Source organism: Harmonia axyridis, chromosome 7, assembly GCF_914767665.1.
Source record: "Harmonia axyridis chromosome 7, icHarAxyr1.1, whole genome shotgun sequence".
NCBI lineage: Eukaryota > Metazoa > Arthropoda > Insecta > Coleoptera > Coccinellidae > Harmonia > Harmonia axyridis.
Window position 1 is genome coordinate 29392847 of NC_059507.1, and position 144179 is coordinate 29537025.

At 34.0% G+C, this 144179-nt stretch overlaps 3 protein-coding genes, 2 long non-coding RNA genes and 2 other non-coding genes across 7 annotated transcripts; 6 read left to right on the forward strand and 1 right to left on the reverse strand.

The window, feature by feature from the left end:
• The first annotated feature begins 27820 nt into the window (after nucleotides 1-27820).
• LOC123684541 lies at nucleotides 27821-54168 on the forward strand. Its single transcript, XM_045623833.1, has 3 exons — nucleotides 27821-28089; nucleotides 48175-48274; nucleotides 52155-54168. The coding sequence occupies exons 2-3, from the start codon at nucleotides 48178-48180 to the stop codon at nucleotides 53990-53992; spliced, it is 1935 nt and encodes a 644-aa protein (XP_045479789.1). The 5' UTR covers nucleotides 27821-28089; nucleotides 48175-48177; the 3' UTR covers nucleotides 53993-54168.
• A 6548-nt stretch (nucleotides 54169-60716) lies between these two features.
• Nucleotides 60717-63197, reverse strand: LOC123684844 (coiled-coil domain-containing protein 97). The gene is made up of 2 exons (XM_045624317.1): nucleotides 62946-63197; nucleotides 60717-62289 (listed from the first exon to the last, which is right to left on the reverse strand). Exon 2 carries the CDS (start codon nucleotides 62280-62282, stop codon nucleotides 61203-61205), a length of 1080 nt encoding a protein of 359 aa, XP_045480273.1. The 5' UTR covers nucleotides 62283-62289; nucleotides 62946-63197; the 3' UTR covers nucleotides 60717-61202.
• LOC123684843 (ATP-binding cassette sub-family C member 10) lies at nucleotides 62835-114842 on the forward strand. The gene is made up of 19 exons (XM_045624316.1): nucleotides 62835-63004; nucleotides 63179-63851; nucleotides 65969-66254; nucleotides 74268-74507; nucleotides 74967-75190; nucleotides 79451-79688; nucleotides 84020-84288; nucleotides 84555-84824; nucleotides 84929-85046; nucleotides 86250-86408; nucleotides 87637-87900; nucleotides 89995-90536; nucleotides 95148-95280; nucleotides 95336-95509; nucleotides 100891-101097; nucleotides 105006-105228; nucleotides 107727-107918; nucleotides 108737-108980; nucleotides 114258-114842. The coding sequence occupies exons 2-19, from the start codon at nucleotides 63192-63194 to the stop codon at nucleotides 114498-114500; spliced, it is 4686 nt and encodes a 1561-aa protein (XP_045480272.1). The 5' UTR covers nucleotides 62835-63004; nucleotides 63179-63191; the 3' UTR covers nucleotides 114501-114842.
• On the forward strand, nucleotides 96161-96232 carry Trnap-ugg. The gene has a single exon. It is a non-coding gene; the product is annotated as a tRNA-Pro (tRNA).
• On the forward strand, nucleotides 96342-96413 carry Trnap-ugg. The gene has a single exon. It is a non-coding gene; the product is annotated as a tRNA-Pro (tRNA).
• Nucleotides 114843-131521: 16679 nt separating the features above from the next.
• Nucleotides 131522-132339, forward strand: LOC123684845. The gene is made up of 2 exons (XR_006748199.1): nucleotides 131522-131664; nucleotides 132129-132339. It is a non-coding gene; the product is annotated as an uncharacterized LOC123684845 (long non-coding RNA).
• A 2634-nt stretch (nucleotides 132340-134973) lies between these two features.
• LOC123684846 lies at nucleotides 134974-142195 on the forward strand. The gene is made up of 3 exons (XR_006748200.1): nucleotides 134974-135183; nucleotides 140173-140335; nucleotides 141893-142195. It is a non-coding gene; the product is annotated as an uncharacterized LOC123684846 (long non-coding RNA).
• Nucleotides 142196-144179: the final 1984 nt, after the last annotated feature.

Consider the following 144179-nt stretch of genomic DNA (forward strand, 5'->3'; position numbering starts at 1 on the left):
CCAAACATTTTTCCAGCTAAAATTGTGGAACTTCTGTGAACAAAATATCACACATAATCGAAATAAATTGAATGGTACAAGGTGATTTTAAGTTGAACAATACAAATTTAATTCCATACGAAATTGAAAATAGGCCTGAGAGGAATAACAGAGTCTCCTCCAAAAAAAAATCGGGAAAATTAGGCAAAGCAGGGCGGCGAAATTTTATTTTGCCGAGGCGCCAAAATGTCTGGCGACGGCCCTGATTTTACTGCATCCACTTGCAACTCAAGGGGGCTTAGAGAATGTTGGGATCCATGATTAAAATTGCCTGAATTCTAAAAAACTACACAAAGGATCGAATTCAGATTTCGGGGAAATGTCAACGAGCCATAGTCGAAAATAATGGCGTACGGCACACTTAATAAATAATAAAACAAGATTAATTTTTCAAGATAATATTTATTTTACTTACTTAATACATATAGTGTGGTACACGCCATTTGATCCACAAAGATAAAAATGATGTCAGAAGCAAGGGCGGTTCTAGCCTTAAATTTTGAGGGGGGTCACCATTATGGGCTTCAAGTTTTTTGATGGGACCATTTCGTACATTTTCTGCTTATTTAGTGTTAGGTGGTTTCATTTTGGGGGAGGGGGGGCATGACCCCCTTGACCCTCTTGGTCCGCGCTTGGTGAAAAGGGTGACGTCTTTCTTCCCTCAGGAAATTATCTCCAAGAAACTCCTTCACATTCGTTTCACTGCCTCCTCAGTTATCAACGTCACCTCTGTACATATCGCTGATTTCAAGTCTTCTACAGTACGGGGTTAATATCAATAAACTTGCTCCTTCAAATGTGCCACCAAATAAAAATCACACATGTTGAGCTCAGAAGATCGAGTAGACCATTGCACATCACCAAATCTTAAAATCTGATGATCTAGAAACATGTTCCGGAGCAGGTTCATTGAAATTTTGGCAGTGTGAGCAGTAGCTCCATCTTGCTGAAACCATACGTTGTCTTGCAACTATAATCTGTGCAGTTGTAGAAGAAAAACGTGTACCTATTCGAGGTCAAAATTACTCGTGTCGGTCTATAAACTAAAGTTTTTTTGTGATTCCACATCATATTCCCGTTCTTTAAATTAATTATTATATATCAATTAAGAAAATCTGTTGATAATTTTTCAAATATTTATGAAAAAAAATAAATATCTCGAAAATAATTCAAGGATTGAAATTTTGTAATTAGACCTGAACAAGCGTCAAAAAAGCATTATGTAAATATCAGACATCTTTGAGAAATAGGCCTAGAAATAGACATGAGAACAGATGTCACAATAGATAAGAAAAATGCCTATTGTATCACAGGGTTCAGACATGAAATTCAACCAAAGTTTTCTCCCTGAAACGTAGGTCTATATAAACACATTAGTGGTGTTCTTTTATTCAGCAAAGTATTCAACGCTTCAACCACGGTTGTATCAAATCGTACTGTCCCTCGTTCTTTTATTCTACACCGTATGAGCCATCTAACAGCTCATCGTGTTTCAGTCAGGGTGGATCTGTGATGAATAAAAGAACACCACTATTGTTAAAACGGATTTTAAGGATTGCTTATTGTTATAGTATCTTTTCATGGTTTCGACTCAGTGTTATAGTTTGCCTCAGAGGGGCCCTGTATACAAATGTATCAGAGTCCCAAAGAAAGGTTAAAGTTTTTCATATAGGATTATAAGAAACAGACCTGATGCTGGCCAAGAAAGTGAATCACGACGAACCAAAAGTGCGAATTGTGTTTGAGAAATTGTCAATATTTTTCTAGTCAATTTCAACAATTTCAATAATAATAATAATAACCTTTATTGATGTCATAAGACATACAAATATGTATAAGATAAGTCAAAGTGAAAAAAGTAAAGAAAAATCAATCCTAATACTATAAATAAGTAAGAAATAGGTTATTATCAACTAGATATTCACTAATGGAATAATAGCATTTTTTAAGCAATTCACATTTCATCAATTTCTTGAACTTTATTACACTCAACAGTTTAATAGAAACAGGTAAATGGTTGTACAAAATAATTGCCTGGTAAATAGGAGAACATTCAAATTTAGTTGTTGCATGAGCTGGAATACATAAAGTTGTAATATTTCTGGTGGAATAGTGATGGAAACCTGATAATTTAACCATTAATTGTTTATGTTCCTTTACATAAATTAAACATCTGTAGATATATAAACTAGGAAGAGTAAAAAGTTTATATCTTCCAAAAAAAGGCTTACATGAATCACGTGAATTCAAGTTGAAAATTAAACGTAATATCCTCTTTTGAGCCACAACAACTCTACCGGAATCAATCGAATTGCCCCACAACATGACATTTTAATCAAGAAAGCAATAAACCAAACTATAATAAATACTTAAAATGGACTCTATGGATAACGAGTCTTCAATTCTGCTGATAGCGTAATAAGAACTACCCAATTTTTTACAAACTGACTCGACTTGGTGATCCCATCTCAGCGAACAGTCCAAGTGTATTCCCAAAAACTTAACACTATCTCTGGAAGTTACTTTTCCTCACCGAAACACCCCAATACCAAACGATCCGTATAAGAGTTGCGAATGCGAAAGTATATACATTCTGTCTTGTTGATATTTAAAATCAAACCATTTGAGTGATACCACTCCACAAGCTTGCAAATAAGTTTATTACATATTGCCGTGAGTCCATCAGGACTCTGTGCTGAGACCGCCATCGACGTGTCATCAGCAAATATATAGACAATGCGTTGTTGAAGCGAGTATTGTTTCATTTTTAGTAATGACGTAGTTTTCACTTGTCCAATGTCGAAATATGACAACTTCAAATTTTACAGCTGTCTAGATAGCGGAGTATTCGAAGTGAAACCTCATATTAGAAAACCCTGTAGTACTCATTGAATAATAGACTATCAGAACAAACGTATGCCATCACGAACCACCAGGGTAGTCGACGTTTTTTTCCGTCAAAGGATTAAATCATTTCAAATAATAATGGACTAGTTTAGTGATGTTGATAATACTATATTTGACACGATAGAATTATAGAGCAAAACTGATAAATTAGTGGAAAAATGTTGAAAATCCATCAATAAATGACTGAGAAATAGATTATTTAAATTTACAAATTTTAGCGCGGAACGTCTTTGGTCTGTGACGTCACGGCTCTTGCCTGTGATCGCTACACCATAAATTACGTTTGAATACTTAGCCGCGCCAAAGCTCTCGCGCCGTTTGTAGTTGTACAGTGTAGTTTTCACTCGAGTTTTGTTTTTATGTCACCATAATGGAAGAAGACTTCGTGAAAAGACAAAGTGACAATTTGCCTAAAATAGATATATTCGCAGTGATGCAGTTTTTTTCTTCAAATCCATCTTATGTCAGTGCAGAAATGAAAGGAGTTAAACTTTTCAAGTAAGTATCTACTTTTGAGTTTGCTTCATCATGGTTCAACTTATAACGATGATTTATTCAAAAAACGTTTCATAAACAGTTTGTAGTTGAGTACTGGTTGTTGAAATCTATCAATGGCAAAACATATTTATGTGAGGAGAAAAAAGTAAAAAGAGAAAAAGGTAATTTATATGTATGTATATAGTAAGTTATTTCAGCCATCGTGTAACGAACAAAACACGACACGAACGGCACAAGTGATTGTACACCAATGAATTCGTAAGCACTCTGCGAATACCAGTCGTCTAGTGTGTGACGTCACGACACTTACACGTACTATGAAATTATTCTTCCAAGCGCAAATTCAAAGTTCCATAACTTTTTCATTTCTAGAGATATTTCAATGATTCTTCCACATTTTTGTTTAATTTTTCTTAAATTTTTTAATTGATCCTTAACAAAAAAATGAAAACTAGTCCATTCCGAACTGAATACTGAATCCGAAAGACATCATTATACCCCCAACATAATAAAATCGACAGACTTCCATCAGTTTAATTACTCATTATGCGTGAAATTGAGCAACTAATGAAGAGAAATTTCTCCCTGCGAAGGTTTAAAAAGAGAAGTTTCAAGCTTGGTGGCGATTCTGTGTGCGGCGCGACACCTGTGGTCCGAAACCTGATCAAGGTCCAGCTGAATAACATGCTTTTAACTGTTTTCTGTCGACTATTGTTTATTGCGTCAATTATCTGCCCCGTATTGACGGGGGTCCTTTGAGGGCCAATTGCGAGATCGCTTCGAAAGATCACAGACTGATTTTAATAACGTTCGGTTGTTTATGTGACAATTTCAGAATCGGGAGGAAACGTGGGGTATCAACTTTATTTATTGAAGACGTCTATATCGGAATGAAATGTCTCAGTGAAAGGAAGTCATCGATGAAGACCTCGACGAACGTCTCTGCAGGATGGCTGCATTTCAACATTTCATCAACAGAAATCGAAAAAATTCGAGGAAAACACGTCTCCGTGAAGTGAGCACCCTCCTTTTCGAAAGTGAAGAATTTTTTTTATATTCGTCAGTACTCGTAAGTGAGCAGTAGTATTACAAGAGCACTTACTGGAAGAAAAAACAAAAGCAAAGATACCAAAACTAAAAAGGGAGCTAAAGCAGACAAATGTAATCTGTTAGTACTAGGACCAGAAGATCCCACTCATATCCACGAAACCACAAGTACGATGGACGAACACAACATAGCAATAATGAAAAATATTACAGCGAATTATGAAAAAGAAACCAAGCTGGATCTCTCATCGGATCACAGCACAGTTGTCTTAACATTAGAATTCGGAACAGACAGACTACCCACGGACCGAAAATCAATTAATTGGGAAAAATTGAAAGAAATCATTCAAGCAAAACGTGTGAATATAGAAAATAAAGAACAGCTAGACGAAGCAATCGAGGATCTACAAAAAATATTAATGGAAGCTGAAGTACAGTCCACCATGATAAAAAAAATACCGAAGAAGAGACCGCTACCTCTAGACGTGAGAATTTTGTTAGAGGAAAAGAAAAAGGCGAAGAAACAGTATAGACGCACAATAAACCCCGGTGACAAACAGAGTCAGACAAGTGTTCAACGATGACTGGGACAAGAAGTTTGAAGAACTAGATACGGAAGACCAATTACTGTGGAAAATGACGCCAGCACTAACAGGAAGAAAAACAAAAGAAGTAACTAAAGAAGAAATTATCAGAACATTGAGAAATAAATAGACGAAATACAAATTCGAGCAATTAAAAACTTACAAGGAGAAGCTCGAGATGAAATGGTTGAAGTAGCCAAATTCATGCTAGAAACTGGAAGAAAGGAAAAGATAAAAATGACCCAACGAACAATCGACCCACAAGCCTATTTTCGGTAATCAGAAATGTGATAGATAAATCAATTCACAGAAGATTAACAGATATCGTAGAAGAAAAGGAAATAATTCCAAAAGACCAGTTTGGGTTTCAACGGTCCACCAACTGGTACTACTAACTGAAAATATTAAAGAGCAAATAAACCTCTCTACAGACACTGGTGCACTATTCTTGGACATAGAAAAGGCATTTGATGAAAAGTGGCATCAAGGTCGGATATACAAAATGAAGTTGATGAAATTTCCAACCAAACCTACGAGATTATTACAATGACAAATACCTGACAAATAGAAAATTTAGAGTGAATATTGATAGTACTAGATATGTCAAAGACTAGAGAAATTGAGGACGGTGTTCCCCAAGGATCGGTGATAAGGCCGTTGATGATCAAATTATGCATGGCAGACATACCAAAAATGAATAGATGCAAGATAGCTCAGTTTGCAGATGACACCGCTATTTGCTATCACAGTAGAATGCAGAAAATAATTACTAGGAAGTTACATATAGACCTAGATAAACTGATAGAATACCTACTTCAAAAAATGGAGATTCTAAGTGAATCCGATGAAAACATTTGCAATCTACTTCGAAGGAACAACAGTAAAGGAAAAGAAAGCAGAAAACGTCAAAATCAGACGATAAAATGGAAAAAGGAAGCAAAATATCCGGGAGTAATTCTAGATGAAATAATAAATTTAGCAAACAGATAGAAGAAAAAATAAGGTGAAGCAACTGCACAGGAGACTCTACCCGCTGCTCAATCCAAAAAGTAAACTTTCCTTAGAAAACAAGCTGAAGATAATAAAAATAGTGCTGATACCTAGCATGACGTATGCAGGAGTAACCTGGTATAAAAGGAAAGACAATAAGAAAGATCAGTTGCAGCGTTCACTAAATACAGTAATCAGAACAGCGGTTGGTGCTCATGGTATATAAGCAACCAACAAATAAGAGAAGAATTGAAAATTTAAACTTTTGAGGAAATAGTTAACAACCCAAGAAAGAAGATAATAGAAACGCTGAAAGAGCATGAGAATAGGGAATTAAGATAGATAATACAAATCCCAATAAGAAATACAGATAAGAGGAAATACCTCTTTCAAAGAACCAAATAGAAGAAAAATGACATGCAGAAGGAAGGTCTCCCAATTATACAACAGTAGAAATTCTAGTAGAGGCGTAGGAAATAAAATTCCAGTCCTTATACAAAAAAAAACATGATACTTGAATAATATTTTTCACCGCAACGTCCTAGTATTTGCATATTATAATACTGTTTTATTGTAAGTATAAAATCTGCAGATACAAGCTACAGAAATTGTGGCTAGCTAATTTCGCACTTATTCTGAAAAAGCAAAATCAAAAAAGAAATATTCAATTGTCCGTAAGAAACAACATCTATTACACCTACTTCGAATTTAACGAAAATTTTATAATTCCATCGAAAAATTATATTCGAATCATATTCCCTTGTCGAAAGGTCTGGATGCATCCCAAGAACGTCAACTCCATTTTTCGGAGTTTTTTCTGTCATCCACTTAGCGATCCTCATCAATTCAAACAAGGGACATCTGCAGACCGCAGAGGAATATTGAATGCGTTAAGTTTTTTTCAGAATATAATTTATAGCATTTTTTGACGGTTGTTTCCGCTGCAGCATTCACCGATTCAATTATTGAAACAAGCAGATATTCGTCGATATCAAAAAAATTAATTGTACCTTGTCCCCAGTTAAAAATATATGATCACACAGAGATCGATATTCGACACAACGAATAAAACGGGATTGATAATATTGGTTTATTATTTTCGATAATAAGCTTTTGGAATCTTCCGAAAAATATTTTAACTACTAGCTTTTAGGTACCCGCAGCTGTGCTCGCGTGCTGATCTTGATAATTTGATGTAACCAGTGGCGTACCCAGACATAAGCCTTGGGGGGGGGATAAAGAAAAAAATTTTTCGAATTTTCCTTCTTTTGAAGAAGTTTTCCAAAGAATTTTGCTTGCTCATAATAAGATTGTGATATATAAGTTTGTTACATATGATGGATATTCCTTCTGGGGGGGGATATATCCCCCTTTATCTCCACCACCCCCCCGCCCCCCGGGTGCGCCACTGGATGTAACTGCTGTTATTCGAGATTGTTGATGGGACATTTTTGAGAATAAGGATATTTTATTGATGTTAAAATGTCATGAAATCCGTCACAGCATTTGAAATAGTAAAATTGCTAAACGTATAAGATTAATGAAGCGTCGAACTATTGGCTCAAGTCCAGTCAATTTGTGCTCCAGAGAGACGCTTACAGAAAAGTTTTGGGGTAGTTTTGATTTCTTTGATCATGTTTATTGGGGGGCTATATGCCACCAAAATTTCGTGACGAAAAAGAAAATTAAAAAAAGATGGAATATTTCATAAGATGAGTAGATGAAATTTCCTACAAATTTGTTCAATGAATTTTTTTTGTCCGACAAATCATTCTGACTCAAATGATAGTTGAAAATTGGCGTATTTTTCTGTCTCTACGAAAACTCAAATTTTTTCCCTCCAAAACTTTCAATTTTAATGGCATGTCATTTACTCAATAATTCTTTCTTCCAATAGAATCCATACAAGCATAAACAATATTTAAAGCCATCATCAGTTCAGAAAAAGGCATTTTCAAAATCACTTTTTGAATTGTTGTTTATTCCTTTATAATGATTCCAATGCAGATGTTGGGGAAATAAGAATAAGATCTTCATTTTGCATAAGGACTGGAATTTTATTCCCTTCGCCTCTACCTTATTATCTCCGATTTCCTAGTGATTCTAAGTGGGAGGCTTTTCTCCCTTCTGCATGTCAGTTTTTTCTTCTATTTGGTTTTTTTAGAGAGGTAGGTATTTCCTCTTATCTGATGTCATTCTTATTTTGATTTGTAGTATCTTTCTCAATTCCTTATTCTCTTGCTCTATCAGCGTCTCTATTGTCTTCTCTCTTTGTTTGTTAACTATTTCCTCAAGGGTTTAAATTTTCAATTCTTTTCTGATTTGTTGGTTGGTTATATACCATGGAGCGCCAACTGCTGTTCTGATTACTGTATTTAGTGTACTTTGCAACTGATCTTTATCTTTCGTATTACACCAGGTTACTCCTGCATATTATCTATATTATCTTCATCTCGTTTTCTGAGGAAATTTTACTTTTTGGATTGTGCAGCGGGTATAGTCTCCCGTGCAATTGCCTTGCCTTTTTTCTTTTTTTTTCTATTTGCTTGTTAAAGTTCGTTCTTTCATCTAGAATTACCTACTCCCAGATATGTTGCTTCCTTTTTCCATTCTATTGTCTGTTTTTCTATTTTGAAGTTTCCTTCTTTCTCTTTCTTTACTGTTGTTCCTTCGAAGTAGATTGCAACTGTTTTCGATGTATTCACGTTGAATCTTCACAGGGCCCCCGCAAGGGTCATCAACGCCCGCGTGCCGAAAATATTTTGGCGCCCCTTAAAGGGGGGAAGTGGAGAAAAACGTCGCAGGATAATCGGCAAAAAATGTTTCAGTTTTCGTTTGGAATTTATTTGTAGAAGGGTTAAAAAAACTATCAGCAACCTTTTTTGGATGCCTTAAGAACTTTATGCTGTCAGTTGTTGCATAATACATTTTTTAAATTTTTCATTAATATATTCAAGCATTCGATCAAAACCGCATTTTATTTTAAATTTGTAATGAAACTGCAGAGTTTTCAAAACCTTAGCTTTATTCTTCTTTAATCTATTCATAAATATATAAACCAAACAATAAACGAATAACAAATAAAATATTTAATTAAAGGATAAAATTAAATGGATGTTTTTCTAGATTTGGCTGCTGCGAATTCTGTTATTATATCATCAAAATCAATTTTATCGAGTATCTCTTGCTCTATAGCTAAGATGGCCAATCCAGATAATCTTTCTTGTGACATAGTAGACCTCAAATATTTTTTAATTTTTTTTAATTTAGAGAATGATCTCTCACCAGAAGCAACAGACACAGGTAAAGTCAGAAGGATTCTTAAGGCAATACTAAGATTCGGTAGAGAAGAAGTTAGATTATTTTCAAAAATATATTGTAGAATTTCGAGAGGATTTGACGCTTCAGGTAATGAAAACAATCTTAGGGCTTTTATCTCGTTGAATAAATCATTTTCTTCCACGTCAGCCTCCTTCTTTTCCTGATCAGTAAGCTTTTGTTGAAGAGCATGACAGCATTTTAATAGATCTTCGTCATTTAATTTAAGAAAATCACAAATAAAACCAAAAACGTTATCGTATTCAGATATCATATCGAACCTACTATTTAAAGAACTTAGCGTTAGATTTTTCAAAAAGAAATTAATTTTGAAAGCGATTTTTGGATCTTGAGGTGCCTCATCCGTGTGTTCATAATCGAACAATTTTGGTTTATACTTTCGTCTTACACTATATAATGGAGGAAAACTTTGCTCTATCTCAAGAGCAGCTGCTAGTTTTCCAGCTTCAGAAAGTTTTTCCTCAAAAACATTATCATCTCTATAATTTTTAAAATGATCAACTAAATTCTTTAAATAGTTTTGGCACACTTTAATGTCAATCGCTACACTCTGCATCATTTTGCTTACAATATTAATTTGGAATAAAACATCATACCAAATTATTACACTACAAATAAATTTGAAAGTTTGAATATTTGATAAAAGAGAATTTGCTTTATGTCTAGTTTCTATGGTGAAAGTATCATTTTCAGCTAATTCTAAAAGGCTATCACATATTTGAATTAAATGCAATTTTAGTGGTTTTATAGCATCAATCCTACTTGACCATCTAGTATCACTTAGGGGTTTTAGATGTAACTGAGGAACATGCTTTTTTATAACATCCCATCTTTTTGTGGATGAGGAGAAAAATGTTTTAGTTCTTGTACAATATTGAAAAAATTCAGTGTTTCATTTGAAACCTTAGCAGCATCATTTACAGTTAAATTTAAGCTGTGTGCAGCACATGGCACAAAAAAAGCCCTAGAATTAGCATCGAGTATGCGTTTTTGTAAACCAATATATTTTCCGCGCATATTCGCCCCATTATCATACCGTTAACCTCTAATGTATTTAATATCTAAATTTAAATTTTCCAAAAATCCCATAACAAAATTGAATAGCCCTTCCCCTGTGGAGTCGAATATTGGACTAAACGCTAAAAAACTTTCTTGTATTTGAACCATTTTAGAACTGTCATTTAGAACAACATAACGCAAAACGAGGCTTATTTGCTCTGTATGGCTTGCATCCGGTGTACAATCTAAAATTATTGAATAATATTTGGAACTTCGAACCATATCCAAAATATTATTTTTTACTTTAGAAGCAATAATTTCATTTTGTATCTGGTAGCCTAAATAATGGGTCATCAAGAATTTGTTTGTGAGTTTTGCACTCGACTAATGTGCTCTCTCATCACAGGATCAAAAGATGAAATCATTTCGACAGTTTTGAGGAAGTTCCCATTATCATTTTCAAAAAGTTTTTTAGAAGAACCTTGAAAAGCTAGACACTGCCTGGATAAACCTCGGGATAAACATTTAACAATTGAAACAATTCTTCCTAGAACGTCATGCCAATATTTTTTTTCAGTTTCTAAAACCCGTAAGTGATGATCGTTCACCGTTGTGGACAATTTCAACATTTTTTTTAAATTCATCCATTTATTCATGTGAACTTTATGTGCAATTGATGTTTCATGTCTTGTAATGGCTGAGGATAAATGTTGCCAATCAGAAAAACTAGTAGAATTTTTTGCGTCTTGACCTCAACCCCTAAACGTTTCGAAACAAAATAACTATTCTTTGGATAGGTTTCTGCTGTTATAGCATAGCAAGCAGATTTTGGTAGTTTCAGAAATTCTCTGTAACCTGTAGTATTTTTCCTACAGATGGTGGCGAAAGTTTCAGTAATTCCCCTGGCTAAAAGCTATTGCTTCGGTATGTATGATTGTTTATGTGTACCATATGCGTTTTAGTGATGATCGAAGAAATGGTGCCCGCCGTCCGGTGCAGGTGGTCCATAAAAAAATCCCGTACCGACAAAGGGATGATTATTTATGATTTGTTTACTCGAAAAGAATCGTATAATTGCAATCTGTGGCCGAGGTTATTTTATGGGGATTGCGACGTTCGGGAACTTGTTTGGATGTGTAAAAGATGTCTTTGCACGTTCAAAATTGTTGAAAAAATAAAAAAAAAATTTCAAAAACCTTTGGTCTTTCGGTTTTTCATGTGGTCTATAAGAGATTTTGGCGCCCCTATAGAGTGGCGCCCGCGTGCGGTGCACGCGTTGAACGCGCGGTTGCGGGGGCCCTGAATCTTCATTCCTTGTATAAGTTGAACACCAGCAGTCCTACGGCTTCAATTTCTTTAATCATCGACCTGACACAACAAATCAATTCAAATAAGATACAGATAAAAGATTGCTTCCAATAGCCTATATGATGTCCTTCTACCAAGATTGAAGTAAGTAGAGGGCACTGCAGTAAGTAACCTTCAATTTCTGATGATGACAATATAGTTTCCAGAATGGCATCAGACAAAATAAAGATTCCGTGTGCATCTCTCTAACCTCCAATTCATGTTATAATTTCAATTGCTGTTGTGAAATTGTTCAAAATGGAAAGAAAAAAACAGAAATACTTCATAAACATAAAAACATAATACAATTTGACCTGTGAAAGCAAAGGTTCATTAAAATTAACTTTTTCTGGATCAGTTGTAAACTAAATAAGACATTATTACTATTCTCTAATTCCAAGCGATCTCATGCATGAATAATAAACATCTATAGTTCCATCATAAGAAAATTGGTGTATCATTGGTAGAAGATCTTTCAGTATCAAGGTCATTACATTGCTGAATTATGAACTATCGCATTTTCTAATAATTTCAATATTCCGTCATTAAAACGTGAAAAAAATATCTAGTTGATGAAAGGCAATCCATTGCAAATCTGAATGAGGAAATTCTTTATAAAAATTAGATGATTTCTAGATACATCCTTATTCCTCTATAAATTTCAATCAACGATTTCATGGTTTCCTAGTCTGCAATCTCCTCGAGTATCTGTTGCATCAGCCACTCGCAGACAATTTTAACTCTCATTTTCACTTCGATTGAGATTCATGAATCCGAAATTAATGAATGAACTCATATCTAGAATGCCTCGATGCACTAACATGCCCCATTGAAGAAAGAGTAGAAGATGAGGCCACGATATATCCCCTGGGGGAGATCCACGTAAGGAGAGACGCTACGTTTTAGCATAGAATGCGTTCCTGGAATGACCATCATGAATAGACATAGATATGTCGGTGAAATCACCATTAAGGAAATGCTCAAATACTTCAGATGCATTGTTGTCTCGGCCATATACCATTCGATGACCATTCTATCGGTATAAAAACCAGACTGCCAAGTGTGTAACTTCCTGTGGAGGAGAGAGGAAATCATTAGTTATATTTTTTCCTACTATAGAACTAGATTATAAATTAGATGTAGAAGCGTGCTTGGCATTACTTCTTCCCTGACACACTGACACACACTCAACTGTCATTAAACAATATTGCTTTTAATTACAAGAAAATCAATCATTCGAGAATGTTTTCCTCAAATGTCCATTCTGTTTCAAACCAGTATCAGATCAGTCTGAATACTTTGTATTCGTTGTTTTCTCATTCTCAATATTGTTATATTTTTTCGTAGAAGGGACAATTTTCGTCTTTTTTCATCATATCTGCATTATAATCCTTGTTTTTTTTGTTGTGGACTAAAAACGGTTTATAATCTAAAGATTAAAACACGAGGTGTTTTGAAGTATGGTGGATTAGGTGCACAGACAAGTAGGTCTGTGTATCTTGATTTTGGGGTAATATCTTCACTATTTATTGCATTAACTTTTTATTCATCAAATACAAATTTCTCGATTATTGTGCAATCAATTTTGATTGGTGATCATTCTCCTTGATTCGCAATAAATTTATAATTATCATGTGTACCGTTAAATAAGCTTGTAAACAACAATTGGGAAAATTCATTTCTCCAATTCTGTGGTTATTCCGTTCATTCTTCCACATCTTGTAGAACAAAATCGTGCGAGAATATATCAGAAACGCACAGTTTTCATGGTTATATTTTATTATTCTATGTTGGTACTCCGAACTTTCCGCCACGGCTTTATCTGTCAATTCATCAATTTTCCTTAAAGAAATCAGTTCTGCCAACCAACATTTTTCAATGCAAAAATCACTAAATTATATTTATGGAAATATTTCATTAATTTCAATGAAAATTCAATGAATTAGAGAAAATAATGTATAATACTCGTACAGAAGGCTCATTCTACCAATGCCGTCTGCACTTGTATTATAAATAACTATTCCAGCATTGTATGAAAAAGGTACCTACTGATGCATAAAGGTTGCTTCTTCAAATTCAAATTCGAAATATGATTTTTCTTTTTGAAATGACTCTTCCCAAAAGATTCGTTCTTTTCATTTGGATTTACAAATATTTTAGCAAAGCTTCCTCCGCATCAATTCCATCCTTGCATCTTTCGAAATTTCTTCGAGAATCCCAGCGAATACCTGAAAAAATTAAACAGCAATCAGCCCATCTTCTGAAAGATATTCTATGGTAAAAGTATTATCAGTTCATTATTTCCCATAGCTTAGTTTGGAATACTTTACTGCCTTCATCAATAAATTTTGTATACATCAATTTCATTGAAATTAGATAGTGAACTGTTTTCAAAATTTCAGATCGATAGGGTTATATTTTTTCAATGATTGAAAAAGTATTATGTGTTTAATCCCGTAACCATCAAATGAATCAAAATCAAAATATTTCAGCTCTGAGTCTATCCTGATAATTACATGTATGTATTTAACTCATTATGTTGACTTGAAATCAACTCAAGTTCGAGTCTAGTATTATTTATTTATTAAGTATTTGACTCAACATTGAAAAACTACTACTTGACATGATTTCAAGTCAAGCTCGAGCCAAGTAGCTTGATCATCAAGTCAAGCCGTGAATCCCTAGATATCTTGTCTTGTTCTATTAACTGAAAACACCAAATCTATCAGTACACAGGAGGTTCTAAAACCACGACTGGAACTGAAGTATTCGGGGCTGGCATCAAAACTAACACTCTCTAACCTGCTGTTCAAGTGTCTTTCAGAAAGAGATATGTACTTGCAATCGAAAGATGTGTGGAAATGATCCTAGTATCAGCGATACATTCTGATAGTCAGGCTGCAATCAGAGCACTGAGCTTACATATTATCGATTTTAAGATGATATTGGAGTGACGAAGAAAACTCAATGAAATATGAAAAAACCTGGGGGAATCTTCCAGGATTGGATCATTCCAAAAAGTTCCTTCGAAACTTTGACATCGCGAAATCCAAGAAGTACTGCATATTAGCAAGAATATACTAAATCCCCTCACTGGATTCCTCACAGGGCATTGTCGCCTTTGGAAACATCTCATGAAAATAGGTCTCGCAGAAAATGACTAGTGCAGATTTTGTAGGGAGGAAGAAGAAACTCTTGATCTCCTGGTGATGGAAATCCTCGCTATCACTAGCCAACAAAAATATGCTTTGGACAAGAAACTTATAGAAGCAAGAGAGTAGCATCCTTGAAGCCACCCCAGATACTGGAGATCATCAGAACTCTGTAACTGAAAGGCGATCTATAGATCACGTAATAGCAAGAACATCTTTTATGGGGGACAACATATGGTTGCAGCAGCAGAACTCCCTTAAATTAAATCTAATCTTTGTTGAATGACTGCGCCCCTACAATTTGGCGCCCCAGCAAAATGTCCGATATGGCGGTCCAGCTTGTATCTTTGCGCGTGCTTTGAAATTTGACTTATTTTTTCACTTGTATCATAATATTTCAGGTTAATAATAGAAAAATAGCCATAACACTCGGAATTCAATGAAGAAAGATAAGGCCAATGAGGAACTCAACCTCCGCACTTGGACCTTTGAAATCATCTTTGTTTATTTTCAGCCAAATATGACAATAGGATAATGTCTATATCCTAAAACAAACTCGTGAATATATTATGTATTCTCCACTATATTATACATTCTTCTAAACTCTTTATGCAGGTTAAATTTGACACCGGTGTTTTCAGTTGATGAAAGGAATAATGTATATCACACAGAAAGTCCATTACTTTTTCTCTGTCATCATAAATATCCAAGTACCTTACTCGAATTAACTAGTAATGATTTTACCACAAGACTTGAATTCGTTATTCTTGTTATCCAAGAATCTAAAATAATTTGATTTTTTGCCATTAATTATGGAATCTTCTATGTAAATCAATAAGAATAACAATGGTTTTCAGAAAATGAATATTCAAAAATGTAAAGATTAGAAAATATAATCGATTTGAATGTTGCTGTATAATCCTTTATTGTTTCGTCTTTATTGGATAAAAATGAGTTTCAGATAATTTGAGCCTGCGTATCTTCATTTTATACTTATATTTTAAAAAAAAATCCACCTTATGGAAATAATTCTCACAATTGTTTTTCTGGCTGAATAACAGTAATAGGATGCTGATGAATGTGTTAACTAATCTAACACTAAATAAAATAAAAAGAAAACGATCGAAATTATTTATACCTTTTTGAAATGGGGAGAATTCAAAACTGCTCCTCAGTAAGACTTATTATTCGAGTAGAAAGTTTTGGTTTCTATAAAAATATCCAAAAAGATCTTTTAAAATTTCTACTTGAACTTATCTAGAGGTGCTAGGTCTCTGGTATAGGCTCCTTCTATCCTAGTTTAAACCTTTTTTGTACACAGTCGTTACACAAATCGTGTAATTCCTTTTAAATAACCAATAAGTTTCTCATGAAAATTGGCTCTCAGACACTTTCATCAGTTTTCGTCTATCCAGTATTGAAACGGGACAATTTGGCCCACTCTGTACCTATATTTTGATCTCTGTATCAATAATGACATTTATTATTATTTTTGTTGAAATCACCCAAATTTCAGAAGGACCATTTCATCAGATCTAACTAGATAAAATAGACGATTACATCATAATGAATCTGATAGCAGAATGAACGAGCGGTCGAAAGCTACCCACACCAAGGCAGAGCAATTTTTGAATATTCTTCAAAATTTTATTACACCCTGTAAAATATCTAATCTAACTCCTTCTTTAATATATCGTTGCCGCTTTCGTCACAACGAAAGCGGCAACGGGTTCCATAATACCAAAAATTCACTCTCGATTTCAACGGAGGAGTGAAAAAATCATCCCGAGGAAGTGGTCCACGACGAAAAAGATATCCATCACGCATTCTTCGATGTTGATAAGCGGGAATATTGCACAATTTTAATGCAGCATGAAAGTCCGAAGATTGTACAATCTATAACAGTTAATTAATGCAATCCTAAGTGTTTTTCATGCCATAAAACTTATATGTACCCACATGAGTTCAAGCCCTCATACCAAAACGTTATTTACATACCAAACTAATTCGAATGTAAAAATAGAAAATGAGGGTATCACTTTCTTCGCTACAGAATTCCTGAGCTTCCGCTCATTTCACATTGAATAAATATATCACGAACTATGCAGAATCGATAGATTCAATAACAGGAGCACGTAAGCAGAGCGTTGTGTATATGGCTCTTTTCGATTTCACTCGAACTTTTGTTACCGTAGAAGGTGGACTTTGAGAAACTTTCGGTATCCTAAAACGATTTCCTGGAACATGGGACGAAGAATAATATTCTGAACATGTATCTGGTTTTTGCTAATATCCGAAGACGATTCCGATAGAAATGAAATTTTGCATATGAATGTAGAATAACAGTCTGAAGTTTCAACATAACATAAATCGGATGAAATACGAGGATAATATTGAAAAATGTCTTTCTCCATTTCAGTATCCTAATGAGTTCATTACAGCACTGAAAACAGTGCTATAATGAACTCATTACAGTACTGAAAATAGTGATGTAATGAACTCATTACAGCATTGTTTTCAGTTATTTTTTTCGCTTTAGGTATTGTTGTCTACACTGACTTCCGATCCTATCAAATTTCAACACACTTCAGGTGTCAGGTGTCATTCATTCATAACTCATAACATTTCAAATCATTTGTCATCTTGTAAACAAAAAACAAAGTTAATTTTTGCCGAAAATGTCGAGTGATGTGCTTCGAAATGTCGGAAACTTGCAGAAGTTAAAAAGAAATTATCCCATTTCACAAAACCACACATTCTGGAAAAAGAACTATATAAGTAATTTTATTAACTTATTTATTTTTATTAACAAGTTTAACTGCTTCTTAAATAATATTTCAATCAAACATATCAATAAATTATTCTTTGCAATAAATTTCATAAAAAACACAAAAACAAAGTTTACGTGTATTTTAAATGGGAAATATTGAGTCATATTTTTATAAAATTGACCCAAAAATTAGAAATTTCCGGAAAAATAATTACATAGACAAGAGTTCCATACTGATAAATAATTATTAATCTCAACTTGAAAGGTTATAATCCTCCAAAAATTGCCGATAGGTGCTAAATCGCGATTGGTCGATTAAATGGCGCTTTGGAGTGTGGTGAAACGCTACATTACATTAATCGTGATCTAAGGCCTCACTTAAGAGCCAAGTCAAGATTAAAGCATTTGGTGAAACTGGGCCTCACATCCAGAAAAACTGACTGTTTGGTGCGCTTTATGAGCTGGTGGAATCATTGGTCCTTACTTCTTCAAAATCGATGATGGCCAGAATGTTACAGTCAATAGTGATCGGTATAGAACCATGATTACTAACTTTTTCATTACTGAATTTAACAACCATGATGTCCAGGAATAATGTTGGTCTTAAGTATGGTCTCAAGATAAACATAAAGAAGACAAAATTTATGGTCATCACTAAAATAAATATTGATCATGTCAGGATACGAATAGAAGATCAGGAAATAGAAAGAGTAAGAAGATTTAAATACCTGGGATGCTGGCTGAATGACGAATGGGATCCTGATGAAGAAATTAGGAGTAGAATAGAAATAGCTAGAAGTACCTTTTTTAAAATCAAGACATTGCTTTGCAACCGTGATCTGAGTTTGACTACTCGATGGCGAGCCACCCAATGCTATGTACTGTCCACACTGTTATACGGAGTTGAGGGGTGGACGCTGAAGGCGCGGACCATGTCACGTTTGGATTCTTCTGAGATGTGGTTATACCGACGGATACTAAAGATATCATGGATCGAACGAGTAACAAATGATAGGGTACTCGAAAGAATGGATAAAGAACAGGAGCTTTTAACAACAGTAAAGCGAAGAAAAGCAGCTTATTTCGGCCATATTTTTAGGAACAGCAAGTACAGTTTTCTGCAACTAATCGTTGAGGGAAAGATCGAAGGACGAAGAGGCGTCGGGCGTAAAAGATTCTCTTGGCTGCGAAATCTACGCCAGTGGTTTGATATAAGAGAGGCCAGTACGATCATCCATTTGGCACGAGACAGAGAGGAATTCCAGTTGATGGTCGCCAACCTCCGTTGAGGAGACGGCACTTAAAGAAGAAGAAGATGTCCAGGAGCTCTGGTTCCAACAAGACGGCGCAACATGTAACACAGCTCGTGCCACAATCGATTTATTGAAAGACACCTTTGGTGACCGCCTAATTTCACGTTTTGGACCTGTGAATTAGCCTCCAAGATCTTGTGATTTAACACCGCTAGACTACTTTCTGTGGGGCTATGTAAAGTTATTGGTCTATGCGGATAAGCCACAAACCCTTGACCATTTGGAAGACAACATTCGCCGTGTTATTGCCGATATACGGCCACAAATTTTGGAAAAAGTCATCGAAAATTGGACGTCCAGATTGGACTACATCCGAGCCAGCCGTGGCGGTCATATGCCAGAAATCATATTTAAAATGTAATGCCACAAGATTATCTTGCGGATAAATAAAATTCATGTCAATCGAATAATCCATCGTTGTTTTATTGCAATTTAAAGTTCTATAGCTCTAAAAAAAACACCCTTTACTATTACCTCAATGATAACAGAGCTGGGAATATTGCCGTGTTAATGTAGTGCTTATAGATAGTAGGTTACCGAAAAAGTAAAAAAAACATTATCTTAATAACAACATGAATGATTTCAAATTTCGCGGGTTTTTAATAATCACAATTTCCAACAAGATGTTATCTTGGATGTAATATTTCATTTCACATTACAGCAGCAGTACAGTAGTAAACGGTTTCATTTGGAAGAACCCGCTATCTGCTAGGGTGGCACGAGCTGCCAACCTAGCAACGGAACAATGCCAATTTTGTAGGAAAAAAATTTCTGGGGTTTTTATTTCTCGAAAAGGTGATCAATTGGCCACCACGATTTTGTGATTTAACACCTTTAGACTTTTTTTTTGGGCCTCGTAGAAGATATGGTCTATGCCTATGCTCCACACTCGGTTCAAGATATTTTTAATAATTCGAGAAGTTATCAAGGACATATAGCCGCAAAAGTGCGAATTGAATGAGAAGTGAATAAACTTAATGTCATCAGGCATCCACATATTTTTACAGAATTTGTTAAATGCCAGTCTCTGTTTAATGTCTGCCTTCTTATTTTAATACCTCGGCTAATACACAGACAAGAAAGATTTGATTAGATTAATAATTCAACTCAATCTATGGGAATTCCAAAACTGAATTATATCTCAGAAATCCAGTTGAACTAAAAATATTCGAGAGTGATGACGCACTTGGTATATAATATAATATGCATATCCCATTCTAGTCTAGATTCTCCGAAGCAATAAGTATAGCTGTTGTAGCCTAAAACTATAATAAGCGTACTAAAACATAATTATTGACGAATAAAATAATCACCAATTACTCGTACCGTAAATCGAAGGCTTGTTTAAAAAAATTGTATATTCTAGAAATTGGGGTGCACTAACTGTCTCATAACAGTCCAAGAAAAAACAGCACAGGGAGTAATCACTTCAAGTATTTATATCTAGTTCAATTTTGCACAATATTTTTATATATGAAATTAATGAATTTCCATACTCTTTTGGAATCCCATTCGATGTAGATAATAAAACATACATAAAATTTAGGTTAGGAAGGGGCCGTAGGGAGTTCAGAGAATATTGTGGCAAGTTATCTAATTAACATCTGTGAACATAGAATTTGAAGTACTAGTCAATTAACTCTCCTTGCATCGGTTCAAATGAATCAAATAAGGTTAAATGTAACTTATTTTTCCAATATCTTTTATTATAATGGACTAGTTTTCATTTTTTGTTAAGGATTAATTCTGAAAATTTAAGTAAAATAAAACAAAAATGTGGAAGAATCATTGAAATATCTCTAGAAATGAAAAAGTTATGGGACTTTGAAGTTGCGCTTGGAAGAATAATTTCATAGTACGTGTAAGTGTCGTGACGTCACACACTATTCATTGGTGTACAATCACTTGTGCCGTTCGTGTCGTGTTTTGTTCGTTACACGATGGCTGAAATAACTTACTATACACATACATATAAATTACTTTTCTCTCTTTTTACTTTTTACTCCTCGCATAAATATGTTTTGCCATTGATAGACTTCAACAACCAGTACTCAACTACAAACTGTTCATGAAACGTTTTTTAAATAAATCATCGTTATAAGTTGAACCATGATGAAGCTTCTCAAAAGTAGATACTTACTTGAAAAGTTTAACTCCTTTCATTTCTGCACTGACATAAGATGGATTTGAAGAAAAAACTCCATCACTGCGAATATATCTATTTCAGGCAAATTGTCACTTTGTCCTTTCATGAAGCCTTCTTCCATTATGGTGACCTAAAAACAAAACTCGAGTTAAAACTTCACTGTACAACTACAAACGGCGCGAGAGCCTTCGCGCGGCTAAGTATTTAAACGTAATTTATGGTGTAGCGATCACAGGCAAGAGCCGTGACGTCACAGACCAAAGACGTTCCGCGCTAAAATACGTAAATTTAAACAATCTATTTCTCAGTCATTTATTGATGGATTTTCAAATTTTTTTCACTGATTTATCAGTTTTGCTCTATATTTTAATTCTATCGTGTCAAATATAGTATTATCAACATCACTAAACTAGTCCATTAATGGATTTAATCAGACGCTTAATGTGATACATTTCAAGAAAACACCTCTTTCGCATGTTGTTTTAACACCTAACACTGCAAAATTCTAACTGATTGATTCATCCAGAGACAATTAACTCGAAAATTTGTCGTTTTTTCCAGTATCCTGAGACATGGCCGTTTTCATTTAGAAGGTGACATCTTGTGATGACCACCCACTCAAGAATCTTAAATGCAGTAAAGTGGAAAATCTGTTCATGAATATGCAAAAAATATTCTGTTTATCATTCATTTCGGTGGGACAAAGTTCGTTGGATGTAATGGCTGAACAACATTAAAAGTTTACGTACGAATTTCAAATAATACTCGAGCCTACAATGTTTGAATTGTATACCTTGTATTTCTAAATAGTAAATGTAATTTTATTTAATATTTTCACCTACATTCTGCAACATTTCAGGTTTTATTTCTCAAACACGATATTTTATAAATGACAGCAGACAGCACATAAAAATTAAAATCTAGGGGTGTCAAATCAGGAGATCTTGGAAGAGGTTTGATAGGACCTATTTTTCCTGATTTTCGGGAAAGTTATCGTACAGAAAATCATATAATGAAGCCACAATAAGCAACTTTTCAAATCACTATGAATTTGTGTTCATCTTCAGACAATATACAGCGAACTGAAAATGAAAAATAGTTCTAAACTGCAGTTACAAACGATACTCACCAAAACGGGTAGTGAAAAAAATATTATGTATACTGACAGAATTCGGAAAGATTTACAAGTTTCCCCTTTAGGGTATAATAATTCAAATCTCACCCAATTCTTCCACTGAATCTGAAAGGTAGCTCCACCTAATCGAAGTTGGAAATTAACCTGACTAGTTATCTCATTTAGTAGAGTAAATTTGTAGAATAATGCTATACGTAAAATATGACCAGCACACTAAAACTTTTTGTGATAACATGGAGAAGGAATTAGGAATTTTTTGAAAATTTCAACGTAGGTAGAAAGTTGTTTCAACGAATCCCTAAGACTTGTCAAACACTCTCTGTGAAGTTGGTAAATGCATCTGTCTGAATCTTCTCATCAAAAACAGGGAAAGAACTATTTTGACCCATGATCTTCGACATTTTTCCCAAAAAATGGTCATTTGGGTCATGTAACACTTTCACAATATCCTAAGCGAGTACAAATTCTTCTGTTCATAAGGGAATCGGACTGTCCATCTCCGAATGAATATTCACCATTTTAATTTTATGTATTCTTCAATTTCCACTACACAAGCCAATCTATAAATTTAACAGTCTCTCGCTTGAATGAAGCAAACTCGAATTTTATCCTCATTATGTTAACGTATTCTGTGGGTTGAACGTTCAGAATATGAATACAGACGAAATTCTGATTATGAGCTCTTTAGCATAATTTTTTTCACGTGTGAATTATTGGGATATGTAGATAGAAGCACACATTTTCATTCTGAATGGGCCATCCGTATAGATAGAATGTATAGATGCTGCATCGCATCTTATCTATCTAATGGACATAAACAAAGTTCATATCGGTCCTAGATATTTCTGCTGTCTGCGAATTTTTTAGCAGTTTCATTGGTTACGTATACAGTCTGGGAGCTCATGATGCACTCTCTTGAATATTCAATATATTTGGGATTGTTATTTTCGATAATATCCTATAAAATTTTCATGAGTTGAATGAAATTTGACACCCTAAAATATTCACGTCTCACCTTATTTTAAAAATACCAGCATCATTTATAATGCTCGATTGAAGAATTGTCGAAATGCTTTTCGCCACAGCTATCATTGATCATGTAAAGCTTGGCTTTCATCTGCTATTGAGTTTGATCCACTTTGTTGGTTCTTCCCAAGAATATTTTGCGGTTTTTACATTAGCTAAAAATACTGCGAATTTGGTTATTACTTAATGATAGAATCAATCAATCTCCATCATTAATAAAAAAGGTTAATATCTACAATATACAGGTTGTGTATCCATTATTAATGAAAAGTGTTTAATACAATGTATAGATTGTCCCATTTTCGATGCTTCCTGATGAGAGCATCTCGAGAATTATAAGACTTAGAGAAAAAATCTTCGAGGACCCCGATCTCTTTTTTCGAAATGATGAGATATCAGAAAGCAGATCATAGATATCTTGATTCATTCTCGAGTGATTGATTTCTATGATCTGAGATGAGTATCATATAAACCCTATAAAAATTATTAAAAAAAAACCTTTGAGAATTCAACGAATTATCCGAACAGAAAACAAGATCCCAATATTTGAAAGTCATTTTTCAGAAACGCCCTTTAAATTTGAAGATTTAAAAAAATTCAAATTTTTTTCTTAATTCGACCCATATTTTTTGGGAAACGATAGTTGTTGCTTCAGGTTTAGGAGAAATTCGGTTGAGTTTTTCGTTCACATAGTGTGAACGCCATCTTTCCTTCTCAGTATTTTCATGTTGGGGCAACTATCAATACCTGTCAGCATCTATTCCCAAAATAAGTATTCCACAAAAAGGAAGATTTTGTAAAATCTGCAAATGCTAGGTCAAAAAAAAAACAACAATATTTCATCTTAAATGATGAGACTAGATACAGCCATCGAAATTATTAATATAAAATCAATATTTTCAAAATTATGAGGCAATTTCAAAAAGTGGAGCATGAATCCTTACCACACTATCCTGAACTATGAGTGAAGGATGATTTATGTTATTTGATTACCTGTGTTGCTTGATTCAGTATCAAAAGTATTGTTCAACGAATATATAAAACATTCATTATACTTATTATATTTATCATTGCACGATTTTTCATATTCAAAAAATTTCTACTTAGATAAATCATTTTCGTGAATGATGTTCATAAGAACTCTTTTTGCATTCAACATTTTATTAAACAGTTGGATATATTATATGGTTTATGCATAGAGAACCAAAGCTTACTGAAAAGGTGATTCTTGAGAAATCTGGTAGGTTTTCATCCTAAGAAGCTGTAAATTGCATCTACATCAACAAAATTCGGCAACTCTGGCTCTGTATTGGATCCCGTATGTTGAACAAGAACAAACAGATTTATCGTGAACTACCAAAGAGGCTCCTCAAAGGAGATTTGCACTCTCTAAGACTTAGTCACCTTTAATACATTCAGATATAATCGAATACATCAGTGAAGAGAAAACTTTATCCAAATTGGTATCGTATCCATAGCTGTCGAAAAAATTTTCTGTCGATATCTGCTGGAAGTAGTGAATATTCACATTTTTTTGCATACTAGTTTTTTGGGAACGACATTGTTTTGAAATCTGCGAATATATTATAATTTGTCTATAATTAATTTATTGAAACTTGTAATAGTCTGCAACAGTTTTAGTTTTAGACCATAATTGACAGTATTCGACTTATTAGTGAATTATATGAGCTTGAACACATTTCTGATGTTCGGATGGTGAATAATAATTATAATTCTGGAATAATTATGAGTTTTTGTGTTGATTCTGTGATTACTCTGAAGTGCTATTTTTCATTACAAAATATATTAAAATTGGAAAATATCGTTTCAAAAATAACATTTTAATTATATACTTTTGTTTATATGAATAGAATTTGAAATTTGAAATCATGAATACCTAGAATATAGTACAGATGCGATACTTCTTTCATATACCAAAATTTTGCTAATTTTTCTGTCAACCTGAATTTTCGTTTTAGTAATTGTTAGATGCTTCCTCATAGTTTCTTGAATTTTGTTCTATTGTTCTGACTTTGTTATGTTAATATTATTTCGAACATTATATTCAATTCACAACATTATATTTCAATTCAAGAGAAAAAGATGCTGATATTTCTTACGGCATTGATTAACTGTTTTGTATACTCTATTGTGAAAAATCATTGACGCTCCGAACGAAGATCAAAAAAAGACAATAATAATTGCTAGTAGTTTTCAAATGAATTATGAATTATTTTTCAAGGGAAATTTTTGATTGTGGAATAGGTCAACAAGATATGCATAAAAAAAAAATTTAGTTTCATTCATTTTTTTACTTAATACCAAAACCTAAAAAAATATTAAATTTATGACAATTTTCTCTTCTAACAATTACAAAGATTAATATAAAGAAATAATAAAGCAAAAATTCAGAAATATAAATCACTCACATATGAACTAATCGTGAAATATTATAATTGAAGAAATAATAATGATCTCGAAAGTGAAATTCTGAATCTTCTTTGAGGATTCAAGCTTCAAAGGACATCGAGAGTGAAATTATTATTGTTTATCTGAAACTTTATAGAAGCGTGGCACCCGTATTTGAGAGAAATTGGAGCATTTCAATTACTGAAGTTCGCTCGCCTGAGCTAAGATTTTTTTTTCTGTAATTATAATTCTATTCCTTGAATATCAATTCACTATTTTATTTTCTGAATAGCGCCACCATTAGTCTACATCGAAACTGATTCATTCTCAGAATACACTATTGTTTTCCATCAATATGTAAAAGGAACGAGATCATATATTTGTAGAAATAACCTATTCAAAGAGAAACTACGTTTACTGATATTATGTTGAAATTGTCGCACCTTCTGAATAGCAATGAACCCATATAGTTACCCAGCGTATCCACATTTTCAATGATAAGCTATCTTCGTTGGGTATATCTGAAAAAATGGCGGTTAGGCCTTCAATTGGTGGTTTAAAAAAAATAGACCGATCCCCTCGTATGCTGAATCTAATTGTTGATTATTCATCCATAATGTTGAATGTAGTCAACGTAGAAATGTTGATTTTGATGCCTTTCACAGGCTGCATAGGTCAAAATATTAGTTTTGTCGCATCCCGGAATACTGATGCCATAACCTTGCCAGCTGACTGTTGTGCTTTTCCTCACTTTGGATTCGGTTCATCGTGTGCAGTCCACTCAGCTGACTGTCGATTGGACTCCGGAGTGAAATTATGGAGCCATGTTTCATCCACTTAAACAGCTTCAAGCACTGCTCAGAATCATTAACACGTTGTTGCTTTTAATCGATTGTGAGCTCGCGCGTCACTCATATTGGACACAGTTTTCTCATGTACAAATATTCGTGAATGATATGATGTACACGTTCAGATGATATCTTCACAATGTCTGCTATCTCGATCAATTTCACTTTACGGTCATTCAAAATTATTTTGTGAGCTTTTTTGATTTTTTCGTCGGTGACAGCCTCTTTTGGGCGTACACTGCGTTGACTGTTTTCGGTGCTCCTTTCACCACGTTTAAACTTAGCATACCAATCAATTGATTCTCCTGGTGCGGACCCCGGAAAGAAATAATCTTCCCCATACACGTTAGGTCAGGCGATTTAGCCGGACACCGGAACTTCGAACATGACTTCAGAAAAATATCAAGTATGCTTTGTTTTTGGAATGGTAATTTTGAGTTTTATCCAAATATGTAGAAATATACGGGGTGTCCTATTTGAAAAAAAAAATCATAGAGATATCTCAAAAAATATCAGTTTGCTGAAAATTCAATTCACGTCATTGAATTTTACGTAAAAATTGCTTCAGGAATATTTTCACACATAGAATAATATTTCGAAAATGAACATTTTCGAAAAGCACCCAGTAACTATGTAACAGTGATAGCTATGGAGTTGCGGTTTTCGCAATGAGTTTTTCATGAAAATTTTAAAATTAAGTAGGTATATAAATAGGTCTTCTCCTTCAAAAATTTCCAATTTGGCCTACCCTGCACATAACCTCGAAATTTTTGATGGAATATGCTAATAAACGAAATTTGTGGGTTTTTCAGTTCGAGTTTTCTGCTGGCCGAACGGACGAACAGAATTGAATTTGACTGCGAATTTTATTCACTCATTCAGTCAAATTTAAGCGGTTGTGATCAATATTCTAAAATTCCAACAAAAAACAAAATAATGCATATTTTAACGTTTAGAGAATGAGCGCCAAAAAATAAAACTCAATTTATGGCACTGTTCAAAACCATCTGACATGTCAAGCTCAAGCATTGCTGATGTGCCAATGCGAACCGCTACATCTTAACATCGAAGCTTTCAGCTAATGCGAAAATAGAAATTCTGCAAAAAAAAATCAAACCCATGTACATAAGCCGACTTGTTACTACTACCTTACACAATGGTAGTTTCTTCGTTTCTTCATCGAGGAATGAATGAAATCGGTAGAGAAGGCCATGCTCTGTTGGAGAAAATAAATGAAAAGAAGAAGTGGGGATCACACATTGGTGATTCTTCGGCTTTTCAGTGGTCAGTTTCTTTAAAGAGCGTTGTTGAAGAACATATCATATACGAGCATAATAGATTGTTTACTGACAGTAATCGGTTATTAAGTGCGACGACCGGTGTCCGATGAAATTCGGTTCTTTATGTTGTTCTGTTGCGATCGATTACTTTGATGTTGCTAATTTCTCAAAATGTGTTACTACTTTAGTTTCGGTTAAGTTACAGAAGCACTGTATTCGTCGACTATTCTAATTTATTAGGATACCTAATACCGCTAAAAGTGAGTCGATTTTTAATTTTCATGATTTATCATTTAATTCAATCATTAATACTAAAGTATTTCTCACTAATTGGAAAGATAATATCACTAAACACCTTGATTTATCATCTATTTTCTTAGGTGGTTGAAAAACCGAAAATTATTTTTGAATACTTCTTTGTCAGTTAACAGAAATGTGCTAATAATACAAATCGATTATGATTAATTCACAAATGTGATGTCATTTAAGTATAATCAATTTTAATAATATCTCACTCATTAATATCAATTTGCACCATTTAGAGAGATGTTGATCGGAAAATTTTTTTTTAAAGTAGAAAAAAAACTCTTCGAAAGAGTATGGCACCGTGGTTCCTAGTCCTCCTTTCCAAAAAATCAACCTTCAGCATTACGTTATTTGGGTGTTTTGTGAAATAATTAGGTGTATTCCTTAACCCATACAAAACTCACATCGTATATTCATAAAGCTGAAATTTTCATGGAACCTCATATCAACGAGGATGTCCATGCCAAATTTCATCAAAATCGGACTGATAGCACAACGTGGGATATGATGATCCATTCACGCATCCTTAACACGTTTCCTATATCTTGAACAGGCTCAAAAAGAATACCCACAATCCATTTCATTTGGATAAGAATTTTTAGATGAAACATGATATCAAAGTTGTTCAGATATGCCTCGAATGCATTTCGCGAGTGGAAATTTGAAAATAGAAGACCAAAATTTTTTTTAATATGAAAAATGATCACATATTTTCCTCTTTATATGGTAGACTCGGAAGAAATGATGCTTCTCCAAGTAGAAGGTTTGTAAGAACCATTAGAATCGGTGAAGCAGTAAGAACCAATTTATGGAGGATATTTAAATTTTTAATTCGACTGTATATGAATCTCTCATCCAAACAGAATAATTGGAAATGTGGTAATCTCTGATTCACCCATTTCAAAATGAACAAAGTAATTATTGAAGAATTTCTATGAAATGATCGAAATGAAAGAATATAGATGAAAACATCATCCAGTATTTTCGTAAGTTTGTATGAAATAGGTTTATGTGAATTCTGACTTCCTGAATCGATATTAGTAAACGCATTTTTTATCAAATTTCGTTGAAATAATAACTACTGAGTAGAGCTCCGAACAGCAAACAATTTACAGAAGCAGATTTTTGAATACTCGTTCTCTGAACAGATGACCATAATATCAATTCGTCACAATGTCTATAATTTTAGAATTTTTTATTTTTACTGGGCAAAATTCGACTAGGAGTTCCGTTAATACGCCCGTACGAAATTCGGTTTTGTTCTTGATTTCGAATCGAGATAGAAATTTGTATTTCGATAGAAAACAACAATTTCAAGATTTGCGCCAAATTTCATTTTGATCGCTTGACAAGAATCATAGAAAATTCTAGAAAAATACTGAGCAAAACTATCCAAAATTAACGTGTATATAAAACAATTTCGAGATTCGAGCAAAATTTTATATTGATTGATTGGTGATGTGAAGAATCGAAACCGTATGCGTTTTTAACGAGTCACTGTTTGTTGTGGTTTTTGGTTCCGTTGAAGACATTTAAAATGAGATTCGAGAAGTTTTCGCTGATTTACAGACACAAATTGGTGCAAATTGGTCATGTGAAATTTGTGAAAAATTAAAGTATATGGTCCTGCAACCGTAGACGAGGCAGTCATTTGTTTGATATCATTATCCATAAATAATGTCATATTAGGCCAATTGAAAAGTCCCCGGTCTGATGCACAGATGGCGGTGCTTGTATTAACTCCAAATGATTTTTAGTTAGTACCAACCTTCAATTCATTAGTTTGTGAGATATTGCGTTGTAAGTGTAGTTACTTTTGTTATTTGAAAAAAGATGGAAAAAAAGGAATTTCGTGTGCTGATAAAATACTGCTTTTTAATAGGAAAAAATACAGTTGAAGCAAAGTCTTGGCTTTGAACGTGGTGAAATGGGCGCCGAAGACGGCGAACGCAGAGGACGCCCAAAAGAGTCACCGACGAAAAAATCGAAAAACTTCACAAAATAATTTTGAATGACCGTAAAATGAAGTTGATCGAGATAGTAGACATTGTGAAGATATCATCTGAACGTGTACATCATATATCATTAACGAATATTTGTACATGAGAAAGTTGTGCGCAAAATGAGTGACGCGCGAGCTCACAATCGATCAAAACCAACAACGTGTTAATGATTCTGAGCAGTGTTTGAAGCTGTTTAAGTGCAATAAACCACAAATTCTGCTTCAATATGTGATAATGGATGGAACATGGCTCCATCATTTCACTGTGGAGTCCAATCAACAGTCAGTTGATGAGTGGACTGCACTCGATGAACCGAATCCAAAGTGAGGAAAAAAAACAGTCAGCTGACAATGTTATGGCATCAGTATTGTGGGATGCGCAAGGTATACTATTCATTAATTACCTCCAAAAGGGCCAAACCATCAACAGCGATTTTTATATAGAGTTATTGGATCGTTTAAAGGATGAAATCGTTAAAAAACGGTTCCATTTAAAGAAAAAAAGGTGCTGTTTTATCAAGACAATGCGCCGTGTCACAAATTAAGGGAAACAATGGCAAAATTGCATGAATTGGGCTTCGAATTGCTTCTGCATCCGCCGTATTCGCCAGATCTGAACCCCAGTGACTTTTTCCTGTTCTCATACCTTGAAAGAATGCTCGCTGGAAAGAAATTTAGCGCCAATGAAGAAGTAATCGCCGAAACTGAGTCCTATTTTCAATCAAATGGTACAACAAAAATGGTATCGAAAAGTTCGAAGATCGCTATAATCGCTGTATCGCCCACAAAGGCAACTATGTTGAATAATAAAATCGAATTTTGCCAAAAAAATGTGTTTTACTATGGTAGACCAGGGACTTTTCAATTGGCCTGTTAGCTTTCTTTTTACAATGAAATACATATCCATTGATTTCTTTTGGATTATACTTGTTTGTTTTTAATTTCACAATGAAACCTCTCGCTGGAAAACCCTCTACATGTAATTTTCTGGTGATTAAGGGTGCAATTTGTGCTTCAATTTTTTCTTATTTTCATTCGATAATTCTTCATTTTACAAGTTCTTGAAACCCCAAAAAGAACTAGAAAAGTGCCTGAAACCGAAAACATAAAAATCTCAGTGCGTATAATCAATTTCCTCGCACCCACTGACTCTCCAAACTGTTACCAAATAATACACGGCAACCTCTTGTTACGATGATGCTGAAATTAATCCTGATGGGATATATGCCCTCAATCGAAGACAACAGATTTGTGAGGTTAACGAAAAGGCTAAATCGCCCACGTCCGATCTGTTCTCACGCTGGATGTACGTCCAAGTATCTTGTGGATGAATCGAGAAATAAGTGAACATTTCTCCATGTATTCATTCCGTTGTGAGCTGGAACCCATTAGCAACAAGGGTTTTGATATACGATATACTGCGTGAGCTATTGTGATCGGAACAATGGTCTTCCTGATTAAATCGCGAGAAAGACTTCCCAAATTTCGGGTCGAGATATAGTCCTTGAATACGGTTTGAAAAAATGTCTAATCCTTCCTGAAATCTATACAGTTTTGATTGGTGGAGAGCATCTGAACTTTGAATAGTAATATTACGACTTTTAGACAATGGTTTATCATTTTTTGTTATCGCGATGAATATATCGTTTGATTGAAAATATCTAATGAGACTTATATGCCGCAAGGTTTGAACCTGAGGTTATTGTTTCAAATTTCAACGTTAAGAATTAGGAATTAACGATGAAAAGTGTTTTTAACTTCTAGTCGAAATATTGATTTTTGAAACTTAAAGTATAAATGATTTGATATATCGTAAAAGCAATAGGGCTTTTTTCATCGGATCAATATTTTTATCTATTCCTATTGAATTATATCTTCATTATTCAACTGCTTTTGAGCAATTAATAGTATATATTAACAAACAACGTGAGTTATAATAACTCACTATAAATAAATCGGAACAGATGGCTTTGTACTTCTATACTTCTGTGCTTCTATTCGGTTGGCCGAAAAAGAATATTGAATATTCCATTATTGTTATTGAGGAATGTCACTTTGACAATTTTGACGTTTATTGAATATTAAGGTTTGTCAATAAAGTTCTTTCTCCATTCTTGTATTTTAGTATTTATTGTTATACTCATAGATAAAGTATAGTACTCAACTTGCGGTAATGATCATAACTCACTTGATGAATTACAGCACTCGCCTGCGGCTCGTGCTGCAAACTTCATCTGCGTGAGTTATGACCTACATTACCGCTCGTTGAATAATATACTATTATTAAACACATGATAGTTATGACTGTCATTATTGATGATACTATTATTTTTTTCGAAAACTTCAACGAGAACATACGATACTAATGTCTAGTGTATTTATTCGAGTTGATTCACTGAAAATAAACCTGATTTGGGTTAACATTTTGAAATTTTTCTGATCGCAAAAAAAATCAACTGCTTTTTGGCTAGATAAATTAGAAACCCTATCTAACAGTTAATTTTTGAGCGTTACCTCTTTATGTAAGGCTATCTGCAATTTTCGAACTGCAGGAAACAATATCAAACGATAAGGTTCTACATACTGATGAGGAATACATAGTTAAATTCAAGCCGACCGGCTGGCCGTAAACACGATTGCTCCCTAGAGAGAGACTAGACCTAGAGTCCTAGAATCTCGAAATTTTCAGTTAGAATAATGGAAAAGTAATAGCCAATATTTCCGTGTATTACGTGTTCATTTAGAATAACAAATTCAATATTCCTGTTGAATGTCGTATTGAAAGCAAGATCAACACCATAGACAACTTAAACAGAATGTAGAAAAAACTTATAATTCAACAGATCCGACTAATTGAGTATTTTTTAAATGAATATAAAATAATAATTTCAAGCTTCATACAAAAATTTATGTTAACTTTCTCATCAGAATTACACCCAATATTTCCGTGATTTCATATACGATGTGGTTGATATTTAGCGTGTATACATACATAAGGTGAGTTTCGTACTTGTAGGTACATATATTTCAACCAAAAATTCCCAAGTTATAGAAAAACACTTTTTTTTTCGTCAGCATTTCTTCCGATTGGATTTTTTTTCTCACTTAGTATGGCGGGCATTCTGCAGTTGAACGAACTTTGAAGGAAATTTATGTTTGGAAAAGAAATAAGTTATTTCAAGCTTCGTGCGAAAAATCATGTTGATAGGGCCTTCAGAACAATATCAGTATATCGAATATAAAAATGAGGAAAACACCTTGTTGAAGTTTTGAGCCTTTAAGTGCTTGTCCTTCAGAAAAACCTCTCTTGTTCAATTTTGTATAGCTCATTTTCTTCGTTGCCATAAGCAAAATAACATATTGCTATTACTGAATTTGCGATTGAATTGTTGAAAACTGAGTAGAGCACAGATGTGAAGTTGGTAGCTTCTGAGCGCTCGTTGGCTCATGCACCAATTGTATCCTTGGAGACCACATATGCACCTAAATGCAGTTTTTTGATCTTCAAGGGTACAATTGAAAAATGAATCAACTCACAAGAGCGATATGTTATGTTGCTTATAGCAACAGTCCAACGAAAAATATTGGTTATAGTTAAATTTGAGCTGGAGACTTTTTATCGCATTAAAATACTTCATTTCGAAGATACTATAATTTTCTACTTGATGAAAAAATAGAATATAGGGTGCGCCATTTAGAATAATCCCGATAAAAACGTTTGAATAAGTTATCAATGAATTGCCTCATTTTGAGTAACCAGTAGAGTTCTCAGTGATAATTAAAAAGTCAGTACTTACCTCCATTCCTTTAGTTTACATTCTCCAAATATCATTGTAATAAATTTATTTACTTCGAACTTATTAGGTTCCCAAAGACCCTTCAATTTATTCAAAAACTAATTTATCCAGAAAAACGGGATGTTTCAAGCATATAAAACTTCGAACTAAGTTAATTATATTTATTCAATGCAATCTGATAATTCAATAACACAGGGTGTTCCATAAGAAAGAAACAAATGTTTGGTTATCAACACTTTTTTGGTACCCAACATTATCACAGTTGAAAACAATTTGAGATTGTAGCCCCAACGGAACCAGATGATACTTTTTCGAAAAAAAAATCGAAAATCTCAGTGCTCAACCGTAAAAGAACGTCATGGCAATTATGGAACACCCTGTATATATTGTGTAATTCTCATCACTAGAAATAACCGGCTTCATCTCAAATACAATGAATCAGTTTCGTATAGTAGTAACCTACTAACCTTTAAACTTTCTTCATGAAGACGTATCATTTTTATTTCTCATAAAAGACCAGTAGAAAAACAGAATAACACTTTGATATCTGCATTCTTTTTTTAATGACTCTGATTTGACTTAATTTTACATTATTGAATTTCTGAATGGGTATAGATGTGTGAATTTATTTTTGTTTATTCAGAACTATTAGGAACACCTAATTCTTCTCGATGAAAAATATCTAAATATACAGGCAAAATCTTATCCTGTTTGAATTCGTTGTCTCAAAAATATTGGCTTTTTCTATGGTTTAGCTTACTTCATCTGCTTTTTATTTATATTTTATATTCAATTTTAATTTGCAGTTTTGAATTTTTTTTTTAACTTTTGGAACCCTCAATAGAATTTTGCCCATGAAAATTTCGAAATTACTGACATTGTGAAGAAATGTCAAGAATAATCAGAAATTTTTGAATTCCTTAAATCTGATTCTTAAGCTTATCAATAAATTATACAATAGATAGGTACCGATTTCGTAGCAAATTTCTTCTACTACTGTGTCACATGTTTTTTTTTTTAACAATTCCAAAGAAACAAAATTGAAAATGATCGAAAATGAAGTATCGATTCCGCTGACGTGATATAACCAGATATTTAGCGGTTCAATTTTTTTTTGTATTTCTGAAAAGTTGGAATGATTTAATTTCCGATTAATACCAACTAAACACTAATGAGGTTGACGAAATATTTGATATAGAAATCAGAAATCTATACGAGAGAGAACAAATCATTTTCGATACAACGTTTACTTTTGACCAATATTCTAATTTAGTTATTTATAGATTTTACATTATATTTTATGGAATTTGTGAATCGCCAATTTTGACCGAATAGTTTTGAAATATTATATAAGCTATAATAATTTATATTTTATCAATATTTCATCTTAATGTTCTGGGTTCGAATTTAATGATATGATACGGTGACTTAGAATAATAAAAAAATGGAGGAAAAACATTTAATTAGTCCAATGAGCATTCGAGTGCAGATTCATTCATTTGTCTATAGCTCGATGAGAGGTTCATATGATCGTCATTATTCAGTAAGGTCTTATTACTTTCAACTCAAGAAAATCTGATTTAACCAAGTCACTGCCATGTATTTAAGGGTTGCAAAGCGAAAAAGTTATTCACACAACATGAGTTGGAATGCTCTTCGGATATCTCTCCAGATGAGCAATATTAATTGATGAAGGTTGTTTTCATGGCAGATGAGTTACAAATTCTGAGCGTAATTCAGAATATTTCAACTCACTAGTGATTTAATTTTTTTTATTCACTGAGGGAATAAACGTCATATTATCATTGTAGCTATGGGTTGAATACTGCATTAATCGTCAAAATGAAATAAAAATAATAAATGCATGCTTTGAAAGATTCGACCCCCTTTTTATTGGCACCAAACCAAATTAAAGAAAAACATTCTTCAATCGAATATGTCTTTTCCGGATGAAATCGATTCAATAAAAAAATATTCAATTTTTTAAACACTAAATTGCCTTGACACCTCACGAAATTCTCTCCTTCCAGTAGCTTCTTGCATTAGGCAATTTCTGTGAACCTCATTGATCATAAATCCGAATATTTGCTTGTTTATTCATTTGTTCATCCTCGAACCGTTGTCAGAATCAGATAGACATGAAATTATGCAAAAATAATGATCGGCTTCAGGAAGGAAATTCTTCAATTTTAACTCCAAAATTTTCCAAGTGAGGAAATATGTATTTCAAAAATATTCGATCATTTCTTTATTTCAAAGGATCCGAAAGTCATTAACTCATTAAAACACATAGGCTCGTTAAAGTACCTGTAGTATTTGTTATCTTTCTCGTTGTTGAGCATGTTTTTATTTTATTCAAATATGTATATAATACTTCGGAGGATAGAATGAATAGTAGTGCTGAAAGTGAAAATAGAGGTAATGTATTCAACGGATTAAAATAAGATTATTCTCATACACAGCCGTCTATAGAGATAGCCTGAAACACGGTTTAACAACGCTGTAAAAAGATAGCGAGTGAAGGCCTGCTTCAGTTCGTACAATATATGCACTATATTTTGAATGTTGAAGTCTGTTTTTTAATTCAAAAATACTCTCGTTCCAACGAATATATAGAAATAACATTAATACTAATATGTATTACCTACTTGCTCAATTTATTAAAGAGCTGTATTAGTTCTGCACTTTAATATTCTACCTCGGCTGTGGCTGTCCATCATCCACTCCTGAATGAAAACTTCCTCCATACTCTTCCTTATTTGTCTCTGACCTGAGTCAGCCAGTTTCTACCTGCCATCTCTTGGATATCGTCCACCCATTTTCTTTTGTGGTCTTTCTCTAATTCTCTTGGTTTCATGAGGTATCCATTGTAATGTTCTTGTTATCCATCTGTTGCTGTCCTGTCTGGTTATGTGACCACCCCATCTCCACTTTTTGACCACCTTCTCCCCCATGAATGTTATTTATGCCACAATCTTCCAGATCAACCATATCACTGCACATTTATAATTGTCAATTAATGTTGAAATTATCAAAAAATAATTGTTTCATTCCTCTTCTCAATGCCCGTTCCAGGATCCAGATACTTCAATTTTTGTCCAATAATTATCTATTTTCCTCTCTGTTGAGCCAGAACGGTTTATAGGACAAAAAAACCTTAATTGAAGAAATTGGTAGGAAATTTTCTCTACTGTTTTTTTGTATGAAAAGTTAATCCGCGAAAAATTTATATTTCTTGAGTTAATATACAAAAAACCGCCAAAAAAAGACTTCTTGAACCTTTTTTTGCATTTTTATCTATTTTCCTTCATAAAATTTTGGTGGCAAAACTCAGATTCAGCACCCAAGAAACATATGAAATCGAAAAAATCAAAACTACCCTAAAAAGTGGATATTAGCAGATACGGTATAACTCGCCAATATTAAACTATCGTTTGAGACTGGTTGCAAAAATTTTTAGAAAATTTATTATACATACTTCATTTTTGTGTGGGGAGGTCATTCACAAAATATTTATTTTTTCCGAGTTATATGCAAAAAACCGTCAAAAAATGGAATTTTTCACCTTCTTTCGCATTGTTTCCAATGTTTCGTCACGAAATTATGAAGTCAAATATCAGATTCGGATTCAAAACCCCAAAAAACATATGAAATCGAATGAATCAAAACTACCCAAAAATGTTGATTCGAAAAACAGATAATGATTGGACTATGAAAAGGTGTAGAAATTGCAGATAATCATTGAAAAAAAACCTTGTTTTTCTCACGGAAAATTGTAAGATGCATATGATGACCAAAGAAAAGGCACATAATATTGTCGACAGATAGGCCTATTGCTAAGTTCTGCTGAAGTAACTTTTCAAGGGTGTTATTTTGCGAACCTAACCGGAATGTTCGTATTACACGATAAAAAAATGGGAAAATACCTAACAAACTTTCAAAAGTAAGTATTCATATTAATCATCGAGGCAAACTTTCATAAGGTCGAAAGGTAATAATTGAGTGCGTATGAATTTTGCGCATTAATTAACAAAATAAATATTTTCTATATATCAACCTTACCAACACTAATAATTAATTGAATCGTTGAAAAGCGTAATTGTAACCAAACAGTTTACAACTTATCACTTCCAACCATGTTATGAACCAGTCGAATCTGTTGATGACCATGAGTGTAAATGACCGTGATTCTTTAACCATGACCTTTCTCGCGTATACCTAATGATTATTATGGGAACAGTTGGAAATTCGACAGATAATTTCTCTGCGAATCGTAACCTACTACTTCCTATCTTGAAAGTGTTCAGAAATATGCAACTTAATAAGAGTTCGTCCATAAAAGTGAAATTTAATTACTCATTCAAATACTGGGGGTTCCCGTATCGGATTTACAGTATCAGAACGCAGTAACACACGATCCTATTATTTCTGAGAGGTCTTCTGCCTAAGCAATTAGAAGTTCATCAGTTCGAGTGAAAATTCTTTTTGCTTTAAAATTCTTTGTTTTCTGAATTCGATTTGAATCAATCCAGTTAATCACAAAATGCAATTATTAGCAGACTTCAACAAAAAACACTGCGAATTTTACGCTATATGGTTACCCATTTCCTCATAGAATGTCTCGAATCATTTTGAAAGAGATAAAATGAAAAAATGACGACAACATTGACGCGAAGTCAATATTTCAGCGCTCGTTCTTTCGTTGCACTGTTGGATATCACCCAACTGTATAAAATATTATATCAGACTCTTATTTTTTATGTCATTAATTTTATCTGAAACATTGGCGACGCTGGGGAGGGGGGCAGGGGGAGCCCGGGCCCCCCTAAAATTCTGCTGCCGCCTCTTTCTAAAATTTGACATACTAAGGCTAAAAGAAATAAGGAAATAAGATGACTCTACTATGGGTACCAGGGCACTGTGGGGTTGAAGGAAATGAGAGAGCGGAGACCTGCTGGACCTGAGCCTTTCTGTGGGATAGGAAAAGACCAATACAAAGCTGCGGTCCAGCTATGGGAGTTGAACAGTAGGACAATCCACTGGACTAACACTCCTAGACTTGCTCAGGCAAAGAAATCCGTGAAGATTTCACCTACCTACATCAGAAAGCTCCTGAAGCTGTCGCGAGCAGAGCTTCGGGTGATGGTGGGACTGCTGACGGGGCACTGTCGGTACAAACATAATTTGTACCGTATGGGTAAGTCAGCAGACGAGATTTGCAGGCTCTGTGGATCGGAAGTAGAAACGGCTGAACACTTGATATGCAAGTGTCCAGAGCTGGCTGGCCTAAGAACCATTCACATGGGCAAGCCGGTCCTGGATACCAGAGAGGTAATGGCCAAGGCCCCTAGGGAGGTTGTCAATTTTATTAACGTCGTTGACGACCTCTTTGGGTTTCTATGAATGAGTAGGGTAGTGAACAAAAAATCTGCATGGTCGCAGTTCCCGGAAGGCTTACCAAAGCAAAACGACCTGTTAGGGAATTATTGGGCTTTTTTTTTTTAATTTGGCTCGATTTTTCGATGATTCTGGCGATAAACATAAAATTCAGCGAATAGCCTGAAATTGTAACTCTATATTATGAACACGAAAAATCTCAATATTCTCAACTCGATCGGATCTGCTGTCATGAAAATATTGATTAGGTTTTTCTTTTCTAATATTCTTCTTGAATTCTATGATTTTGATGATGTGATCTGCTTGAAATTTTGCATGAAGCTTGAAATTCTTAATTAATCTTTCGAATAATGAGTGTCTACTTTTTTTCAATATTCAAGCAGGAAAATTTCAAGTTTCTGCGTTCGAGAGTTACCGTGTTAACTCTCAGAAATGTATCGTGGCAGATTCAAACGCAGGTCCGTACTGAGGCCAATCAGCCATATACAAGAGTCTATTTCGAATTTTTCTTCACATACGCCTCAATAGAATGAAAGCGTTATAATACAATACGTCAATATTTGTACTTTCATTTATCACTAATGGGAAAATTTAAAAAATTAATTTTTCTATATTTTCGTAGATAGTGTTTGCTTTTTACTCGATTATCTCGAAAATAGTAATTCTATCAAAAAAATTAAGAAAATTTTTTATGGGAAGCTCTGTTGTTTCCAGAAATGAAATTATTTTTTCGAAAGAAAGACAGTAGTTTAGATTTTTAATAGAAAAAAAGATAATAATGTTAATAATTTTATTGACCGAGGATAGCACTCCTATATCTATTTTGACAAGGAACATTTCGAAACATTACATTATCTTAGCTCTAATACCTAAAAATTAAAACAATAAATGTAATAGTTCTAGAGTTATAATAAAAAACACTAAAATATGGATCAACCTTTATAAAGGATTCGGTTCTTGCTTGATGGAAATTCATTATATATGTAAAAAGATGCTTATTTTTCAATATTATCATTGTAAAATCATTGGATCAAATTCATCCTGTATATTTTGACAGTTTGAAACTCAACAAAATTATTTAGTCAAAAATGACATTTGAAAGAATAATCTTTTCAATACTGATTAATATTCGCATACATATATGAATTAAAAATGGGAAACAAACTAAACTCACGGCCAACATTGTATTACAATGCTCGATATCATCGAGATCAATGATAAAATCACAGGTTACAATCGCTGATTTCACTTACAGAACCGCTATTGTAGATCGCGTGAGATTTTCTTTTCCCAGACAGCTTGACGCTAGTGAAATATTGTGTAACTCAAATTAACTCTCTCGAGATATGGACCTCAATCGATGTCAATGGATACATTGACGATTTTATAGGTATATTCGAAGTCTATGTAGGTATTACGCATCGGAACGTAAGATTTTTTTGATTTTTTTCAATAATTTTCCTTCGGATAAAATACAAACTGATAGTATATTGTTAGGTCACCAACAATAAACGTAATATATGTTCATACAGAGTTCGCTAATAGGTAGGAATAATAAAGAAATGAGAAGAGAATGTGATCCACTTTTGAAACAACTGAGATACCAGTTTTGGTTTATAGACGTTGTTGGGTTAGGTTTTGCACGTTCTTCTGGGCTTCTTAATGTCCTCGCTTATCTACTACAATATTAGTAAGGAAGCAACGTTTGAAATTTTTATAGCAAGCCGTTAACATTATTCGAATTAAGTAGAATATTCTGGTGATCTATTTTTAGAAAGCAAGAACTCGATTGTAGAAGTAGAAAAAATCACAAATTTCACTCAAATATTCTCATTTCGAATATTATTGAAAAAAATAAATGAAAAAAATGTAAACTGCTGGATTTGAAGAGATAAGAGAAATCAAGAAACTACACAAGAAAATGCGAATAAAGATTATGTTATACGAGTAAGCTGGAATATTCAACTGTAGGACAAGACACTTCCATCATTAGGAAGCAAAGCATCATATTATGATGTTAACCGAATCCATAATAATAATTTATATCATCATGATCTTAATATATATTCTAGAATTTTATTCCTTCGAAATTCAATTAGGTGATTCAATTGAAATATGGTTTATTTTGAATACAAATTCGTTTTCCCTTGCATGAAATGTAGGAAAAAGTGCCCAGAAATTTTGAAATAAAACTTTCATTCGATGATTTACCCAATTGTTTCGTATTATCTTCATGTATTTCGATATTTATTTTTAATGGAGCACTTAAATATACTTAAACCAATTTTATATAATTAATATATAAGTAATAATATAATGTTTATTTACTATAAACATTATACAATTATATAATGTTTATTTACTATAAACATTATACAGTTATAAGTAAAAAACAATTTTTTTCAAACTTTAACACTCTGTATCTCTAAAACGATGCTTGTTACGATACCTATACGTTTATATGAACTTTTTTTTTGAAAAGAGTTGTTCTTTCCGACACCGGAGTTACTAAAATCTGGTTCACCCTGTATTTCTAGATTCAATTGAATTTTTGCCCATTGTATAATTTTAATCAAGTCATATATAGGGTGTGCCATTCAATTATAAATTAATTATCATTTTAGAGATATAGAGGAGAGTTGGTGTTTTCAAATGTGAGCAACGAATTTGGGACACCCTGTAGTGTTAGGTAAAATGAGTAATTCCGTGATACGGAGTCATAAGAATTTATCAATATGGATATCACAAACATTTACATCAAAGTTTTTCCTTGGAAAAAATTGAACATTCAATTTATTAGCATAAATTAGATTCTTGATGAATTTTTCCCTTAGTAATAAATAGAAATAGATATCAATACATATATTATAACATTCACACGAATGAAAACCCAAATAAACCTGAAAGAATGGGTGTCCTCTTCATCTTCAATCTACAATTACATAAATACATAATGAATATATTAATTCATGCAGAAGATTGTAGAGATTGTGAGCTGCTAAATTAACGTACAAAGCCTCTAGCAGTCATGCATCTGACATGCCTTGGACCACCCAAATTAGACTTGCATTCGAACCTTTCACCGGTTGGTCAGAGAATGATTTCAATCGAAAAACAAAATTTTTGAGTTATTATTTCACTCATTGTGGAATTCAATAACTAGGGTCAACATTTTTTTTTTATAAATTTCGTTTGAATAAATAAGCGGAAAAAAACATTTCTAATATTTATGTATTGATTGAACGTAAGAAAATAAGCAATTTCATCATCGGTAAAAGAATGTTTAAGACATAAATTCAAACTATCCAGCAAATAGTCTTGCTGTAGTTCACTCGACCTATGAATTTTAACGGATAAACTATAAAAATAGCTAGTTCAATATTTCACTTTTATATATTCTTATAAATAAATAATAAAATAAATAATTGAATGAAATATGACATATTGGCATATTGCTCCTCTCGCCACAGAATTTCTGCGTTGCAGAGAAGAGCTGCAGGTTATCGCGATGATTGTGAGCCCCTGTGCATAAATAGGAAAATTCAAACATTCGCCCTTTTATATATTCTGGAAGTGTTGATATTTGCGCATAAGAATAGGGGTAAATTCGATATTATCGGGTTTAATAATAATAATAAGTTTATTTACCCAACAGGAAAGTTCCCAGTAACAGGGTAACAAATTACATCAACTTAAAGAAAATACATGTGAATTCCCTAAAAACCTAAACGAAATGGCAAGTACTGCAAAAAAACCGATAGATATAAAGAAGTAAAAAAAAACTTAAAATAAACAACTACAATACACTAATATTGACTTTGTTAGCACAATCACAAAGCCTATACACTGGTGCCCGCTGGAGAATGTTGGTCCGAGGCGTGGGTAGACAAAATGTAGGAGAATTTCTATCTGTCATCCTCGGGACGTGAATGTTCACCCGAGAGAGTAGAAATGGACAGTCAATCCTTCCACCTAAAGTCCGCCACTTACGAGGCGTTTTTTCGAGACTTTGAACGCCAGGCGTCCAAGAGATTCCAGTCGGGCAGTCAAGTTCATTCTCTGATTTACAGTGGTGCGACCGTGTCCCGAGCTGCCCGACTGTAAAATTATCCGAACGCTCGAACATGGGTGCTTCGTGAGTGGCCGCCTTAAGAGTTTTTGAGCGAATCTCGCGCACTGCTGAACCTGCCGCTCAAATAACGTTGAAAGCATCAGCTCCTCCATTATGCCGGAAAGATCAACACCACGCTCCGCATATATGCCTGTTCAATCATGATTATTGTACGCGAGGAAAACATCAATTAAAAACTGAAGTTCTCTCAAAGTGGTGTTTCTTATATGGGTATAAAGCTTCTTACTAGGATCCCTTCGGCTATTCAGGACTTGCCCACAGATAAGTTCGAGCAAGGAATTAAGAGTCTGCTGCTTCAATGTGCTTTTTATAGTATTAATGAGTTTTCGAATTGTTATATAGGAGCAGTTTGGTCTAGCTGTTTGCTGGTTTTTTTACCTTTTATTATATTTGGATTTTTAGGAAATATTTTTTTCCTTTAAAGGAATACGCTCTATTAGTGATGACGTCACACACCGCCATTTTTGGTTCTCCTGTCAGTGTTCGGAATCCAAACAAACAAATTGTCATTCAAATTAGTACGTTGTCGTTGAAGAAATTGGCTTATTTTAATAAATAAGATTATTTAAGGAACGATTTTACTATTAATTGATAGACAGAAGGAACGAGATTAATGCCAGTAAGTTCGAACTTGAAGTTGAACTAATAAACACGGTTTTTTACAAAATCTGGGGAATAATACTGGATTCAAACTTACTGGTATTAACCTCGTTCCTTCTGTCTATCAATTAATACTGAAATCGTTCCTCAAATACTTTTATTTATGAAAATAATCCAATTCTTTCAACGACACCGAACTTATTTGAATGACAATTTTTTTTGTTTGGATTCCGAACACTGACAGGAGAACCAAAAATGGAGGTGTGTGACGTCACACTAATAGAGCGTATTCGTGACAATTACAAACAAATATGAAAGGTAAGGCATGATATTAGTAAATAAATAAATGAATATACTGACGTTAAGAGTACCCAGGGAACCAGACTTCATTTTTCTGTTTTTGAGATTAAGTAAGCCCACAGACCAAGACGGTACTTCTTTGTATGTCATAATGAAATCTCTTATTGAAAAAACCCTTTACAAAATCTGATCAGTGGACACACGAGACACTAGATCAGTTTTAGATATCCGAAAATAAAAAAATAAATCGTGGGCGTCAGAGTAATCTTATTTGGGCCTTGAAAATTTTTAATATGAAACTGGCAATTTTTGAAGGAGAAGGATCCAACCTTTTTGTATTTGAAGGAGACTGACGGTACTTCACTCGATTTCTGCATCACCAATATTTAATACATTTTAACCATGACCAAATCATGTCTGTGCTCAAAATTCCATTTATTTCATCGGTATAGATCAAAATTTTTTTGGAACCCCCATTCTATCTAAAATAAATTTTGAGCAAAATCCGGTTCATCTGCATCTCCATGAAAATTTTAATCACCTCTTCGAAAACAATGGATTAGAAACCAAAATAGGAGAACAAACAAACAAAGTATGTAACAGAATATTTCCACTCGATGAGATCAACTTTCATTACTTTAACACGTTCTTCTGAATTGGCGTTCTGACTCATATCAAGCATTTTAACAAATACCGTGCAGGTATCAATATCAACGTATTTGAATAACTCAATTTATTTACTGCATTTCCGCCGATTCGCTCCGTCCTAGTTTCGTACTACAACACGCAATATTATTTAAGCTCGTAGTAAATATCTCGAGAGACTTGCCATTGACAACTTCCTCACAGGTAGCTATACAAGGCTCACTCGAGAATAAATCAAGACTTTAACACTGCAGAAGTCTGTGGCCTAACCAGTAAAAATATATTTTTCTACAAGCGCACGCTTTCAAGTCTTTTTCTACACGCATTTTAAGTCACAAAGAGTTACTTTCCCACACAGTGCGGAAAAAAACCCTGCTATTTCTTTTCCGCATGCACATGCGTGCGAGAATAGTAATTCCCTTTAGTAATTTCTATGAAATCTATTGGTAGTTTCAGAATAGTTATTTATAATACAAGTGCAGAAGACATTCTTCCACTAGTTCAAAATTCAAAAACGAGCCACGAAGTGGCAAGTTTTTGAATGAACGAATGGTAGAATGAGCCTTCTGTACGAGTATTATACATTATTTTCTCTAATTCATTGCATTTTCATTGAAATTAATGAAATATTTCCATAAATATATTTTAGTGATTTTTGCATTGAAAAATGTTGGTTGGCAGAACTGAAATCTTTAAGGCAAATTGATGAATTGACAGATAAAGCCGTGGCGGAAAGTTCGGAGTACCAACATAGAATAATAAAATATAACCATGAAAACTGTGCGTTTCTGATATATTCTCGCACGATTTTGTTCTACAAGATGTGGAAGAATGAACGGAATAACCACAGAATTAGAGAATAGTTATTTATAATACAAGTGCAGAAGGCATTGATATTCTTCCACGAGTTCAAAATTCAAAAACGAGCCACGAAGTGCCGAGTTTTGGAATGAACGAGTGGTAGAATGAGCCTTCTGTACGAGTATTATACATTATTTTCTCTAATTCATTGCATTTTCATTGAAATTAATGAAATATTTCCATAAATATATTTTAGTGATTTTTGCATTGAGAAATGTTGGTTGGCAGAACTGATTTCTTTAAGGCAAATTGATGAATTGACAGATAAAGCCGTGGCGGAAAGTTCGGAGTACCAACATAGAATAATAAAATATAACCATGAAAACTGTGCGTTTCTGATATATTCTCGCACGATTTTGTTCTACAAGATGTGGAAGAATGAACGGAATAACCACAGAATTAGAGAAATATCTTTCCAAACATGGCCAAATGGCCAAGGATTTTTTATCAACGCCAGCATCTTCAGCTCCCGTTGAAAGACAATTTTCTAGAGCTGCTCTTGCAAAAACGCGCAATAGGTGTTAGGCGATAAATCTATAAGATGCCTCATGTGTCTTGGATTCTGTATGGAAAATTATGAAATCAAGCAAAGCCTGGAGGTTTCTCGAAATCAAGAAACTTTATTTTTTTATTTTGTTAAGATTTATAGTAATTTAATTCATATTTCTATCTGAAAAAATTATATTTTCAGTTCTTTAATACAATAAGTTCAATAAATAATAGTATATTGTGCAACAAGTGGGGAAAGTCCAACTTTTCTCGCGAGTGTGGAAGTTTGTGGCACGAGCCTGAAAGGCGAGTGCCGCAAACACACGAGCGAGAAAAGGACTTTCTCCACATGTTGCACACTATACTTTTCCTACAACTGCACAAATTTCAATAATTCAAGTAATGGACTTGATTCAAATCAAAATGGCCTTCGTTGACAGTATGTGCTAATTAATTGAGTTTCTATAGAAACGACTCAAATGCCCAATTTCATTGGTCTACCAAGCGAGGTGTTGGCAAAGTGCCGTGGGAATAATATTTCCCACATTATGAGCAATACATAGTTTTGGAATTGAGTAAGCTGTGGAGAATGCGCTACTTTTCATGGCAGTTGTAGGAAAAAGTGTTTTTTGAAGGTTTCTCCTCATTTCATCATTTTTTTATTGATGTGACACTACATAATAGAACTGCTAAAAATCAAGTAGCTTGATATGAATCAAGTACTAGATAAATGAATACTTGATTTGACTTGAGATTGAAAAACTATACTACTTGACATGAGCTTGACTTGAAATGAAGTCAAGCGCAAGCCAAGTAGCTTGAAAATCAAGCCAAGCCGTGAGTCCCTAGTACCTACACATTGGGCGCTGGTAGTGCTTGTAGGTATTCATTCGAAATTTTGTTTTCCTTATTGTATTATTATAATTATATTTTCCTCAGGATGACTCGAAAAATGCCGTTGCGAAAGAATTGAATCTAAGCATTTTATTGTAAATTAACTAAACAAAGACTCGTTCAAAATTTCGCGAGGTTAGTTAAACTAGAAGATTAAAAAAACAATTATTTTAATATAACTTTCGAATACAACAAACGCATTTCATTGTCGATATGAATAGCTCGTGAATGCATATCGATAAAATTAACAATACAAATCTTTCCGTTATCCCCCGTATCATCATATCTGGTTACTTTATGGAGTCTTGCTTAAGATGTGACTCCTATTCAAGCCATATATCAGCCCACCTGTGAGAACTGTTTTAAAATTGAACGGAATTCGTGCTGAGAAGCAAGTACGTACAATTTGAAATAGGGTCAATACTTTTCGATGTGGCTGTTTAATGTTTGTTTAAGTAATTAAACAAAAACTGCAGCGTTTATCGCTATTTGCTCCTAATAAAACTCTTGTTTGTGTGCCAATGGTAATGGACGATTGAGGTTTTTTCTTTTTTGGAATTTCTTACAGGTGTTGAAACGGTATTCTGATGGGTTGCCAGTTTATGGTTACCTATTCCGAATAATGTTCACTTTCTCAATATTATAGAAAAACTATTGTAAATAAAATACAAGAGAACTCAAGAATTTACAGAAATTCTGAATTAACCTAGTTACTTATACGCGTTTTCTCATCACCGCCAGTTTGGGGTCTATTTCAACTTATCTCATATTCAATAACCTTCATCAAGGATGACTCAATTGTTTCAGACAATCAAGCACCTTACTCAAAAACTATTGTATTGATCAATATATAAATGTATTTTTAATGTAGTCTATATTTTCTTCTTAACTTATGTTGATATCAATCATGTATTTCTTACAGATCATGAGACGACGACATATTCAACAGTGGATTTTATGGATATTATGGTCCACCTTATTCCATGGCATTTTCTGTGCTGATGACGAAATAACCAACAGAGGTCAGTAGTTGAGTTACCCCATGATGGCCAAATATTCATTATATTCATATCAATTTATTCCCTCAAAATTTAGAGATTGTTATATTTATATTGTGAACATGTTTCTAGCTACCCTTAACTTTTAGTGGTATCTAATCAATCGTCAATGAATTTTGTGCCGAAAATTTTCTTTAATACAAAGTTTAATACAAACTATACACTATAACTAATAATTCGTTTGATGGCAATTCTTTATAGGATATCATTCAGTCCTGAAAAGTTGAAATAACTTTTTTAACATAAAATACTGAGTAATCCATGTTGTGGTACGGATTTTACAGCCCTCTTTCAATGATATGTGTCAAAAGAACTGTAATCCGAAGCGTCATATGTTTAGTTGATCATTAGTCATTAACAATATGGATCGTATCTTTGCTGAACGAGTGAAAATTATGAATACTTACAAAAAAATGATTCTGTCGTAAGTACGTTTCTTGCGTTTCAGGCAGATTATGGTCGTCATAAGCGTCCATGATTAATCGTCAATGAATAAACTGAAGAGACTGGATCTATTACTGATGTCTTAAGGCCCATACATCATTTAAATGCACGATCGAGTGAAAATATTGCTGCTTTAAGTGAAAGTATTGCAGAAGATCCAAATTTATCCATTACTAGGCGCGTATAACATTTGGGCCTCTCTCACGGCAAAGTATGGTGTATTTTGGATCTTAATTTGCATCTGCATCCTTATAAGATCCAGTTGACCCAAGAACTAAAGCCAACAAGCCATGGAATGAGTAGAACATATGCCTATTGTGTGCTTGAACAGCAATGACGATTTTTCGTATAGAATTTTTTTCAGCGACGAAGCACATTTTTCACTGGGTGGATATATAAACATGCAAAATTGCCTCATATGGGTCTTACTCCTGGAAACCATCACATCCACGAAAAATTAGTGTAAGGTGTGCAATTTGGTCTGGTGGAGTGATTGGTCCGTACTTATTTGAAAATGAAGGCCACTCAAATCATCAATTCCCATCGGTATAGACACATTTTTACCGATTTTTCAGGGCCTGAAATTAACGATATGGAAATGGAATAAATGCATGATGCTGCAACAAGCCACACAATACGACGCACTTTGGCTTTATTGCAAAAAAAAATATCAGGACAAGTAATTTTTCGTTTCGGCGATGTGAATTGGCCACCAAGTTCTTGTGACTTATCACCTTTGGAAATTTTTGAGGGAGTTATGCGAAGAATCATGTTTATGCCTATAATCCTCAAACTATTGACTACCTGAAAACCAACATCCGTCAAGTTATTGTTGAGATATTGCCCAAAATGGGCTATAGTCATCAAAATTACGTCACAAGAATCGAGTCCTGTAAGAGATCACATGGATATTTAAATGATATTGTATTCCACAACTAATCTCGAGGTCTAAGCTCCAAGCATTATATTAAAATGAAAATTTGATCGATATTCTAAATGAAAGTATGTTTTATTTAAGTTTACGTTCGGAATCAGAAAATAGATAACCCTTTATGAAATATATATTATTAATATTCAGAATATTGAAATCTTGAAGAGTTCGAAAAACTATTTAACACAAAATAAGAAATAATGAATTATGTATGTTCAAAATATTGAAACCTTGATGGGAGATATTGAGAAGGATTGAATTACAACGAGCAGATACTACAAACCAGTTATGCACTCAACATCTTCTTTGCATCCGTCAATTAGAGAGACACTAATGCCAGCCATTGTTATTATGGAGCTTTTGTGAAATTTAATAACAACACCTAGAGCTAATATTGGTTCCGATAATTTCCAATAATCTGAGGCAATTTGTGACCATTACTTATGGATCTGATAGCGTCAATAATTACACATTGTTAAGCATTCGAACAAATAAGCAAACAATACAACCATTATTTGAAGAGTAAGGTGGAAGAGAGTTTGACACACTGACCTCTTATGTTCTTAGTAGATTTACTCATACGTTTTAGATTGATGCAATGTTTATCTACGTCAGAAATTTTCGGATACTTCTTCCAAGAATTTTTAGTCGATTTCCGAGAAGTATTCTTATAAATATGCTTAGTACTATTGTGAAGTGAGGAGCTATTGCACGATCGTTCAGTAATAACTTTCATTAATGAGTTAGATAAAACGCTATCCTGTGTCCACGGTTAATCTATACCGAGTGATTTTTTCAAGTTCAATCAGTCAAAAATCTTGAAAAGGAAGTATCTGACGAGAAAAATGTTTCTTATAAAAGGTTAATAGTTATCAGACAGACGTTTACTTATCCCAGAACCTTTTCCATTTGATTCCCCTTGTCGGAGGAGTACTGATCAACTTTGGAATTTCAAATGAGAACCCTTATTTTTTCAGAGCAGATTCGAAACTCATTCGAAATGATAAAGTATAGGGTGTTTTTTTTCGAGATATATAACTTTAAGTTGGCATTACTGTTCAAGATGGTGACTGATTTAACAGCTGTCAAGTGATTTATTCTCAGTTTGGTTTGGCAATTCATCATGAATAGACTAACGCCTGAACAACGCTTGCAAATAGTGCAATTTTATTTCGAAAATAATAGTTCTGTGCAGAAAACGTATCGCGCACTACGTCCATTAGTGATTAAGCGCACTTCTGGTTGAATGGCTACGTCAACAAACAAAACTGCTGCATTTGGAATGAAGCTAATCCTCAAGTATTTGTCGAAACACCGTTACATCCAGAAAACTGACTGTTTGGTGCGCTTTATGGGCTGGTGGAATCATTGGTCCGTACTTCTTCAAAAACGATGATGGCCAGAACGTTACAGTCAATGGTGATCGGTATAGAGCCATGATTACTAACTTTTTCATTCCTGAATTGAACAACCATGATGTCCAGGAGCTGTGGTTCCAACAAGACGGCGCAACATGTCACACACCTCGTGCCACAATCGATTTATTGAAAGACACGTTTGGTGACCGCCTAATTTCAAGTTTTTGACCTGTGAATTGGCCTCCAAGATCTTGGGATTTGACACCGCTAGACTACTTTCTGTGAGGCTATGTAAAGTCATTGGTCTATGCGGATAAGCCACAAACCCTTGACCATTTGGAAGACAAAATTCGCCGTGTTATTGCCGATATACGGCCACAAATGTTGGAAAAAGTCATCGAAAATTGGACGTCCAGATTGGACTACATCCGAGCCAACCGTGGCGGTCATATGCCAGAAATCATATTTAAAATGTAATGCCACAAGATTATCTTACGGATAAATAAAATTCATGTCAATCGAATAATGCATCGTTGTTTTATTGGAATTTAAAGTTCTATAGCTCTAAAAAAACACCCCTTATTTCCAGAATTTCATCAAATTGCGTTGGACCAGTACGATATTGATGAAAATTAGTATGGTTGTTCGGATTGAGATGAAAGTAGTGCTATATTGAAATTTCAGCTCTTTTGGATAACGGAGTTTTTTGCTCATGGGCAAACGTGCAATTTCCAGGATCTCGTTATTTCGCGTTCGGTAAAACGATTACGAATGATCCTCGTAAATTTGCATAAACTTGTGTCACATTATTGTTCATCTAATTGCTTAGTTTCAATCGTATTGGTTCTTGGAGAAATCTTGGTGGCTATAAATTCGAAAGAACTCAGGAAATCCGCCTACAATCAATCGACTAAGGAAATCGGTCTTGAAAGCTATAGTCCAGATACTTTGAAGAGAATTCATACCAAATCACTCGAAATATCTCAAGAAGTTTCAATAATTGAAATAAGCATTTATCCCCAGCGAGATATCGCATCACAGTTCATCTCATATATTAATTCATCATCTCAATAACAATTATTCGAATTAACTAAATATTAATTTTTTTCAGAAAGAAACAAAACTAGTCGAGACGTATTCAACCCTCGAATGGACTACGACCAATGGAAACCATTAGGAAGAGGTGATCCACTGAAGAACGACCCAACGTACGACTACGTACCACCAGTCCTCGATCGTGTCCACTATTGGATTGATCCATCGTCAAGAAAACCAGATTCTTCAGTCTCCGAAAACCACAAAACCGAAATTTTGCTTCTTGGCGTTTCATCCAAAAAACCTAGCACTGGAAGTTACTCTGCAGATTCAAGAAAAGATGTTTACGATTCTTTTATTAAATTCGTTGACGGTCCCAAACTGAACAGCAATCAAAGAATGTCGCGACCACAGTTCAATACAGATTACTACCATCAATTCAACAGGAAGCAGTTTTCTGAAAGAAATGCATATTCCAAAGGAAGCGATCAAAGAATTCCTTACACTATCTTAGTGCCACCACCTTTATCCTTCAACAAACCAAGTACTTCTCAACCCCTTCCCTTATCGACATTTTCCGATGTTGTATTTTCGTCATCTCCAAGACCTTCAGATTCTTCCAAAACTTCTTCAACCGTGACTTCATTCACAATATCACCCCCTTCGAAGGAATTTTCGTCAACATCTTCAGATGTAACAATTCAACCGTCCAACCTAATTTATTCTTCGAGTAGCTACAGCAATCCTGAAGAATGGAAAAAGCCTGTTACTGAAATGACCAGATACACGTGGAAAACCACTTCCTCAGCAAATTCCATCCATTCAAACAGGAATAAAATCAACAACAATTATAAAGATATTGTATTCGCTGAAAAACCAAACCCTGAATCCTTCATACAGATAGATTTCAGCTCACCCAATTTGAGTTACTCCCACAATCCATTGTTAGAGGCTGGAAGTGATCATAATATCAATTTCATAGCCGCTCCATCATTTGGGCCTAATCTAGAAATAATGCATAAAGGAGAAGTTTCTGATGATAATCTCGACATTTCTAATACCTACGTGAAAATTGGTAAAACTGAGGCTCAGGTACATGCTTCTGATGATGTTGCTCTGCCTATAATTGCTCAACCGATCAGTCCACCGGATATGAACAATATGAAAGTCTTCTCCCATATAGAGCACCCGATGCAAGATGATATATTAACCTATACCCCATTGACTCTACAGACCTTGCAAGATATGCAAACAATGCAACCTCCTCCAGTTACAATGAGTCCAGTCTTCACCAAACCTAGTACTCCAATGATGTTGCCGAAGAAGCAAAAAAATGAGAACTCAAATGAAGTGTTCCCAACGCAATCTAGTAACTTCCGAACCCAACCCTTAAGAGGAGTGAATGTCGAAACAACTACTGAGTTTTACACAACAACTTCAACAGCGTTGACAACGGACCCCATTTTCAAACATTACAAGCAACCTATGGAACCAATGAGGGGTCCTCTCTATCTTATTATACAAGGCCACTCTAAAGTAAAAACTTACGGAGCGAGCAAAGCTCTTCACGGAATAGCTATACAAGAAACCAATGATATTTCAGACGGAAGAGAGGAAAATGACAATTATGCAGTTGAACATTTACACAATTATCCAATCAAACCGGAAGAAGATAAGAAGTTTCGACACGGTCGATCTGAAGCACTTCAGACTCTTAAACACGTTGTTGAAACTGGACTAGGTGCCATAAAAACTTCCGATCTTGAAGGTGTTGACAACATCGATAGATCAGATATGAAAGAAACAGAATTACAAAGTGGTTTTGAGGTATCTTCTGGCATTGTTTCTAACGAGAAGTATCACAAGGGCATAGTAGAAGCTGCTAGAAAGCTGAAGAATTTCAGTGAAACTTGAAAACGTTCATCTGACTGAATATTCAGAGTATTCTGAGATAATAGACAATTTTTATACTGCTAAAGAGGCTAAATTCAAAAATATTTGTGATTTAAAAATAGGTTTTAAGTCGTATATTTAATTCTATTTATTTTTTTATGGAATGAATTTTCAATAAAATGAATTTTAAAAACTTCCTTATTTATGGTCAATTCAATATCACCTTATTTATTTCTTTTTTTCATCTGGCGAGTACCTATATCTTGTAGAGTAATACAAAATTGATGGCGACATAAGAAATTGCGGAATAAAATATATTCCCGCTAAAATAAATAACATTTCTATAGAAAACCTGCATTCAATTCATTCCAGATTTCTAGACTTGTTACGATTGAAAAAACTTGTTTGAAATGAGCTTTCCATAAATCGAAAGAATGAACATAGGTACTGAATAAATCAATCAAGAGGTAGGTACAGGATGATCTATCATCATGTAATTTCGAATTGGATTCTGTCCTTAAAAATATTCAAACAATTAGCTTTCGATATGACGATTGAATGTTTTGTTGTTATTTACTTTAATACATCAACATAAAATCAAATGATACAAAGATTTTATTACGTAATTATGAAGCAAACACTAATATCTCGAAGAAAATTGAAAATCTATTCCTTTCATATTCCATAAGAGCTGGTGGGATATATAGAGTTTGGTCCGTATACACGGTGTTTCATGAATAATTCACGCTTTCAGTGCTAATGCGGGGCAATTTCAATTGTCTGAATCAGTATTGAAAGTCCAGTGTCTAATCGTTTATGAGATTTCATGTATTTTATAAAACATATATTATTATAAAATATCGAATGCTTTCATAGATTTTCCTGAAAGGAATAAGTTTAGGATCCTTATCGTATCCTCATTGTATGTAGCATTCTGGGCATTGTATGGAATGAACTTTTACCAAATAGCGTCATGTCAAACATTAAATGTAAAATAAATAGAAAAAACTGGTATGCTAGATCCCCTGATGCTTGTCATATTTTTTTCTACATTTTTAGGATGTTGTGTAGTTTTTTTGTTACCATATGAGAATTAATTGTACTGCAAAATAGATTAAAGCAATAATACTCAAGGTATAACAGGTCGGTATTAACAAGATAACAATGATGACACGGGTTAATTTGATCCAAAACCAGCCTAAAAATTTAAATTTCATTATTTCGAAACTAATAAATTGGCTGGAGCTGATCGCCTAGTTTTGAAAGTGGCCAAATCTGAAGAGTAAAACGTCTGAAAACGTCATCAATGACGTCATCAACTCACTTTACTCGTTGCGCAGAAATACTCTCGTTTCGAAAATACTGCTTTTCCGAACAGTGACATATAATTTAACTTACATTATTTTTGCTAATAGGTAATATTTATTTCACGTTTGAAATGTGATAATTATGGGTGCGATGTTTTTATCTCCAGGATTTATGAACATTAAATTGCAACTTCTGTTTCAAAATACTTATTCACGAATAACAAGGGGTCCGTATAATATATGTACGAAGAACGTTACATCGTTCGATGAAATATTAAACCAATTTCAATATACTAGCGATATAGGTAAGTATCATACCCATAAACGGAGCAAATTGAATAGGTAGGTATCTCTAAGACAAAGATAGTTGAATTATTTGTTTCTGAAATTAATTTTTTATTGGAGGGTCAAATAACTACTCTTCTGCAATAAAATAGAAAAACCCGTAAAAAACGTCAAAACAAATTAATGGGTCAGTTTCAAATGAGGAAATAGATTTCGTATGAAAAATTTTCCATCAGTTCTATTCAGAAAGATATCTTAAAAGAGGATAACCATCAATGAAAATGTTTTATAAATTGAGACGTTACTAGAATAGGTATATAACTATCATAAAACAGATATAAGAGACTTTTTCAAAATTCGATCTTCTAACATAAAGGTAGGTACTACAGAATTGTAATGTTGCGCAAATTTCTCAAACCACAAAAACTCTTTCAAGTTTCACCTCTATATATAAGTGTATGGATCTCATTTTTTAAGTGGATTACCTAATTAAGGAGATGATTTTATTATTTTCTGATGTGGAAATAATAATCAAAGCTTACATCGATTATTATTCTGTTTTTTACAATAAATACCACAGTTTACATTGAAAAACTATGCAGGTGAGTACACTTGTGCATGTCCACAGTTAATAGCAATGAATTGAGATATTGATTGACTTATTGAAACCAAGTTACGATAGAAAGATAAATGAAATGGACGCTTGGTGGTTCGAAATATTCCCTGACATCTTTAATTATTATAAATATGAAGGAATTATATTCCTTTCATATGATACAGAAATGGATTGCGGAAATGTTTCTCAGTTTTTACCCGCCAACAAATCGAGAAAACTCTTCTTTAATTAGCGCAACATTCTGGACTGGAGAACCCTGAAGCTTTTTCTCGAAAGATATCAATGCAATACTTTCTCCTATCAATTAACTCAATTTCCGAGTTGTGTCTAGCCCTAAAAACATCAAAAAGAAAAGTTCAACGTCAATCACTGTTTCTTGGAAATGAAGTCTGGCATAAAATATGGTTTAAAATTGTAGATGACAAGTACATATTTCCTTATACGACAGTATTTATCAACTACAAAATCTTCTCTGTCATATCAGATACCATATACAGCAGGAGATATTTCAATCTACTTATAGGCTTTCATTCCTTTACTGCTTGTTTTCTTAGCGATTTTTTCGAAGATATTAGCAAAATTATACTTTACTTGGTCCTTGCTACATCTGAGCGTCCGTCTGGTTCATCAGGCTATCTTGATGCTGGTGACGCAAAGAAATGAAGATTCAAAAACTTCCTTGAAGTTTCCTGGTGTAAACGAAGACAGAGGAGATGAAATGCTAATTAAACTGGAAGTTATATTTGAAGAAATACTTGAGAACTAACTCATCAACATAGTCATAAACAGCTTAGATTGCTTAGAAGATGTGTTGAGGTTCTGGAGTGCAAATTACTTAAGCAGATAGTACCTACATTCTCGTCTCGATTCAACTTAGTTGGAGAGGGCATATTCACCCTTGGGATTGAAATTGTTATTATATACAGGGTGAGTCTTCTCACTTAGTATGAAGGGTATTCTTGAGTTGCCCGGATTTTTATGGAATTTTATGTTTTATGAAAAAGAATCATCGCATCAATAAAATACTATTTTCCGAAAATAATTTCTTTCGATTCCGTTCCATTTTCGAAAATTAACTGAAAGTTACATTTTTTTTTATGGATTTTGAACAACCTGTATCTCATCAACCGAGCCGAATCGGAAAAAATAGTGTAGGTACCTGTATACCTTTAGAGATTCTAAAGGCAAAGTCAAATTTTTTTCTGGTTTCCATCGTTCCAGAGACGAGATAGTCAATTTATTTTTTCTGAAATAATGCGTGCGAAATATTTCCTCCTTATCTGTTCTTTGGAAATAATAAATATCTCAATGAAAATAATACAAAATTTTCAACAATCGATCGACTTGGTAATAAGGCACGTCTGCAAAATATTTCCTTTCTTATTTTGCTCTCACAAGAATTATTCAGCTTCATTTCATCGGTAAAAATGGTAAAAAGAGTGCCTAGGTATCTTATCTTATCATTTTATTAATTGAATGGTCAGTTATTTCATTTTTTACCTATTGTCCTATACAAATTGTTCCTAAACTAGGGCTACAAAAAAAAAATAAGAAATTCCCCAGGTAATTTTAAGAAGATACAGACCTATATAAATATGAGCCCGCAAACACTTTGATTTCGAGATACAGGGAGATCCATTCTAGAGTGAGAATATTTTTAGGTAAAGTGAAAATACAAGAAGAAATCTTGAAAAAGATACCTACAGGTGAGGACATTTTTTCTATAATCAATACCTACATTGTGTTAGAACCCGTATTAATTAATTTGGCTGTTTCTTTGTACCTTCTCTTTAATTTCAATTACCTTGACTAAAAGCAAAAAAACATTTGACATTTTCGAATAGCTTCAATATGATCAGATTGGATTCCTCAAGTGTAAACATTGGTCTGATTTTTCCACTGCATTATAGAGGAAAAAATTAAATCAAGAAGCGGCTTTAAAGTAAAAGTTTTTACACCTTGAATTCAAATTAAGATGTGGAATAGACTTATAATGGCTTCGAAAAAATTATGAAAATTTATTACTTGTGACTATAGATAGGTACCTACATATAATATTCAAATTTTTGTTTTTCCTAATATCTCAGTAGGTATCTATATTAGATCGGACGAAGTAATATCTAATGGTGTCCGATTCGGACGACAAAAGCGTAAACAATAGATACCACTCTTTTCCGCTACAAATTGAAATAATAGATATGGGTAAACTTGTGGAAAAAAGTTCATCACAATATCTCGAAATTTTTTAGAAACTACAAGCTGTAAAAGGTTTTTTTTACAACACTTTTTTAACGTATCTAAATACCACCATTTGAAAAACCGCCTTTAAATTTGAAATTTTATTGATTCCTTAATTTTTCCCAGTAGGGTTTTTCGTATGGAATTTTTTTTTTTTTTAATGTATTGCTGAAGTTACGATAATAACAATATCTCTTGAAAATTCGAAAAAAATTTAAAACCATCATTTTGCGTTTTTCTATAGATCATTTATAACCTTTATAATTCTCTTCACGCCATCTGATTTTTTTCGAAAAATTTCTCTAGGTGGAAAATTCCGCTGCGAATGGATGAAAATAATTCGCAGTCAAACACCCAGTTGCAGGAACGTGCATTCATATTTAATGCCATCATTAAACTTTTAATCCTGCAGTGGAAGGAGCCTATTGGCTACCTGAAATTTAATTGAGGATTAAAATTTTAATACTGAATTAAATTTTAATGAACATTCCTGCAACTGATTGCAGGAATGCAATTGAAGGAAAAGGTGCATCTGGGCTAGAGTAAAAGTGAATAAAATCATTCAATAGGGCATAAATATACAAGAACAGCAAGAACAATTATAGATTATGTAAATTATAAACTATGTGGAAAGGTTATCGAGGTTCAAATTACAAAGCAAGGAAAAAGAATATTAGACATGCTCTCAGGAGAAGCGCAAACCGTAGACACGTGTTTCGGCCCTCATCAGTACGGTGAAAAAGTGTTAGATGAGCAACACTTGAAGAAAAACAACAAACAAACGGACTCCGTTTGTTTGTTAAATTATAAACTAATTATAGGATATTGATATAATCAGTATTAATTCACAGAAGATGAGAAATTAAAATTCATGTCTGGTAATCAAAAGCGTAAGGACAGGTTGATTTGGCAATGGCAACAGCAATGAAAAGACGATGATTTTATTTCAATTCGCCATTTCGTAAAAATCTCAGAATGGCGGAAGCGCCTGGGGTCCCGAATTCATATCCCACCGGGGCCCGTTATTCCTGTCGAAGGCCATATCATGGCTTCGACAAAAATTCGTAGAATTGGGATCTATTTGTTTGCCTATAGGCCCATCAGGTACCTTAGAAAGATCATTTATTCGAAATATAATCTGATACGTACTTAGATACTCTTTTCTCTCTGCATCATTCATCCCAGAAAAATAATGATCTTATTTAACAAAAATATCATCAACACAGGGAAAGATAATAATGAATATGTTCATGAATAGTTTGGACGTTGGAGAGTAACAAATAAACACATATTATTGGGATTCATTCAGTATAGATGATGATCTTTCAAAAGTATATGCTTACAAATTGAGACATACCTTCAGTAATTTGAAGAATGAAGGATCTTCAGATACTTTTAAGGAACCAAGATCCTTTTGAATTCTTCTACAATAACTGTATGCAGATTTGAAATCTCTGGCATTAATTCTCCCAGTCTAGCACAGGAAATAAATCAATTGACAACAATTAAAAATAATTTTTCGTAAAAGAGCAGAATAATAATGCTAGAAATAAGTGTGAAGCCATTATTTACATTGATAAATATATATTATAGTGAAACAATGTTGTTCAAATCTGTGATTTGACATTCCCAGCACAATTATTTGAAAGAAGTAGCAATTCTATAGAAAAAAGTTTAAGGAATTACCCACAAAAAAGGCAAGGAAGGGTTATTCAGCATGTCTATTTGCTAGTGATTTCTAGGTAATAAAAACTATAAAATTGTAAATTATTTTCAACTGGAATAAGTTTTCTATTCAACTAGTCAATATTGGTGATGAGGAGAATAGGAGAAGAATGACTAACGCAGTAGAAAAGTTACGCACAATTCTATAATAATTCATCAAATTATTTGTACCTACAAAGCTTTCTTGGAAAACGTCAACAATAAGATCCGGTTCACCTCTTCTAAACCGAACTTTAGGTTTCTCAAGACTTTTTTGTGGTGATTGCCTTTATCGAATAATAGACCTAATAATAATAATCGAATAAAGGGTATTTAGTGTCCATTTCATCACAGATTTCAAATTCAATTATACCAACAATCCTATGATCTAAGTTTTGTTAAATCAATAGAGAAATTGTCATTTTCTATTGTTCAAATTATATAGGCACAGTTTAATCTTTCAACAGACAACGCAAGATTTTGAATAATGAAAAATATATATCAATATCAAGTTAATCATGCAGAAAAGTCAACTGAACAAATATACATCTTTAATTTTCAGAATTTTAAAGAACTTACAGAATGAAACTACAACTAATTAGATCAACTTATTTTATTAAATACAAATTATAACACCTATTATTATTATCACTGAGGTAGATGGTAATACAGTTTTTCAGAACTGCAACCACAATTTGATCTATTGTTCTTATACCCCACTTAATCAATTTCCAAGGATATCATCACTAATGAATCCCCTCAAGAGCTTTCGTAGTCACATCATTAGAATTAAGAGCCAACTAACACAAGTGTAGAGGAATGTCTTATTTGCAACTCCAATTACTAGTCATATAGTGGCACTTCCCAATTCTACAGAAGGGTTCAGATTGCACAGGATTTGTCTTTGATGCACCCTTAGCAACCTTTGAAGCAACAAATTCAGTTAACACTACTCCTCTGTCATCTATACATACAAAATGGATAAAAATAGTTGAACAAAGCAGACACAAAAAACCAGAAAAATGAAGAAACAAGTAAAAAAGAAAATTATTCTTTAATTGCATCTAAACATACTGAAATTTCAATTGTTTGTATTGATTCTTTGGATATCTGTTGACAACTGGTGAACAGTAGGATTATCATTTAGTGCACTCATAAAAATGTCTAATTCATCTTCAGAAGAGTCCTCATTTAATTCTTCCACAGGTATTGTAGCGGGTTCTTCTGAATCGAAATATTTGTCCTCTTCATCATGCTCCATAGTTTCTATACAGTCATATTTCGAATTACAATCAACAGTTTCATATTCAAAATCCTTATCTGCTCCATCTAAGAAGCTTTGATACATCGTTGTTATGAATTCTTCTCTGAGTAGCTTCTTCTCAGGAGCTGTAATGAAAATGTTTTTCTGCTTTGGTTTTGCAGGTTTATCTTCGTTCTGGTATTCACCCCATAAAGTTCTGGAAGTGTGAGGATTTAGGGAACTTTCCCCATCATCCATTGATTCGCAATCTGAATCAGAATCACTTTCTTCTAGAGCATTATCTTCATATATTTCCTGATTTTTTCTTTCAGCTTCAGCATCATTTCTTTCTATACCTTCCATCAAAATTTTCACGAAACTGGTTTGGTCTTCTGTACAGTATTTATCCCTTTCTTTTATTTCTTCTTCTGTTAAATACTGCCCTATCAACTGGTCATAAAGTAGAGGATTTCTTTTCATCATCTCAATTTCTGAAAAATATTTATCCTCTACAATCATCTGTTGAAGTGCTTCAAATCTCCTATTTTTGACATTGCAAACTTTCTTGTTGTGAATTGCCTTTTCTGACAAATTATTAATAACAACACGTATGTCATCTGCATCTTCATTATTATCAGTTGTGATTTTGGTGAAGAAATTAAGATGTTCTAAGAGAAGGTAATCGCCAAATCTAAGTAGGAATTGAAGTTTGTTTTTGGAAAATATATCTACACCTATTTTGAATTTTTCTTCTTTCGTTAAATCTGCTTCCCCTTTCTGTTGGCTTTTGAAACTTATCTGGTCCAAACCTACTAGGTAATTTAAAATTGGAATAAATTCCTTTTCTAATTCAGTATTTTGGTAGATGTTAGAGGGAGGCTCCACTACTTCCGGATTTGGCTCAAAATCCATCGTCATCTTGAATCTGGAAAAAATGTAATGATCAATATATCTCATGGATTTTTTTAATTTGGAAACTTAAGAGCTCTTTTTTTTCATCGTTATTATTGGTAAGCCTTTCAAATAGTTCGAGGAAAAGAAATTAATTTGAAATTTGACTAGTTTAGGTTTTGGAATGTGTAGATTCCAAAAATCGAATAAAAAAATCAGTCTGTTTGCAGTCCAAAGCTTTCTAGAGAACTATAGGTGCTATTTGCATGAAATTTGGTACAAAAATCGATTGGTTCACCTCATTGATATTCCTTCTTCGAGAACACAATCTATAAATTTTGAAGGGGAAAAATTGAGTATTTTATTGCAAGCTGTATATTAAATTTCCAGAGATAGTTTGCGTTGAGTATAAGGCTTTATTTAGAAATTTGATTTTGAATCATTCGAAAGAAATTCAAATACCTTTACTTTCATTTCAAACTAGATGCATAATTAAATTAAAGATCTTTTGAATTTTGATGCGAGGGAGACATCTAACGGAAATTATTTAATGTACAGGATAAAGCAATCTTTGTGTATGGACAAACGTCAGAAGTGGATGGGCTAACCTAACAATAAGTTGTTAAACATTAACGATAAGATAAACAATTCAGAAGTTTGACTAAATAATTGATCAATGTGATTTCTTACCAATAGTTAGAAGACCATCAGTGAAAGAAATATTGTTATCCAGGAATGACTCCAATAAGGTTAGTATTTTGTCGAAAGGAAACCTTTGTTGTCCCACGTAATTTGCAGTTGAAATTTTTTAAGCTTTTGTTAATTCACTATTCCTTTATGGTTGAATTATATCTCACTAAACATGACAGAATTCACAACAAACTTTCAGATAATTTCCTTTGATTGATAACACTTCTTTGCAGTTAACTTCCCAACATGTCAACAACAACCGATAACTTCACCCATTCGACACCGTGGCGCTGGGATTGGGATTCTCTGTGTGGCGCGGGAGGTTTGAATATATGGACTCCTGATTCTCAAGACTTGGGTCTTTGCTTCCAACAGTTATGTCTTCATATTCCTGTACTTGCTTGTTTAGCTTTCATATCAGCATATTTTTTCGGGAAGAATGAAAAACCAGTTATTCGAGGGGCAGTACAAATTTTGGCCATTAATTTTCGATGTTTTATTGTTCTTATAATGTCATCATTACCACTTCTTCAAATCTATATAGATTTATATAAAAGTGAGGATAGAATTCTGAAAATTTCCTATTTTTTATGTGCAGTTCAAGGAATATCATGGATAACGCATTTCTTTTTTTGTTTATCCTTGAGGAGATATTTTGGAAAAAGTCCTAGGGGTCCAGTTTTGATTAGAGTAATTTGGACAAGTATTTTCGTTTTGACCGTGATCTCCCTTAGAAGTCATTATTTGAGATACAGTCATGCAACTGAGCCTGATTTCAGTGTATACTTGTCCTACACATTCAGTGTGATCAATTTTTTGCTTCAAATAATGTATGCCCTTAGCTTACTTCCTGGTAAGGGAAATACTGTGCCATTAATGTACGAAGAACGGAGAAGAACAGCAGAGGTGAGTGATCCAATATTTTAATTAAATAAAAAACAAATTTTTACATAATATGTGATTCGCTGATATAAATCGTGAAGAGACTTTTTTCATTCATGTAAATTTAGGAAATGTAGATGTTGATTGATTATTATTGATAAATAATTACGAATTGAATCATAATATATTTCTCGAATGTCATATTTTTTATGCATGTCATTAATATGAAATTCTCCACATATATGGATTCATTATAAGTAAGTAGAACCTTATAGTTTGAATCCATTTTGTGCTCAAAATTCTAAGAATTCAAGCATTGTGGCGAAATTATTGATTATCTGTTCAGGGAGAGAACGCTCAAAAAACAGGAAAAGTAGGGAATTTGCGCCATGAGCTTTAGAGCGCTCACTCATTCATGCGTCAATCACGCTCTTGGAGACGGAATGATATACAGGGTGGCCATTTGAAAACGAAACAGACGAGATTACAGACGAAATAAAGTTTTTCGATAGAAATGCTCGGACAGGTCGATTTCTGTTTCGAGGGGGACAACATAAGATGTAGGTTACGGACGCATAGCGCTTCAACCCTTGCTACTACAACCCTCACCCCCAAATTTTGAATAGGGAAGATGGGATGAGTGATACCTCATTTGAAAGGTATTTTTATACTGATTTCAGCACAGTAATTGTTTTTTCATTTTATGCATTAGTTCTCGAAATATTCTTAACTAAGTATTTGAAAATGAAGTAGTGTTTTCATGGCACTTGTAGTGTTTTGTGAAAAATCGACATTTTGAGCTTCAAAACAACCATGACTGTGGCTTCCTTCCTAACTAACTAACGCATGAATATTTCGAGAACTTATGCATAAAATGAAAAAAAAATTACTGTGCTGAAATCAGTATAAAAATACCTTTAAATTGAGGTATCACTCACCCCATCTTACCTATTCAAAAATTGGGGGTGGGGGTTGTAGCAGCAAGGGTTGAAGCGCTATGCGTCCGTAACCTACATCTTAAGTTGTCCCTCTCGAAACAGAAATCGACCTGTCCGAGCATTTCTATCGAAAAACTTTATTTCGTCTGTAATCTCGTCTGTTTCGTTTTCAAATGGCCACCCTGTATACTGGTTGGTCCAGATTTTAGATCAATGCTAAATGAGGAACCATAATTAATTTTTTAGATATTGTTTGCTTTGTATTCAATTGTCTCGAAAACGGTACCTTCTATGGAAAATATCAAGAGACCTTTTGATTTAGTAAAACTGTTGATTTCAGAAATGACATAATATTCTCGAAAAAAAGACACTAGCGTACATTTTCAATAAGAAACGAATCATCGCACCCCTATATCTTCGCCACTGGATATTTTTGGCAAGATACACTTACCTGATTTGAAAGATCATATTATCCAGATTTCAATATTTGAAAATTGAAACAATGAATGTAATAATACTAGAGTAATAAATGTATTCATATACAGGATGTTTCCTGATTGAATGTCAATATTTATTGGGGGGATTTTTTGGCCCATTTAAAAAAAAACTTCATATGAACATATGTCTTACCTTTTGAGATACAGGGAGGTAAAGTTTTCAAAAATAAAAAATAAATAAATCTGTATTCAGTTATGATCAAATGCGTGGTGATATTGTCATATTTATGTATTAACGATATTGTTATGAGCATGCAGTGAAACGGTTTCATTTTTTTAAGCGAAAACCGTGCATCAGATTGAAAAAAGTCAAGTGATCAACTTTGGTAAGAAATTATTGGAGATTTCAAAAATAATTTTTATTTCAGGAAAAATTTGTGGCATACCATCAATATCTGCCAAAATAGGCAGGTCAAGTTACGTACGAACGCCTCTGGTGGAAATTAAAAAATGTGATATTTTAAAAAATGCCTCTTGATTCATACTACATTTCATTAAAATATATGGAATGGTTGTGTAGATATTAATAATAAATGATTGTTGAAAACTTTATCACACTGTATCTCGAAACGTAAGACGTTTAGGACATATGTTCATAAGAAGTTTCTTTCTTGAAATGGGCCCAAAAATCACCCTCATAAATATTGACCTTCAATTAGGAAACTCTCTTCCTAATATATTTTGTAACATATTCTGTTCTTTGTAGCCTGATGAGAGTTCTTTGCTCATAAGTCATTCCTATGTGAGTTTGGTGAATGACAATGGTGATTATAGTTATCTGGGAATAGCTATGGAAAATGAGAGCTGGTTATCGAAGCTCCTTTTCTCTTGGGCCAATCCGTTGATGGAGAAGGGAGATAATGAAATGCTGCAGGAATCCGAGGATTTGTTCGATCTCCCTTGCGATATGCATTGCAGTTATATCAGCAATAAGATGGAGAAACATATGACTTCAGGAAACGAAACAACACCCTCTACTGAAACCGTATCAGGTATGTAAATGGATCATCTATTGGGATTGAATGGGTACATCAAATATATTAATTTTTCATTATCGGTATATTTCATTGGAATAACTCTTGAAGAAATATTTTAAAGCGAACGCAAATAATTCATGAATTTTTGACGTTTTAACTTGAAACACATACCTATCGGACCAAGTAGACTTGCATTATTTATTTTTATTGTAACGATCAAGCCATTCATATCTTTGCTTTCTTTCGAGAGAAGTCTAGAAGGATCGAGTCCTTTCCATAGGGTCAGTTCGGATACACAGGGTGCTCCTATATTGGAGTTACCAACAAAAATGACAGAATCCTCGTACCATTTTCAGAAAAAAAGGCTTATAAACATGATACTTATTTACCCAATTGGTATCGAAGATCAATGAACTGGTATGATCATCATAAAAAGTAGGACTACATCGAACACACTGTATCTCGAAATAAAGCGTTTGCGGGTCATATTTCTAGGACTTTCTTTTCTCCTGAAATTATCCAAGGAATCTCTAATTTTCCTTCGTACCTCCAATGTAGAAACAGCCTTGATTTTAGCTATGAAGAAAGATATACAATCACTGCAAGAAAATTGTACCTGAAAAATGACCAATTTGCAAAAATGGCAAGTTGGTGTACAATCTCAAGAAAATTCCAGATGGATCCATTGATAAGTATAAAGCACGTTTGGTTTTTAAAGGATATTTTCAGAACGAAAAGGTGAAGATTATAATAAACATATAGCCCAGTGGCCAAAGGTGGAACTATAAGATCATTATTGAGAAAAATAGATGTGAGATGACTCATTTTGACGTGCACAGCTTCTCTATATGGAAAACTAAGTAAGGAATTCTACATGAATCAATCTGCTGGTAACCACAAAGTTTGCAAACTTCAACGTAATCTTTATGATCTGAAACAGATTCCGAGATGTTGGAATCCAATATTCATTGATCGCATTCAGCAATTTCAAAAGATCTGATGCATATTGTCTCTTGGTGGTGAAGAAAAATGGAGAAGATATGAAGTTACTAGCTCTTTATATGGATGATGGGTTATTGACTTCTACAGGTGAAAAAAACAAGACGCATTTCAACTGAGTTTCAAAAGTGAATTCGAAATCACAACGAAACCAGCATTTTATTTTCTTGGTATGGAAATTAAAAGTTATGCTGAAAAAGTCCAAGTGCATCAGTCTACAGTAAAAACAATCTGGAGTGCCTCGGTATGCAGATTTCTTAACCAGTTTCACTGCCCATAGTTAAATAAAGGCTTTCAATAAGAGAAGGAAGATATGAAATTCTTCTTTTCTCATAGAGAAGCATATTGCTTATGCAGTGAGTGTGGTTCCAAGAAAACTTAAAAAAAAAAACTCAAATTAAGGCTATTCAAACAGAAAAGTACTGCTGAACTTGGATTTACGTACCCTTCTGGAGTCATACATCAATTGAATCAGCAAAGTAGATCATGATGAAGATAATACAGTAGGCAGATCAACTGCTGGAATTTTGAGCATGTAGGTACGCAGAAGGAATGTCAAACATCATCAGTTGTAATTTTTACAACGGAAGCTGAATAAGTTTTTTGCTAGTGAAGCTGCAAGAGAAATTGTCTGAATCTGAGATGAAGAAATGATCAATTTGAATTCAGTTTCAATTCAATACTGATGCTTGACACAAAATCCTGAATATCATCATCTCACAAAGCATATCCAAATTCGACATTTCTTTGTACGTGAGCTGGTATTTGATAATTCCATTGAATTAAAAAACGTGTCATCAGAAAACCTGCTAGTTGACATAATATCAAAACCGTTGTTTTAACGTAGACTGCAAATATTGAGATATGATATGGGATTGACTGGAATTATCCAACGAGAAAAAAAGTCTTTAGAAGACATTGAGTATTCCATGCAATCTGACTTTTTAAGTTTCTTTGTACTTTGTGAAAACAATATAATATTGATTGAATGAAAAATAAGTGTGTCATCAACATCGTTTCTCTTTCTTTACTGAAAAGATCATTTGATAATTAACCAATACAGTGTTATTCAATCTGTGATTTGAATAGAGTAGTTTTCTAGACTGATCGTTGGTATTTTTCGAATAATAATCCTCTCAAATCTTCGAAGAATAATATATTCTAAAACAAGTTGCAGAATGGGCTCCTATTCCAACATGAATGCGAAATTCGAAGACGAGCGACAAAGAGCGAGTTTTAGAACGCATGAGTGTTGGAATTGCCTTCTGCAACGAGTATTAGACGATATTTTCTCTATGTCAGTCAACTTTTGTGAAATATTGTCGAAATTCAATGAAAAATTCAGATTGTAAATCCTAGTGACTTTTGTATTGTATCTTGGCAGTTGGTATGACTGTTACGAAAATTGACAGAATACGGAATTTGAATAAGAATCGTTCATTTCGAATTTTGAAATAATTTACAGTTAAGCATTAAATTCGTGAATTATGTCTGACGAAATCGATTTAACACCACCAGAATTAAGAGAAATTGCAAATAATGTTGCAAATCATTTCGCTATATCCAAATTATATTATATTGACAATTTTTGACGTTTGTTGAAATCTGATAGGATTGGAAGTCAGTAAAACAAACACACCACGAAAAATTTAACTGAAAACGATGCTGTAATGAGTTCATTACAGCACTGTTTTTAGAACTGTAATGAACTCATTAGGATACTGAAATAGAGAAAAACATTATACAAAATATTGAAACATTGATGACCGTTCACATAAATTGTGGTCGAATGTCGATTGAATGTAATTGGTCGTTTTACATGTATATTGAATGAAGACAGAACTGAAGCTGTAAATTTCAATTGATGAACTTTAAATTTACTTAGCACCCACTTAGTGTCGAACATATTGTCGTAGATTAACTGGGCATAGTCTGTGGAGGTGCAAAGTTTCCACCCCTCCCCTCTTATCCTACTTATATTCTATAGCGTTTAAATCCGTACAATGGGGTGGCCATGGAAAATATTTACCCTATCGTTAAGATTCGACTCACCTATGAGGAATCCGTCCTCAAGTTGAAGAATGTTCGTCCGTCCGCTCGTAAACACGATCATGTCCGACCGAAAAGGTCTAGATCTAGAATATTGAAATGTTCAGGGTTGGTTCGAATATTGAATGCAATAGTTGAGTTCGTTTATGAACGTGATATTATTAGGGGTTTCCTAGGTGAGAGATGCTCTTATAGCAGAAATAAGTATTCAAATTCGCTTTTATAGTAGAAATGAGTATTTAAATTATTGCCTGATTTAATTTTCTATTTGGGTATATTAAGTGTACAACTTTGCTTTCGCCGTTTTCAATAGATGGCTGTAGCGGTAAATGGTAGTCGAAATAAATAAATCGCAGATGTTATACAATAAGCTTAGGTATTTATATACATAACGCCATCGAAATATTAGTCGACTTATGTCTGGATCATGAAGTTATTCTCGATTAAATATGTCAACTTAGGAGCCAAATTTTCGTCATTTGCGGGAGGTTTTAATTTTCTGCTCTATGGTGAGGCCGCTTTTAGTAAAAAACGTGCCGAGAGTGGTTTCAACGCTTCAAGAATGTTGATTTTGACGTCGAAGACCAGCATGGCGGCGGAAGAGAGAAGATTTTCGAAGATGCTGAATTGAAGCCATTACTTGATCAAGACTCGTGTCAAACGCAACAAGTATTGGCAGGATCAGTGGGAGTGACGCAACAAGTCATTTCAAAACTCTTGAAAGTTATGTAAATGATTCAGAAACAAGGAAATTGGGTGCCGTAAGATTTGAAACCGAGAGATGTTGAACGGCGTTTGTTTGATTGTGAACTCAACTATTTCAAAACGACTGAAAGTCATGGAAATGATTCAGAAACAAGGAAATTAGGTGCTGTACGAGTAGAAGACGAGATATATTGAACGGCGTTTGTTTGCTTGTGAACAGCTGCTTGCAATGCAAAGACGGAGAGGATTTTTGCATAGCATCAATATGAACAATGGGTTCATTACGATAATTCCAAGCGAAGAAAACCATGAAGATATCCCGGCCATGATTCCACGTCGACGGTTTCAACGTCATGCTCACTATTTGGTGAGACTAGTTCAGCGTAGTGTATTATCAGTTGTTAAAACTGACTGAAACAATCACAAGCGATCGTTATCGAACGCAATTAATGCATTTGGGCCAAGCATTGAAAGACAAACGGTCGCAATCCAACGAGAGACATGATGAGGTGATTTTATAGCATGACAATGCTCGACCCCATGTTGCGAAAGTGGTCAAGTCATATTTGGAAAAGGTATCATAAAACCGACGGAGGTGTAAAAAACGATTTCCAGCTTCATGCGAAATTCAAAGTTGAACACATATTCTGAACAATAGGAAATTTAAAGTGAATATCGAGAAAATAGCTAATATTTCAGTGACAAGATTGTGCTGAAATTTTGAGAGTAAAAATAAAATAACAAATTCAAACTTCGTACAAAATTTCAGGCTGATTACACTTTCAGAACCGTAGGAAATTCAAGTAAATATTGAAAAAATGAAAAAGTACTGAGGTCAGGTCATGAGTTTTTGCGCGCTCGGAATCCATTTATGTATGTATACACCTATAGATATACAATTCTATAGTCTCCAGAGCGCAATTCTTGCATGAATGAACTAGCACTGAAAGCTATGACTTTTGTTTTCTTCATGTTTTCGTTGAATGTTCTGTACTCAAAAATGAATCGGTTAAGAACCCATATTCATAAAAAATTCTCTTGAAATCATCAAGGGAATATTGCTTTCTGAATCAGTATTCAATTATGAAACATTTATCCAGCCTTTATGAAAATAACGAAGTTATTCAATAAAAAGTGGGTATGCAGCAGTTATTCATTCATGCATTGTGCAGCTCAAAGCCATGCTTGAAAATAATGATTTATGGTATTCTGAAGAATATTATCCCAGTTTTCACGGATACGGTGAGGAAATTTTTAATTAGAGACAGAACAGACCGGTACAGAAAATTTCATTGCAGTTCGTTGATTCTTTGTATTGAATCTGTAGCTTGTTCTCCTTAAAAAAAAATTGGAATTCGATTCAACGTTTCGTAGAAAATGTGCCGAGATGATACTTTGCCGTTCTCATATTTTATCGATTCCCCAGTCTGTTTTGTTCAACCTGCGTTTTCCACATTTCTAACTGCAGAATAATTCCAAGATTGCGATTGACAACAGTGCGAGTATGACTGCAAGGTGTGAATATTAAATCTTTTGTCCTCATGTATCGAAGAATATACGCTCTTCCGTAGTTGTAATCATTGCTATTGTAATCCGCTGAAATGGAAACAATAATAGAACACGCGTCATATTTCCAGGAATGTACATACTCCTTCACAAGAGTTCGGGATTTGAAGGCACAGGAGGCGACTAATGCTTGAAACATTGCATTGATAAACATTATATCACTGTGTAGATCATTGTTTAAACATCTGTACTATTCTATTCGGATACTGAAAGACTTGGGTCTGAATTGACTAGTTATCGAGGGAATTTCCAGACTTCTGACCATCCATTTGTAAAGGGTGTTATTTTTAGAGCTATAGAACTTTAAATTGCAATAGAACAACGATGGATTATTCGATTGACATGAATTTTATTTATCCGCAAGATAATCTTGTGGCATTACATTCTAAATATGATTTCTGGCATATGACCGCCACGGCTGGCTCGATTGTAGTCCAATCTGGACGACCAATTTTCGATGACTTTTTCCAACATTTGTGACCGTATATCGGCAATAACACGGCGAATGTTGTCTTCCAAATGGTCAAGGGTTTGTGGCTTATCCGCATAGACCAATGACTTTACATAGCCCCACAGAAAGTAGTCTAGCGGTGTTAAATCACAAGATCTTGGAGGCCAATTCACAGGTCCAAAACGTGAAATTAGGCGGTCACCAAACGTGTCTTTCAATAAATCGATTGTGGCACGAGCTGTGTGACATGTTGCGCCGTCTGGTTGGAACCACAGCTCCTGGACATCATGGTTGTTTAATTCAGGAATGAGCACCATTGACTGTAACGTTCTGGCCATCATCGTTTTTGAAGAAGTACGGACTAATGATTCCACCAGCCCATAAAGCGCACCAAACAGTCAGTTTTTCTGGATGTAACGGTGTTTCGAGATACACTTGAGGATCAGCTTCACTCCAAATGCGGCAGTTTTGTTTGTTGACGTAGCCATTCAACCAGAAGTGCGCTTCATCGCTAAACAAAATAAAATGAACGTAGTGCGCAATACGTATTCCGCACAGAACCATTATTTTCGAAATAAAATTGCCCTATTTGCAAGCGTTGTTCAGGCGTGAGTCTATTCGTGATGAATTGCCACATTAAACTGAGAATAAATCACTTGACAGCTGTTAAAGCGGTCGCCATCTTGAACAGTAATGCCAACTTAAAGTTGTATTTCGAAAAAAAAACACCCGTTAGTTGGGAGAATAACTATTGATGCTTTAAATACGGTGGCGGTGTGGCACAGTGAAAAACACTGTAAAAAAGCCTACCTCCAACAAAACATTTTCTTCTTGTACAAGCTCTGAGGAGACTAAGCAAAGCGGGATAAGAATAGGTATAGAATATTTTGCCATAAATATTGTTGGGATGATTTTCCCTACAATAGTCTTCACATATTGAGAAGCATTAATAACAAAAATAACTAGCAAAAATAAGGAATGATGAATCATTTTTACAAAAGATAAAGAAAGATAATAAAGGATATTTTCTATTTATTTTCAATTTTCGTGCAAAATTGGAGCTGAATCGTAACCTCAATAATGTATATACTACTATGTCGAAAAAGCAATCTATCGTTTTATATGAATATAGAGTTCGAATTTCAGAATAAAGAATAATCCATTCATGTTAAAGGCATTTTCGAATTCACCGATTATTATTTATTTTAAAAACCACAAATCACTCAAAATGAATAAACAAAATAGAAAACCGTAAAAGATTTAGCGACAAAAAAATGTCGGTATCTCTGCTGGCCTTCTGAAGGATTAAATCAAGGTTTTTTACCGAATGTATAATAGCTTTGATACCTTTTCATTTCTATTCATTACAGTCAGTATATTTTAAATTTGTTTTTATTCGTTCATAATCGTTGTTTAGAACTGTTAGTTTCACAAAACTTTTATTTACCAATGAGATTATTTTTTCAAGTTATAAATCTATGGAGAAACTGTAAAAAATCAACAAAAGCATTGACATCAAATCAGGAGATTTTGAACGTTCGTTTATTTATGCACCGTTCCAGACCACAAAACTGTTTACCTATAGGCTTACATACAGGGTGTTCCTGAATTGGAGGTATACAAAAAATGAGAGATTTCTTGTATAATTTCAATAAAACGAAGTCCTTTGAACATGGATGAGAAATGCTTTGTTTTCGAGATACAGGGTGTTCCTTGTTTTGTGATGATTATACCAGTTTATCGAATATTTATTAATCTTCGCTACAGATTGGGTAAATAAGTACAAAATCTTATGATTAAATTATATTGTTCAAAGCTTACTAACTGGATCTTTTAAATAATTTGAATTTTCCTTAGGATTACTAGAGAATTGTTTGAAATTTTTTTTGGAAATTGGTAGCAAAATCGACAAAACTACAGGAAATCAAAAAGTGTAGTACCAAAGTTTCTTTTTTATTTTTCGAGACTACCGGTCGGAGTACAACCACATGGTCTTTTTCATCCTGTATAAATAAGCTATCGACATTTTTGGAAAACTTTTCTGGAGTTTGTTTTAATACCAAAAAATTTATCTTTGATTCAGCGTAGAAACAATAGAAATCGATGAACTTTAGGCGGCCGAGTTTTTTCATCAGTGAGTGCAAAATGATCTGTTCGGGGAACGACAACTCAAAAATGTATCCCACATATAAATACTTATTATGTTTTAATATTTTTTGTGATAACCTTTAATAATGAATTTCTTCTGAAAATTTCAGGTCAAAACCCTCCAGAAGTAATCTTTACCAAACGTAACAACTTGAGCCTGTTGAAAGCATTGCACAAATGCTTCTGGAAAGAGTTTTACGGAGTTGGAATCCTCAAGTTCATATCCGACTGTTCTGGATTTGCTGGACCGTTGTTGCTGAATAGGTTGGTCACTTTTATCGAGGATAAAAACGAGCCGATCCATTTGGGTTATTTGTACGCCGCTGGTCTTGCCTCTACTACCTTGTTAGGTGAGAAATATTCGATCATATGGGCTATTTTTGTCTCCATCGAAAATTCAATCAATTTGAAGTGTAATAGACTTCTGGAAACTATTACCATATTCAGATAATGGTTCATTATTTCCTTCTTTCTCGAAGAATACTCCAAATTTAATCAATTGATAGCGACCTAAAATAACAAAACCAAAATATTCAGATTTCCCGGAATGTTTGCTTTGAACTCGATTATCTCGAAAATGGTACATTCTATGAAAAAATTTGAGGAGATCTTTTTTCAATGGAGCTCTGTTGTTTTCAAAAATAAAACATTTTTTCGAAAAAAGATATGTTACAGTCTTCTATTACATAAAAAAGATGTAGCTTATATCTATTACGTTTTGTTACATGCTGGAAAAATCTATTATACTTATATCTTTGCATTTTATTTTTCTTTATTTTTTTTACTACTCATCTTTTTTATTTTTACAGGAGCGTTGTGTGATTCACATTTCCAATTTAGGATGAGCATCGTGGGACTCAAAATGAGAACTGCTCTAGTGACAACGATTTATAGAAAAATCTTGTCCGTCAATGGATCCGTCCTGAATTCTTCTTTTTCCGTTGGACAAATTGTTAACTTCATGTCGACCGACACCGATAGGATCGTAAACTCTTGTCCTAGTTTTCACGCTATTTGGAGCATTCCATTTCAGGTGGGTACTGTTATGGTCTTTATTGTTTTTCATTTTAGAATAGAATATTAAATTTCAAATTAGCATTAGCAACTCCCTAATACTTTGTTCATTAATCAATGGATTCCTCATACATTCTTCTTCGTCTTCATTCTCTCCAATCTTCGTTTTACTTCTTCTTTCCATATTAGCCCCACGTTGGGCGCCAATTGTCATGAATCGTCTTTATTGTTTTTAATTTAAGAAAAGAATATTTAATTCCAAATTTCCTATTTCGATCCAATAACAAAATATAATTTCTGACTTTCCAATATTCTAATGACTTTTTTCAGGGATTACTCAGGGTTCAGAAACTCAATTTAAGGAATCTGAAAAATTCAATTTATAATGAAAAATTGAAAATGAAACTATTAACTCTAGAACCTGATTAAATCTAAAATTACTTATCTATAATTCTTCAATCTCCAAGCACACTTCAAATTTCCATCCAGCAAATCCTTTTCTATGGTATATTCTTGTTTATGTCTATAGAGCTAACCTCAATCTTCAATCTTTTATCTTTCAATGTTCAATTATATGACGTCTTCTATTTTTATATTTTTTGATTTAATATTGCCTAAATTGATTCAAGTGATGTTACCTATGCTATGTTTTTTTACTGACTACCAATTTTTGATTAAGAAAAATCCATAACCGTACATTTGATTATTCCGATTGTATGGTGTGAGAATTTTAAGAGAAAAATTCAGAAAAGCACTGACTTGTCTAACTCATGCACCGGTTTTAAATTCGATGAATTACACCTTAATTATGAAGCCTCTCCTCAGAAAGGAAAAGCATTGCGTACAATATCGTGTATAAACAAATTAAGAAATTGTTTACTTCCTTACGAGGGACATGCAAATTTTTTTTTTCGACGACTACTACAGAAGTAAAGCTTCTAAATTGGAATTTGACCGGAACGTTAGCTTTGAATAAATTGATTTAAACTGAAGTTTATCGCGTCATCAAAACCATAGAAAATTCAAGCGGACTGTAGAACAACAAATGCAACATTTCCGTAAGAACATAGCAGACAAGATTGAAATTGAATTTGTTTATGTAGAATAATCACTCGCATCTTCATGCCGAATTTCAGGAGGTAAGTTTCATCAGAACTCCTCATCTAGATGAAGAAACGGACAACAATAACATAATAAAACAAATTTCATAAAAGCCTATATATATTGTTGTGTCTCCAAAGGCCTTAACGCCAAGTCAGCGCTTTTTCTTCTTGTATATTAGAAAACATGAAATTTTGCATGAAGTTTGATATGTCATGTTATTTCAAATATCAATCCAAAAATATCATCTCGATAGAATTCGCAGTTATCTTTCAGTGCAAAGATTTCTCCCGTTACAAATATACCAATTAACAAACGGAAAGTCCTGGAAAATGATGCAATCCAGAGGCGTATCACGGAACGTGAAATCATTAGAATGTAGTCAAAAGCACGAGTAGTGTCCAATTAATGCCTCAACAATCTTGCGAGAACACAATGAGGTAATCACCTGAGTAGTGGTAGCCATTCCTAGGTATCTTTTAGTGTGAAATTGCTTCCATTATCCTACAAATGGATCTGTCAACACCTAGAATGGAATTATCAAGTACAAAATAGACATGAAGGATTGATAGCACTCTCTTCGGAGGGTTCGTTTTAACGTTGTGGACTAAGAGACATAATAGAATATCATTAGTGCCAAGTACAAGGTTTTGTTTTTTCGAGATTATTTTTAACCAAAAATTTTTTTTTCGGAACCGTCCATTTGCAAATCGGCTTATGATTTTTTTTAAGAAATTTTTCGTAAAAAAGGATATTCAAGAATATTTGAAAGATAATAAATTATCGTTTAGTATTTCAAGTTTCGTGCCAAATTTTGAGAAGATCACATCCTCAATACCATAGAAAATAGACCTAAGTCAAGTTGAATATTGAAAAAAAAACAAACAATATTTCGGTTGATACAAATTTTATCGAGTTGATAGTTGGCGAATAACCATTTCAAGCTTGTTGCAAATTATTATGTGGATAGCATAACCAGAATCGAAGCAAATTCAAGAAGAATATAAAAAAAAACTTATAAAGAAATTTCCATAAGAGGTTTTGGCTTGAATATCCCGCTATCTGGGCAGATGTCACTTTTGAAGCCGTCATATTTTGATATTTGACAAGTGAAACTCCTCCATTACTGAAAATTAACCGATTGTTAAAATTCACTACAAAAATGATGAGAATTGTTTAGTCACAGTTCGTAAACTCAAGAACTTTCGGGTCGTGGTGAACCACATTCTCGGCCGGCAATAGAGAAACTGGTGAAAGAATTTGAGCTGTTGGGGCAAGTTAGTGATGTGAAGAATCGAAACCCTGTGTGTCGCTCAGAAACAACTGAGAATATGGCTACTGTAGGTCGTAGTGTTGAAAAGGTCTGTCGATTCCTCATCGATTTTGGCATTCACCAAACGACATACAAGAACTCTATCCGATCGATCACCTCACCAGCAACGTCTCATCTTCGCTGATTGGTTCCTTGAAATACTCGAAAATGATATGTTTTTTCATTAAAAAACCATCTTCAGGGATGAAGCCTATTTTCACCTCGGAGTAGGGATTCACGGCTTAATTCGATTTTCAAGCTACTTGACTTGGGCTTGACCTGAAATCAACTCAAGTTCAAGTCAAGTTAAGTATTTATTCGAATAAATACTTATCTTGACATTGAAAAACTACTACTTGACTTGAACTGTTCACAAGCAAACAAACGCCGTTAAACATCTATCGGCTTCAACTCGAGCGGCACCCAATTTCCTTGTTTCTGAATCATTCCCATAACTTTCAGGCATTCTGAAATGACTTGTTGCGTGTCTCCCAATGATCTTGCCAATTCTTGTTGGTTTCGACACGAGTCTTGATCAAGTAATCCCTCCAATTCTGCATCTTCGAAAACCTTCTCTCTGGTCTTCGTCGACGTCAAACTCACCATTCTTGAAGCGTTGAAACCACTCTCGGCACGTTCTTCCACCAATAGCGGCTTCACCATAGGTATTTGAGAGCATTCTATTAGCCTCAGTCGCAGATTTCTTCATATTGAAGCAGAAAATTAGAATCTCTCACAAATGACGAGAATTTGACTATTAAGCTGACATGTTTAATTGAGAATAACTTTATGATGCAGACACAAATCGACTAAAATTTCGATGGCGTTATGTTTACAAATACCTAAGCCTATGGTATGACATCTACGATCTCTTTATTTCGAGTACCACGAGTTAACATCATCTAAATCTATAACACATGTTTATAGTAAAATATCTCATTTCTCTAAGCATCAACGGTCAATAACCGTTAAGAATCAAAGTTGATTCCTTCTCTAATAGATAGGTAAACATATTATTTCCAAATACAGTATATCCTGACTGTATGACAGGAATTCTCTATTTCAGCAATGAATACGAAATAAATTATTTCCATTCACTGAACTGAAATAAAATATCTCTAGCCTCGTAATTAAGTTGAAATTCAACTTACCTCAATTGATATTTTTCTCGTTGTGTACACAATAGATTTTCAGAATCAGTGTTTACCTCGTTGCGCAGTTAAGCGAGCACTGGAGCAGATAACCTGTAGGATTTATAGGTTTAGCAGAGGATTCACTAATACACAGTTAATGTTTTAATAGCTTAATATATTCTCTAGAATGTCTCTCTCCGAGCAAGCTCGATGTCGAATAGACTCATATCTTAGGTTAGAACTCTGTCATTCGCTCTAGATCATTGGAGATCTATTCTTGTTCAGTGACGATACTACGAGTAGGTAGGATGTAATGTTGGTTGTCTCTCGTAATTTGTTCGGATGAAGTAATATTCTAACAGTCAACAATATATGTCAAGGAATAAAATAGGTAGTTACAATTAAAAAAAAAAATCCATCAATATCAATTTAACAATCAGGTATATGACACTTCAACATTGGGAGACAAACTATCTAACAAAGATGATCTGTTCAGTACTCGTCAATTGTGTAGTATGCTTTTTTGTATAATATCTTTTTCAGCTCTTGTTTTAGTCTTTTTTTGTTGTTTTTCAAGTTTGCAGGAATACTTTTGTAGATATTTATTGCGTCATGGTTTATGATTAACTGAAATAATAAACTATTACTAATGGATTAATGTTTTTTATGTGTTCCCAATATGTTTTCTGCCCAACTTTCGACTACAGTCAAATAACTCTTCATCTATTTCCAGCTGGGCGTCACCCTGTACCTCCTCTACACCCAGGTCGGCTTGGCCTTCTTGGCCGGCGTCGTATTCAGCGTGGCTTTGATCCCCATCAACAAGTTGATCGCAAATAAAATCGGTCAGCTCAGCACGAAATTGATGGCGGAAAAGGACACGCGGGTCAGGGTAATCACCGAAGTTCTGCGGGGCATTAAGGCCGTCAAGCTCTACGTCTGGGAGCAACATTTCATCAGGAGCATAACAAGTAAGTATGGTGGGATCGGAATTGACCAAGTTCGTTATTAGTTCGCGAACTGGACCACCTTAATCGGCTTTAAAGGTACGTGTGTCAAAGGACCCGATCTGTTCGAATTTTATTAAGGGAACTCGATAGTAGGTATAACTTCATGATTATGAAGCATCGGAAAATTTTGAGCTTCAGGAAAGTCTAATGAATGAGATATTTCTCGATCTATCCATATTCAGAGGGACTGCTCAGTTCAAAATGAAATTTTAGATTTTTCCTCCTACAACCACTGATGTTTATGGGGTTTCCACATAATTTCCTCAGAAAATAATTCTACATTATAAAACGACAATATTTTTGATAATATATGCCAATGAAAAAAAATGTTGATAACTTTTTGTTTTTCGCAAAAAAATTTGTGATGTGTTCAATCTACAAAGCATTGATATATTTGCAAAATATTCGTGAAAAAAAGCCTATAATAATAATTAATTACAGAAGAGGTGAAAAAAATATTCGACCGTGATATAGTGCTGCCCTCTATATGCTTCGTGAAAAGGAAGAAGATAAAATGAATGTACACAACTTCGTACACCATACAATGTTTGGTCATCGCAGGTGCGCCAGAGACTGATACGTAGAAAGCTACGTGGTGGTAATCCCTCTTAAGTGATGATTGCTAAGATTTAAAAGAGGGAACACCACCTCGTATCTACTCGGTTCAAAAAGAAAGTGAAAAATTCACGGAACCTCCTTGAACGATAGCCTACATTGGAGTATTTTAATATTTTTAAATTGCGGATGAAGAAAAATTATAATTTTGTTAACTTTTCGTTTTTCGCAAAATAATTGCTGGAAAATATTCGTTAGAAAAATCCTACAAAAACATAATGAAAAAAGAATAACCCTAATTAAAAATTCATAAAAAGAGTCGGAAGTTCTTTCTTTCGACGGAAGTTGTATTTATTGTAATATTCCTAGCTTCTTCTGATCATTCAATCGTTCTGTCAACACCGCACAATTTTTTGATCCCTCCTACTCTGGGAAAATAATGACAGATCACGGGAATATCACATGGTATTGTTCCCCGTTATAGTTTTCACTGATTTAAATTTTTCGATTTTTCTTAATATATAGGCTTTTCCAATAAGAGGTTTCATTTTCAATGGCCCGCTGTGTGAGTAGCTGTCACTTCTGTTTTTTGACTGGTAAAAACAACGAGACACACTTGAGCAACGCATTCAGTTGGTTAAAATTCGCTACAAAAATGGTGAAAATATTCAAGTCACAGTTCGCAAAACTGTTGGAACAAGTTAGTGATGTGAAAAATCGAAACTATGTGCGTCGCTCGAGAATACCGGAGAATATTCCTGCTCTAGCCTTAATGTTGACAAAAACCTAGCTTTGTCGATTCGTCGTTGATCTTGTTCTTTGTAGTGGAATTGGAAGATATTGATGTAGGCGAGGTTCATTTTCAACAAGAAGTCCCTAAGTGTCACAAGAAAAGTGCATGAAAAGTTTCCTGACCTCTTTTAGGAAAATACTTTAAAATAGAATATGAAAATTTCGATTTCGTAGTCCAACTGCTGTGGACAGAAAACAGATACAAAGAAGTTAATGGAAGCAGGTCAATCTTCTGTCTTATAATTCGAAATTTCTGAAGTAGCCATATATTGATTCGAGTCAGCATCAGCCATAAAACAATATTGAATTCTTTGAAATAGTTATTTCAATTGTAAATGTCGATTTGCATATCCATTTCACAGAAGAGGAAGATAAAAGATCTATAACTTACTGTTGAGGTTGCTATTTCTGTATATCTCACCAGAGAAACTTTCTTCTTAGTAAGCCTATGGTGTTCTCAAATACAAGTTAGTGAAATGAATATACAAGTTGTAAGTTTGTAAATACAGTTTTAAAAGCATCAATATGCTCGCTTATGGATGGGTTAGATAAAGAGTTCAATGAAAACATATCAGATATCTGAAAGGTCGTGTGGGATTATCTAATCATAGCAATTCTGGTTCAGACGTAGAGAAAAGTACTGCTTAGGCGACCAAAATGCCATATAAAATCACCTGAATGTTTCGAATCTTACGTGATACATTGTGCAGTACATAAAGAATGGGGAAAAAATTGTGAAACAAACCGACGACAAAATGAATGAACCCTGGAATAAAATATACACCTTTCTTTCTTCTTATACACGACTCACCACGCCATTTTCAATTCATTCGATTCCGGCGCGAAAATATTCTACTTTGTGCGAAATATTAATTAGGCTAATGGCGTGTCGCGAAATTCGAGGATTTGGGTAAGTATACCAGAAGGTGCATTAGCCCGAGATGAAAGACCTTGTGGCAAGAGTTGGTTGCTTTGAGATGAAAGGGGAAACACAAGGCGGCCGTCAGAAATAGACACCGGCTCCATATTTAAGTTATCAGTGGCTCGATGTTGCGGTTTTAATAGTTGAAGAGAGGCGCAATGGGAAGGATCATAATGGTGACTGGAAAGTGGGTAGGGGGGAGGAGTGGTTGAAATTAAAATTTTACACCGCGACGGAGATGTAAAAGCTTTCAGGGTTCTTTTCTGTTGACTATTCTTCTTTGCGTTCTTCGCGTTTGACTTTGGCGAATTTGACGCAGGTTGTGCATATTTCTTGAATGGCGTGTTTACTGACTGTGGTTCGAATATTTAGAACCTAGCAATAAATTAGTCGATTAGCTCCGGTTCGAAGTTGCGAGCTGACCAAGGCTGACCCAAGGGAAGGGTTAGAGGGGCTAAACCAAACCTCATCCCCCCTAAAATTTTCTGGACATAAGTATTTACAAACACCTGGTTTCCTTATATTGAATGAAATATACTCGTTGTTTCGCTGTCAGTCATCTTTTAATTTATGGTGCTTATGGAATCTTGGCGTGATGATGCTTCAAGAGGAACATCTGTGTAAACAGCAAGCTCACTGCTCTGGTTCAAAGAGATCTTTTTTTTTAAGAGGGGTTTTTACCACGTGGTATTCCCGTGATCTGCTAAAGTTTAACTACTCCTCTCTTCTCAGCCTTTTTTATATCCCACCACTTTTTAGGATGAGTGAAGCAATCTCCAACATTGCTCTGATTTGCCCTCCTTTTTTTATCACATGCAGTAATTCAAAATTACATTAAGTGATCGCTGAAACGGTCTAAATCCCTCTTAAGGCTATTATTGAAACTCAAGAAAGTCTTTGCGAAAGTCCGGTCATTGAGAGATCTTCTAAGGCATCGTCGTTCTTAAAGTAAATACCTACTAGTGAATTAGTAGAGTGCCTTTGTTTATTGGCTACCAAATTCTCCGACACAATTTCTGTCTACAGACTGCTTCATTAATCAGTCTCTCTATTGTGAGTTAAAGTCTGCAGTTGAACACATTGAAAATATTGTTGTACATTTATTCGAAGAATAATCGATCTTGAGTTTTCAAGATTTTCAAGCAGCAGAAATCTTATTGAGTGCTGTTGGATTTAGCAAAACTCACTCCTCTCCGGAAGCTGCATTGAAGTTATTACTCAGTAAAGATCTTGAAACTTTCGAATATCGACGTTCTTATAGAACACCTTATATGAAAAGAGATTCTGGGACAACTTCAACGTTTTATACCAACCTACACAATTGAGACAAGAAATGTTGAATCTTCGAAACTAGATGAAAATATTGTTGATCTAGATTCTAGAGCCAGCATCTGGTGAGTACCCATTCTGGAGATTGCTTCGGGAAGAAAAATGAAAATGGATAAACCTTATTTTTTCATTGAGGCTGAACTTTTCCCTATCACATTCACACTATTGAATATATTTCCTTTTCCAACCATTGCAACTTTTGACGAGAACTTCTCCACTAACTCTATATTTTTGTAAAGTGTGATACATTGTTGAATTCGTTATTTTTTCTTTATCACCCTGAAAAAGAAGAAAAGAAGAAAAACCAATATGGTATCCATAAGAAAAAAATTGACTATCACACTTCTCAAAAAATGGAAAACAGAAAAAATCTGAAGACACCTTTACAATCTCTTAGTTGGATAATGGCTACAAACCGAATTTCGTGATGTTATCTCTAGAAACGAATGAGTTATACAGAAAAAAAAAAAAATCTCGATTTTTAGTTTTTTCGAGATATCTCGGGAACCATTGAAGATATTTTGGATCACACTCATCCCTAAATAACGCAACTTTTTTCTAATTTAAGCCACCCTGTATTTCTAACGGTTTTCGATATCCCTGTAGTGTCCCTTTAAATAGTTCTATGCCTGTATATTATCAAAACTAATAAATCATCTGAAGAGTCAATCATAGTTCAATTATTTTCTTTCAGATTTGCGAAAAAAAGAATTGAAATATCTGAAGGGTAGGAAATATTTGGACGCTTTATGCGTATACTTTTGGGCAACAACACCAGTGCTTATTTCTATCCTTACATTTGGAACCTACGTCCTCATGGGAAAGCAGCTTACCGCTGCCACAGTTTTCACCAGTATTGCATTATTGAATATGCTCATCAGTCCTCTCAACGCATTTCCATGGGTCCTGAATGGATTAACAGAGGCTTGGGTTTCCCTAAAGAGAATGCAAGAGCTTCTGAATGTATGTATAATTTTGTTTGAATTATTTTGAGTTGAAATGTTGCTTCAATAGCTGAAATTATTCATTCGGCTTCATTTTTTTAGAATGAATGTATACTTTTTCGTTGTCCATACCTACCTTAAGATTATAAAATAATATAAATTTGGCTTCAGTGGGTCAGAGTTCAGAATCAAGCTATTATGACACTTTAATCCATAATTCTAAGCAAAAAAAAATATTTCAATGAATAAACTAAATAAACAATGAATAATTAAAATTTTGTTTAGTTACACGAATTGAAACTGGAAAAATATTACGACGACAAATTGATGGAAGAAAACGGACATTGCGATGTAGTACTAAAAAGTGGATCCTTCAGTTGGGGCAAGTCCCTAACAGCCGAAGAAGTGAAACAGTTGCATTCAGAAGTCGAGCAGAAGCCAGTTAAAGGAAAAGGAAGGGGCAAAGGAAGATTATCTGAGTCCTTGGAAGAATCTTCTTCAAGAGGAGAACAACGGGTTTTCGAATTGAATAATATAAATATAAAGATAAAGAAGGTAGGAATTGAATAAAATATTTATTGAGAAAAGGACTATAAAACATATTAATTTTCTACTATCAAAATATCAAATCAGAAAGAATAAGTTTTTATTGATTACAGGGGGAATTCATTGGGATTATGGGGACTGTAGGCTGTGGTAAGTCTTCTCTGCTGTCTGCAATTCTGGGAGAACTTCACATGACTGAAGGTGACATCGCTATAAGTCAAGTTGATGGAGGTAAATTCAATATATCTAATAAGCCTGATTTTTTTACCTAGGTTTTTTTTTACTGGTAACATTGAAACGAAAAAAAAAATCTGACAAAATGTGTGACATTAGGTTATCTTGTCGTTAACTCTATCTAAGATCTGCTCAACTCTAAATGTATTATGCGAGTTGTTATTTTAAAATTGCAGATTTTCATTTTCTTCATCCCGAAATTGATCACTAAGCTCCCTTCAACTTCAGTAGACATGGTAACGGTTATTCTGAATAGCTGAAGTTCATATTGAACCACTCATGGTTTGTTCAGATCAACACTTCGAATAACGAAGCGACCAAAGAATCTTGTTGGCTACTGATTCATTATTCTATTCCTTTTAAATAATTTTAATGTTGCTTTCCACTCTACCAAAGGTGAATGAATGAAGATTACATTTGGGAAGAAAAAAACATTAACTCCACGATTTCTGAAATTTTGTTCGCAAAATACATTTTAAATCATTGCTGGTTTCTTGGCTGTCTGTAGATTTGTGTCATCAACCTCTTATAACAACTTCTAAAAACCTTAACTCCAACAATTCTTGTTCGATTTTAGTAAAATTTAGTATGATCCCGGATGATCCTATACGAATTTCAGCTTTTCCACATACTCTTACAGGGCGTGATGTCCATCCGTAAATTTTAACTTTTCTGAAGATAATATTGTTTCAAAATTAAAAAAAAACTGCTGATGTGGATTTTTTCAAGCGACGCTCAAGAAATCATAATGCTCCACCTATTGGCAGGGTATTTTTTTTATTCCTCGGTGGCTCGATTGATCAGAGCGTCGGATTAGTGATTCGGAGGTTGCGGGTTCGAGTCCCGCTTGAGGAGGTAATTTTCCCAGAATTGAAAAATTGTCTGCAAGCCGTGATGTTATTTCCTTATATTAATTCACAGACGTTAGACCATTTCTTGAGTGACAATGAGATTTTCCTTCGGTCGCTTACGTCATGGCATTACTAAAATATATGGCATAAACAGAAATTTATAATTTCAATGATGAAGTTCTAAAACAAAGTTCTGTCACTTTCCATGCTTCCATTCCACGATTGTCGTAAGATGCTATCAACTCAAGCTCTTTCTCAAATATGCATGCCCCTATTTCAATTTCACGAATTTCAACGATAACCAAGTGAACAACTTCTCGAACGAGATTAATGTGTCTGACTTCTTCAGGTTTCGGCTTCGTTTCTCAGCAGCCCTGGTTGCAGCGAGGGTCGATAAGAGACAACATACTGTTTGGAAAAACATACGACGAACAGAGGTATAAATCTGTGCTTTTCGCCTGCGGATTGGCTGAAGATATTTATTCGCTGCCTGCTGGAGACCTGACAGGTGGGTATGGTTTCTAACCTCAATTTATTCCGACCCTAATCTGCATACCACCGAAGTGGGGGACGGTGATGTATAAATGTAATAGTTCACTCTGGCATTCTTTGGATTCCTTTATAAAGGGTCTTTCAATTTCAAAGAATTTTAATTTTGCAGGAAAAGTGTCAATTGCTTAAAGCTTTTTATTTTTATCGGCTAAATATTTTTGAGACCCAAATAAAAATGTACAGATTTAACTTCTCCCAGATTGGTGACAAGAATTATCCTACAAGCTGTTGTATTTTGACATATTTAAACTTGGCTACGGTATTAATAGAAGTCAGTGATTGATGCCGACAAATTCACAACCAAAGCATTGAATAAATAATTCAATGAGCGGTAATGTAGGTTATAACTCACGCAGATGAAGTTTGCAGCACGAGCCGCAGGCTAGTGCTGTAATTCATCAAGTGAGTTATGACCATTACCGCAAGTTGAATACTATACTTTATCTACGACTATAACAATAAATACTCAAATACAAGAATAGAAAAAGAACTTTATTCACAAACCCGAAAATTTACCTATAAACGTCAAAATTATCAAATTGACATTGGAATGTTCCCTTTTGGCCAACCCAATAGAAGCACAGAAGTATAGAAGCACAGAGTCATTTTTTCCGATTTACTATAGTGAGTTATAGCAGTGAGTTATTATAACTCACGTTGCTTGTTGATAGATACTATTTATTGCTCAAAAACAGTTGAATAATGAATGAATAATTAAATAGGAGTAGATAAATGAAGTAACTTGAAGTTCCAAAGGGTTCTACTTCATTTTGTATATCCCGTTATCTGGGCAGTTGTCACCATTGAAGCTGTCATCTTTTGACATTTGACAAGTAAAAACTACGTCATTATTGAAAATTTCCTGATCACGTCAATGATTTCCTCATTCTAATGATATAAATGGACATTTAAACAATTGTGCATTCGAAAATATTCATATTACAATCTGACAACTTAAAGATAGTCATGTTGGGGACACTTTAGAATTTCGTATACTCCCTCTATCTATTTTTATAACTCTGAGGATCGACTCAAATCCAGCCCTCGTCTATTTGCTTTATGTCATCTCCAGTTTATTCCAAAAAATCCAAATCTGCTTAGATCTTCATCCGGATTTCTTTCATTTCTGCGGGATGCACTATTTTCTGGACCATCCATCTGAAAATGTAACTTTTTTGTGACAGGCATAGGAGACGGAGGAACGACTCTCTCCGGAGGCCAGAGAGCCAGGATCGCTCTAGCCAGAGCGGTGTATCAAGACAAATCGGTTTATCTCTTGGACGACGTTCTGTCAGCAGTCGACATGAAAGTGGCCAGACACATCTTCCAGCAATGCATCATGAAGATGCTGAAGGATAAGACTCGCATCCTGTGCACCCATTTAGTCGACTATCTGGTCTACGCTGACAGGATTATCCTTATGGAGAACGGAGCGGTCAAGTTACAGGGTGAGTTGGAAAATATGTATTGGTTTTCGAACGTTGCACTTTTGATTTTCAACTGGTCAATTACAATAAGGATTCCATAAATATCAATGTTTGTTATTATTTCCCAAATTCTAGGATCCATAGAGGATAGCAAAAGGAGTGTAGTTTTTTTCTATAAAATTATTTCTGAAAATGCAATTTTTAGAATCTTAAGAGTATTTATAGGTACTAACTGACAAAGAAACTGCAACACCCAGAAGGAGCTGTTTAAATTTTATTTTTTTTTTTGGTAAAACATAGATATTATAGCAAGGATTAAATGATTGAATTCGGAGAAAAAATCGTGAAGGTTCTCTTATGTAAATAATTTTTGTTACTTAAATATTGTAATCGTTTTTTGCAAGTTTTCTAAATTTTATAACAAACCAGCTGTTTGAGGAGATCCAAAGTCGATGTTTAGTTGTTGTTAAAATGCCTAGAGCACTTGTACACGGAATTTGGAAGAGGTCGAATTATTGGTTTTCGGGAGGCAGGGTTGTCATTTCGAGAAATCGCTAACCGTGTGAACAGAAATTTAACTACTGTTATGAGGTGTTGATAATGCCCAAAATCGAAGAAGAGTAGGCACCGGACGTCGAAGGGGCACAAATGAAGTTCAAGATCGAAGTCTAAGACTTATGGCCATTAGAGACCAATTTTCGACAACTCGATCTTTGGCTGATGAGTGGTTAGGAGAACAAGATCATCCTGTAACTGTCCCAACGGTTTACCGCCGGGTAAGGTTTTTTGTACTGCAGCATTATCGACCCCATTTTATGTTACCTCTGACGGTTGAGCATCGAGTTGAGCATTGAGAAATAAAATGAAAAATTATAAAAAATTTTTCTTCAAATATTTTCATTTCGTGTATAACTGGAAGTGCCGAAGTTTCGAAAATATTTTGGCTGAATAGGGAATCACGACCGAAATCATATGCCGAATTTTAAAATTTTAAATAAGCCCCGTTCTCAATAAGCGTCTGATAGGCACTCAAACTTGAAACATCATGTATATCAATAAACACTGTATATAAAAAAGATACACTGAGAAAAATTCTGTATAAAATCTCAATTCCATGTGTAATGAAAAATATTTCATAGAGGTACTTACAAAATTGTGTAAATACTTTTTTGAAGTTTCGCTTCTCGGTAAATGTGTACACGTTTGTTCATGAATTTTTTCAGTTTCTCACAACATACGGTAAAGTATATTCGAATGTTATACATACTTCTTTTCAACTTTTATTATTCTTTTAACATTGATATCACTAATGGTTGTAAAAATCAGAAATCGTTCAATTCAAAATAAGGTCGCATATTGAAATCAAATTCTACTTTTTCTTGTAAGCAGTCAACTTCAGATAATTAAAATATTCGGTGAGCACCAAGGTCTCCGGATTCAACACCGTTAGATTTTTTCAACATTTTCAAATTGATAAATGTTGTTCTTCTTTAAATGTGACCAAAGGAAAAAATCTAATGATGTTAGATCCGAGGATCTTGGTTGCCACCGAATATTTCAATTATCTGAAGTCAACGAATTATTATAGATAAGCACAAAGTTGATTTGAAACTGAAACTTTTAATGATTTTTATAGTTTTATTAGAAATTTATTTATCATGTAATATATTTTTGAAAATAGGAAAAAAGCGATATTATTTGTTATAGAAATTGTTATGGTCCACATTTAAAAGAACAACAGTTGGTATTATAGCTTCGAAACTAATGGCAATAAAAAATCAATTATTACACCAATGAATTCTACCAAAAAAAGTACCTGTAGGATGTTTTTGTTTCATGTTGATAGTACCAGTAATAAAGAAGTTATGAGAACTTTTCATTTCACGCCATTTCCCAAATTTCTTTTATTGCTTGAAAACAGCAGAATTTACAAGGTTGCGATTTTATAGATTGATTCTCTCAAAAATCCCCTCATTAGTAAACGAATTTGAGACACCCGATACATCATTAGGTTGACAATTGTTGTTAAATTGTACAAACATTTTTAGGAGTGTTCATATTATTTGTTCCGATATTAGGAAAGTGTTTCTGATTGATTTTTCCCCTATCTTCCAGGAAGGTCAATGGACGTCCTCAAAAACTTCGACCGAAACCTCTCCCTGGACCTGGAACTGGGCGAAGACACGTATTCGAACTCGACCCTCGAAAACTCTCTCCTTTCAAGCATCCGAATGGACTCCAAACAAGAGGACTCCGACAGCCTCCTTCTCGACGAAAGAAGCCAAAGAGGAAGCATCCAATTCGGAGTGTTGCGATCTTATCTGAACGCCGTCGGTTGGTTTTTAGTCATTACGATCTTGCTGTCCGTCTTTCTGATGCAGGCGTCGAGAAATATGACGGATCTATGGCTATCGCGCTGGGTCACGTCCACCAATACTGGGAACAGCACGAACAGATCCACGAAGACCCTCTTTACGTATCAGGTTTATCTCACGGAAGAGCCGAAATTTGCAACCGTCGATTTTTATCTCAAGATATACGTGCTCTTGGGCGTTCTCAACAGCGTTTTCACGTTGGTGAGGGCTTTCCTGTTCGCGTATGGTGGAATTGTGGCTGCGAGGAGAATTCATAAATTGCTACTGAGATCCGTTATGAAGGTGAGAGTGGGTTTTTAGCTGAGTTATGGTTGTTGCTTTTATTTACTGGTATCTGGGTTAGGTATTCCTAAAAGGCCGTTTGAGAGATGTATGAAAGGTAGCAGTGAAACATGATGAATTGCCTCCAGTCCATAATGAGTTTTATGAAGGGAGCGTTGTTTCGAAAATAGTTATTTTCCTAACAAGTGCACCAAGTGCTTCTTAAGGGTTTTCTAATAAGATGTTTCGTTTTGATTTAATAAAAAATGAGTAAGTTGATAGAAATCAATGAATGTTTATTTCATTGTAAAGGGAAAGTCCAAATGACCGCCAGGGCTACTGTTGCAAAACCATATTCTTTTCAAGAAATATTCCATGACCAATTCGCACATTTGGTCAGTATGTCCTCAATAACTCCACGAATTTTATCTTTAAGGTCTTGAACCGATTGAAGGACATTGGCATATATTTTATCTTTCACATGGCTCCAAAGAAAAAATTGTAAAGGGGTTAAATCACAAGATCCCAGTGGACAATTGTGTGATCACCTCTTCTTAAATAATACAGACAGGACATTTTTCTTGTAAAATTGCGATTGTTTCGCTACCTGTGTGGCACTTAGCTCCGTCTTGTTGAAAATAAACGTCGTTCACATCAATATCTTTCAAATACGACCTAATCCCCAAGATAGACGAGGAATCGACGAATCTTGGTTTTCGTTAACACTAAGGGCTATAACAGCAATATTCGCAATTGTTCTTCAGCGACGCACAAAGTTTCGATTCTTCACAACACCCATTTGTCCCAACATCTCAAATTTACTCACCAGTTTCACTATTTTGCCGGCAGAGTAGAAGGTGCTTCACGATATCACAAAAGAATTTCAGTTTTGCGAATTTCCACCATTATTGTAGTGATTTCAACAACTTCATAGCGTTCTGGAAGCGTGTATCGTTCCACGTTTAGTAATGGCGTAGTTTTAACTAGTCAAATGTCAAAAGATGACAGCTGCCCAGATAGCGGGCTTTTCAAAATGACACCTACCTCTTTTTGTAATAACCAATAGACTAATAGAGTAATAAACATACATAGAGGGAGTATACGCAATTTTAACATGTACCCAACTTGGTTAGATAACGTTGTCGAATTGTGATATATTTTCAAATCCACAATTTTACTATATAGTTATAAATGTGTATTATATTGAATGAAATATATTTATTTGAGTGATTCCCGATTGAATATGCAAATTTGATTTTTTGGAATCCGATATTTTTCCTAATTGTCGAATCTTTAATAAGCGGAATATTTATTATTTTCTGTATCTACCTGCTGCAATCCAAGGTTTGGCAATTTTTGCTCTCCTAATGTCATCGGTTGTTTCACTACGTTTGGTGCGCTTGAAGTTTGTTTTCTATGTATTTAGGTATTTATTTCAATATACTTTGAGTTAATATGTTACGTTGATTCACAATGGATCATAAGAAGTGCGTTCTTTGTAGAGAAACTCGCGAATTGAGTACAATATCGTATCACTGATATGTTTTCATTTCCGCGCGCTTCATGTCAAATTTGATAGTTCATATTGGGGACAAAAATTGCTTACTGAAAATGACATATGCTCCCTCTATCTACCCTATGTCAAAATATGACAACTTCAAAAGTTACAGCTGCTCAGATAGCGGACTATACAAAGTGAAACATCTTATTGGAAAATCCTTCATATTAATATCCCAGCAAACCATGTTGTTATATGCGCCTTCCCGTTACATAACATCCCTAAGAAATGAGGTATATACCTGATACATCTCAAAACTAATGTATCTGATACATAACATTTCATACGTCCATGGAATTATTTGACTTATTCATATATCATATATGTAACATTGTTATATTACTGAAGTTACGTATATGATACATCTTCCAGCATCCCTAAAAACAATATAACTCTGATATCTACTAGTGTGTAATATAGTTACATATCATATATGTAACATTCGCAATATATATTTTACATTGCTAATGTTATGTAAAAGCTATGTAAATATAGCATATTCATGATATATTACTCAGATCTATACAAGTACTCTTATAATACATAACCTTTATTAAAGTTGAACTGTTTAGAGATTTTTGCCAGGACTAGTGCAGTGAAAAGTGATATGCATTTTCTAACTTTTGATTGTTAGTTAGAAGTGATGAACTATAATAATAATAATATTCAATATTCTTTGATTTTTCATCAATTCCGGATTACTTTCATCGTGGAAATATGTGAGATAAGAAGTGAAAAACTGTAATAATAATATTCAACATTCGATGATTTTTCACCAATTCCAGATTAGTTTCATAGTGAAAATATGTGAGGTAAGTGAATATAAGTATACTTCGACAACGTAACTACATTTAAATATATAAATGCTGTTGTATGTGCCTTTCATTTTGCTTTTGTACTTGCATGCCTGTTAATAGCATAGGTATATTTGCTGCATGTTTTTGTGGATCGTTAATGGAATGTGTGCATGGTTTCTGTCTTCTTCATTCAAATTATATGCATTTTGATATTTTTCCTTTTTATGGTAATTTGCATTTGGGTGTATATAGTTCTGAAGTAATACCACAATTGTTTTATCATCTAAATAAGAAGTATCTGAATAGTGCGCTAGTTTTTACTACTTAGACTATTTTTCTGCTATACTTTATTTATGTTTGTGATGTATATACCTATGTTATTCTCTGCTATTCGTGAAATTAAAACATCTAGATTTCATATATGCACAATACACTTTTCTTCCATCATTATTAATGACCAATGTCAGATCACATAAGGATGCTTTTTGAAAAATAGATTCTGATAAGTTTAATCAAATGTTTTAGTATGATATAAATAATTTTGCTGTTTCAGAGTGAGGAATCACCTCCTGAAGTTTACTCATGTATTCAAAACTTTCATAACTTTATATTATGTAAGAAATTTGTTATTTATTCAATCAGGAAACCTCGTTACTGAGAATTTTAATTGTAAATACCATTTTTTAATAACATTCCAATATGTTTAGGTTTTGCATCTCAATCTTTCATCCAATGTGCAGACTTTGAGAAGATAGATATCAGCTGAGTGGATAAGGCTGGCCACATTGAGGATCAAGAGACAAACATAAGTTTTGGTTGATGTAGGTACTTTGATTACATTAAAAATTTTAAATAATTCTATGATCTTTCATTTAACAAACACCCAATAGTTAAATTATTAAATCCTGTTTTACTATTCATAAATTATTTGTAATATTTCAAATGTGGTGCATACCAAACGTAGGAATCTGGTTTTTGTTGAATTTTCTAGGTTCAAAATAATAATATTGTTGACTAAAAAATATCTTTCTAGCAAAAAATGAAAGATGGAGTTTAAATATATATTTTTGGAATGCACCTTAATTCATAAGTATCTCTTTTCATGTAATTTATAAGTGATATATCTCTTATTAATTGATGTTGGCTAGATACCAGCAGTTTTAGTTTCAATTGGTATTGTGTATCATTTGTTATATTTTTGTTTGGAAGGTATTGAAAAAAATTCCAACAAATTCACTAAAACATAATTTGTGTGGTGTCGGCATATTTAGATTTTTTATATGTAGTTTGATTAGTTTTTCCTCCAGAAAGAATTGTACAGGTATGTATTGTTTTTGAATTGCATAGAGAATTTACTTCTGAGTACCTATATGTAATATAAACATTCAGATAACTATTACATTTTTCTTATGTCTCTTGTTTGTAGCAGATATATTTCTTTTGGTTATATCACATAGAACGGATAAATTTTTTTATATTGATATTACTGAGTATATATTATGTAATATAACCATATATAGGTTGGCCCAGTTCTTGTAGAGTAACTTGGTGTATTCACTTTTAGGATGAAAGCGTCATAGTCACTTTATAGGTCAATAAATTCACAAAAACATAAGGAGGTTATTGACATCAGGTTGTTCAAAATTAAAGATTTTATTGATAAATCTGGTAACTTGAACAACCTCGATATAACTTCCTTATTATGAAATTACGACCCATATTCATATTATGTTTTCATCTTAAAAACTGAAAACTCTCACAACTGTTATTCTACAAAAAACTGAGCCAGCCTGTATATATTTATATTACATAAAAAGGATGTACCATAAATATTACAGATGTAATATACCAGCGATGTATCATGTATGTTACATGAAATGTAACAGCTACGTATATGATACATAAAGGATGTACCATAAATATTACAGATGTAATATACCAGCGATGTATCATGTATGTTACATGAAATGTAACAGCTACGTATATGATACATAAAGGATGTACCATAAATATTACAGATGTAATATACCAGCGATGTATCATGTATGTTACATGATCTGTACATGATACATGGCAATTTTGTTACATGTTATGTAACGGAAGGCGGACATAGAGCGGTCGTTGAGCGGTACTAGAAAGGCGCGTGTATGTTACATTGTTATGTAACATAGATCGTTGTAATATATATGTTATGTCTATGATACGTATTTGTGTTTGCTGGGATTGCTATTTACACATCTTTTTTTTGTCCTGAGATCTGTGCTAATTGTTTCGCAGGCTCAATCAACATTTTTCGACATCTCCCCCGTTGGCAGAATTCTGAACAGATTCTCAAGCGATACCTACACTATTGATGACTCTTTACCATTCATCATGAATATTCTTCTGGCTCAGTTCTTTGGACTGATGGGTAAGTTTACCTAAATCCTCTCAATACAACTTATCTTACGAGATTCTTGATGCAGGTACCGTGATAATTACCGTTTATGGTCTGCCATGGATCTGTTTGATTCTATTCCCGCTAGTGCCTGTGTACCATTGGTTACAGTACACTTACAGGAGGACTTCCAGGGAATTGAAGAGAATATCTAGTACGACGATGTCCCCTCTGTATAGTCACTTCAATGAAACACTGCAAGGTAGGTTTGGCATGATTGTTGGAGTATTTATCTCTTCAAATACTTGATGCAGTCAATATTATTTGGGATATAATATAATTGAGAACTATTAGTCATATTAGGAATTATCTCCAGTTGTTTAAAACACAAACATCTTCCTTTTTTCCGAAAAACGAAAAAAATATCCTCATACTAATAGATAGGGGCACAATAGACAATTAGGTCGCAGTGAAACGTAACCTCCTTAATTAAATCTGAATCTACTAGTAGATAATTCACACTCGAAAATGGTCTCGATTAGATTTTTTTCATTTCTGTTTTCTCTAAATCTATCAATCACAATGAAACTTATAAATGCACCTCTCTTTGTAAAAATCATCAATTAGTGAAATCATTGATCAATTATTGTAAAGTTCATTCGAACCACTCTCAACTATAACAAACAGTATAAGCACTTTGCAGTAACTATATATCTAACTCATAACAACAACTTTGAAGACTTATATAAAGTTCTTTTGTACATAATTTTCTAGATAATTATTTTCGGGATTCAAATCGCCGTTGAGTCTGTGCTCTTCTGATTCAACAATTTCCTATGCTACCGACTGGTGTTATCGAGAACGAGTGAAAGTACCAGAACTAGAAGATACTGTTCGGTGTTGCTTTCAATCAGGCTCAATGGTCTAGGGGTATGATTCTCGCTTTGGGTGCGAGAGGTCCCGGGTTCAAATCCCGGTTGAGCCCGTACTTTTTTTTAAGTAAAAATCTTGAAATGGTACTCTTTATTATATCCATCGAGTGAAAGTAGGTACCAGATCTACTTGCAGATATTGTTCAATTCACCTTTCAATCAGGCTCAATGGTCTAGGGGTATGATTCTCGCTTTGGGTGCGAGAGGTCCCGGGTTCAAATCCCGGTTGAGCCCGTCTTTTTTTACAGAGTAAAATATTTTAGGTGGTACTCTTGATTATACACATCGAGTGAAAGTAGCAGAACAAGAAGATATTGTTCAATTCTTCTTTCAGGCTCAATGGCCTATGGGTATGACTCTCTCGCTTCGGTGAAAAATGTGAATAGTCTCATCACTTCAAATTAAAATATTGAATTACGTTTATTGGTGCACATGTTTATGGAACTTTTTATTCTTAAAATTATCCCAGGAATCTCTCATTTTCCTTCGTTACTCCATTTTAAGAAAATCCAGTATTAGATAAGAACAATTGGTAATAAAAAAATTATTTCGAGTAAATTGGCTCGAACTTATTAAACCTCATTTTCTCACATTACAGATATGGGTTAAAGTTGTTGCAGAAAAAAATTTTTTTCGATTACGGTTTTCAAATTGGTAAAAATGATTGACTAGGAGGACTACCTTCCAATGGGACATTCCAGGGAAAAAAGATCTTCAATTAATGAATTTTTATTTCAATATAAAGAGGAAGATATGCCAATAACAATGGAAAACGATATCAGGCAAATAGAAATTCACATCTACTCTTTCATTCTGTAATTTTCCTTTGGAATATTCTACTAGTTCCCCATAGGCTTTATTTTTGATATTCCTGTTCGTGTATGCTGAACTTTTTATTTTCCATCGACAGGTTTTCTGTCTATATTTTTCGATGAAACCTATCAAAAATTCTTTCATTTTGCACAAGAATTTGGTACGCTACGAAGTTCCGACGGTACCTGATAAATTGCCAGCTGTCTGTGATCATCTGTAATCCGACCCGGGTACTCAATAAAACAACCTCTTGAGTGGCAGGTTTCGATGGACGCATGGGATGGTAGTTAGTGTAGACTAGCTACCATTTGGACGCAAGCCATTTGAACGCAAGCCATTTGAACGCCTGCTTCCAAACCCTCGAAAAAACCCCTCGTGAGTGGCGGGCATTAGATGTCTAAAAACCTGGTGTATGGACTGATTAGATTTTGTTTTGCCAATTTTGAGAATATTAGTTAGGCTTCTGATTGGCTAGGATCGGGTTTTAATTAATGTATCCTATCGAAATCAAAGGAAAAAAGATCGAAATGAAAACTATGACATTGCTGACACTTCGAAATTACAAAGGCGTACAACTTTGCTTCCGTCGTTTTTTTTCGAAATTCGAGGCTTTATTGTGGAAAACTGGTTATACATTTATGATTTGAAGTATTTTCTATCGCAGCGTACGAATCCCGCGTTGAAAAAATTGATCATCTTTCAAAGCGATCTGAATGATTACTTTTAGGCGTATTGAAATGGCTTGTTGCGTCACTCCCAATTCTTGTTGCGTTTGACACGAGTCTTGATCAAGTAATGCCTCCAATTCTGTATTTTCGGAAACCTTCTCTCTTCCACCGTTATTCTGGTGCGACGTCAAAATCACCGTTCTTGAAGGTTTGAAACCTCTCTCGGCTTGTTCTTTCACCAATAGTGGCCTCACCATAGGTATTTGAGAGCATTCAATGTCCCTCAGTCGCAGAATTCTTCATATTAAAGCAGAAATTAGAAAACTCCCGCAAATGACGAGAATTTGGCTCATAAGCTGGCATGTTTAATCAAGAATAACTTCATGATGCAGACACAAATCGACTAACATTTCGATGACGTTATGTTTACAAATACCTAAGCTTATTGTATGACTTCTACGATATATTTATTTCGACTACCAGTTACCGCTACAGCCGTCTATTGCAAAACGGCGGAAGCAAAGTAGTACACTTAATATTTGAAATCATGGCAAAAAATTACTGTAGTGTGAACAAGGATTCCACTTCATTTATATGTATTTCTCGTTGAAATCCATCTCCACTATTATTGTGGAGCGTCTTATTACTGCAATTTGTATTCCTGTCCCTTCTTTTGAGCGTCAAATACAAAGAAACTGCGGTGTTTAGTTAACTGTGCAAATTGAAGTCCGTAGATAGGTTGCCCGTACAGCTCAGAATGTTTTCATGCGAAAGATTCCTTTTTATCCTGCGAATAAAATGAAAGAATCACATTACCGAATAAAGGGTTCTTATCAAACTCTCAGAAAAGGTGCGATGAATGTTTCATGAGTTTTTCGGATTATTTATTCGGGTTTTGTGCGAACAGTTAACATTAGCACGAAAAAATTGTCTGCCTGTTAAATTGGACAGAATGTCGACACTTTAATTAAGGGCCTTTGATATCCTAGCTGTGATGTGGGCATTTTGTACGAGGAGAAAAGTATCATCCTTTTCCTCTTAGCAAAAAATGTTGTTTATTAGTTATTAAGTGTACAACTTTGCTTCCGCCGTTTTGCAATAGATGGCTGTAGCGGTAAGTGGTAATCGAAATAAGTAGATCGAAGATGTCATACATTGAGCTTAAGTATTTGTTAACAGAACGCCATCAAAATATTAGTCGATTTGTGTCTGCATCATAAAGTTATTCTAGATTAAACATGTCAGTTTACGAGCCAAATTCTCGTAATTTGCGGGAGGTTTTAATTTTATACTTTAATATCAAAAAACCCGAGGCTGAGGCTCATCGAATGCTCTCAAATTCTTATGGTGAGGCCGCTATTAGTGAAATATCGTGCCGAGAGTGGTTCCAATGCTTCAAGAACGGTGATTTTGACTTCGATGACCAGCATGGCGGTGGAAGAGATGAGTTTTTTGAAGATGCAGAATATGAGGCATTACTTGATAAAGACTCGTGTCAAACGCAACAAAAATGAACAGTATTATTGGGAGTGACGCAACAAGTCATTTCAAAACGCCTGGAAGTCATGGAAATGATTCAGAAACAAGGAAATTGGGTGACGTAAGAGTTGAAACCGAGAGATGTTGAACGGCGTTTGTTTGATTGTGAACAGCTGCTTGCAAGGCAAAGACGGAAGGAATTTCTGCATCGCATTGTGACTAGGAACGAATGTGAGAGATCATTTAAATGATGTTGTATTACACATAAAAAGGCAAGGTCCAAGCATTATATTGAAATGAAAATTTCATCGATATTATACATGAAAGTATGTTTTTCACGTTTACTTTCGGAATCATAGAATTAATAACCCTTTACTACTGAGAGGTGCTGATTCTTCAGTAACGAAGGATAACGTTTGTATTTAAATTTGTTTGCGAAGTGTTTTGTTCCATAACCATATTTCAATCGTATTTCCAATTATTTTATCGAATTTTTCGTGATTGTATTGCTCCACGTCAGGAATTAACTGAAATAATGATGCATATTTTCAATGATTTCTTTCTAATATAAGGTCAGTATTAGCCCTTCTAATATAAGTATTAGTTCTTCCAATATAAGGTTAGTAGAGGGTGTTTTTTTTAGAGCAATAAAACAACGATGGATTATTCGATTGTCATGAATTTTATTTATCCGCAAGGTAATCTTGTGGCATTATATTTTAAATATGATTTCTGGCATATGACCGCCACGGTTGGTTCGGATGTAATCCAATCTGGACGTCCAATTTTGGATGACTTTTTCCAACATTTGTGGCCGTATATCGGCAATAACACGGCGAATGTTGTCTTCCAAATAGTCAAGGGATTGTGGCTTATCCGCATAGACCAATGACTTTACATAGCCTCACAGAAAGTAGTCTAGCGGTTTTAAATCACAAGATCTTGGAGGCCAATTCACAGGTCCAAAATATGAAATTAGGCGGTCACCAAACGTGTCTTTCAATAAATCGATTATGGCACGAGCTGTGTGACATGTTGCGCCGTCTTGTTGGAACCACAGCTCCTGGACTTCATGGTTGTTAAATTCAGGAATGAAAAAGTTAGTAATCATGGCTCTATACCGATCACCATTGACTGTAACGTTCTGGCCAACATCGTTTTTGAAGAAGTACGGACCAATGATTCCACCAGCCCATAAAGCGCACCAAACAGTCAGTTTTTCTGGATGTAACGGTGTTTCAACATACACTTGAGGATAAGCTTCACTGCAAATGCGGGAGTTTTGTTTGTTGATGTAGCCATTCAACCAGAAGTGCGCTTCATTGCTAAACAAAATAAAATGGACGTAGTGCGCGATACGCATTCCGCACAGAACCATTATTTTCGAAATAAAATTGCACTATTTGCGAGCGTTGTTCAGGCGTGAGTCTATTCATGATGAGTTGCCAAACCAAACTGAGAATAAATCATTAAACAGCTGTTGAATCGGTCGCCATCTCGAACAGTAATGCCAACTTAAAGTTATATACCTCGAAAAAAAACACCCGTTATTAGACGGGATCATAATCTGGAATGGTGACCACTGTTCAAATATTTAACATATGTAGCTTTCTTGAGAAACAACTCACGGTGAAAGGAAAAACACAAAAAAAATAAAGAAACAGATATCTGTCAAAATTATTTCGGTCCGGAATATTCTATCAGACTGAGCCACGAAAAATATTTGTCTCAAATGTGAAATTCTCTTCTAGGGTTGTCCACCATCAGGGCGATGCGAGCCAACAGGAGATTCAAGAAGGCGAACGAAGAAAACGTAGAAGAAAATATCAAAGCCCAATTTTCTAGTCAGGTGGCAGCTAGATGGTTGGGACTGAGACTCCAATTTATTGGGGTGGCCATGGTGACTGGAGTAAGCTTCATCGCCGTCATCCAGCATTATTACGATGTAGCTGATCCGGGTAAGTGAGCCGCTCAATTTTGTTGTCTTTTTTATATTTCGAGGATTTCCGGTGGCATTCAATCGTGATATAAAAATGATGGGGAGAAATTGGGAATTTGTAGGGACAATCTTCTTATGGAACGATTGTGCACTGCTAGCTAGAGGATTTGTTTCTATGGCAATTTTACTGTTTATTTTGTCTAGTTAATATTTTTTATTTACTGCAGATTATCATCGATGCTGCAATTCTGTTAATAATTGAATTTTTTGGATCGGGAATTATTTATCAGTAGGTAGCTTTTACCCGCAGCTTCGTTCACGTGGTGATCAGTGAAAATACTGGTCTTTGTGTTTGAAATATTTATTTTTTACTCGATGACATAACCAAAAATTATTCAGATATGTATAGAGAAGAGCAATATTTCACGAACTGTGATTTAATCACTGATATCAGAATGTCACAGGTAGTCACGGTTCCGAAAAACGAATACACAGTTTCAAAACGAAATCACAGTTTGAACATTTCAATTTCACAGATCTTTACAGGGCATATCATCGTTTGTTGCAATCGTAAATTATGAAAGCAGCCTGATGTTTTTATTGCTTCGCAATCTTTTTCGACTAACATAATTGCATATTTTTATGACAATCCCAGCATCGTAGGCAACTTCGCCTGCTTTTGGAAGTATTTTTGTAGGACTAGTTAAACAATAAATACTTGCTACAAACAAATAATAACCATTGAATTACTGCATAATTGGTGGTGGCAATATAATTCTAATTTTATGCTTATCTTTGATAAACAATAAATGTTACTCTGTATTATGAAAAATAAACGAAAACACTCCAGAGACATAATAATAATAGGCGAAAGAATAATAACAGGCGAAAGACCAGCAATCTTTGGGCTTTCTTCACAAAAGTTGATGTAAATTATGCTACTTGTAATTTATGCAAGTTGAAATTATCTTTCAAAACCACCTCTTCAAATTCGAGGAAACATTTGAAAAATCGATATCCTTCGGTTACGTTCCTAACTAAATCTGAAATAAGGAAAAGAGTTGAAAATGTAAGAAAAATGGATGTTTTCATAATAATTTTTCATTAATTCTGCTTTGATTTATGAGAGTGACCAATTCTAGTTGCAAAGATAAACGAACTAAGGTTTGGGTGATTCATACAAATATTAATAACAAGCAACCTAAACAGTGATCACGTCACGCTTTAATTTCACTGATATCATAAAGTAACGTTCACGTTTCACAACGTGATCTATAAATCACGGTATCGTTCCTCTCTAGATATGTAACTTTTATATGAATCGAGGTGTTATGGAGAGCGATTCAATAATTAAAGAAATATCTTTACAAACATTGGTCCTTGGAGACCACATAATACCTATACAGGGTGAATCACCGCGATGGCCTTCTAGACTTTTATTGAAAACAAAACATAATTTTGTGCAAAAATTTGCATATTGAGGTTTAAGACAATGATGTTTCCCCCTAACATATTTACAGACTTCTACAACTCACGGTTATAATGGAAGCAGACTACTACTTCCTTATTTCAACTGGTACAACCAGTATATTATATTATTGCGACATAAGATAGATGATTTGAAGAAAATTCTAGTCATAACTAACGGTTCATGAGTTAATGCAATTCTCATGAGAAAAAATAGTTGCTACGAGGAGTCACAGTTTTTTGAATATTTCTATAGAAAAAGTTTTTTTCGAAAAATCCTATTTCATTTCAGATTCAGCCAATACGTAGTATTATAAGAATGTATGCGTTTTGGACCAAGAATGTTCAAGGTGTTTATGAGAAGAGCATGAACTCAAATTTATGTTATGTGTTGTGGTGTCCCAGGATGCAAATGGTGCATGAAGGAAAGAACACTGAAAAGCTCTTTGACTAAAGCAAATGACTTCACATCAGTGCTTTCCAAATTTTTTTTCTTTATTTGATTTGAGCCCTGTAAACAAAGAAAATTGTGCAGTTGTACCTTTGAAGCAACGCATGATATTGTCTACGTACCTACTTACACCAATAAAGGAAGAATTTCCTGATATTTTCAGAATGTATTTTGGATTCGAAATTATTTACGAAAACTTCAGCCAGAATTTTACCTTAATCAGACTTATAGGTTGTTTCATTAAAATGAAAGTTATTTGATTCATGCATATTCCTAGACAATTCAAAATATACTTATCGGGTTTGTATTATTTTTAATCAGCAATTCCTTTTTATTTTTATTGTTTCTTGGGGGAAGAAATAAATTTTGTTCAGCGAAAAAATTTAATTTATACTTATCGGGTAACTAAATATGTTGTATTTTCTCAATTACTTCTACACTATTTTTTATCGATTATACTAATTGAAATTTAAGTTTTGTTTATATAATTGCTTTTAAAGCTAGATAATTTAATGCTAAGTGCTAAAATGTAAGAAACTACAGCACTAATGAGGTGATTTATCAACTAGTGTAATAATAGAATTTGTGGCTTCCATAAAATAAACAATAAGTACTATTTCCGTTATCGCAACTAGTAAAAACTGAATTATTTTTGCTGTAATAATTGATTTGAAAATTTCTTATCGATTATACTGGAAATGGGATCCGTTTTTTGTTTTCAAAATGTTTATAACATTATGGTTATCTAAATTCATATTTAAAATTTCTGCTATTGATTATGATTTCAAAGCTAAATCTGCATTTGCTGAGTAGCAAATGGTTTTAGTTTCAGTTGAGCTGCCTTTAAGGTTATATTTAAATCCTTTTTCCAATACTTGAATGCAACATTTGATGAATTGAAAAATTTTGGAAAGAACTAGTGGTTTCAAAAGAAATTTGGATTTGTTTTAGTATTTATGCTTTTTTGTTTATTATGAATGAGGTTTTCGACTTTTTTATTTTGATTCGAAAATTTTTGTGGCTTTCATATAAAAAATGCAAGCAGAATATCGAAAAAGAATGTAGAAGAGAACTGACCTAAAGTCAAGTGTTTTTTGAGCTTTTGCTGATTCATGAACGAATTCTGTGGTCTCTAAGGGCGCATTTTACGCATGAATGAACGAGCGCTCAAAATCGCCTGACATCACGTCAGTGCTTTACCCATCATTATCAATTTCAGTAATTTTGATATTTTTGAACGTTTTGTTCCATTCTTCTTACATCTTACATAATGCTACAGACTGGATAAAAATATTTCGCATGCAGAAAAGAGCCATCAGAGCACATAACACTAACTCCCTATACTGAAACATGCAGACACATTTTCAAGAATTTAAACATTGTTACTCTCTCATCGTTGTTTATATATCACTGTCTATATTACATCAAAACTAATGAGCAAAACTTCTCAAAACAAAATACTCTTCACTTATATGACACAAGAAACAGAAATGATCTAATAATCCCACAACATAGACTCACTTTAACTCACAAAAGCTTTATCAACCTATCTGTCAAACTTTTCAATAAACTTCCCAAGCAAATGAAAGATCTTCCAACAGCAAAATTCAAGATAGAAACTAAAAATATGCTTCTAACAATTAATGCTTACAATATCCAAGAATTCTTTGACGCTAATGTTCTCTCCTCAATGAGTGTATAGCTGTGATATTTCAACTGTGTGTTCCTGAATATTCCGGTGTACCTGTACTGTACTTTAATCCATTATTATATCTATATTTGTCTATCTAGAGATACTAATCCATGTATATTCATGTGAATATTTTGACGATGCTAAAACATCATTTGTTATTTAAGCAAATAAAGTATATTATTATTATCTTGTCCATCAGCAATCCAGGTCGAGAGTCGGTTGTCAAATGAGACACTCCATCTACAACGTGGAGACCATCTCGAGTCCAGGACGCATTGAAGCGCTTCTGTAGTTCTTTCTTTCTCCTTTGTTGCAGGGTTAATTGGATTGGCGGTGTCGTACGCACTTTCTGTGACAGGCTCCCTTGGCGGGGTGATCAGCGCCTTTACGGAAACGGAAAGGGAGATGATAGCGGTGGAGCGTGTTAATCAATATGTCACTCAAGTACCCCCCGAGACGACTTACTTCTCGTGTGAACCGCCCTTCGGCTGGCCCAACCAAGGGGTCGTCCACTTCGAAAATGTGGTTCTGAAATATAGGTAAGTGGATATAATGGCCCTTTTGTTCGCCTGGCTCGATTATTCGTTGAAACGTCGATGAACTTTGACGTTTGAAAGGTTAGGTTAGGTTAGAATCAAGAAATATGTATATGCCTTCTTTCTTTATCATTGATTTTACAGGTCTTTCTGAACAGAAATTTGGACGGCAGACTTCATACTTATTTTATTTTTATCATTTCTAATAAATTATGTTCAGAAATACTGTTTCTTTTAGTCGTTTTAATTTTCGAAGTTTATGTCTCATATCGAATAGAAAAATATTTTTTCTACAAGCTTGCGCTTTCAATTCTTTTTCCACGCGGATTTTAAGTCACAAAGAGTCACTTTTCAACATAGTGCGGGAAAACCCCTGCTATTTCTTTTTCGCACGCATATCCGTGCGGGAAAGAAAAAACAGGTGATATAATTTTTAGTTATGTCTCGCAAATGGAATGGAATCGAAGGTAATGATTTTCGGAATAAAGTTTCTATTGATGCGATGAATCTTTTCCGAACATAAAATTCCAGAATGTCCTCTATACTGATAGGTGTAGGTATACAACTTTGCTTCTACTGCTGCTAGATGGCTGTAGCGGTAAGTGGTAGTCGAAATAAATAGATTGTAAATGTTATACAATAAGTATGCCATCGAAATATTAGTTGATTTGTATCTGCATTATGATGTTATTCTCGATTAAACATGACAGTTTACGAGCCAAATTCTCGGCATTTGCGAAAGGTTTTAATTTTCTACTTCAATATAAATAAATCTGCGGCTGAGGCTCATAGAATGCTCTAAAGTACCTATGATGACGCCGTTTTTAATGAAAGAACGTGCCGAGAGTGGTTTCAACGCTTCAAGAATGGTGATTTTGACGTCGAAGACCTGTATGGCGGTGGAGGTGAGAAGGTTTTTGAATATGCAGAATTGAAGGCATTACTTGATCAAAATTCGTGTCAAACGCAACAAGAATTGGCAGGATCATTGGGAGTGATGCAACAAGCCATTACAAAACGCCTGAAAGTCATGGGAATGATTCAGAATCAAGGAAATTGGGTGCCGTACGAATTGAAGCCGAGAGAGGTTGAACGGCATTTGTTTGCTTGTGAACAGCTGCTTGCAAAGTAAAGACGGAAGGGATTTCTGCATCGCATTGTGAGTGAAGACGAAAAATGGGTTCATTACGATAATCCCAAGCGCAGAAAATCATGGGGATATCCCGGCTATGCTTCCACGTCAACGGCCAAACAAAATATTCACAGTTCCAAGGTCATGCTCAGTATTTGGTGGGACCAGCTCGGCGTAGTGTATTATGAGTTAATAAAACCGTCTGAAACAATCACAGGCGATCGTTATCGAATGCAGTTATTGCGTTTGAGGCGAGTATTGAAAGACAAATGGCCGCAATACAATGAAATCCATGATAAAGTGATTTTACAGCATGACAATGCTCGGTCCCATGTTGTGAAAGTGGTCAGGGCATACTTGGCAACGTCCTACCCAACCGCCGTATTGTACATACGTTGCTCCCTCAGACTATCGGTCTATCACTTGTTTCGATCAATAACACACGGCTGACCAGTACTTCCGGTCTTACGAAGAAGTAAAAATTGGATCGCTTCAAAAGATGACCAGTTTTTTCAACACGGGATTCGTGCACTGCCCGAAAGAGGGGAGAAAGTAGTGGTCAGCGATGGACATTACTTTAAATCATAAATTTGTAACCAATTTTTCACAATATAGCCTCGAATTTCGGAAAAAACGGCGGAAGCAAAGTTCTACGTCTATTTCATTGAGAAAAAAAAATTGAATCGGAAAAAAATAGTAGGAATCTTCGTTTGAAATATACATATGTACAAGTCATAGACTCACTCTGTGACGATCTGAAGTTCCTAATACCAAGAAGGTGCTCGTCTAAATTTTATTTTTTAAACAAAACGTATAACATTTCTGGTATTAGAGTACTTGCGAATCTATTGTTTAGGTACTAGAAATGTTATTAACTGAAGTTCATTTCTATGTTGATTTGAGAGTTATCGAAGCGTAAATTATTTTTGTATCAAGAGCGGAAGCGCTTAATTTATTGCACTACTACTATAAAATGGAGAATGTTCTGCCTATTCATGTTTTATTGATTGTATCCATCGAAGCCAATATCCCGCAGACTCTAAAATATTCTCACAAAAGTCTTCTAATCGCCAATAGAAAAAAAACCAAATCAAAAGAGCCATTCGAGATGAGTCAAGCACTCATCACGTCAACATTGTCCGTACATCTTTCATGCAATTTCACATCATCAATCTATACAAATCGAATAGAAGACATCAACTGTAATCCCCCCTCCCCAAACCCCTACTCCTATTATCCCATCTCGCGAAGCAAAAATTGCGACCATACGTCGTCCTTTCAGAATGGCAATTCATCAAATTATCAATAGGGACGATCTCTCGCCCACTCGATGATAATCAAATTACAAATCACCACTTTTTGCCCGCAGGGAGAATCTTCCACCCTCCTTGGCCGGCGTGAGCTTCGAGACCAGACCCTCCGAGAAGATCGGGGTGGTTGGCAGGACTGGAGCCGGCAAAAGCTCCCTGATTACAGGGCTGTTCCGGATGGTGGAGGTGCACTCGGGCTGCATCTACATCGACACGGTCAGGGTGAAGGATGTGGCGCTGTCGTCGTTGAGGTAGGTTGGATAGAATGCTGTTAGTTTGATGACCCAAAAGCTTTAGTTTGGCGAACTGTGACTCTAAATTTTCCACTTTTTTTTAGTGAATTTTAAAAATTTCAAAACATGTATCGTTCTATTTTCAGCAATGGCGTAGCTTTCACTTGTCAAATGTTGAAAGATGAAAGCTTCGAAAGTGACAGCTGCCCAGATAGGGGGATATTCAAAATGAAAAATCTTATTTGAAAACTTTTTAATTTTCATATCAACTGATACTTTCTTCATTCGGTCAACTTTTAATTCAAACATGAAAATTAATTATTTCAAATTCTTCCAACTTCTAAATGAATAAGAAACGGAATGTTCAGCATGAGCACAACTATAATTTGTCAAAGTTTGTCATGGAGTTTGTAGAAAACACTGTATAATGGCATACATATATGGGGAAACCTTTCAAACATGCATTCATCAGTTTGAAATGCGTTTTTTCCCATAAAAATATTCCAAAAAATGATATTTGATATTGTGTTGAAAGTGCAGCACGTGGTTCATGGCATATCACAGGCAAGGAAGATTCGACTTCATATTTAGAAGATAAAATTGAGCATTCAATTCACCTATATACGAAATTTCGTAAAGAAAAAATTACATTAATAGGTACGATTTTCAACAAGCATGCAAAGATGCAAATAAAGCTCCTGACTTCAAGCTAATGTTTTTCTCATTCCCCCTAGTAGGTACCTACACTTGTAATAACTCTAGGTAGTGAGAAACTAAAATAATCCCAGCCACGAAACTTTATCATCCGAATTGATATATATTGTCGTCCACTCTAGGTCAAGACTCTTCTGCATCCCCCAGGAACCATTCCTCTTCAGTGGGACGCTCCGTGACAATTTAGACCCTCTGGGAGAGTTTCGGGACAATGAAATTTGGTCGGCGTTGGCCAAGGTTAACTTAGTTGACACAATTAAAACCCTAGGAGGACTGGAAAATGACGTAGGATGTGGCGGAATGAATTTTTCAGTAGGACAGAAGCAGTTGGTGTGCTTGGCCAGGGCTGTTCTTCACAATGCTAAGGTGAGTAGGGATATAAATATACTGGGCATTGAGCATTAGCTTGTACTTTTTTCATTTTCAATATTCTTCACGTGTTTTCGATCTTATGTCTTCAAAACCTCTATTGCACAAGAAAACCGTAAGATATTCTATCACCATGATGCTAGATGAAAAATTTTTTAGGTATGCAAATTCATGACTTTTCGGAATTTCAAGTTTTGCGAACGAATTTTATCTCGAAAAGTTCTGTAATCCTAAAGGTTGCATCAGACACATCAGAAATTTTTCTGTTTCTTTCTCTAGATACGCGCATTCGTTGGCGCTTCATCGGCGACCAATCACACACAACGAATCGACAAATTACCGCGTCTTTGAAAATTCCAGCAGCGTAACATGAATTGAAGCGAGTAAATTTGTTGCAATTTTATGGGTGAAAGTTTGGTTGAATTTCTTGCTAAACTCATGTGTTGAAATACACACATACAACTATTTTTTATATAGGTATTTATTGTTTTATCAGAATCATAGAAATTTCAAGCAAAATATAGGAAGAAATCCTTATATTTCAGTGGCAAAAGATCTGACCTAGTCTAAAATAATTCTTGGACGAAGAATTATTGAGGAAAATCCCCGCACCCGTCGATTTTCAATTTCAAAAGCAATTTATCGTATTTTTTGAATTTGATATTTCTCAACAACTACACTCTTCAACTTAATTTTTTCAAATGATAATATATCTTTGGACTGTGATACATCAAATGGAAGGTAATTTGATTACCTAGCGATGTGGCTAAAAGTAGAAGTGGTTGTGTCGTTTTCTATTGAAAAATTAGGAAATAAGATACAATTTGTGATTAGAGATAGAGAGTAACTGTAATGAAACCATTATTCTTTTACTAATAATTATCGAGAGAAATCCACGAATCCATGGATTTCTAATTTCAAAAGAAGGCCTCCCCATATGCTTTTCTGAATTTATGCTTTACACAACTGACTTTGACGAGCTCTTCTTCAAGTGTCTTTACGCCCTTCTGAACCCCTTGGAATCTATTTGACATAACTGTCATTATCTCTACGGCCTTCTAATATATATGCCTAATATTATGTCCGAAATAATCACTAGTATGTTTATACCAAATTTGAGGAGAATCGTATAAAAAATGTTTGGCGTGAACGCTTGAATCGACTCTTGAAAATACGTTTCAAAAAGTTTACTTTTACGTAAGTAAAGGGTGTTTTTTTTTAGAGCTATAGAACTTTAAATTGCAATAAAACAACGATGGATTATTCGATTGACATAAATTTTATTTATCCGCAAGATAATCTTGTGGCATAACATTTTAAATATGCTTTCTGGCATATGACCGCCCCACGGCTGGCTCGGATGTAGTCCAATCTGGACGTCCAATTTTCGATGACTTTTTCCAACATTTGTGGCCGTATATCGACAATAACACGGCGAATGTTGTCTTCCAAATGGTCAAGGGTTTATGGCTTATCCGCATAGACCAATGACTTTACATAGATCCACAGAAAGTAGTCTAGCGGTGTTAAATCACAAGATCTTGGAGGCCAATTCATAGGTCCAAAACGTGAAATTAGGCGGTCACCAAACGTGTCTTTCAATAAATCGATTGTGGCACGAGCTGTATGACATGTTGCGCCGTCTTGTTGGAACCACAGTTCCTTGGCAACATGGTTGTTCAATTGAGGAATGAAAAAGTTAGTAATCATGGCTCTATACCGATCACCATTGACTGTAACGTTCTGGCCATCATCGTTTTTGAAGAAGTACGGACCAATGATTCCACCAGCCCATAAAGCGCACCAAACAGTCAGTTTTTCTGGATGTAACGGTGTTTCGACATACACTTGAGGATATGCTTCACTCCAAATACGGCAGTTTTGTTTGTTGACGTAGCCATTCAACCAGAAGTGCGCTTCATCGCTAAACGAAATGAAATGGATGTAGTGCGTGATACGTATTCCGCACAGAACCATTATTTTCGAAATAAAATTGCACTATTTGCAAGCGTTGTTCAGGCGTGAGTCTATTCATGATAAATTGCCAAATCAAACTGAGAATAAATCACTTGACAGCTGTTAAATCGGTCGCCATCTTGAACAGTAATGCCAACTTAAAGTTGTATACTTCGAAAAAAAACACCCGTTAGTATTATTTCTGAGGACCCCATTCTGTCAATTAAGTTTTTGTAAGAAATAACTCAGACGCATACATTTTTCAGAGGAGATTCAACGTATGAAGGATGGATAAACAAGCGTATAAAAGCTCTTGACTTCGTCTCAGAGCTGTACTCTGCTTTTTCCTCAGGTTTTATCATATCTTCGGGTCTCCTATATCCAAACTACATCCCGAAATTGATAAAACTTCCCATCCTCCTTCCGATTTCTCATTTTCAGATGGGAGTTTTCCATACACTGCCTCGATATATTAATCAGTGTCCCGGAGTTTTCCACTTAATTTAAAAATTCGAAGTAGCATAGAAGTGGTCTCTCGCATCGTGCTGCAGTGAATCTTCAGAATGGGAAAAAGTTCGATGCTTAAAAAGTGGAACTTAGGTCCGCTAAACGGGAATAACAGGGCTGCACACAGAGACGACCATATTTCACTTGGAGCTTCTTGCTCCATCGAGTGCGACCCGGCCGGATAGGATTTCTGTTATGACGTACGCGTCCTCGGGGAAAATCCGTTAGAACATTCGGAAAGTACATCTGGCTAGTAATAAGAGGACGAAATCTATTGGAGGGTTGAAATTGATGGATTTGGGATATTTTTCTCTGGAGAGAACGATTGATATAATCGACACCTACTTATTTGATATAGGAAAAAAATGAGGAAACCACTGGTGTAACGTTAAGGGACCACAGGAGAAGAAGGCACAATAGAGATTAATTATAATAATTAATAATGCAAATGTTCACGAATTATTTACTAACTGACAAAGAAACTGCAACACCCAGAAGGAGCTGTTTAAATTTCAATTTTTTTTTATTAAACATACGAGTAGATAGCATAGCAAGAGGTAAATGATTGAATTTGGAGAAGAAATCGTGAAAGTTTTTCGTGGTACTAACTTAAATATTGTAGTCGTTTTTTGCAAGATTTGTAGATTTTACAACAAACCAGCTATTCGAGTAGTTCCAAAGTCGATGTTCAAATGCCAAGAGCAAGTGTACGCGGAATTTATCTCGAGCTAAGTGAATTTGAAAGAGGTCGAATTTGGTCTTCTGGAGGCGGGGTTGTCATTTCGAGAAATCGCTAACCGTACGAACAGAAATTCAACTACTGTTATGAGATGTTGTCAAGCGTGGTTTGATAATGCCCAAAATCGAAGGAGAGTAGGCAGCGGACGTCGAAGGGGCACAAATGAAGTTCAAGATCGACGTCTAAGACTTATGTCCATTAGAGACCGATTTGCAACAACTCGATCTTTGGCTGATCAGTGGTTAGGAGAACAAGGCCATCCTGCAACCGTCCGAAAAGTTTGCCGACGAATAAGGTCTTTTGGACTGCAGCATTATCGATCCCATCTTGTGTTACCTCTGACGGTTGACCATCGCCGGCAAAGATTACAGTGGTGCAGAGAACGTTAACATCGGAATGTGGAATTGCATCAGGTCGTCTTTTCTGATGAATCTCGATTCATTTCTCCTTGGGTGCACATAATAGCCGAAAAAGGGTAAGGCGACGTCGGGGAGAAAGACGTGAACCTCAGTTTGATGTTGCGTCATGTACACCGGACAGTAGGCGTTATGGTATGAGGTGCTATTGCACATGCAAGTAGGTCACCTTTAGTCTTTAGTCAAGGTAACATGATAGCGATGCGTTACCTTCAAGAAATAGTGGAGCATTAGTTCTTCCTTACCTTAACAGGCTCCTGAATCGGATATTTCAGCCAGATAATGCCCGACCTCATGTTGCCAGAGTTAGTTTGAACTTTTTCGAAGCGACCCATGTGAATATTTTGCCATGGCCGCCCAGATCCCCCGATCTTTCGCCCATAAAGCATGATTGGGACATCATGGGTAGAAGGGTTGGAAATTTACCCCAGCACCCACGGACTTTGGCGGCTCTGAGACATGAAGTACAGGTAGCTTGGGATATTATCCCTCAAGAAGAAATAGACCATCTTATTGCATCAATGTCGAGATGTGTTGGGGAGTGTATATATAATCGCGGTGGAAAAACACATTATCACAAAATTCGTTAAAGAAAATTGTAAACCCTTCGTTTTTTTCTCCAAATTTCAATCATTCACTACTTTCTATTCTACTTATTTTTCACCAAAAAAAAAATTAAATTTAAATAGCTCCTTCTGGGTGTAGCAGTTTCTTTGTCAGTTAGTATATTATTTCAAATTTACCTTTAGAGCTGTTACTCAAATGGTTCAATCTAAAGATCATATCTTGAAAACTGTTCTATATAATTGTACGATTAATTTTTTATTGAATTCCAAAATAGTGTTCAAGTCTTCTGCGTATCACTCTACAGGTGGGCAGAAAGACACTGCAGTTTTTTAAAAATGATCCTTGAAAAATGTCGATAAGTACATCTTTTCAAATAGCACGCCCTTAATATTTTCTGCCTGTCAGATAGCCTAGTGAATAGTCTTCATTTTTTGTTGTGCCTAAAATGAATAATTTTCAAAATGCTTCGAATTTCGTGTTTTGTACTGGGGCTGGCAGTAAACTATTTCAAGGGGATAAGATTACTCATATTTGGAAACATTCATTTTGACAAAATGACATAGGGACTACTTGAAAAAAAACAGGTACCTACATAGTTTGAATTCTGTTAAGAAATTCGAAATTACTGCATAATTAACTGCTGAGAAAGTCTCATCAATATTTATTGCTCATTTGATCTGCTCAGCTGTATACAAACTTTTTTAATTATTTCAAAATGATTGAAATGAAGTGCTATTCAAAAAAGTTTGCAGACATTTGAGCACCTCCTATGAGCGATAAATATTAATGAGACTTTTTCAGCAGAAAATATGCAATTATTTCGAACTCCTTAGGACAATCCAAATATCCAGTGAGTATTTTTCTTAAATTTTCTTATTTCATGCAATAGGAGCTGGCATAAACCGTTCATCTATTCTTTTCAAGAACTGAAAATTTAATTCTGAATTCGAAATAAATAACCACGGAATTGCATGTTAGTTTATTCTCTGAGACGTAAAAAATGATGAATCTACGCTTGAAGATTGCATTGAATATTATTTGATGAGTTTAACTTAGTTCTCCACCAATAATCTCGTGGTTCACTTTCAGATACTCTGCATCGACGAAGCAACAGCCAACGTGGATCAAGAAACTGACAGATTAATTCAACTAACTCTGCGTTCGGCCTTCAGACACAGCACCGTATTCACGATAGCTCATAGGGTTGAAACTATTTTGGACTGCGACAGGGTTTTAGTCATGGGGGATGGAAAGATATTAGAGTTCGATACTCCAGACAGTTTATTAGCCGATACTAATTCCCATTTTTACCAGATGGTCAACCATGAGTAATATCCCTCCACTTCCAGCATATTACTTTCAGCAGTGAACAGCAGTTGGGTGTTGAGGCGATAATGTTATGTTGTATTAGACAATTTCGTGTTGAAATCAAATGAGAGGATGGACTTTTTTTTCGGCATAATCTGCATGACAATACTAGGATATCCAGACCTTTAAATAGTTCATATAGGTGAAGAATAAAAGCTTTAAAATTGTGGTTCGATATTATGAAGTTACTGTAAGTGAAGTAGTTAATTAAATCTATTTTCATTGGAGGATGAAAAAAAGTACGATTTCATTTTCATCTCAGTGTTCTAATGAAGGCACTTTGAAATAAAGAAATATTGAAAATTACTTCTGTTATTTCTAAAGTTTCTGAGGAATAATCTACCATCAAAATCAATTTTATTTTGGTCGAATTATTGTAATTTTAGGAAATTCATTTCATCATTACACTTCCATATTTCATAATGATTTTAATTTGAAATAATTTTGTGATTTTAATTTTTGTTCAATTTTTATCCAGAAAAGAAGATATAAAAATAAAGAAGAAAAGAATTGTCATTGGAAATAAAAAATAAAAATTATGTAAAAAATATTTGTCCGAATTCTTGTAAAACCTATCAACTGTAAAAGAAGTTAGACAATGAATGAAAGTTCGCTTCATTGAAAAACGGTAGGATGTTATATTGGGAAGAGTTTGAAATAACGAGAATATTCGAAATGTTCAATGAAATTCAGTGGCGCACTACAGAATCCTTATCAAGTTGAAATAAGATAATTGAATTGAAATAACTAATTTCTTCTTTTATTCTTTCAAAACTGTAGTGAAAATGGCATAGTTTTAAACATTTCTCTTCATTGGCTTTAGAATTTTTCGGGCAAAATAAATTCGATCTTTCACTTTGAAGAAAGAAAGAAACCTGAAAACGATTCAAAATAATGACTGGTTGTTATTATTATACCTCTCTTCCTCCTTCTTGATAGAAAAAAAATTAATAATATCGTGGCTCTCGAACTGTTGTTGGTAATTGGAAAAAAGGAACGAAAACCCTTGTTAAAATGCCAACATTTCGAAATTATAGTGGTTATTCATCAGAGCCATTCAACTAGTGTTTCTTTGAACTTTTTTTCATGTCATATTTTCTCTGGTGAACTTTCAGCAATATTCATATAATATATAGGGTGTCCCGTAAACCGACGTCAAACTGGCGCATGCTGATGCGTAGGTGATGCCCGACCAGAATATCCAAATTTGATTTTCGTATAAGTGTATTAGATTTAGAGATATCGACAATTTTATGAAAATCGTCAAAATATGCACCTTATTCATTGTTTTGAGTGCCACAGCTGCGAATGTTGGTGTTTTGTGATTCTTCGTTCGATCGAAAATTACAGACCGATCAAATTTCGTCAATCAACTTTGATCGTCTATGTTATAAAAAAATTATATCAGACTAAATCGGCATGTTACGTCGAAGGTTAGCATTTTCAGTAAAATTTTCGTAAGTAATTGCACAAGTGCATCAAAATTACCGATAATTTTGCATGACAGCGTGTTGTCATAAAAACTGCATGAGTTCATTTTCATTTTTGGAGAAAGAGCCCGACACCGAAGGTGGAGGGCTCTTTCTCCAAAAATGAAAATGACCGAATGCAGTTTTTCAAAGAAAACACGCTGGAATGCGAAATTATCCGGTCATTTTGATGCACGAGTGTAATTCGGAGGAATATTTCCCGAATGAACTGTTACATTACTTGTCAAACTGATGTAGAATGGAATTGCCATAGATTTGAACTGTGTAAGATGCATAGAAACTATGCATCTATGAACAGAACAATTATCGCAGTGCAGTTTCGCTTCCTACAATGCAATTATCGCTCTAATTTTCGATAATTGTTCTCCAGATACATAGAATTCTTGACAGGAGGGAAATATTCGATAAAATATCACTTCCTGCTTGACACAATGAAAAAAAATGAAGATATTGACATTTTGATAAAAAGGGAGCTTATTCTGGGATTTTTATTTCATCATCAAAATAGTGTAAATAAAATATCAATTCCATTTGATCAAGAAATATTCAAGAGAAAATAATGGGAAAATCATAGAAGCCATGCGTTATGACGTTTGATGGGATGATGGCTTACTTATTAGATTTGGTGAGTATATCCCGACACTATAAATGCCACGTTACACGAAAAAATCCAAAAGTTTGTTCTTCTGATTCAAATATTCTGAAAATAATGATAATACTTTATTTTTTTAATGAACTGAGAAGAAGAGAATAGTGTCTTAAGAAACAATAAGTTGGTAATCAGGCGATAAAGTCGAAAACGTTGACGTAGGAGTATCTTTCAAAATTAATGGTTGAATTTTTGAAGATTTTGTAGAAACCTTTCAGGTTTAGGACTAATCCGGTAATAGTATATTATTCAACGAGCGGTAATGTAGGTCATAACTCACGCAGATGAAGTTTGCAGCACGAGCCGCATGCAAGTACTGTAAGTGAGTTATGACCATTACTGCAAATTAAATACTATACTTTATCTACGACTATAACGATAAATACTAGGAAACAAGTACAGATAAAGAACTTTATCGACAAACCCTAATAATTACCTGTAACAATGCTATACAAATTCCAGTTGTAATTACTCATTTTGTTCATTGATAAAATTGAGTGTGAATTTTGAAAAAACCAATAGAAAGTTCATAAAGACGATGCTTAATAAATAGTGCTAAGTTCACTAAAATATACCGAAAAAATATTCTCTGTAAATGATGACTTAATGCTTTGACTACTATTACAATCCTAAAAACTTTTGTACACACCTTTAAATTTTTTTAATTTTTATGGCAAGAAATTCTGTCTGGTAATATTAGCTACTTGTCTTCTGGAGTTGTATATAATATTTCATCTTCACTATCTAAATTGATCTCTTTCAGCAAAACATTCACAATAATTAGGTATAATCTTAATTTGAAAACGTCAAAATTATTGAATGAAGAGACATTCCTCCCCTCAATAAAAACAATTGAATGTTCCGTTTCGGCCAATCTAATAGAAGCAGCGAAGAATAGAAGCCCAGATCCATCAGGTTTATTATAGTGAGTTATTATAACTCACGCTGTTCGGTAAAAGATAATATTAATTGCTCAAAGACAGTTGAATAATGAATATATAATTCAAAAGGAGTAGATAATTTTTTTTTTAACAGTAGGTACTTATAGAGTAAAAAGGCATTCGTCGGACTAAAATCAAGTATGCAAAAATGTGTTGTACAAAACAGTATAAACTAAAGGATATTCCCTACTTGTTGATTTCACGCATGGATTATCACTATCTAGTTGTCAGTTTGGGTAAAATTCATCTCGAAAGAATAAAAGATTCCGTAATTTTATTTATTGGTATCATCGGAAGCGGAAAAGATGATAAATTCATAATCATACCTACTCTTTCGTTATCGTGATCTGAGACCAGTACATCTTTCTCCCTCGCATTATAGGAGAAAAGGGCCAGACAATGAATAAAAGCCCTAAGTGGTTTTTTAAGGGGATATTTTACATAGTGCAAGGTACTCATTCAGCCATTGTGTTGTGCAGTGAATAAAACTCGCTCCAAGTAGTCAGACCCCGAGTTTTACAAGTAGTATTCACGGCACTTCATTGTACGTAACCCCGGCAGAATCGGTCAACTTTAAATTTTAATGTAGGCCTACAAGAAACGAAGAGATCACTTATCAACCAGCCATCTGAGTGAAGTCGTTCATTATTAATCAGCAATTTTCTGCTCCTACAATACGGACAATTATGCCGAGGATGTAGATATACATATAGATCGTGTGGAAATTTGTTGCGTTATGCGCGAGGAGGGATGAAAAAGTTTGCATTGACTTTTATAAACTGAGACCATAAAATAATTTTTTTTATCTACTCTTATTGAATTATATATTCATTCAACTGCTTTTGAGCAATTAATAATATCTATTAACAAACAGCGTGAGTTATAATAACTCACTATAATAAATCGGAAAATATGGATTTGTGCTTCTATACTTCTCTGCTTCTATTCGATTGGCCGAAAGGGAACATTCCATTATTGTTATTGGGGGGAGGAATGTCCGAGGGAATATCACTTTAATAATTTTGACGTTTTTAAATCAAGTTGATATCTAATTATTGTGAATGTTTTGCTGAAAACGATTAATTCAGATAGTGAAGATGAAATATTATATAGGTATGCATTTCCAAAAGACAAAGAGCTAATGTTACCATACAGAATTACTTGCCCGAAAAAAATATAAAGGAGTTTGAAAAAATTTTCAAGATTGGTGTAGCAGTAAGATCATTAAGTCACCGTTCACAGGGAATGTTTTTTGGTATATTTCAATGCATTTTTATAGGCAACTATTGAGGTTTTTCAATAAAGTTCTATGTTTCTACTCTGTATTGGATTCGAGCTAGCCGAAGCTAGTTCGATTGTGATTGGTGATACTAAGTTTCTATCTCTCTTGTCTCGGGATCTAGCACATATGTTTATTTCTTGTTCCTTCTGTCTATAATCTAAGTCTGTATTTTTTCTTAGTATTTATTGATATAGTTGTAGATAAAGTAAAGTATTTAACTTGTGGTAAAGGTCATAACTCACTTGATGAATTACAGCACTCGCCTGCGGCTCGTGCTGCAAACTTCATCTGCGTGAGTTATAACCTACAGTACCGCTCGTTGAATATTATACTATATAATGTCTATGTTTTCAAATTTTGAGCCAGGAATGGATTCAAACGATAAGGTTCAACCCGCAGATGACGAGGGTTTACTAGAGAGCTGTTTGAATTTTTTTCTCGAAATCGATAGCAGATACGACGATACTACAATAAACCAAAAAGTGTAATACTGGAACAGAGTTTTTTTTACATTTTTCTAAACTACCAGTGGTTCACCAAAAATAGTTCTGGAGGAAAGAAGCGGGCACCCTTCCAGAAGAATATCACCCTGTAGATTTGCATTCAAAATAAGCATATCACATGATGAAAACTTTAAATTGGAATATCTATGGCAAATTAAATATCTTGTGAAGGGAAGGTGCTATAAGAAAAAAAAACTTAAACTTCACAACCTGTGTCTGTTATAAGACCTTTTTTCTGAAAATGATCCGAGAAATCTTTCATGTTTATTTGTACTTCCAATTTAGGAACACCGCGTAGATATAGTCAATTCAAAACTGATATCTTCATAAATAAATTGCTCAGTTCTGTTCTCTGATAACTTCAGTATCGAAATTTTGTGATGAGAATAATACAAAAAACGAAAACAACAGGAAAGAGTATACCGATGATGAATGCAAAAATCACAGATGGCAAATAAGGGCCGACGGCGACAAAGCGGATAGATGAAGGAAAACTTTCTCTCGATTTTCTGCATCTCGATAAAACTGAAAATTTGGTTTTGTATGTAGAATTACAATTACTAGGAAACTGTCAAATAGACTGCCTAAAATAAGCGTTTTTATAACATTGAAATTCGAGATTTTGTTATATGTGCATATATACTTGAATGGATCTTGAATGGAAATTATTCTTCGTTCACCCTATAATTATTCGTATGACATTGTGGGTAGATCTTTTTTGGGGATGCATTACTCTAGAATATTAATATTCATAGGTACATCCTTTGTATTCGTAGAGTGTAATAATTCAAAGATACATTCGGGAAATGAATTTGCATAATCTAGTCTAAATATATCGTCTATCGTAGGATAATACTTCAACAATTTCATCTATATAAGATGAAAATTATTGGTACACAGCCACATTCAGTCACTACACACAAACATGGTAAGTTCTCATATCCCACTATGCCGAAAATTATTATAAGAAGATCATTTCATCATATATCATTAACTCGCTCTGCTCGCCGAAGGGGCTCCGCCCCTTGGACCCCGTCACTATGCCGGTAGATCCTTCACTGGGTATCCCTCTAGAAAATAAAAGATTTTTTTCGGAAACCTTGTATCGTTAGCTGATTTTAGACGATTCACTCGGTATCCTATGCTGATTCTAGGGTAGAATTCTATATGACTTTTTTCCTAGAACATACCATTTCGCCCTTGCTCACATGAAAATATTTGATGCAAATAACTTTCCATGACGACAAATCAAGGGCGGTCCTAGCCTTAAGTTTGAGGGGGTTCGCCGTTAAGGGTTTCGAGTTTTTCTATGGTACCAAATCCCAGATTACACCGATATCGAGCTTAACCTCTCAAAAATATTCATATTTAGATATTTATATGAATATTTATACAGGGTGTTTCAAGTTCGAAGGCCTATTAGACGTTTCTGAAGAACGGGGCCGATTTGAAATCTGAAAATTCAGAATATGACATTGTTCATGATGCCCTATTCAGCTAAAATATTTTAGAAGTTCTGGCACTTCCGGTTATACAAGAATTAAAAAAAAATTCTTCGAAAAAAATATTTGTTTTCATTTTATGTTTCAGATATTATCAAGATTTCCATTCTCAAATACTCTTTGCTAAAATTATTGCGTTAGTTCTCATAGTTTTCAAAATATTAAGAAAAAAACGTAAAAAAGAGAGAATTTCCATAGTCACTATCACGTGAATTATTTTCACTGTGAATATCGTATGCGTGTACTCAATTCATTTTCACAAACTAGAATGATGTTGGAATATCGTGCATATCTTGAATTTGAAAAATATCATCACAGGGTGTTTCAAATATTGTGCTAAAAATTGTGAACAAAATTTGATCATAACTTTCGATTTTCAAAACAGAACCCTATTTTTTTGTGATTTCGTTGAATTCTACGGTAAAAATAAGGGTAGTGTTCAAACATGATTATGCTCTCAAATTCAATAATTCAAGAGTTATTCCAGATTTTATGAATTTATGTTATACGTAGGGTCAATTTCATTCAATCTGTTTCTAGAGTGCGTTTCAAATATTCAATTATTTCAAAGTGACAGGTGTACTCATTATTGAATCTAGTAGATTATAATTTGACGATATGAATCCCCGTTATTCAAATAATGAAATTCTGGATCTATTCCATATCCACGGTGAATGTAACAGAATTGTTTCGAGAACTTGTCGAGCATTCAATCAGAAATATCCACATTTATCACCAATTGACGAGAAGATAATTCGGAAGGATGTTTCAAACTTTCTGTTACTCCCTTTTCATCACCACGCTGATTTTTTCCTGAATTCATAAAATGTATTCTACCGCTTTTTCATATCAATAGAATTGGCACACAGGAGTCCTGCATGATTTTATTTCATTTGGTAGGTAGAGGTTTTTTTCTTCTAGGTAGGTACTCCATCCAGTATAATGGATATTCATGAAGTATGCAACATCCTTTCAAGAAGATGAGGAAATTTCTGATTTAAAATTTGATGAGTTCTACCAATAATTCTAATGCATTCATCGTGAATATGGAATAAGATATTTATAATACAAGTGCAGAACTTATTGTTATTCTTCCAAGAGTTCAAAATGACCGAGTGGTAGAATGAGCCTTCTGTACGAGTTTTAAACATTATGTTCCCGAATTCACTGCCTTTTTATTGAAATTGACGGAAATTTCCATAAATATCTATTAGTGATTTTTGCATTGAAAAATGTTGGTTGGTAGAACAGTTTTCTGTATCACAAATTTGACAAATAATAGATAAATCCGTTCCAGTCTATTTTGTTCCACAAAATGTGCCGGAAAGAATTGATTTGCCACATAATTAGAGAAAAGTATATCCAGAATTTTGTCATTTGAATATCGGAAATACAATTCGTGAAATCAAATTAGTGAAGCTTTGATAATGAAAATACCTGTCACATGTAAAGTAATTAGATATTTAAATTTCTATGGTCATAGAGTATTATTGCTAGTCTGTCTGGAAACAGATCGAATAAAATTGACCCTACGTTACCCTTATGTTATAACATAAATTCATAAAATCTCAAATAACTCTTGAATTATTGGATTTGAGAGCATAATCACGTTTGGACACTACCCTTATTTTTTACCGTAGAATCCAGCGAAATCACAAAAAAAATAGGGTTCTGATTTGAAAATCGAAAGTTATGAGCAAATTTTGTTTACAATTTTTGGCACCCTGTGATGATATTTCTCAAATTCAAGATATGCACGATGTTCCAACATCATTTTAGTTTGAGAAAGTGAATTGACATAGGCATAGGATATTCACAGTAAAAATAATTCAGGTAATTGTGACTAAGGAAATTCTCTCTTTTTTACGGTTTTTCCTTGATATTTTGAAAACTATGAGGACTAACACAATAATTTTAGCAAAGAGTAATTGAGAATGGAAATCTCGATAATATCTGAGACATAAAATGAAAAAAAATTTTTTTAATTCTTATATAACCGGAAGCGCCTGAACTTCGAAAATATTTTAGCTGAACAATGTCATATTCCGAAATATTAGATTTAGGCCTACAACTTTGCTCCTGCCGTTGGGCAATAGCTGGCTGTAACGGTAAGTGATAGTCGAAATAAATATATCGTAGATGTCATACAATAAGTTTAGTTATTTGTGAACATAACGCCATCGACATGTTAGTCGATTTGTGTCTGCATCATAAAGTTATTCACGATTATCCATGTCAGCTTACGAGTCAAATTCTCGTCATTTGAGGGAGGTTTTAATTTTCTACTGAAATATGAATAAATCTGCGGCTGAGGCTCATCGAATGCTCTCAAATACCTATGGTGAGGCCGCTATTAGTGAAAGAACGTGCCGAGAGTGGTTTCAACGCTTCAAGAATGGTGATTTTGATGTCGAAGACCAGCATCGCGGTGGAAGAGAGAAGGTTTTTGAAGATGCAGAATTGGAGGCAATACTTGATCAAGACTCATTTCAAACGCAACAATAATTGACAGGATCATTAAGCCTACAAGCTATTTCAAAATGCCTGAAAGTCATAGGAATGATTCAGAAACAAGAAAAGTGGGTGCCGTACGAGTTGAAGCCGGGAGGTGTTTGAACGGAGTTTGTTTGTTTGTGAACAGCTGCTTTCGAGGCAAAGACGGAAGGAATTTCTGCATCGGATTGGGACTGGAGACGAAAAACGGGTTCATTACGATAGTCCCAAGCACATAAGATCATGTGGATATCCCGGCCATGCTTCCACGTCGACGGCTAAACCGAATATTCTCGGTTCTAAGGTCATGCTCAGTATTTGGTGGGGCCAGCTCGGTGTAGTGTATTATGAGTTGTTAAAACCGACTGAAACGATCACAGGCGATCGTTATCGAACGCAATCAATGCGTTTGTGTTGAGCATTGAGAGACAAACCGCCGCAATACGACGAGAGAGTAGATGAATGGATTCTATTGCATGACAATGCTCGACTCCATGTTGCGAAAGTCAAGATATACTTGAAAGAGTTGAAATGGGAATTCCTACCCCACCTGACGTATTCTCCAGACGTTGCTTCCTCGGATTATCACTTGTTTCGATCAATAGCACACAGCCTGGCTGACCAGCACTTCCTATCTTATGAAGAATTAAAAACTTGGATCGATTCGTGGATCGCTTCAAAAGATGACCAGTTTTTTCAATTCGTACGCTGCCCGAAAGATGTGAGAAAGTATAGTGACCAGCGATGGGCAATATTTCGAATCATAAATGTATAACCAGTGTTTTACAATAAAGCCTCAAATTTCGGTAAAAAAATGTGTACGCTTATGTATTTGTTATATTATAATATATTTATTTACTTATCACGGTTTTAGCCATTCAGGTAGAAATTAAAAAAAAAATAGTAAATCTATTGTTTCATTAAAAAAAAAAGAAGACAATTGGCAAGTATAACACAAAATCTAATTTGGTCTGTGAACCCCTTGAAAACCTTGTAATCACAGCGTCCTCGTCATCATCAATGTCCCTGTATATGTTCAGGAGGACTATACTGAATTCGATGTCAATATCGAAAAAACCAGAATAACACCATATGAACTACCATTTATTCATTTCGAAAATAAACTTGCCGAATTTTCTGCTCGAATAGCTGTGCGAAAATTATGAGTTTCCATACAGTTTTATAATACGTCATAATCTCAAACAATCTATTAATATGAATTTCCACCAAGTAAAAAACCGATCCCATCAAGAAGATCTGGCATACAGGCAACGTTGCAGATTATTTCGCATCTGACCAGCGTTGCCGTTCGTACGATAATTATCGTTTTGTACGATAATTTGCTGATCGGTACTATGTACGATACCGCATGTACGATAATAGCGTTTTGTACGATCATTTCAGTGTACCTATCATTTGAGTTGAAATTTCCATAGATACTAAAAATATAATGAAACTGAGTATGGCCAGATTTAGTAGAAATTTTCTTTTTTAGTAGATTTTTCGCATTTTCATGAAGTTTTTAGTAGGAAGAAATCATTTGGTAGATTTTAGTAGTTTTAAAAAATCTAACCGAAACGGTTGGGAAAGTCTAGACTTTAGAATGTTCCGATGAATCAATTCATAGTTCATTGGGGTTCTACGTTCTACGTGGATCTAGAAGAACGAACCTACTTAAACATAATAAAATTTCTTTTCTGGCTGTCGGTTGAAAATAAATACAAAGAATCATGGAATATCCGAAGGGTAGGTGCCTCATTAAAAACAGATGGTGTTCAAACTTCAGTTGAAAATATACCATTATCTCATATTTGGTATTCTATTTAGTGAAAAAAAATTGTTTGTAACAGGTATTTCATTGACATATTTGAGTGGCTGAATATTTCAGATTTGAATATATTCATTTCACACAACAAAATCGTTTTTTTGATGACCCTTATTTCATAGAGAATTTTTACGAAGATATTTCTTCGTATTTCCAATCAATTCAAGTATTTAGATTCATATTATTTTATAATATGTGGATATGGGAGCAAATGTTCAATTGTTGAAAGCACATAACAAAGACCATCAAAAATATACTGCTATTTCAATTGAAAAGGGCGTATCTGCAAAAAAGCACACTAGAGATATTTAATTGAATTAATATGAAAAAGAAATACATGACATTGCATGTTAAATAAATTCATTAATTTTAATTCAGAAAGACTATTGAAGTCAAATATAATTATCAAAATAAATTTGTTACTTGAAATCGTACTTACAAACTTCAACCCTAAGTATATGTATAGGTATCATTAAATAATAGGATCCTTGAATTATTTCCGAAAAATTTTTCATTTTTTTTATTATTATTTTTCATTAGTATTTCAGATTCAATTTCGAAACGTATCTAGTACCTCGAACACCCATATTCAAAGAATTTTGTATTTGGGTATTGTTTATTCGGTTTCCTTTACATCTTTGTCGACGATTGCATGTTTTTTGCAATATTCTAAGTTATTTGGGAAAAGAACTTGTATGAAAATGAGTAATTTTTAAAAAAAAAAAACACAAAAATAACAGAAACAATTTTCACGATGTTATAAGTAAAATTCGATCCATTCTTTCACGATTTCCTTAAAAAATTTCTTGTTTTATTTTCGAATCTGTACGCATCTCTACTATCTATCCTATTCATAAAGTAAAATTTAACCATAAGAGACATTAGAATAAGGTGTATTCTGAATAAAGTGAAAATACCGACAATCTGTGAATAGGAAAATACAGGTTCTCTGATCTTGTCTGATAATTAATTAATTATTCATTAACCGTTTTGTCTAAATAAAAAATATATTACTTAATCGATACATTGCTTGTTTTTTCATCCTTTTCCACAAATTGTCATATTCTCGCAAAAATTTCCTTTATTTCGAATGTGTACGATAAAAATCAGTGGGATACGATAATATGTACGATAAAATACGATGATTTTAAACACGCGGTACGATATTTTAGGCTTGTCGACCTGGCAACGCTGCATCTGACAGACTTTACGTATTAAACATGATGGCCGCCGCCATATACAAACAATGGATAAAACCATCGATTTTGACGAAAAAAAGGCATTTTTATTTCAGGGAAAGCTTGAAATGTGATTAATTAATCATTTCTTACGAGAATCAGTTAATAAAATACAAGAAAACTAGCTATTAATGTGGATAACCTCACCTTCATTAGGCCAATTTCCCAAATAAAAAAAAAACTAGCTGGATTAAGGAATTTATGAAAGGGGATTCGTGATCTAAGATCCAAAATAAGTAAGTCTGCAAAATTTCATCACTTTTGAATCATTATTAAAATTAATTATATATAGTAAACATTGTTTTTCTTTTCAGAATATGGATTATTTTCGTTTGGATGAATAATTATACAGGATATTTATTTGTCGAATATCAATTAGAAGTATCTAGAGATGTTGGACCAATTCAAGTCTGAAAATTGAGATTAAAGCTTCAAATTATTAACTAATTTGTAAAGAAATACACAATATTTGATCAACAATTATATAGGGTGTATATATATTTGAAGTAGTAATTAGACATTTTGAAATCTGAAATTCTCATTTCTCTAGAAATGGCAATTCCTTTCTTCTTTGAAAAATTTGGGAAAAATGCATAATCAAAATATGAGAGTTATTATCAGTCAATAGAAATACTACCTGAAAAAGAAACTGCATTCAATGTTTATTTTCAGTTTTGACAAATATTGAATTTACATAATCATTCGATAAGATCTATGAAAAGACCTACAGTGAAATTTTGTTTTAGGAATATTCAGTATAGCTATAATAAACTAAAAAGGGGCAGAATGAATAGATCTGCCTTTCAAAAACCCATGGCTAATGTTGCCTTACAAGCAATCGTAATCATATCAGTAACATCTTTGAGAAATCAGGTTATTAGAAGTCCCTCATTTCCGAGGTTCATCAATACTTTTTTCAGTTGAGCAACAAATTACTCTTCTATTTCATAATTTATTGAGAAATACAAGGAAGGACACCTTTTGAAATCTAAAAATTTGGTTAATAGTAGGTTATTTTCCATAATTTATAATATTGAAAGACCAATTGGACATTCCTGAAGAACTAAGGCGTTTTTAAAGTCTGAAAATTGTATCGATGAATTTTGCATACTTTTCTGTTCCATATTTCTTGAAGGTATATGGACAAAAATGATTTTTGTGGGTTCTGGTGAATGATCAAAGGGATACAGGTAACAATTTCATTAATACCAGTCGAGATGTAGTTATCATAGATAAGAGATGATATAGAAATTTCACTAGATAATTCTGATTCAGTGGAGGACAGCTGAATTAAAGCTTAATCGTGATGGTTCGTTACGTTATAGAGCAAGCTTGTAGCTCTGGGTTTCACTCAGAAGTAAATTGAACAGGGAAATATATATAGTAAATGAAATTTTGACAGATATTAGTTAAAAAAGATCAACAATTGAGCATTGTATTCACATAAAATCAAAAAATAACTTGCTAACTGTTGTTGCATTGTACGTGGTTGACTTTTTTGTTTTAACAAATGTTAATTCTGAATGAATATATCTGATAGAATATTTAAGTGATAATTTCATCATAAAGAATTCAGGGAAAGCTAAAAATGTTTAGGGATGAATATCACTAGAAATTATGAAAAAGGTAGTATAGTAATTGTTTATATTCTTCAAGTATGTATTGCAATAATTCAGCATGTCTAATTGTAAACATATGAAAACTCCTTTGAAAACTTAATTGAAATTTGATTCAACAAAAGAGAGTTGTAATGATGAACCATATAAGAAATTAATAGGTTTATTAACGTCTTTAGCAGTATTAACTAATCCTGATAAAGCATACTCTGTTAATCTCTTGAGTCAATTTAATAATTATCTCATTATTGAACACTGAAAAAGTGCAAAATTCATTTCAAGATGCAAGTATAAAGTATTTTATACCTACATTGAATTGCTGGAAAATTTATACCAATTTCGAAAGTAACTGCCATGTCAAAATTCTTCATATACTGAATGATCCTTCAAATTTTATTTCTGTTGTAACATTTTGACTAGTAATTCAAGTGAAAAATTTGAACTGATTTTATATATGTATATAGTATAGCTATAAATGAACAACCTGAAAAGAGACAGAATGAATAGACTTGCCTTTCGAATACCCATGGCTTATGTTACCTCATAAGCAAATTTAATATCTAGGTAGAACCTTTTTGAGAAATCAGGTTATAAGTTTGAGAGTCTCTTAATTTCCAAGGTTTCAGTTGAACGACAAATAATATTATGATAATATAACAGGGTATATATGGTTGAAATTATTCGTATGAAAGATTTCACAACGATTTGATTTCTTCATTAAAAATTCAACAGCACTGCACTCAAATTCTTCAAAAACTGATAGGTAACTTATATTTTTGCACTCTTCAGTCGTAAAAGTGTATATTTTAGATATTCCAAAAACACATGGAAATTTTTGAATGTCATCTGACTAACTTGGCTCTTTTTCCAGTAATAAAGCCAATTGTGAATTATCTATAAGGAGTTTTTCTATCTGTTTAATACATGATCAGATGAAGCTTCTGTTCTCTTTTGTAGTTCCATCTTCTGTCGCAATAGATTCAAATTCTCACGAAAGAGAATGTAGTTTTATAGTTTGTGGAAAATAAACGAAAAATTCCTGAAATAAAGTAACATTCATATCCAATTGAATGATACAAACACTTAAAACAAACCTGAATTGAGGAAAATGCATTCGATGATATCAATGTTCATTTCCAAATTTTGACAAATATCTATCGAATTTTCGATTCGCCGAAAACTTTGCATTTTATCTGTCGGCATTTATTTAAATATTGAATAACAATTTTGGAAACTGCAAACTTTTTCAAGAACTTTCATATATCGAAATGGAATATTTATTATTAACATGACACTGACAGCCAAATTGTCCACAGATACCACAGAAATATGGGACTTGAAATGTCAAAATGATCCGAAACACCCCGTATACTCGAAAACCGCGGGGAGAATCGAAGGTTTGGGATTTTTCCCGGGATCTCCAGACGATTTTGAGGGGGGTCTTATTCTTGTCATTTTTGCTCTAGATGGTCCCGTTTGGGCTGTGATTTTACGTTTAAAGTTTGACGTATATGTGCAAGCGGTTTTATATATACTTAGATATGCAATATCAAATTTCGGAATCCCGCGAAAAATTATTATTTATATTATATATTATAGTAGGAACAGCTGCTGTACCTACTTTCAATTTATTGCTACATTTAAATTCTTCACGTAAAATGTTGATCCGGAAATGGTCTAAAACAATATCGAATCATTGTTAACAAACCCGTCATAAAATTCGATTCTGTTGGCCCGGCAGGCTGTCCTAAATAATAACATTCAAACTGAAGGGCCTAGAAGCTTGAAATCTTCAAGTTAAGATTCGGACTTCAAATACAGCGGATTATTTCGTCAATGGCCAAATCCGACAAGGGGTTCCGTAAATATAACCGCTGGAAATTTTGTGCTCTTCTGAATTGCAAAACTGCAAATTATATGAATATTAGATTTAGAATGACTATTCAAAGCCTCGTGCAAAATTTCATTTTGATCACTCGACCAAAACCATAAAAGTTTCAACAATAATATCAAAAACATTTTAGTCGATATTTCTAAGACCATCAAATAGATGGAATTGATTGAGATTTTGGGTGCTGATATCTTCTTCTTCTCCTTCAACTGCCTGTCTGCATCCACTCCTTGACATAGGCCTCCCCTTGAATTCTCCAATTTCCTCTATCTTGAGCCAACTGGTGCCAACATCGTCCAACCTTTGATTTCATGTCATCTAACCAGCGTTTTAGTGGTCTTCGTACACTTTGTTTATGATCTCGTGGTCTCCAATGTACAATTCTCTTAGTCCATCGATCGTCTTGCTGCCAAGCCACTGCCGAGGGTGCTGATATGACAATTTCAAGTTTCGTGCATCATTTCAAGCAGATCATAACATCGGAACCATAGAAAATGCAATAGGAATATTGGAAAAAAATTATCTTAGTTTTACGTGGTTGAAGATCAAATCGGGTTGCAGGTATATTTGGAATAACTATTCCAAGCTTCCTGCAAAATTTGTTTATGTATAGTGTTATCAGGACTATAAAAAATTCAAAAAGAAGAGTGGAAAATAAATACCCAATATTTCCGTGATTATGCTTTGTTTTCTATCCCGACTCTCCTGCCTGGGACTCTGTGAAACTTCTCAGAAGCTTTATGGATCCGATATGGTTGAAATTCTGCCGTGTACAGGGTGTGCCTAAATTGAACGTACCAACAAAAATGTCCTTTAAAGATTGTCTTTGTATTCGTGAGACAGGGTGTTAAAATTTGAGTTTTTTCGAGTTTTTGCCTCATGGCACCTTCCATTTAACACCATTTCAACTCAAATTACGCATAGATATGCCAATTCAAAGTTTCCATCATTTGATGTACTTATTATGCAAATCTGTAGGGTTATATTTTTTCTGGAACAGTGCCCGCTCTTTCCGCCAGAACTTTCTTTGATGGACCACTGGTAGTTAAAAAAAATTGAAAAGAATCCTGTATATAGAATAAGCATGTGATGCTCCAATGAAAATTTCGTTTAGATGGCTTTGTCAGAACCATAGAATATTGAAGAAAAAATAAGCACTAACGTGAAGTCATGAGCTTTTGAACTATCGTTCATTCATTCGAGAATTGTAGCCTTGGAGACCACATATATACCTGTATACACTTATGCAATCTCATGAAGTACAATTGGCGAATGAATGAACAAGCACCAAGAGCTCCTGTTCTTCAATGCTTTCCACGATTTTTAACGATATCTAGAAATAAGCGTTGGAAGATATTCACTATTTTTCATTGAAAAACAATTTTTTGTATTAAAAAGAGATTTGTGATGGTTATATGCCTATAGAGGTTTTTCACTAAAAAATCATAATCATACTTCTGAACATGGAAAACTATCACAGCCGTTCCTTTTTTACAATTCAATGAAATAAATTTCGAGCATGTGAACTGTTCATTTGAATTTTTTTTCAGTGTCGCATGCTGTCCATTACCATTTTAACTTCATTCATCCTGGCTACTCTCCTCATCACAAGTTCGGTTCAAGAATGGCCCAGACGTAGATGTGGTGATGAATTGACCAAATTTTGGAACGATGTTTGCATTCCATATCTGTTATATGGTAATAAAGGTTTATTCATTATTAATTAGATTTTTGTTGTGTACTAGGAACTGTATGTTTTCTATCAAATGCAACACTATGAAAAATTTAAGAAAATAATCGTACCCACTTTCGATCAACTTTGATTTACTATTATTCATATTTATGAAAGCATGCATCTAAAAAATAATCGTACCCACTTTCGATCAACTTTGATTTACTTTTATTCATATTTATGAAAGCATGCATCTAGACTATGCAAAACTTGGAATTTTGTTAATCATATTGGAATAACGAAAAAATGTTGTATTGAAGAAATATTCTAGTGGAGAAAAATAATCATAAAGTCCTAAATTCCCCAAGGCGTAGTAAATTTAAAAAAAAACTACATGGGGAATGAATAAAATTCATCTGCATCCATCCAATCGCCTTGATGAATCTTTCGTGACAGTTGTATAACAACTCATATAAATTTTTTTCAATAGATCAATTGCCACAATTCCACAAGAGGACAGACAACAAAAACATTACAGGGGAGTGCTGTGAAAGTCCATTTGGTTGCAATTCTCATTCCATGCTAAAATATTGTACTGATGAAGCGCCTCCAAATGAGAACGACTCCATTTGAATATAATGGTTTTGCTCAGGAAATTAAATGGATTTCTTACTAGTTAATTAATAGAATGATAGCAACAAGTTACTGTTGTTTCATTTTGTGAGAGAAAATTGTAAATATATCAAAAAATATATATGATTATATGATATTATAAAGGAATTCAATTCCTGGTTTGATTAATGTTGAGAAAAAAAAATTTCAATACCATTCTCCAGAATGAAGAGTTACAATATTCAAGTCACCTTAAAAAAAATTAATCCTTGTCTTTCGATTTCTTAACAATTGAAATCCTATAAAGAATTATAATATATAGACTGAATATAATGCAAATCTCTGTGAGTACTTTGTACAGGGTGGGCGAATTTCGATGTTTTAGCACTACAACTTTTAAACCAGATGAGATAGACAAAATCTGATACCCCATTATCGGTCTCTTTTTCTGAGAAACTAACAAAAGTAGTATTCATTTTCGGCCACCTTCTTTTGTTTTCGAGTTATAAGCGAAAATTGGAAAAATGGCGATATCGGAAACCTTTTTTTACTTAAGAGTCTCAATATTTCTATGGTTTCAACTGTTGATGAGCACAGAAAAATTGAGCTATCTATAACAAGAGCAGTGTCGTTCCGTCAATCTGATTATTTCTATGCTTTTCACTGATTTCTACAAAATTCGAATCTAGACATGTTTTATAAGTTTTTATCTAAAAATTGATTTTGAAATAACGGAGAAACCACAAGATCGAATTTTTCAATCGAAAGAGTTGTATTGAGATGAATGTATCAGGAGATTATTTACATAGGTCTCCAGAATCAATACGCATAAGTACCAATCCATTTTAAACAGCATATGAAACAATGCATGTATGATTGCACTCAACATTTTAATTACGAAGGGACAAACAAGAAATAATATTTTACCTAATGATGACAACAATTGCACAATGCACAGTCGACACCTCTTCTCGATATTTCAATCGAGAAGAGAGAGAGAGAGAGAGAAAGAACCCTGTATATAGAATAAGCATGTGGAGCTCCAATGAAATTTCCTTTAGATGGATTTGTCAGAACCATATAATATTGAAGAAAAAATAAGCACTAACGTGAAGTCATGAGCTTTTGAACTATCGTTCATTCATTCGAGAATTGTAGCCTTGGAGACCACATATATACCTGTATACACCAATGCGATCTCATGAATTAAAATTTGCGAATGAATGAACAAGCGGTCAAGAGCTCCTGCTCTTCAATGCTTTCCACGTTTTTTAACGATATCTAGAAATAAGCGTTGAAAGATATTCACTATTTTTCATTGAAAAACAATTTTTTGTATTAATAAGATATTTGTGATGGCTATATTCTAGTGGTTTTTCACTAAAAAATCATCATCATACTTCTGAACAGGGAAAACTATCATAGCCGTTCCTTTTTTACAATTTAATGAAATAAATTTCGAGCATGTGAACTGTTTATATGGATTTTTTTTCAGTGTCGCATGATGTCCATTACTATTTTAACTTCATTCATCCTGACTACTCTCCTCATCTCAAGTTCAGTTCAAGAATGGCCCAGGCGTAGATGTGGTAATGAATTAACCAAATATCTGTTATATGGTAATAAAGGTTTATTCATTATTAATTAGATTTTTGTTGTGCACTAGGAACTGTATGTTTTCTATCAAATACAACATTATGAAAAATTTAAGAAAATAATCGTACCCACTTTCGATCAACTTTGGTTTACTAATATTCATATTTATGAAAGCATGCATCTAGATTCTAGACTATGCAAAACTTGGAATTTTTTTAATCATATTGGCATAACGAAAAAATGTTTTATTGAAGAAATATTCTAGTTTAGAAAAATAATCCTAAAGTCCAAAATACCCCAAGGCGTAAAAAATTGAAAAAAAATTACATGGGGAATGAATAAAATTCATCTGCATCCATCCAATCGCCTTGATGAATGTTGTAAAACAACTCATAAATTTTTTTCAATAGGTCAATTGCCACAATTCCACAAGAGGACAGACAACAAAAACATTACAGGGGAGTGCTGTAAAAGTCCATTTGGTTGCAATTCTTATTCCATGATAAGATATTGTACTGATGAAGCGCCTCCAAATGAGAACGACTCCATTTGAATATAATGGTTTTGCTCAGGAAATTAAATTGATTTCTTACTAGTTAATAAATAGAATTATAGCAACAAGTTACTTGTTGTTTCATTTCGTGAGAGAAAATTGTAAATATATCAAAACATATAGGTATATATAATTATATTATATAGGAATTCAATTCCTGGTTTGATTAATGCTGAGGAAAAGAATTTTCAATACCATTCTCCAGAATGAAGAGTTACAATATTCAAGTCATCTTAAAAAAAATATTAAACCTTGTCTTTCGATTTCGTAACAATTGAAATTCTATAAAGAAAATGCATTATAATATATAGACTGAATACAATGGAAATCTCTGTGAGTACTTTGTACTTACTGAATATAACGAGAAGACAATTTTCCCATGGATTTTCCTATCCATCTCATTATCAATATAAGTTGTTCAATAACCATAATAGTTGATGGATCCTCAAATTGATAACATTATATCAATTGAGGTTAAAAAATCATTTGAAACAATAATATAGTTATCAATTATCTAAACATAAAATAGTATATTCTAAAACAAGTAGCAGAATGGGCTTCCTTTCCAACACGAATGGGAAATTCGAACGCATGAGTGTTGGAATTGCCTTCTGCAACGAGTATTAGACGATATTTTCTCTATTTCAGTCAAGTTTTGTGAAATATTGTTGAAATTCAATGGAAAATTGAGATTATATATTCTAGTGACATTTGTATTGTATCTTGACAGTTGGTGTGACTGTCACGAAGATTGACAGATTATGATGGAATTTGAAGTTGAATCGTACGTATCGAATTTTGAAATAATTTATAATTACGAATTGAATTCGTGAATTATGTCCGACGAAATCGATTTAACACAACCAGAATTAAGATAAATTGCGAATAATGTTGCAAATCATTTCACAATACCCAAATTATACATTATGTTGACAATTATTGACATTTGTTTAAATTTGATAGGATTGGAAGGCAGTAGAGACAACCACAAAACGAAAAATAGTACTAAAAACGATGCTGTAATGAGTTCATTACTGTAATGAACTCATTACGATACTGAAATAGAGAAACAATCATTACAATTTCTAACTAGGTAATACGCAAATAATCTAAATATTGAAAAACGAATAGATTGAAAGTAATAAAATTGAAAACAAATTATCAACAGGTAAGAATTAGTTTACCAAATTTCGTTGAAAACCTTTTTACCACAACAACCGAACATTCAGATCTTATTCATTGCCATTCAAAACAACTCTTATCTAAGCATCAGGTTTATCTTCAAAATTTCTTCTTGATGAGCTTATAGACTCATTTGTAATTTGTATTGTAAATAGAACGATGTAAACAATCAGACAGATCTGAATTTCTCTATATAACTATTTTCCTTCAGTTGCTGCTGTAGAGTGGAAGAATGGTGTTCGTTTTAGTTGTTCGTTCCAATAATCAATTTCAAGTGTATTTTTTGTGGTATGTGAATCGGTGTTTGGCAAATGATTTGAATTTTCCGTGAGAAGTGGTTGAATGGTGAGTAAAATTTCTTGATGATAAATAAGAATTTTCTTCACATGAAAAAACAGTTTATGAAAAATAACAGGAATGATCAAATAATAGTATTCGCAGTACATATATCTTCGTGGCCAAAATAACTACAAATAACTTAATAATCTAATATACAGGGTGAATTACTTTCCAGTAATGACGTCACCGTCATTTTTTTGAAGTGGAACACCCCCATATTTTCTCAATTTTCCGATTAATCTAGCTGAGCTGATTCCAATAATGTATCACATGTTGATTCCAATTGGTACAGGGTGGACAAAAATACAATAGTTTTGTGTGTGCTCATGAAGTTGTGGTTTTGATAATAAGTAACGCGTAACATTCTTTATTAGTTAAATTAACAATATTATCAAAAATACTTATTGTCTAGTGGCAATAAACAAATAATGACATTTCATGAAAAACTAGACTACTATGTTTTTTTAAATTGATAAGAAATAATTTCTTTCATATTCTGTCTGCTAGATCACAAGTACCAAACATATTTGGAAACAGCTCATTTTTATTAATCTAAAAATGTAACAAACTACAGGGTCTTACATTCAAACCAATTGCCGCTAGACATAAGTATTATTGATAATATTGTTAATTCAACTAATAAAGAATGTTACGCGTTACTTTATGAGCACACACAAAACTATTGTATTTTTGTTCACCCTGTACCAATTGGAATCAAAATGTGATACATTTTTGGAATCAGCTCAGCTAGAGTAATCCGAAAATTGAGACAAAATGGGGGTGTTCTATTTAAAAAAAATGACAGTGACGTCATTACTCGAAATTAATTCACTCTGTATATTAGATTATTATTTTAAAATAGGGTAAATTAAAATAAAAAAACGACGTGTTTCAGGATTATTCCTTAAAATGGTCTGTTCAGCTAAAAATGAATTTCTTCCATACTTTACGGACACAGTATAGTACAGCCTCCTATGAAAGAGGCTTCTCGAAATTTAAACTAAATAAAAATTATCTAAGAAATACAATGAGTCAGAAAAGACTTTCAGCTTTGGCAGCCTTATCTATTGAAGCTGATATAGCATCCCAACTGAACTATGATACGATTATTGAGGACTTCAGTAACGCTAAAAGCAAAACATTATTGTTTCAATTTTGCTTTTGAGTCTACAGAAGGTAGTGGAAGCATTCACTCTGGGAATTCCGAAATGGAATCTTCACTCGCAAAATGTGTTTCAGACCATTCTGGATAAATTTGGTTTTGAGCCTGTCGGTCAATTTGTCCACAAATCCTCCTTTAATTTCTTCATTCTTATTTGATTTTAATAGAACTTGTTGTGGGTATCTTAGACCAGCTGACACAGGATAACACACCATCCTGGAATGTCGCTAAGGCTCTAAGGAAAAAAAACGTAATTCGTTCATAAAACAAAACGGTCGAACAACAACATCTGGTGAAGACAAATCGAAAATATACGCGAAGAATCTAATAAAAACCTAACAAAACTGAAAATAAGAAATTCAAATTATGAATACTCGCCACTTTCCATCAACATGGAAGAAAGCAGGAATCATAGTGATTCCAAAACCTGGAAAATCGAGAAATTACTCAAAAAATTATCGTCCAATTGACCTGCTGTAGAGTCTAAGCAAGCAAGCTGAAAAAACTATCTCAGAGAGACTCAAAACTATAACAGAAGAAAAAGAAATTCTACCTGATGAACAACACGGATTCATAAAGAACAGGCTCCCAACTAACCAGAATCACTAAACTTCATTCTGAGAAAGAAAAAAGGAAGAAAACCGCAGCCATTCCATTGGATATCGCCCAGGCGTTCAATAAAGTCGGCACGAAGACTCAATTTACAAAATGTTAAAAGCTTAACTAGCACTAGCAACACTCATAAAATCATACCTTCCTTGAAGGAAGAAAATTCTACGTGAGAATTAATGAGCAAACATCTGATAAAAAAGAGAGACGTTCCTCCCCTGCTAGGCCAAATTTATGTAACATTTTCACCTATGATACCAGAATCAGACAACGCTGTAACTTTATGCTGACAATATAGTAATCTTAGTGTCGTCAAAAAATTGCAACAACAGATCAACGAATTTACAACTTTGTACAAGACTTGGAGAATCGGCTTTAACGAAACGAAAACCCATAATAATTTTCAAATATAAGAAAAATAAAACAAAACCAGAAAACAAAATAAAAATTAACAACAACGAAGGTCTCAAAGAGGTCAAATATTTAGGAATTACTTTGGACGAAAATCTAACTCTCAACAGACACATCGACAATATAAGAAAAGAGGCAAGGACGATTAAAGGATATTTATACCCTCTCGTGGACAACAAAAGCAAATTGGACGATTCATGGAAAGTGAGAATTTACCACTCAACTATAAGACCCATAATGTCTTACATGTGTGAAATACTGATTCTAAATGAAAACAAAATGAAGGAAATAGAAACAATACAGAATAAGACACTGAGAGACACTCTTAATGAGTCCTGGTGCATTTGAAACGAGAAAAGAGACTAAAGACAGAAACACTAAAAAAAAAATACCATATCAAGAAACAGACGGAGAAATCCTACAAAAGAATGAAGGATCACACAAAATAAAAAATAAGGAACTCATTACGCTGAAGACCATACTAAATCAAGTGGAATAATCAACACAATAAATAACATAAAAGCAGTAAGTGAATCTCACTTCTACACTGCAAATACAATGGACACAGGAGTCACAGGACACAGGCAGAGTAACCATGCTCCACTGAGGAGATGGAGGGCGTATTTGACAGAGATCACTGAGTGCCAAACTGATGATTCCATCAGTGATCTCGGGATGAAACACTGCAATTCTTGCATGATTCACCTTCGGAATTGGCTTCAGAATGCCTTGCCAAAGTAGTCGTAATCGATAATGCGTTGCTTTTATCGATAAGCGGTGAGTAAGCACGGCACTCAATTTGAGCAAATCTTTCTCATGGACAAATGGTCATGCGAAATAGTGGATATCAGAATACAGTGTTTCTTATACAGGGTGGCCATTTGAAAACGAAACAGACGAGATTACAGACGAAATAAAGTTTTTCGATAGAAATGCTCGGACAGGTCGATTTCTGTTTCGAGGGGGACAACTTAAGATGTAGGTTACGGACGCATAGCGCTTCAACCCTTGCTACTACAACCCTCACCCCCAAATTTTGAATAGGGAAGATGGGGTGAGTGATACCTCATTTGAAAGGTATTTTTATACTGATTTCAGCACAGTAATTGTTTTTTCATTTTATGTATTAGTTCTCGAAATATTCTTAACTAAGTATTTGAAAATGAAGTGGTGTTTTCATGGCACTTGTAGTGTTTTGTGAAAAATCGACATTTTGAGCTTCAAAACAACCATGACTGTGGCTTCCTTCCTAACTAACTAACGCATGAATATTTCGAGAACTAATGCATAAAATGAAAAAACAATTACTGTGCTGAAATCAGTATAAAAATACCTTTAAATTGAGGTATCATCCACCCCATCTTCCCTATTCAAAAATTGGGGGGGGGGGTTGTAGCAGCAAGGGTTGAAGCGCTATGCGTCCGTAACCTACATCTTAAGTTGTCCCCCTCGAAACAGAAATCGACCTGTCCGAGCATTTCTATCGAAAAACTTTATTTCGTCTGTAATCTCGTCTGTTTCGTTTTCAAATGGCCACCCTGTATCTTCAACTCCACTAAAACCTAACGCGACTTCAATTTGCAATAACTCAAAAAGGATCATTTTGAGTTATCGCAGCCTACCACTTGAAAACTGCCAGCTTGCATGCCAGGTGGTTCTTAAAATTTGAAACTCTGTGGTACTCAGAATAAGAGAGATAGGCCAAACATATGTTATATATTTGAAATCAGGGGAAAAAGAGCTAGAAAAATATACAGGGTGTTCCATTTGAAAAAATGAATTTGCTATCAATATGTGGCCCACTCTGTATATATTTCGTTTTGTGAAATCATTTTAAAAAACTCTTTTCGATTTCGTGAAACTTTTGTAAAAAACATTTTTTTGTACCTCTTTTAGTAACAAAGTTAAAGGGGGGGTCAAATTATGGTGAAAAACCCGGTACATATCAAATCAGAAAATCAGTCATCACACCTGGTGGTAAATTACAAAAATATGTAATAAGGTTTCTTTTTAATGTTCAATTATTTTTTTCATAAGCTCCATTTCATAAACTGAATTTGTTTTTTCCAGGATTTCAGAACATTAATCATCTTGTATGCAGCAGCTACGATAGTTGCTGCAAGTAATCAAGAAACAAAAAGCCAAAAATATTGTGGTGAGAGGTTATTGAAATCCTTAGAAATCCTCTGTCAATTTGAATTTGAAAAAATGGAAAGACGTATGAAGAGATCTGGTAAGTATGTTTTGGAATGAAATAGTTTTTCTATAAATCTTCAGTTGATTCATACTTTTGTTGACTAAAACGTTAAAGATTTGCTTGGGTTCAATTTATTGAAGTAATTTATATTCATTCATTCATTATTCATGCCGTTTATTTTTTTTGTGTAAGAATTAATTTTTTAAGTTTGTTATCTATTTTTTGATTCTACAAATTACGTAAATTTTAGCGTTGGTTGAATACTTTTTTCTTGACTCCTTTTTTTCTTGAATACTTTTTTCTTTAATACTTCCAAAGTTTTCATTATTGTACAAGATGTCACAAAAGAATGTTTTATATGTAAAAAGTGATAAAAGAAAATAAGACGTTTTTCGAAAAAAGTTTTATTAGTTAAAAAAATAGACTATTTGTGGATTTACATATTTCTTAAAAATTATGTTGTCAAAATATCTACCTCCGCGTTCACGACATACTCATTCAATTTCTGATGAAGGCTTGGCAGGTATACTCCGGGTTTTGTTTACTGGATAACGCAAGTTGGTTTACTTACGTAAACTTTAGATTCAAGGAAACCTCACAAGTAAAAGTCCATAGGCGTCATTTCAGGACTGCGGGGTGACCAATGATTGCTACTTCTCTTGGAGATTAATTTGCCTGGAAAAATTTCACGAACTTCCGGCAGGGACGCATTGGACATGTGTGAAGTCACACCATCCTGTTGGAACCATGTTCTTTGATCATACCCAGGAAAGTTTTGCTGTTCAAGTTCATAAAAATTCATCTAACCTCCTCACCCAATGCTCTTAATTCACAGTAAGTGCACCCCACTTTCATTAACAAAAAAATAAGGACCTATACGCATACAATTTCTCGCTATCACATTACAGTGTATCCGTATACTGCCAACTGGCGAATCAAGGGGTTTCTGATGCTTTCGTTTCTGACTGGTTGCATTCCAGTAGAGGCAGTTTTGCATATTTACGTGTCCATCAAGGTGCAAATGAGCTTTATCCGGAAACAAGTTGTTGGTAAACGTTTGTATATGCTCAATTGACTGGTTTACGAATTGTGACCTCTAAAAGACTTTTTGGGTGCAAGCTTTCGAATGGAGAGGTCGGGAACATCACGAACAAACCTATCAACCAGTTCCACGTTCTTATTCGTTCTCAATAACCTTGAGTGCCCGGGTTTTGGTTTATTTAGTATTGAACCGGTCTCTTTAAAATTCACCACTCATTTCCTAATGAGAGGAATGCTCAGCACATCTCATAAGGGTGTAAAACCTCAAATATTGAAGACATTTTTTCGCGCTATAGTTGCGAAATTGCCATTTTTCTTGAATTCGCTTCCTCAGCTCCATTGCGACCTAAAAACGCTCCATCGCGACCAAATTTATCCCCTGCCCTTCTGAACTATTGCGTAATAAGTAAAGCTTTTTTTAAGACACCTTGTACAATAAATTATTGTATAATAAACCATTAGCAAATAATAACTTCAATCAAATTATTCAAGAGAGCTTCTACGCTCAATCAACTCGAAAACTAAGTAATATTTATTGAATTTTTTTTGCAGTTCCTTCTGGAAATGATCCGCAGCAAGGTCAAGATGTTACAGAGTATGATAAAATCGTTCCGTTATGTTGTAAGCGAGGGTGTTCCAAGAAGATACTTTTACAGTTTTGCGTTCTAGATGTGGACGAATTGCAATGAGAAGATGAATGAAGAGAAATGATTTTCATGACGTACACGAATATGAAATATTTGCTTAATTAATTGTAAGATAATAATCATGTACTATTTTTTATATTACCTACAAAACCTTGTCAATTCTTTGATTCAGCAATATGATAAGGCTCCTGTTATTCTTTATTTTACCTGTAAATACATTTATCTACTCCTATTGAATTATATATTCATTATTCAACTGCTTTTGAGCAATTAATAGTATCCATTACCGAACAACGTGAGTTATAATAACTCACTTCTATAACTCACTATAATACATCAGAAAAGATGGCTGCTCAGTGCTTCTATACATCTGTGCTTCTATTCTGTTGGCTGAAATGGAACATTCCATTATTGTTATTGAGGGGAGGACTGTCACTTTGATAATATTGACGTTAATATTGGGTTTTTTCATTGAAGTTCTTTCTCTATTCTTGTATTTTAGTATTTATTGTTATAGTCGTAGATAAAGTATAGTATACAACTTTCGGTAATGGTCATAACTCCCTTGATGAATTACAGCACTCGCCTGCGGCTCGTGCTGCTTCATTTGCGTGAGTTATGACCTACATTACCGCTCGTTGAATAATATACTATTATTACCAGAATTCATCCAATCATTTTAATTGCTCTTGATTGAGAATAGTAACTTTTTCATTAGTTTGTCAATTGTCTAGGACGAAAATGATAAAACAAAATAGAAACCGTAATTTTTTTGGATTTCACTGCTTCTTAAGTTGTTGCAAATTATTCAAAAAGACATATGAGGAAAAACCCTGACTTGGCGTCAGGGGGTCTAAGCGCTCGTTCATTTTTAATCCTATTGCTCCTTTTAAGACCATGAAACTGTACATAGATATAAACGAAATGAGATTTATAATGATGCTATTGTTGTTAATCAGTTTATTCAAATGAGGTATCTAATGCTACGATTCTTATTAAATAAGCATAACATTCAAGTGATTATTTTGAAAGTATCCTAGTCGGATCTGTTAGGTAAATACCGTTTTTTTTTCTAATATGTTATTGCTTTCAGTGAGCAGCGAATTTGAGATACCCTGTACTCATTGAAATTCAAGAACTTTTAAAAGCTCGTTCATTTATGCGCCATTTGCGCCCTAGAAGATTACAAGGGCTTAGAAATGGGGGGTGATTACCCTCCCAAGATTTTCAAAATTTAAAAATTCGTAAATCTCGCAAATACGAAGAACGAAAATTTCTCCATAAAATGAACCAATAATAATCATTTTACTTTCCTTTGAAATCTACACGACAGTAAAAAATCGAACCATTTTACGGTTTGAGTTTATTTTAGCTTTCAAGATGACTACTTTTATTGCACTACGGGCTCGTCTTTGTCCTAGTTATATTATTTTCCTTTATCTATCGCCTTTTTCGGCCTCGCCCCTTATTTGCCATCTCTGATTTTTGCATTCGTCATCGGTATACACTTACCCGTTATTTTCGGTTGTTTGTATCATACTCATCACAAAATTTCAATATGTATTTATCAAAGAACTGAACTCAGTAATTCGCATCGAAAAATTGTCTGGGCTTTGTTGTTTAATTTATTCATTAAAATAGCAATTTATTTGGGAAGACATCAGTTTTGAATTGACTATATCTGCAGGATGTTCCAAAATTGGAGGTACAAATGAAAATGACACACTTCTTGGATCATTTCAAGTAAAAAGTCCTATAACATGAGTCCGCAAACTCTTTGTTATTGAGATAGGTACAGGTGTTAAAGTTCAAGTTTTTCTCTCATAGCACCTTTCCTTCACAAGATATTTTACTTAAATTGGCATTGATATTCCAATTTAAAGTTTTCATCATGTGATATCCTAATTTTGAATGCAAATCTACAGGGTGAATTTTTTATGGAAGGATGCCCGCTTCTTTCCTGCAGTTTTTTTTTGTGAACCACTGGTAGTTTAGAAAAATTTAAAAAGAAACTCTGGTTGAGTACTACACTTTTTGGTTTGTTGTAGTTTTGTCGTATCTGCAATCGATTTCGAGAAAAAAATTCAAACAGCTCTCCATAGTTATTTTCAGGAAAATCCAAATTATTATAAAAATCCAGTTAGGTAGCTGTGATAAATAAATTAATCATAAGTTTGGGTAATTATCAACCA

Coding starts and splice junctions, on each gene's coding strand:
- LOC123684844 (XM_045624317.1), bottom strand. CDS start 62,282: ATGACGATGGATTTTGAGCCAAATCCGGAAGTAGTGGAGCCTCCCTCT.
- LOC123684541 (XM_045623833.1), top strand. CDS start 48,178: ATGAGACGACGACATATTCAACAGTGGATTTTATGGATATTATGGTCC. Junction 48,275..52,154: donor TGACGAAATAACCAACAGAG/GTCAGTAGTTGA, acceptor AATTTTTTTCAG/AAAGAAACAAAACTAGTCGA.
- LOC123684843 (XM_045624316.1), top strand. CDS start 63,192: ATGTCAACAACAACCGATAACTTCACCCATTCGACACCGTGGCGCTGG. Junction 87,901..89,994: donor CGGAGCGGTCAAGTTACAGG/GTGAGTTGGAAA, acceptor CCTATCTTCCAG/GAAGGTCAATGGACGTCCTC. Junction 105,229..107,726: donor AATGTGGTTCTGAAATATAG/GTAAGTGGATAT, acceptor TTTTGCCCGCAG/GGAGAATCTTCCACCCTCCT.